The sequence below is a fragment of the Aphelocoma coerulescens genome, chromosome 5 (genome assembly GCF_041296385.1).
Source record: "Aphelocoma coerulescens isolate FSJ_1873_10779 chromosome 5, UR_Acoe_1.0, whole genome shotgun sequence".
Lineage (NCBI taxonomy): Eukaryota > Metazoa > Chordata > Aves > Passeriformes > Corvidae > Aphelocoma > Aphelocoma coerulescens.
In genome coordinates, this window is record NC_091019.1 from 59,697,521 (window position 1) to 59,840,207 (window position 142,687).

The following is a 142,687-nucleotide window of genomic DNA, read 5'->3' on the forward strand; positions in this document are numbered from 1 at the left end:
TTTGAAAGATCAGCAGAAAAAGTGACACAGAACAAGAGCTTGATGAGAAATTTTAATAGTGGAGCAGGTATAGGTAGGTGAGTGTGAAGCACCAAGTACAATCCAAGTGTGGCACCACACCCTACTGTCTTACATTTAAACAACTCCCTTTTTGAAGATGTGGCTTATGTAGCAGGTTAAGGGAGTGTAGGGCCCACTTTCACCTGTGTCCAGAAAAGGAAAATATATGCTACTAGTTTTTCTGCTTTGACTACACTCAAGGCAAGGAGAAATTGAAGTAGGAAAAGAATACAGCATTAAGGGAAGCAGGGGTTGGAGGTTTCAGAGCTAAAAGAAATGTGTAATTATCTACTTTAGGATCCTTTTCTTGGCTGAGTTGATCATAAGAAGCAAGACATTTAGATGGCCAATGCTATGCATACAATTACAAGTCATTTGGTGCAATAAGTGCTGGGCCTGCACATCAATCATGGAAGGTGCTGAACTCCCTCCACCTCCTGCCACAGGCCTTCCTGCGGGATGTGTGTGCAACAGCTTGGTGGCTCTGGAGGAAGACACTGCTGTGGGGCCATGCCACCTCTCCAGGGCCTCTAGAAGCTGGTCTGGCACCTTGGGTAGCTGCCAGCCCTGCCGACTGGGGGAAGGAGCTATCCCACCATTTGTTTTACACAAACATGGCAACGTTTGCTGCATGGCTTTGAGGCAAAGCCATCCATCCTAGATCAGGGCTGGGCAGGCAGATCTGATCATTGTTGGTATTTTCACGTAGCTGCTGTGTGAATTATTTCTCCTGCAGCTTGTAGCCCCTGTGGAATTGCTTTTAGAGGTGTGCCAGCACTCCTGGGCAGTCTGGTGATATTTATCATTTCCCTGCAGATCTGAGCCCAGAGCTGAAATTCCTTCAGAAGCTTTGCCCCCCTGCCAAGCAGCCTGTATAGAAAAGCAGCACTCACTGTGTTTGAAACAGGAGTGTGGATACACTTGGTTCCAGCCAAGGAGGGGAGGAGGTGAAAAAGGCATGTTACAGTATGGCCTTGAAGGAATCTTCTTTGGGACCCAAGAATAGCACCCTGGAGCCACATCAAAGCACTGTCATTTCTCCAGGTCCTCCAGCATGGTGGCAGAGCCCATGTGAGCAGCTGCTGCTGTGTTGTGCTCTCATAGTAGGTGTGTGTCTGCTGTGCCCTCAGTGCACTGTAATAGGACTTCAAGAGGATCACCTTTATTCTCTGAAATCTGTTGCTGGCCAGTGCTCTCATACCAAGAGCAGTCATTAGCAATCTCCTGCTTCTACCAGCAAATTATTCTGCTACCCAGGAAACCTTTGTCCCTCTCATGTCCCACTCACTGAATAAAAAGCGCCACCACTTCCATCAGGGGCCCAAGTCACAGCTCTGAGTTTTCAGGAGGCTGAAGGCAGAAAAGAGAACAGTTGGCAAATGGATAGTAAGAAAAAGATCTGATAAAATGATTGAGGGGTTCAGCAAGTGGGACTGACAACAGAAGGGAAAGCAGCTGAAGAGTGGAAAGGATTTCACCCCAGAAGTGTCAGTGGATGATGAAGTGGTGGCAGAGTGGAAGGCGGGCAAATACTGGCAAATGGGAAGGTGCCTGTGGCAAATGGCCCTTTTCATATAGGCACAAAACCCACTTCGGGATCTTGTGGGAGCTCTGATTGGTTTGAGAGTCTTCTTATAGCACATGTGCTATGTGAATTGCTGGAAGATCCTAAAGTAGTGCTGCCCACAGGATTTGAAAGACAATGTTTCCATGAAGTGCCAGAGTGGAATGGTGTTTCATTGCCTTTCCCCAGTCTGTGCTCCCCAAAACCACTCTGAGAACCAGATTAACTGTCAAAGCAGATGTGAGCTTTGCTTTGGAGCCACACTGATGGGCAAACAAAAACCCTGAAGGCAGCCACCGAACCCAGGGCACTGATGCCTCTTGCACATCTTGCTTTTTTCAGAGGTGGATTACAGCTCCCTTATCTTCCACAGCTGAGACAAGAAGAGAGGGACCTAAAGTACATCTTACACCTCCTGGCACAGGATGTCACTTTCTTTATGGGTAGATCCTTCTACACTGACAGCCCATCAATGAAGGGGTCCTGTGGAATGGATTTTCTGTGGTCAGCACATAAAGTAGGAGGTCCAATACCTTTATAATGTGGAGTGTAGAGGGGATTAATTACTTCCCCTGCTCAGGAGAGCTGACAGATGTGTTGTGTGCACGAAAGAGAGACAAGGGAGAGCTGCCATCTGCTGTTGGAAAAATCTTGGTTCGTCTTTTAGCCCAGGCACTGCTAAGAGCTGCAGGTGGTTCACTCATGCCAGCAGCTCCCATCACACTGGTTTAGCACACGGAGCAACATTCCACAGGGAAAACAGGAATCTGCACCCGCCCTGAACTGGGGAGGAGTAAAGTTTGCCCTGAGGATCTGCTGTTCTCGTGTGTAAATCAAGAAAAAGACAACGGATTTACCCACCTTTCGAACCACCTATACCAGCAGCAAAGCAAAGAGGGAAGAAGGTATGGCAAACTGTATGGCACTGTGCCTCCAGGAGGGACTTCAGTGGAAAAATCAACCACATCTCCAAATGTAAGCCACAGATAGTCAATTAGATCAGTATTTAGACCTGGTATCTGCAGTGGATTTTCAAAAAGCTCAGCATTTTCTATTACTATGGAAACGAAAGAATTGGTGATGTCCTACACGTCTAAAATCTGGGTACTTAGGGTGAAAAAAAAATATTAATCATTGACTAAAAAGGAAGTTAATTTATTGAAATGTCATTTTGAGTCATTCAAAATAATTTATTTGCTTCTGAAAACATGTTTACTTTTGTTTTCTAAATGACATTTTACACCAGTTTAGCTAAATGTGACTGTAATATTTATACAAGAAAAGGTATCCAAGTATTTAATACAAGTTCAAGAAAATATTTCAGTCCTTTAAATAGCAAGGTAATCTTGTTTAAAAATTCAATTAAAAAACCCAAACAAACAAATTTGAAAATTCTGCACACAAAAGTATCTCTTACTTACATTTTTTTTTTTTCCAAAAGAAAAAATGAATGAAGAAAAAAGGTATCCATATCATCTTGGTCATTTACAGGGGAACCACACAATTCAACAATCCAGGACCAGGTCTTTCACAAGCAAACACAAATTCATAATACAGCAGCATGGTGCTGATTTGATCTGAAAGTAAATACTTTTCAGTTATTATGTTGAATTTTTTCATCGCAAATTGGTATTTTTCTGAAGGATAAAATTAAAAAGATAATAATTCTAGAGTATGTTTACTAAGCTCAAATGATTTTCCAGTAGGAATGCTGGGAGGAGCAGTAATAGTAGTTAAAGATGAGTGTTCAGTCAATTCAGTTGTTTGCATTGGTGAGTTTTTGATTAATGATATTCTGCTCTAGTAGATGCATATATGTGTGCCTAAATACAAGCTTATAGTCCATGTCTGAAACTTTTGACCTGTTTACCTTTCCAGTTATGATTATTTTAAAAAAAAGACAACCCAAAACCCTATTTCAAAAAGAAAATATTGATTTAATGCAGTAATAATGCACAAGGCCTGGTCTGACAAAATTGCAAAATTCTTTTTTCCCCCAAACAGATAACAGGAATTTTATCCTACTATACTTCAGAGGGCAAAATCCTTAATCCACCTGTGTTGATGCTTCTAACTTAAACCAGTGTCATTTAAAACAGGAGCTGGTGATCACACGCTCAGCTGAGTCCAGAGGAGTGGTTTCAAGTGGGGGCAGGTGAAACTCACTGTGCAGGGTGGCTGTACTTTGTACTGATACATTTTGAAGTGGAAACCTTCCAAAGTCATGGCAGTGCAGGTTTTTCTTGTGATTGTGTGGGTCGTCAGCAGCGTTTGCCTGAGAGCAGAGGCAGCAGAGGGTAGACCCAGCAGACGGTGCAGCCAGTTGTTCCTCTGCAGGGACCCAGGACTAGCAACGGGTTTTCCCAAGGTGGGTTATAAGGTGTGTTGGAGAGACACAAACAGCAGTGTTACGTGGCTTGCCCTTAAGAGTTTCTGATGTTACTCTGGGAAGAAAGTGCTAGAGTTTTCTGCTGTTCCCACACTCTGGATTCTAAGGCCGTGGCAGCTCCTGAAGCTCCCCAGCTCTCCCACAGCTCTTTGCTCGGCTGCAGAGACACCTTGAACTTGGCAGAGTTTGCAGAACCCATGCACCCCTGTCCCTCTGGATGCAAAGCGTGGTAGAGAGGAGCATCTCAACCTTTGTGCCATCTGTTTGTGGCCTTTTCCTCCGGGAAGACAAAGGTGAAAATGTAAAGCTGAGCAAAACAATCCCAGTCACTGAAAAAAAATGTTGATCTCCCCTCAAAACTGAAGAGAGAGCTGGAACCCCTGAGGTCGCCACGGCACACACTGACTGCAGCGTGGGACGGTGACGCCAGCCCAGCCAGTGTCAGATGCTTTGGGGCTGAATCACAATCTCACCGAGCCGGTCGGATATCCTGAGAGCTGCAGGCTGCCACGGGATGGCCATGCAGGGCAGGAAACCGCTCCAAAGCAGAAAGAAAACAAATTAAAAAAACCTTTCAGACAGTTGCCAATAAAGTTTCTTTGGCTCTGCGTCTGGGCATCGCTCCCAAATCCAGCCTCTTGCCCTTGGATAAAGCACTACAGCCTGGAATGAGAGTCAGATGCGTGGGAGGAGTGCATGTGTCTGTGTCTGGGCTGGAAAACATGTGTGCCTAGAAAAAGCTTTTTACTTTGGGCCTTGCTCCAGAAAACCTCTCCTTGCTTTTACAACTGTCCCCTGTTCCTTGGGACTACCCAGATGTTCAACCCAGTCTGAGGACAGGGAGCTGAGGAGTTTTCTCGGCATCATTCCCTCTGACCCCCAGGCCTGAGAGCAGACAGCCCGGGGCAGACAGCCTCCAGCCCACACCTCTGTTCCTCGAGAGGTGGGTGGATGGTCACCCAGGCTGTGGGGTGACCTGTAAAATTTAGCACTGGACCCACAGCTTCTGGCTTTACCTGTTGGGAGGGGCTCAAGCCTCAGCCTCAGCAGAGAGGAGGGACAGCCAAATACCTTGGGGGGCAAAAGAAGAGAGGGAAGAAGAGGATTGTTGCTGGTCCATTCCTACTATTTTATTCTGAGGTTGTATTAGTGGGTGGACTGATTGTCACCTTTTAAAAAATCCATATCCTGGAACTTTGCATTTACGTGGGAGTTCTAGCTAGTCTCAAGTGAAAGGCAAACTGGAACCACCGCCATCAAACCGTGCGTCCTTAGCCTGCCAGGCTGCAGCAAGAAGCTGGGCGAGGAAAAAAAGAGTGAATACTTCTTTTTTTAACATCACAATTTGAACCCCAGCCTCCTCCCGGCCGGCAGGGCGGCTGTAACCCGAGGGATGCGGGTGCGGACAAGCGGCACGGCCGAGGCCCGGGGGCGAGGATGGAGAGGCGCTGGTCAAAGCAGAGCGAGGGGACACATCGCGGGGAATGAGGATGAGCTGAGGCTCCCTGCCCTCCATGGAGAGGAGGGATGGAGGGCTCGGCTGTCCCGGGCGGTGCCGGCCCCGCCGCCCGCCCCGGCCCGCCCCGCACACCTCGGACCGCCCCTGGCGACCTGCGGGCGGCGGCGGCGGCAGCCCGGGACCGGGACCGAGACCAGGATCGGGACCGGGATCGGGACCGGCGGGAGGCTGCTCCGGTGAGGCTGCTCCGTCCCGGACAGGTGCCATCGCGGGCGGAGCAGCCGCTGCCCCGAGCGAAGCGCCCGCGGCTCCGGCCGCGCGTCCCCCGCCCCGCCCCGCCCTGCCGGGGCAGCTCTCCGTGTCCCCGGGGGCGGGCGAGGGAGCTGCCGCAGCCCTGGTCTGTGCCCGGCCCGCCTACGGAGGAACCTGGGGGAAAAACACACAACATTCGTTCTGTTAAGCACCGCGGCAGGCCGGTGAGAAGCGCGTTTAGTGAGTGTTTTTTAATCCACCCCCCCAAAAGAGCTCGGGAAAATGCTTGAGGAGATGGGGTTGATCTAACGTGGTAAATGCAGCACTGCCTGTAGCATTTACAGATGCTAAACAGAACTCATTAGATCTGCCTCAATTACCTAAATAGTTGGAAATACTGTATTTTTACAGGATTCTAGTCGTTGGGTTGGGGCAGCCCGTTCAGGCAGAAATAGCATTATTTGGGTGTGCATGAGGTGGATGAAGTAGTTACAGAAAATATTTTCAAAGTGTTGGATGTTGACTACAGTTATTTTGGTTTGTGTCCAGTGTACTCAGTCAGTACTGAGTTAATAATCCAGCAACTTCTGTTATGTATTTGCTGAGTATTGTTCACTAATTTAATGGCTTTCTTGTGGTGTGGGCAGATAGTTAAGAGTAAACTTTAAATAATTTTGCCTACAGCAATTTTCAGTGGATAACGCTGGAACGTGTTTATTTTAACCCAAGCATTCTTTCTCCTACCTTATCAGCTATCTTTATTCCTACACAGCCCTTATCACAGAGGTATTTATTTATAATCCTTTCTTCACAGGCTTAATACGCTACACAGAAAGTGAGGCCGAATAACGTGCACATGCTGAGTACGGGAGGAGAGGCTGAAGGACATCCTGTTTTGTTTCAGCAGTGTTGTTATTCTTTGGGGTGAAATGAAGAATTTGATTTTGTTTTGGAAGCACTCATATTTCTGATGCAACTGAACTTCAGTAACCTTTTTGTGGTACAGATTTCAACAAGTTATTTTTTTCTCTCTAACAAAGATGCAGAACTTGTCAGTGGTAGAAAGTCTTGCTCACACAGACATATCACACCATGGATCTCCAAAAGACCTGGCAGCTGAGGCAGGTGGTGTGTTTCTTGATGAAAATGGCTGTAACTGGAATGAAAGGACAAATAATGAAGAAATTGTTAATTTTGAAGTAATGCAGCAAAGCCTCCCTGTAATGAACGGCAAAGGTAGAAGTTGTGAGGGGTTTTCTGAGAGCAGCTTTAGTACCTCAGAATCCAGTGGTTCCTGGGGTGATTTTGAAGGCTTCAAGGAGCCCCCAGACAAATCAGAGAGATTCAGTCATAACCCTGAAGTTTTGGTGAAGTCAGCAAAAACTTCTGGAGCCGATCTGGACCTCAGCAACGGAGGCTGCAGCACTTCTGCTGCCCACTCGTGTGCTGAGCCATCTCTGTGCCACGGGATACAGGAGGCTTCAGGCTCTCTGAACGAGGTATGTGTTCACAGCAAACCAAGGACCAGAAATGTTTGTGTTACTGCTTCCTACACCTCTGGATTTGTATCTCTCTCCTCTGCAGAGGGTAATGCTGTACGTGGAGAGAAACTGTCCAGCCACTTTGCAGCTACCTCAAGTGGAAGAAAAGCAACTTCTTTACAGCGTTGGACAAATACTTAAGTTGTCCTGCTGGAGAGCTTTAAAGAATGTAATGCACTACTTTGCTTCTAGGCACTAGGAATAAGTAAGCACGTAGGCACCATAAACCTTGCCCTGAAGCACATGCAGTTTAAAAGCTGGATGAGAAAGAGCATAGGAAACAACAAATCGGGAAGGTGGGTGACAAGAGCAGGGTGGACAGAAATTCTGTGAGTTGCCTGAAAACTTATTGAAGTAAACCCACATACCATTGAGTTAGAATTTGGCAAAAACAATGACTTCTGTTATTTAGTATGCTTCCTGAACATCAACATTTTTTCTGGAATTTTAGACTGATGGTGACAGGCAAGAAATTAATAGAAATAATTTAACATAATTCATTTTTGGCATAGGATATTACATTCTCTCTTACAATGTTAGAGCTAAAATTCTGAGTTAATAACGCAATGAATCCTTATTAGCACAAAAAAAAGAAGGGTCAGATGAAGGGTTATACCTTGTTGGGATGAACTTGTTTCCACGTGGACCAAACATGTATCAGCAAAGGGAAGGAAAGTAACAAAAGGGAAGAAAGAACATAGTAATCCCCTTGTTCTTACTACTTTTATCCTAAACTACAGCATTTGAAAAAAAGAGAACAATCAGCTAAGACTTCCATGGGGTTAATCTGTAGCAGTAATAATTTACTGCTTGTAATCTGTTGGGTAAATTTTAATATGTGTAGGGAACTGAGGGTTTTCTGGAGACAGGATTTCTTGCCCTTGCCTAGGAATTTTACTTGATGCAGAGGTATTACTAGGGAAAGCAGAAAGAAGTGGGTGGGATAAGCTGTCCACACTGACTGAGTGTAGATACAAAAAATACCTGGTTATTGGTGTGCACAGAGAATTCTAATTTTTTGTAATGCTGGAAACAGGGGACAAGAAGTCTTCTGTTGGATAAAGAGAATGTTGTAATGACTGAAGCTGGAGTATAGCAGGTTGCTTGTTTCTTTCCAAAAGCAATAGATCTTAATCTTACTGAAGCCTTTATTTTGCATTTGTTAAGGGCAGAAGGAAATGTCCAGTACGAGTTGAATAAGTTAGCCATGCTTAGAGTTTCAAGTTGTCTTTTCTCAAGGTAGAGAGACAACCACAGAGCTGCTGCAGATTTCTTGGAGTGTAGAATATATGTGTAGCTTGTCTTTTATCCCTGTGCTTTTTGTGTTAGTTTGAGATCATAAACTCTTTGGACTAGGGCTCTGTCTTCTGCATGGTCAATAGAAGAAAGGCCAGGTGGGTTGGAAGGGACCTCTGGAAATCATCTCAGGTCAGAGGTCTGACCTTCAATGCTTATTGCTTTATTTAATTGAATTATGTCAATTGGGATCAGAATCATGTGTTTTCAGACAGAAACAATTGTTAATTTCCTTGCAGTAGCTGAGTTTTTTGCCTACATGATTGAACCCTCTGAGGATGTTTCATGTGCTCTTTAAACACTGGCCTGTGAGAGAGAGACTGGTGCATGTGTTTAAGCCATGGGGTATTTTGATATAATAGGATATAGAGGATTTATTCAGAAAGTACTGATGTGAACTTTGTTCACTGATTTTTTATAGTTAGTACAAAACCACAAGATAAATGGAAATATACCCAAGCTTTGTTTCAGAAACACTCGCTGAAGTAGACAGTAATAAAGACAATAAAAAAATCTCTTACTTTTTATCTGTTTTGGCTAAACTGTAATTCAGTGACTGGTATGTGTGTTGGAGCAGCACCAAGGCTCTGTGGAGGTGCTGCAGTTGTGCAGAGCTGTGCTTCCCTCGATGCACTCCCTGGGGCTGTAATTTCCCCATCCCAGAACCAAGAGCAGCTGCCTGGCTTTTCCTTGATTCCCATCCCATTTCAGTTTTGGTGCCTACCTGGAAGTTGTTTTTTTTCCTTGACCATGTATGCTTTAGCAAGTGTTACTTCACAGAATTCTGCTTTTCAGGCATCTGTCAGGATCCTCCATGTTGTATCTCCGGTTGAAATAATTTACAAATTAATTGAAATTACCGTGACATTTTGGGGAAGATTCAAAGGAATTTACCCAGGAGTCTTTGAATGTCCCAGCAGTGAATCATCAGGACAGGCATTTTAGCAAGGGTTTACTTCAGGAGGGAGCAGTGTGGGGCACAAATTCTGTTCTTTGGAGCATGGTCAGAAGAGCAGAAGCCTTCTACCAGCTCTAGGGATTTTGTCCACTTATCATTAGATTAAATCCGTACTCTCTCAGTGTTCACCCCACTTCTGAGTTCAGTGTAATGAGACTCTGGAGATATTTCAGCTGTTTGAATTACAATTAAATGAAACCATAAAAATATGGATTATCCATGCTTAGGGTTTTCAGACCAAATTGTTGATTGCTGGGCAAAACCCCCAAACTGACTGGTTCCATTCCTCAGTTTTCACACAACGTTGCTGCTCCTGGATTGCAGTCCCTGGGCAGGGTGGTGGAGTTGATTAATTGCTTTTATTTGGAAAAATTGCAGTAATTCCTTCTTTGAAGGAATAAAAGGACACAGCTTCTGAACCAGATGGCATGCTAACATCCCTCTAGGGTAGGATGCAAATTATGCATGTTTTCCCTTGGATATGTATTTCTTAATCATCAGATAACCCTGTTACTTCCAGTAGCCCTGTTTTGATCACTCCTGCGGCTGTGGTCAGTCCTCCAAACCTCCTCCCTGTCACTGCTGGAGGAGGAACGAGGATTTAAATCAGGCTCCGATTTTTAGCATAGGCTGGAAAAAGTTTGTTGCATATGTGAGGATACAGAAGCATCCTCCCCCCAGCTTTTTTGCAGACTTGCACAGTGCAAGTATTTATTGGTAACTGTAGCATTTAGCAGGTGTGTTACATTTGGGTGAATTAGGAGCGTTTGAATTCTGAGTTAGCAAAACAAGCTTTTGAATTGATGTGTGCACCAGATTTGACCTGGACTGAATCAGCTGAGCAGAAGGAGGAGTCATAAGCGTTAAATATGCAAACCAGTCTATGACCAAGAAGCTGGGAAGTTAAAGACTAAGGTTCTTCAGAAACTCTGGGACTCTTGCTTCCTCTAATTCTAGGTAAATACTCAAAACACTGAAATATGAGCTCAGTCCCTCTGCTGTTAATAGTAATTCAAAAAACAATAAGACAATCTCTAGAAATATTATAGTCTTTGGACTTCATGAACTATGGGCATGGCCTGTATGGTGTATGTAATAAAACTCTCCTTTTTTCTAGGCAGACCACAGCTGTGAGGAGATATTTAGGTTGGCCTTTCCAGAAGTCTTTGTACCACAGTCCAGAGAGAGCATAAGAAGCTTAGAGCAAGTTCTTGATGCAAATAATGAAGATGTTGGGATTCCTGAACTTTTGAAGGATCAACTTTGGTAATGAGCTTAGATTAACAGTTTAAAAAAAGAACAAAACCCAAAAACCAAACCAAACCCAAACCAAACCAAGCCAAAAAAAAAAAAAAAAAAAAAAAAAAAAAAAAAAAAAAAAAGAGAAAGTTCCTTAGCAATTACACTGTTTATTTCATAATTTAAAAATCAGTGGTGAACTTAAAAATCTTTTTAGTACTGTGCTTTTCTGTGTATAGATCTTACCAGTTTTGTAACACGTTGTTAAAGGAAATGGAAGGTGTTTTAGCCATTGGAAAACAATGAAGGAAATATATCAAAATTACTAATTCCTGCTTAGGGTTTTTCCTGCTGTTGGTGTGCCTTCTTATGACTAAGCCTCTGGAATGCCAGAACCCAACAGGCAGCCTGTTCTTCCTGTTTGCTTGTCCTTTCTTTACAGCACATCCCACTTATTTCTTCATCATCGGAGGCTGCTGCTTCTACTAACAACTTACTTGCTGTTTTTTCCTCCCACCACAGTTTTCCCAGCTGGTAACTTCTCCTCACATTTAACCAGATGTGCTTCAGAATCTGTGGTACATCTGGCTTCTTTCTTGGGCTACATTAATAGCAATTAGTATCATTAACTAAGCTTTCTCTTGCGACAGCTGGAACACTTCTAGTTTTGTTACATGTTTTTTAAGGATCAGCAGCTTCTGAGCAGTATTGTAATTACCAAACAGTGTTGCAGTTATTTTTTCATAACTCTGAGGCTTTGTGTCTAGAAAGCTGTGTCAGACCATACTTGAGAAATGTCCTAAGACTCAGAAAAAATGTAGGTAAAACTTCTAGTGTGAGCACCCATTTGGCCAAGTTCCCTGCATATGTGTTAGATTTTAATCGGCATCAAACTTGTGAAGAAATAAAATTGTAAAGGGGGCTGCACTATTATAGCAGAGTATGGCGTAAAGACAAAAATTCCCTCATCTACTGTGGTGAATAATTAATGTCAATGACAAGTGTAAACTAAGTAAAGCCCAAGTGAATTTTTATATGTGATGAATGCAGTGTAAGAATCCAAAATACCACAGTCAAGGGAACTCCCCGCTTCTCACTGTTTCAGCAGTGAGTGCCTTTGGCTTGTTTTGTAGGACAGGTGCTGCAGAGGTGAAGTGTGACCTCTGGGGTGGAGAAAGACTTGAGAGGCAGAAATGGCAAAGTGCAGAACGCACAGGGCTGAACTCTGCCCACATTTTGCAGAAGCACCTGAATAATGTGAGCTGTGTGCATGTAGCAGTCTCTGAAACGTGCTTCCAATGCCCTTCTTATCTGAGGAGCACAAACATACAGTTATGTTGACTTACTGCTTCCACTAATTGTCATGCCAGCTAATTAGTACATTGGGTTGATAGTTTGGACAAGTGTAGAAAGAGATTTAAAACAAGTTGCTTGTTAGATCAGGGTTAGTACAGAGCTGTATGTAATAATGTAACTGTTGTGTACGTTCACTGGAAACCTCATAGAGCTCAAAACCTCAAATTGTGTTTTGTTTCCTAGCATGGATTCTGAAAACGTATGGAGAATGCTCAGAGACTTTGATAATACCCTCAGCTCAAGACATCCCTGGAGTAAGTCCCATTGCCAAGAAAACCTCCTGAGTGTTCTCGGAATAGATGCAAATCAAAAGGTAATTGAACAATGGTTTTCCATTCTGCCAGCATAAACACTGTGCTGGGAATCTGATCTTCTGTAAGCTGTACATGCAGATGAATGAGGGACCAGATCTGGGTGAGACATGAGGTTTTTTTAACAGGGAGCTTTTTAAGATGATAGCTTAGTGTTTTCTCATCTTTATGTGTAACTAACTATGAACTCGTGCAGGACCCAACTTTGATTGTCTTTACACTGAAGTCTGCCAACACAGCTCCCTATTAGGTGGTGCACTCAGCTTTGGTATAGATGGACAAGTAGCTTTCAGGTGTTAGAGGTGGAGAATCAGCTCCCAGGTGTGTGTGCAGTAGGATTGTTTACTTTTTTTGCTCGGAGCGCAAGAAAATTGTTAGCCTCTAATATCCTTCTGTTAAGTGAAAATCAGATCTGAATGAGATAGGCTGTTACAGTAATTATTGGATGTTTTTACTGTATAGGAACTGAAAGTGTGTTCAGCTTCCCCTTTCCTCACATTATTCCTCTGTCTGCTTTTGCAAGGCTTGAGGAAGAGTATGTTTTAAACTGGACTGAGGCCAAACCAACAGTACTGAAAGATCTCAAAAAGAAATGTCTCTGTTTAACAATCTCTTGTTTTGAGAAGATACAGGGGTGAGGGATGGTTTAGTATTCAGTTATTTAGTTGTGATTAATTAGTCACATGTAGTTTTCACAAGTAATTGTTTCAATTGTTTATTTGAATGCTGAAGCATGGGGTTGGCAAGGTACTGATTTTATGGGCATATTTGACCTTTCTTGCAAGTTATATACAAACAGAAGGACAGTGCTGCAGGTAGAAACCTATTCTGCACTTGAAAGTCACTTTTATAGAACTGTCATTTAACAGAGAGGGAAAGGGAGACATTTCTCCAACACAGCTAAACTCCCATTCTGTTCCTTTCTTGCCCCCAGCATCAAATCAATGCCCAGGCAGCTTTAGCTTACATCATTACTTCTTGTCTGTTAAAGGAAAATTGTATTGCTTGTAATAATACAGATTAAGATGGATTTCTCAGCAATGCTTTGGTGTTAATTAAGGCTAATTCTAATTAGAAATGGCTTTTTTATTAATTGAAGTCACAAGTTCATGTGTGTAGGTAGAACTGGTTCTGGCATAAAATTGTTTTAATGCAAAGGGAGCACATGATAAAATACAGCTTCAGAAAGTAAAATTTAGTGGTTGCTATTTGAGTGAAATTTCTCTTTAGATAGTATGCACTGAAATCAGATAGAAATGCATAAATAAATTCATAAATAAAATGTAAATTATGTTTTTTTAGGACATTTCAGAGAGCCAGGCTGATATTTTTGAGGAACCAAATGTCAAAGATAATGAGGACTTTAGATTTGATGGATTCAGTGTTAATGACTGCAAAGCATTGATCCAGACCAAGGTAAGAATTGCTCTGGGAGTGAGCACTTCAGAGAACCACAGAGTGTATTTAGCATGTTCCTCTTTGCTGTTCCAGCACATGTTCTCATGTAATGGTTTGGTCCTGGTATAATTTTTGGATGTGGAGTTGGTTTTTGCTCTTTGAAACCTCTTTGACAGCTTCAGAAAAGGAAGCCCTTGTTTGTTTCTTGTTACAGCAATGCAAGTAGGAAGGAAAATTGTGTCATTCTCCATTGCTGTAAAACACCTCAGTCACCTCAGTCTGTTTTTTAACAAGGTATTTTGGAGGAATATTCTTAACACAAGATCCCTTCCTCAATGGAGAATAAAATTGAGCAGCTGTTGTCACTGTGGAGACAGTTTGAGACACACTTTCATTGCTCTGTTTTATTCTGTTTACTGCCTTGGACAGTGAAGGTGTACAACTTTTCTAGGAGCCTCTTACATAAGAGATGATGGGCTGGAGAATTCAGAAATAAAACTTTAAAAGAGTGCCCAGCTTATTCCTTCTTAACTCAGTTCTCCTTCCTTCAAGTGAGCACATGAGGGGGGGATCACAGTGGCTGAATCACGCTGGAAATGTGTAAAATACAGGAACAGGGTTTAGACAAAGGAGAAGTGGTTTGAAACATGAAGAAGGAATAAAAGTGAAAAGAATTGTGATACAAAGTTAAGGTAAATGGACACTATTTTTCTGGAATAGCCTCATAAGGGAAAGAACAAACCCTGCAGCTTGGTGTCTGAAAGACAAATTCATTACAAAATATATGTTGCTATTTCTAATTTAAACTAAGTCAGATCATATAATGGGATGTTTTCCATTTATCTTCATAGTTATGTCTTTTTTTTTCCTCTAGAAATTTTTAAATAAATTTTTAAAAGATTATTTTAATGACAATTTTTACCAATTAGGTTGGCATATGCAAAGTGATTAGCTTCCTGTAGTATGGAAAAAAATTAACTGAGTTTTTCTTTTTCACTCAGCTTTCTGTGTCACCAGACTCCAGACATGGTCATCTTTTCACCTGCAACCTCTTTTTGAAGACCACATCATCAAATGAAAACACAGAGTGTATAACAATGCCAAGGAAGAAGCAGATTTTTGCCACACACAACCTAAAAATGAAATTTTTCAGTAATGATGTTTGTTGAACTAAATGCACTTTATAGTGGTTTTTTTTGTTGTTGCTGTTGTTTGGGGTTTTTTTGAACTGAATGCAGTTTACCTTCATTTTGCTACTGACTTGGTGCTATAGACTACAGATGTTCTTTAGGAAAGTGACATATTGCTGTAGATGAGGCACCTAAGGCCACGTTATTAGAAGATATTTCTCCTGTTAAGTTGTGAAGTGAAATTTTGTAATTTTGTCCTGCTGAGTTTTGCCACAGAGTTGTGTCCCTTACAGTAAATGCTGCAGCTGCAAACACACTTCAAGGTAGCTCTGGTGGATTCTCTTGAACTACTGACCTTTCAGGCCTTAATGCCTCTTCAATCAAAACCCTCCTTTTCCTGACAAAATCTGCTTAACATGTTTAACATGTGCCTTGTCACCATCTCTCCTACTTTCTCCAGTTTGAATCAGCTGAGATCTGTTGCTTTGCCACTGCTGGATGTAATGAAAGGAGCCTTCTTCATTTGGGGACTTTCAATGGGGTTTAGCAGAATAAAAGCGTTTTAACTTCTGTCTGTGAAGCCTGCTGCAGTGATAGGGGTGGAGGCAGCAAAATGCTTCGTTCTGGCATTGTTTTCTGACTGAAATAAATCACCTTGTTGAAGCTGATTGTCACAGGACAGGTTGGGTTCATTCAGCCACACTTACACCATGCATACCCTGCTTGTAAAAGCTCAGCAGCGTCCTAGTTTGGGACTTGTACTGCACAAAGGTGTAAATTCCTGCCCTTTTAAAATTTTATGGTAACTATCGACTGTTGCCCATCTTCCTGCATGTTTGAGTGCCACAGGGGATGTACTTCACTGTCATTCAGACAATCTGTGTTGGTTCCCTGCCAACTGCAACAGCTTTATTTATCCATAGGCAGTAACTTTTATACAAGTTACTGATCTATTTGCTGGTCTGGCCATTCTGAGTATGAAAATTTTATATGGCTTTTTATTTTAAAGAGTTGCTAAGCACTGCAACTGATATTTTATGTGTTGAAAGCAGAGAGCAAAGTTGGGTGTTCCAAAACTAAGTCAGTTAATTATTTAATGATGTGCCTATTCTGTTCTTAGAATTAAGAATACTATAAAGCACTGACAGACTCCAACCCTTAATCTAGTAAACTGTTCAGTAGTGACATTACAATTGCTGTAATAACTTCAGTAATGCTTATGATACCTCAGTGCTATTAGCATGGGATGAAATGTATCCTGCTTAACCAGCAGATGGAACAGGGAAAAATACTGTTTTGAAGTGGCTCTGTAGCTTCCCTGGCCCTGGAGGGAGTTCTGCAATGACAAACTGGAAACCCCATGTGGATACAAGAGCAGGGTTAACTTTTTCAGTTAACCCTAGATCTGAATTAATTTTCAGTTTCCCTTGTATTCTTTCAGAGCTCTTAAACATGTATTAAATAGGTTGTAGTCATAAGTTCACAAAATGTTAAATTGCCAGTAAATGGTGAATGAATAGTTGAGGTTGGTAATAAACCTTATTAAAATCAATTTTAACATTAAAATCCCATTTTTATGCTTTTATACAAGAGGGGCTAGAGAGGGCTACTTGTGTATGTAACACTCACTGATGCATGAGAACCCTCTTTCCCTCTGGGTTTTCAATTTTGCCTTTGCTTTTTGCGAACATCGGATGAATGTATCAAAAAATGTTTTGGACTGTAACTCTGGCAGAAGGATGAATATGGCATCTTTCCCTCTTATTAGCAGATTTTACAGCCCTGTCCAAGGTACAGAATGGAAAGAAAAAAGGGTCAGCCTTTATGATTCAGCAGGGAAATAAACCCCTGGGGGTTCCAAAGGTGATGGGCTCCACCTTTCAGGTTTTTCTCTTTTGGACAGATGCTTTGGGCCACCTGAGCCCTCACTACCTGTAAGCACTGGCTGCATAAGGCAACTGAGGGACCTTGTAACTCCCAGCTCCAGTCTGAGATGAACAAATTCACCTTCCCAGGGGAAAAGACCAGCAAAATAGCAAAGTGGGAATGACAAAGCAATTCAGCTTCAAGACTGGGGGAGTTCTGGCAACCCTCCAGCCCCCATCAGAATTTGTACACAGCCAGCACATTTGGGGGTACCCACAAAGACAAAACCGGACTCTCAACTGACAGGAGATCAGGGAGACAAACCCAAGTGTAGCCAACCATCTTCAGGCTCATTTCGTAGTAAAAACGTAGCCTCGCCTTCCGTGGCTTTCCTGGGAAACGGGGGGGTGCCGGAAGCGCCTCTGACGCGTCCTGCCCAAGCAGTGACCGCTGGTTCCTTGAGTCATTTCCTCGTTCCTGCTGTCCCTGGCAGCCGGCCCGGGCTGTCAGCACACGCTGTGTCCCCAAAGGCACGGCTGCACCGGGGCCCCCGGTGCTCCGGAACTGGTGCGCTGAGGAAATAACTCCTGGTACCTCCGCACGTTTTAAGCTACGATTTTCAGCGTTTCTCATCTTAGTTACGAGCTCTCAGCTGTGAAATGCTGAGTTTTGATGAACTAAACGTGTTACTGTACTCTGTGTTTGAGGAAAGCAAATACCACAGACTTCTGACATTTGCTTAGGGTTTTGAAAAGGTGAATACGAGAGCAAGGCAGGAGTTTTGGACAGCAAAGCTAGACAGGAATGCCTCTTCCTTCTGCTGGGATTAGAGGGAAAATATACCCATAGAACAAAGTTTTACGAAGTTCCAATCAGCAGTGTAATTACTGAAATAGCTTCCTTTGTGGAAGGAATGCTGTAAACAGCTTTGCAAAAAAACCCCTCAAACCAACTTCATTGTGAAAGACTGAAAATTTTTCAGTGCATATTCTAAAATGGGGAATTTAATTAATTATAATAATTTTTAAAAGATCAAGAAAAGGAGGGGGGAGAGTCAGACTCCAAGATGATTTCTAACTATACTATAAACCCACCATTGGTTGTATATGCAGAAGATGGAGTCAAAAACAAATAAAATAAATCTTGTAAAAGCATAAGATTTTTTCAAAATTTTTTCAAGTTTTTTTTCATTACAGGATTTAAAAGCACTCTGGCATTTTTTAATAATGAAGATCAGCTCTAACAGTTTAAAAAATGGGACTTCCTAGAGTACTCCTACTCCAGTTAAGGCAGCAGAGGGAATTTGGCTAAAACTGAGCTACCTTCAAATTAATTGTTAACCCCCAAATTTCCCTGTGGAGCCAAGTTTAACTTTCCAGATCCACTCTGGAAGATTCAAAAAGTTTCTGCTCCTTCTACTGAAATATGTCTGAGATCAATCTCCTAAATTGCCTCCCACAGCACAGCCTGGATGCCAGAGCACAGCCAGCCTGGCTTAGTGCTCTGCTGGGTGGTATAAACAGGCCCTGATGAGGGAAAAATGTATGGAATGAAGTTGCAACATTTTTTGCTTTTTTCGTTCAAGGCGAGATGCCTCTGAAAGCTGGGCAAATCCTGAAATGCCAAAAATCCTCCCGCTTCCCCGAACATCTACTTTATTAACACACACTTCTACAGACACATGTTTGCATCTTCAGACCTTAAAGCCTCACTTCTATAATCAAATCAAAATCAAAATATTGATTTTGAATAGCTCAAAATTAGTTTTGCCACTAATTTATAACCCATCTTCCTCACAGACCTAATGGACAGGTTATTTAATTTTGTGTATTTTACTGTTGCTTGTGCTGGAAAATTAGTCTTTTAAAGTGTCACTTCCAGCACACAGATTACAGAGCTGGACAGAGCACTCTGTGCAGCACCCAGACCTCCCCAGCGAGCTGTTTGAAGCAGCACTGCACTGAGCTGTGCTGCTCTGAATGCTTTTTAGTTCAGATCTTTCAGCACGGCTAAGATCGATGCAAGTGTATGAAAACCTACACCATCTTTAAACAGTCTCAGCTTGCTCTGAAAGCTTCAAAAATATTTTCTTAAAACACTGAACTGCAGCACACCCTCGTAAGGCAGCGTTTTCTGCTGCCACGGGCACAGGCTCAGCTCTGTGCTGCAGCATCCGTAGCGGCTTCCTCAGGAGTGAGTCAGTCAAAGAGCTGATGGCACGGTGGTCACACCACCGGATTTCTGTGCAGCTCCTTCTAAACCTTTTTGAAGTGCTTTTCACACTGTGGTCAGCAGGCTGCAGGACAAAGGGAGGAGGAAGTCTGCAAGCAGCAGCCCCTGCAGTCTCATCAGTGAAAGCTGCTGGAGAGTGCTCCGTTATGCCTCAATGTGTATGATATGAGTGCTTTTTTTCCCCCCCTTAAAATGGAGGGAATTTGATGTAACTCTTAGAATGGCACATAAAGAGGCTCCTCTTTATGGAAATAATTAAAAATGAGGGGAAATGGTGATTCTGCCTCAATTTAAAATAAACCTTGAAGTTCATTTTAGAAGAGTCAGGATCTCGTTTTAGAAGCCCACAACAGGAAGAGGATGGAAACCTCTAAACCTGAAGCTGCTGGTTTGATTTGTACGAGCAGCCTTTCACTAGCTCAGAGTGGCAGGGCTTTTGTCCAGCCTGACCAGCACGCAGGTCTGAAGAGTCACCACTCCACGTGTCAAGGACGCTTGTATCTGACACTTGCTTTCAGGCACAGCAAGCCCCGAAGGCACACCAAGAACTGCAGGGGCTTCGAGCACCTCACACGGCACTGGACACAAAGCCCAGAGGACAGCTAAGGGCTAAGAACAAGTGTCACCTGCTCCCAACAGGAATGCCCCCGCCCACCCGCTGGAAAAACGCTCTGTGAGCCATCCCTTGTGTTTGGTTACAAAGGAGACGTGAGGGTGTAGTGTTTTTTAGTGAAAATTAAGAGCAGGAGCAAAGCTGCAGCTTAGATATTAATAGCTGATATAGACAAAGCCTATGGATTATGGTAAATGAGTATAAAATTATTAGAAGACTCCAAATTCCAAACTGCAGACTCAGGCTCCCAAGGTGGGAGGAGACAATGCTGTGTAAGACAACAACCACTGAGCAATGATCATGAAGATCCCAAACATTAGCATTATTATGGGTACTATTATTATTGTATAGGCATAACTGCCCAGGAACCTCAGTGTTCAGAGTCCCTCACTGGAGGCACCCAGCTCAGGCTGTGGTGCTTCCCTAAAGGAATCCATCCTTCAGGGTTTGTGGAAACCTCATGTGGAACGCTGTTATGGTGCCTGGCCTGTGTAAGTTCTGTACAGGTTTGTAAGGTGTCAAGTATTTCTAGAGACAAGGGATGGGGAAGAGGGGGTGAGTGGAGAAGGAAAAAAGGTTCAAAAGCCCAGGGAAAATGTTATGTCTTTGTGAGTAAAAGACCGAAGGAAAGGTGGCAAGGTGCCATAGATTTTTTTTATGCTTTGGTTTTAAAACAGGCAAATACTGAAGGCTCCAAAATATAACTGGTTTAAATGCAAAACTGTGGCTTTTATTTCCAAACATACAATAAATAGGTCCACCACAACTAGCCTCTAACTTCATTTTACATGGAAGGATTTTAAAATTAGTTTGTGCATATTTAAAAATTAAACTTCCCTTTGCACGTAATTCCAAACATAACCGAACTGCATTACACACCAGCTCATGGTCTTGGCACTGTGACACAAGCAACCAATTAGAAACAGAGCTCTGTAGCCAGGACTTGAACAAAAATTGCATTTCGAATTGTTGATAAAAGATCTACCAACACTTTAATATTTTTCTGCAGTATACAAAAAACTTTAGTACGTAAATGTTGAAAAGCAAGTTGTCTTCTCTTCTGTTTCTGTAGAGACTGCAAGGTAAGTGGATTTATTAAGTGTTCACTATTTGCTATATGATACAATTTTCATACCAAAATATCTTTACTGCATAGTAACATTCCATATTTTCAAATGCTAAAAGAGATTAGATGCAGTCTTTTTATTTTATCCCTCATCACTGAATTTAAAGACATTTTTAACCGCATCTCTGTTTCATCACAGTGCAGAAGGCCCTTAATATTTCAAGGATTTATTCAGTCATATTTTTAATACAAAAGTAGAGGCTGAGGAAAAGCCAGAGTAGTCTATACACAATGCACAATCTGTGTACATTCTGAAGCTGTACCTCTTCAAGAACTAGTTATACACTCTTCAAACAAATCCCTTTATCCAGCAATTCAAAATACTTTAGATCAGAAGTTTTATATTAGAATCAATACAATATATGCATATAAATACATTTATACCCTTCGGTTGCTAAACAACCCAGATGGCTGCGAGGATGACCTGAAATGGTTCTCCGTTGGCCTGGGATACCAAATTATGTCGGCAGCTAACTGTTAACCAAGAGAGTCACAGTAAGAAATGGATATCTCTGCACAAGGTAGGTGTGCCACAGCATCAGTTAAGACTAGAAATACCAGGTGACACCCTGGCCCCTTCAATAGGGCCAGGATTTCAACTTTTGTGAGATGCAACACACAGGCAACATTTTTTCCCTCTGCCGACGCTCCGTTCATAAAAAGTCTCAGCAGAACAAAAACCCAAAAAATACAACAAACCAAAGCAAAGGTTTTACAACTGCAAGTTTCCAAGACAGGTGCTGCAGCTTTCAAGAACAAAGTAAAAGTTTTATAATTAAAAAACAAGGGGAAAAAAAAATAACAAAACCCAAACCAAAAAGCAATGTGCAAGTGTGAAACTCAGAAGACGAAAGCAGGGATCGATCTAGACCTCGGTTCAGGCTGAAACACAGAACCCAAAATGCCTTATGGAAGAACAGTTCCCACTGCAAATCTCATCTCCAGCTGAGGAGGGTGTTTGTGTATCTGTATAAAAACACCCCTGCTCCACCCAAGACAGCCTGGGGCAGCAGCTCGAGGGTTCCAAAGCCCAGGTGGTCCCAGCCCCTGGGAGGGACAGGGCCACCTGCACCGACTCCCCAGAGCCCCACAGGTGCTCCAGGGGCTGTCACTGCAGTGGGCATTGCTGCAGCAAGAAGTGTTCTCAGCGTGGCTTCTGAAAGGACGCAGAAATGTTGGCTCTCTGAGTATCCTCCAAAGGTGCTAGAGGTTTTAAGTTTGAAGCGTTTCTTCCCACAATGCCAGGTATACAAATGTGTATCTTTTTAAATAATATTGCACATAAAAATCATCTTAAAATTTGTAGTGAAAGCAGGGTTGAAGGACAGTGTTTTCCAAAAGAGAATAAAAAGCTACCTGTACATAGTAAGTTTTAATTTAAAGAACGCCAAGATTATTCAAAATCTAAGCACATAATACTGACAGAAAAACGTTAAATTGCACAATCTACATATAAATTAATTTGTAAATACTTAAAAGTTTTTAAACATTGAATACCCTCGATTTCACAAATCAGCTAGGTCACTGTCAAAGGATCAACTTAATGAGTTAGAAGTACTTTCCCCCAGAAAAAAACAGAAACAAAAAGATTTGCAGTCTCAGATGAAGCATTGGAAAGAGTTAAAGCATTTCAGCTCAGAGGTAGTGCTAAACACATCCAACTAGAAGTCCATTATATTTGAACTATGATGAAATAACGTAGTAAAATGTAGAAAGACTATAAAATTTACAAAAATAAATAGTTCTGAATGCTTTAGAAAATGCAAGAGACTTTGTTGGTACGTGTCTTGATCTGCTTTTCTGACCAAAAGAAAGCAAAGCGTGTCTCATTTTTAAAATATACCCATCTCTAGTAACGTGTCTGCAATCCACACAATCTAACTCTGCAACTTGACAGATGCCAGCTTGGCATAGACTCTGATATTAAAAATAAAGTGGAGGCTTTGTAAAAGATCACCTCATATGAAATTTGCTTTGCATGTAAATTCTTCTGTCAAATTAAAAATTGCACATAAAAAAGTTTATTGAAAGAGGCATGAGGGGTGATGAGGGTTATGTGCCCATTGTTCCACATACACCCTGGAAGGAAAATGATGATTGCACAGTTCTGATAAATAAATTTTTTTTAAAAAAATCTGCCACTTTTTTGGTTTATAAGTTTTGGAATTATTTAGAAAATCCTACTATGGACAAATTATTATTTAGTTTGCTTTTTAAAGAATTCTTTACAACGTTTCCAGTGGCTTTTATCCTGAAACCAAATGAAAGTGGCAGTTTAAAAGTATCTTTGGGTAAAACAAGTATCAGGATCCAACCAGAATTTCCATGATGTGGTCCAACTCACTCAGATCTGTTCTACATATCTGAATGTTGTTTGCTGAAGAAGAATTACAAGATGGAAAGGTTTTCAATGGTTCTTCTGTAGCAAGAGATGGTGATCTGGGTGGCATTAGTGGAGGGCAACAGAAGTCTGAATCATACATTGAAGTGTCAATATCTTCAAAAATGTCATCTATTGCCAAATCCTTCAAGTAACTGGTTGAATTTGAAATCTCAAAGGAACCAAACACGCATTCAGCTCCCTTCAAATCCTGTCTATCATCTTCTAGTTTCAGACCAGTATTTTCTGGAAACTTTGGCTGGTCATCTCCAGTAGGAACCAGACAAGTAGGTGGGCTGATATCTTCTACAAAGTCTAAATCCTTCAGAATAGATGAAATAGCAGATGACATGTCGTCGTCTGAAACGATCAGCAGGCTGTTTTCAATGGGGTCTTCCACAGACCGCAGCTCACAACAGTGAGACTCTTGCTGACCAATACTGGAAGGCAACTGAAGGGCAATCCCAGGTGACTCCATCCCTGTGTAGCTGTGAGAAGCAGGAGCAATGCCAGGGCAGATATTCACTGGCTGCTGGTTACTCTCTTGTCTCATCTCCTCCTGGATCTGCCGCACGGTGTCGGCGATGAGGACAGAGCGGTGCAGGTTCGGCTCCACCAGCATTTTGTACGTCTGTAACTTGGTGAGGCACATGTTGAGCACCAGCTGCCTCTTGAGTGGGTATGGCAGACTTCGACTGGAATCAAAGGCACTCGAGAGACCAGCCATGTTCTCCTCATAGTCACTCAGCTTGCGCTTTAGGCCTCTCCCCAACATGAACCTGGAAGACAGAAATTATGAATAACCTTGGGCAGGCCCAAGAGACAATGCTGAAAAGCTTGTAGTGTACCATGTATTGGTTAACTTAAGACTTCTGATGTCACAGAACATCAAGAGACAGAATGAAATCCTACACAATACTACTTCCACTGACAAGATACACTTTCTAGCTATATTGTTTAATGGCAACTTTTTTTCCTAAACAGAAAACATGGAAGAAATACACTAACTCTTTTTTAAAAAAGCTACATACTTCTAAGTATATCTGACTGTCCACATGAAATAAAATAGATGCTTATATTAAGGATCAAACAACTATACAGAATATTTAATTTCCATTTTAACATTCATTCTTGGGTACATCAGGTAAGATTTCAAAGCTGGTTTACAACACCCATTTCGATCTCATTAAGGCATTCTAATGTCTTGCTCAGTGTCCCTGAGAACTCTCTATAGGACTGATTTTTCTCCTTTTTCTTAGGTGACCCAAAATTGTTTTACAACAAGACCGACAGCAGGGCCTCCCATGGGATCCTTATATCCATTCCACAGCTTGGTAGTTTGGTTAAATGATGGGAGGAAATCTGGCTGGGCCACTGAGCTCACAGAAACACAATCACTGCTCATGGCTGCTGGTTCACAACCTGCTACTGACCTAAGGCGTCAACTTCATACTAAGGACATCCGGCAGGAAGCTAACAAACAGCATTTTAAAAGTGACCAGTTTTGGTAAATAGTTAGGAAAAAAAAGTAGAATTTCGTTGCATTCATTCTGCTTTGTGTGCTCTTGCACTGAAATACAGTAGGTCTAGAACAATGTAGTACAAAAACTGTACACACACACACATCTAAAATGTAAGTGATCCAAACAAATACCTGCTTGGATACTTTGCAATTACCATCCCAAGTCTGAAGTGTTTTACTATGGACAACAAGCCCAACGCAATCACTCATAAAAACACAGAAAAGGAGTATACTGTGCCCAGAAACACTGCTAAATTCTCAGTTACACACATTCTGAAGTATCTGTGAATACAGACACCTCAGTCCCAAACAATTAAAAAAAATTAAGCAATCAAATTAGACACCAGTGGCAGATTAGGGCAGATCCTTCACACACAATGATCCAGACCCAGCACGCTGCCGAGAGCCTCCCAACTTCCTTTTCATGTGAGCACTGGATACTGCCAGCAACAGCTCAGCTGATGGCTGCAGCTGCCAGCTGCTAGCCTGTTGCTAGACTTTTGGGGACAAGGAGAAGGCAGCAGGATAAAGCCTTTCAGGATTTCTCCAGATTTGCAGGAAGCATGGCAGGGCTCCATGGCTACATCCATCTGCCCAGACAAGGCTGTTGGAGAACTCAGCTACTCTGGAAGAACAGAAAGCAAGCAAGCAGTGCATCCTCCTCAGCAAGACACACAAGAGAAAACAGCAGCTACAGGAGTTTAAGTGTCAGACTTCTCAATTGTATGCACTTTTTTTTTTTGAAGGACATAGCTGGATGAAATTCAACTTGTCCTATGACTGCATTTTTACTTAGGAGGGAGTAGTCTGGCCTATCTTCAGTTCACTAACGTAGTCACTCTTGAAAGAGCAACAAAGTTTAATTACTTGCAATTTTACCAGTGCTGCAATTTTTAAACTTTGGAACTCTTGTTTTTCTTCAAAGTTTTCTGCTAAACTGCCACAACACCAGCTGAATCTCTTTAAAAACCAGGTGTCTGGATGTGGTGTGCCTGTTCACCTGGGTCATCTTCCCACACTGATCACATATTGCTCTCCCTCTCCAGCACCCCATTAACAGGCAGTACCGAGCACTCCATTACAACAAAATCAGAACAAATCTGGATACAAACTTCAGGCACAAAATATAATAATGAAGTATTCTGGGGAGGCAGTGTCTATGTCAGGCATCCTCAGTCAAACTACTGACAATACTGTCAATAACTGATAATTTTTGACACAATCTATGGAAAATCACAATTTTGCAGGACAAGTAGACTGTTGCTAAATATACCAACTCTCATCACGAAGACAATCATTTATGCAAATCATAAAAAACTCACAATGAATTTGTGAACTCTCCATTTTAAGTAGCATTTAAATGTTGTGTACTACCTAAGGCATTACCTCATAGCATCACTATAAGAACAAAAATTATGCATCAAAAAGGCTATTCCTTCACTAAGCACCATCATTCCCATGCACTGCCCACTAGTGGGGTTTTTCTGTTTGTTTTGTTTTTATTTTTTTTTCTCTCAATTAATTAAACAGACCAAAATTTACACCCATAAGGGAATGAAGTTATGACCACACAGGAAACAGCAATTCTGACATTTCATACATTCAGCACATTTGATTTTGATAATTTACTGCTTTTAGTATTTTTTTGAAATATACATTTACACTTTGTTAGGCACACAGGACATACTATTCTTATCTCTTTGAATTATATAAATAACATTAATTCCTAACATCTCAAAAATGTGCTAGTATTTAAATTCTGTAAGCAAGCTTAAAGAGCAAGCAGACTATGATATGCAAGGATGTATAATTTCACAAGAACAACTTAAAATGACATGCTTTACTTTTCAATTCAAACAGTAGTCTAGTTAGACTAAATACTTCATGCTCATATAGGCAGACACCCTTCTTTTCATTCCTCAAATTTCCCTCATAAAATTTGTCCCAGAGCATTTAAGAAATATGTAACAATGCTCCAGCATGACAGCACTTGACTATAAAAATGAAGTGCAAGAAACACTATTTGCTCCAACTTCAGAATGCTTCTACTTAATGTACTCCCCACTCTCAAGATGTTTTTTAAAATACACAAACATAGTACTACCTTACATTTTAGAAACTCTATCTAAATTTGATTTTTTTTCCTAACAGGAAGGATCCCTAACTCTCCCTCCAGGAGCTAGATGACTTCAAAGGTTACACAAAAATTTGGAAAAGGCTAATAAAAACCAGAGTACCATTGGTACAGGGGATTTAAAAATTACTAGTGTCATGGTTGCTACAGGAGACATTAAATTTCAGTTCTTGTCAAACACACTCAGCTGCTGACCTACAAAAGACACAAAGCCCCTTTGTTACCAGCTAATCTACATTTTATCAGGCCTTTTGCTTTACTTTCTAACACAAGAATTTCTGACGGGATCAGATCCTTAACAAACTATTGTGTATTTTCTGAGTAGCTTGTTCTTCTGTAGTGCTGCATATCCACATCTCACCCCAAACCCAAAATTCAGTCAGATGCTCTCTTTCACAGCATTACTTTGCAGCAGAAGATGCTGATGGCATTATTTAATTATGCAATGCTTACTCCAATTTCTGGTAGCAGGGCAAACAAGCAGCTGTGCACACACGAACCCCCAGAGCCCAGACGAGGAGCAGTGTCAGCCCTTCCATCAGCTGACACGAGGGCACAGCCAGCTCAGAGGAGCACAATCTGGGCACACTAAAGCACAATGAGCCTCCAGAAACTGCACTCTCCTTACTCCAACCTAATTCCAGGAACGTACTCAGATCTCAAAAAATTGGATCAAGTAGGAGGATTTTGGGATGTGCCTATCTGATAACTCTATAATTTGTAAGTAAATAAACTGAATAAAACCTAAAGTTTATGCCAACTTCAAATGTGAGGTCTGTACACAGCTGTTCAATTATAAAAGCAGCAAGCTCTAAGTCACCCACTTCTTGAACTTGAAAAAGTTCCACAACAAATTTTTTTTTTTTCCGTTCAGATGACCTATTTTAGAATCTTTTGTCATGAAAAAAACAGGAACAATGAGGAACAACACATCTCAATTTTTTTTCTGGCATTTTCTCATTCTCTCTCATTATAGTAATGCAAACTGAGCCACAGGCTGTTTATGGCAGAATGCTTTTTAAATTATTTTTTCGGATATAGAGAAAAGAAAGCAAAGCGTACTCAATATTTGGGAGTACCAAACTCTCTATTCACGTGACTGAACTACAATGGAGTCTACAGAGAAATTCTGCCCTGACAGAATGTTCCTCAGTTCCTTCCACTCCTCCATGGAGGACATTTCATAGCAACTCCTCCCTGCTAAGATGGGAAGAAGCATCCAAGCACTGTAATCCTACACCATACCAGGGTTTGAAAAAACTTGGGAGGGAAGAGGCACATCCCTGGTTGGCAAATCCACACAATACCAAACAAACAGGCCTGGTCAGGGTGCAGCTACTCAGAAGAAACATTCCAGGCTACCAAGAAAAATTCCCATTGCAATATGTTGTGGACAATACAGGGCCCGTGCCACCATTTCAGCTCCATCTGTCACAGGGTCTGACAGTGCAGCTGTCACTGACACATGGTTGGGAAGTACAGCTGGGAACACTCTCAAGGAATAATGCAACATGTGAAAACCCTCAATTACTTCTATCTGGGCAAACTACTACTTAAAAACTTTTTTGGAAGATGAGGGAGAAGAACTGAAGAGCAAAGTTAAACAATGTTTAGAACTCAGGACCTCACAGAGCTTTAATTTTTCAGCAGAGAAGAGCTTCACAAATAATGAGTGTATCAAACACAACTGCCATGGTTAGTATTGTCTGAACATGAGCTTCCCATGCACAAAACAAGCACTGTAATCAACTACACAACAGTTATTTATTTACCATTAAATATGTTTAAATAGCAAGATAATCAATAAAGTACTTGGCCTTCACTATGCAGGTAAATGTAATTTAATTTATAGTGGTTCCTTTTGATTTTTCTTTTTAGAATATTATTGAATTCAGACTTGCTTGATCCTTTCTGTACAGCCACACTGCTGCATTTTCCAGTCCACGACTGTCTCAAAGTGAAGTATTACTTCTTACAGGACAAAAATAGCAGCTTTGCAGATGTGTAAGCACATGAGTGAAAGCTGCCTGTCCAGTTTGCAGTAATGCAACTTACGTATTAAAATCAAAATTAGAGACTCCTTGCTATTGTAATTTGGGCAATTCCCTTGCAAAGTCTCCTTTGTCTCGTAACTGTAGAAACCATATAAGAGTAAAGACAGACAGAAGTCTCTCTGGGCTGTAGACTTGTGCTAGTGACCGACCAAAGATGGCTGATAAGCTGGTGTCCTGCCCTCCCTCTCTTCCACGGACACATCTCACAAGCACACATCTATCTGCAGGAAGTGCAAAGGAAGACAAGCATCCCACAGTTACAGCTGTTTCCCAGAATTATTTGATGTAAGCTGCACACTATTTCTGATGATAATGCTTCCCCTACCTGACATACATTTTAGCTTAGGCAACACAACTTCATGAATAGTTTTAATTAAGTACTGGACTGGCTATCGGCTTGTATTTCACAAGAAAATGGAAAGGCTGAAGGTGCAGTTAACAGACACAGCACAAATCCCCTCCTCCCATCTGGGCTTAGGGCTGATCACTTGGACATGCCTTACATAACACCATAAGCTGTCAGACCACACAGAACAGTGCCTCTGATCTGGGGTCCCCAGCAAGTGCTGGAGAACCCCACACAGCATCTCAGCTGTTATCAAGAGCAAGTGAGGGAAGGACTAAATGCTTTAGGAAACACCAAAGTAAAAAGCCATTTGGACCTGAAGACACTTTCAAATATACAAAAATGTGTTTAAGTCCATTGGCACCCCACCCCTCCTCTCAGCCCTGCCCCAGTTTAGCCAAGATGAGTAACTGCTGGAGAAGGCACAAGTGACTAAAAGTGTGCATACAGGGAGGAGTGCAGTCCTACAGGCTTACTCCCATACCTAAACTCCTATGCAACAACTTCTTCACAGGAGTCAGAAATTACCAGAAAACAGCAGCTCAAAGAAAAGAGACTTAATGTCAACTTTTTAGTCAACAAATCTTGACCTGTAACACACCCAAATCTGGTACAAAGTAACTGGAACACAGAACCAAGATATGCTACTGTTCAGACTCAAGAAACCCCAACAAAAACAACAAACAAACCCAAAACCAAAAACAGACACGCACACCCCAATCCTGAAAACAAAACAGAGAAAGAATCCCACATCTAAGGATTTCCCCACATTTTGAAAGAAAGACTAGCCTGAATAGCATTCATTATGTATAGGAAAGGAACAAGAGGAAGACTGAGTTTAGCAGAGAATTGTTCTGGAATTAATAACCTTCCCAGTGTAATTCACTATGTGTGGAAGTAGAGAATAAAACTGTATCATACACAAATATTGTAGGAGCTGAAATAATGTTTAGGAAGCACTTGGAACTTTTACCTTGATTTAGAAGTTAGTTTGAAACCCCCCACAACACCCTGCTTATGTTATGTCTAACGGGATCTGGAAAATTCCTGCACTTAAGGACATCTTTCTAAGTTCCTTACTCCCATTTCATTTCACAAAGCACTGATAAGAGCTTTGCTTTACAAACTGTGGCAGCTAAGTTTCAGAGCATGACATTTCACTCTGGAGAAGGAACTCCTCTGTTAGGATCTGTACCTTCCACAGCTAAAACAAGTGGATCCAGGCTGTTCCCAAGAGTAAATGAACCACATTCTTAGCAGCTGATATCTAATGCTAGAGTATAAGGGAGAGCTGCTGAGGGAGCTCCAGTGTTCCAGTGCTCAGCAGAGAGAAACTTTCATCCTTAAAAAAACCCAAACTAAACCACTATCACTCTTGTCTGTCACTTGTGTATCTCCTTCCACATTTACTAACAAAACTCACATATATATTTTAATGAGAATATGTTTAGCAAAGTTTTTTCCAGGAATTTTGGGTGGATTTTTTTTTTTAGTGGAACAAGGGCCTGGAATAATTTAAACTAAGGATCAATAGTAGTTGGCAAAAGCTAATACATGATCAAGAGTTACTAAACCTAGAAACTCCCATAGTAAAATGAAACTATAATTAAATGAGAATATAAAGCACTCATAAAGGAAACAACAAGAACCAAACCACCCCGGTTACACCAAAGCATCTCACTGGAGAGACAAAGGATCAACAGATCTGCAAATGCAATGACACACCTCTTCACAGCTTGTTCTAGTCAACTGAACAGTTCTCAATCCATTTTCCTTACCCTACTTGCTTCAAATAGAGATACTGGATGCATTCACCTACATAACACTGACACGTGTTTTAGAGTTACAGCAATCCAAAAGATCCACTAATAAAGGAACTTATAGCTTATTACATATTAGAAATTGGCATGCCCATACTTTAACAGAAAAAAATGGGACCATTAACAGTAAAAGCAAACAAGAAAAAAAGCTCTTTTCTTGATAGAGGACTGTGCATTTATTCTTTCAGTTACCAAATCAGAAATCACTGAATTTTCTCGTGTAGCACACAACTTTACTTCAGTATCCCAAGTGCCACCTTCTCACGCAACAAGATTGTAACACTCAATTTTAGCAGCTGAACAGTGAATCTCACTGTAAGATTTAAGCCTCAGTTGACCAATTTCCAAGAAAAATGGGATCTTACAGCAATATGCTTTGTTGCATTGTAATAATTCCCCCTTACAAAAAACGATAATTGAAATTCAGAATGCTCAAGCCAAAGAGTTTATACTATCCAGTAAGTCTAAGCACCTCACTTTATATTACATATCCCGTTTTCAAAAGACATATTTCAGTTTACCATTCTAATCCACAAATAACATCTGCAGCCCATTATCAGAATGTGCCCTATGCCCAAAAGATACAATTTCATAAAAATATACAAGTACTTACCCTTAGAAAACAGAAAGGAGTCCAGGCAGGAAGATTCTGGATTTTGCATAAAGCGTGGTCATCCAAGAGTCTTGAACTATCCCAGAGGCCAAGCCATCCACCGAGGTAGGATGATGCGACTTAAGAGGAAAAACAAAACCAGACCAGAGTATTTAATTACTATGTGGTGGTTTTTATTTTTTTAAACCAGAAGTATTAAGCACACAATTTAATATAGCTTTTTAAATCATTTGTGCTAAATTCTATTAAAACAGATAAATATGGGTAAAACCCCCTAAAGTTCATGAATACACTGAAATAAGAGGACTGAACAGTTTCACCTGGGAACACATAAAATGTGGAAATTATCTTTCATAAATTACAGAATGCTGATCCTCTAACTTTTAGGCTTTAGGATAAGGATTTGCAGTGATATTTATTCAGGTTATCGAACACCAATTTACAATTGTATTCATCTCCAAAATCACAAAATCAGGAGAGAGAATACCATGCACTGTGAAGAACTACATTTCAGAATTATCTCCTAACACTAACAGGCTGCAAAAGCAGTTAAGATTTTAATTTAATTTCCCAACGTTCCTCTATTTCAGCATACACAAAACCAGTATGAGAAGATATTTAACAAGGTGTCCTATGATTGTGTCTAATATTCCGTGCAGCACCATTTCCATCAAAACCCTGATATAATCATGGATTAACTCAAAGCATTGGAAACTGGGAAGTATGAAAAGGCTGAAGTGACAGTAAACTATGCACTAGGCTAGGAGATGTGGAGGGAATTGCACGATCCATGCTCTTGAGGTCTCACCTCCACCTGGAGAATCAATTAGTTGTGAATTCCAAGAATTAAAGCCCTTGCAGGGGCTAACAGCCTGCAGCCAGGATTGGATGTGACATGCCTGTTTGTGCACATCACACACACAGACACCTGACCCAGCTACGGCAAACAGCCTCAAAAATGCACCACAGGAGCAAGGATCAGTACTATCCAGATAAACACAGTCCTTCATGATCAAAAATCAAGAGTTCATACATTATTTCACGAATCTTAAAATAATACATAGTGAAAGGCAGTCTTACATTCAGACAGACGGGCAAGTAAACGCCTACAGTGCATCTTACATAGCAACTCATAGCCTGATGCTACCAAAGGGCTCCTCCGCTTACAGAAGCTTGGAACTGTAAAGATGCAGCAAAACAGCAGTAAAATGCCCGTGACCTAAGCAAGCCAAACCTAACCCACAGCAACAAACACATTAACATCTCCCTCCTCCTCCTAAAAGCTGACTTCTTTCCCAGTATAAGGAAATCCATGCTATCTGTAAATAATAATAATTAAAAAAAAAAGCCCCAAACAAAGAGACAAACGAAGATTCATAACCTATTTGCTCTGAAACAGTGGACTTCAGATGGTCACTATTGAGGTTCATTAAAGTGTACTGGCTAGGTCACAGAGAGAGGTGTGCAGTCACTGCATTTTCTATTCACTGAATATAAAAACACATATTTTAGAATTTTAGGATTTTTTTAACGCTAAAACTTCACAAAGCTCACAAGCATACTAAAACGTTGGAAAGTTTTAGATTTTACCACCTTAGTTAAGAAACCCCAAACCCAACAAAATTAGAACCACTGGATAAAAAAACAGTACTGTTACTTGTATTTTAGAAGTCCAATATTTTGCTAGAAGGAGATCAAGTCAAGAAGTTTTCAAATTTAATTTCTTTATTATATACTTCAAAGGATTCCTGCAGAAGTAACTGTGGAAGTTGTGACTTTTGCCCTGTATGATTTCACACTGGGATGAGTGTCAGGAAGAAGTACAGAGGTAAGGTTATTAGGTTTAGTTTTTACAATCTGTTAGGAAAAAAAAGACAACTATAGAAGACACAGAGTAGCTGTACATCACTATGAATTTTACGTCTAGTGGATTACTTTTTGTTTCTTCACAAATGCACCCCATTTAGGACCTGTTTAGGGGTAACTTTAGAATTTTGAGATTACAGCATCATGTTAATGGTATTTCCCCCATTGCAGCTAACTGCCTGAACGACAGAATTTTAGCCACTTCAAAAATAAAGTGGAAAACTACTGCGTAACGCTCCTACCCATGCTTTTAGAAACTAGCATTCCAACACAGTTTGAAAAATTCCAGGCCTAACTAGGGCAGAAATTATTAACTGTACCTATCTGCGAGCTTACTCTGCAATACGCATAAAAGAGACCAATTTTATGCTCCTCCACTCCTATCCACCTGCTCGCAGCCCAGACTGACGCGCATTTACTGAGCCAAACAAAACCTGCTATTAAAAATGTAACTGCAGCATATACATGAATCGCAACTACCAAGGGGCAGCGATCAGGAGTGCCAGGATGGAAACGCTGGGATTGAGGGAAAGCCCTTTCCTGCCGCCCTCCCGCAGCCGCTCCCACGGCTCCTGCCACCATTTGGCCTTTGTGGAAGGAGTGTCGGTGCTTCCTGCCGGCGTCCCGCCTCCCCCCCCTCCCCGCGGCCGTGGGCAGCGGTAACCAGAGACAACCTTGGGCTTCCCGAGCTGCGAAAAGTTACACTCCTCCCCCTTCCTCCGCCCGGCTCGCTCAGACCCCGGCCGGGCTAATTATAACTGCGCGAACAACTTCCACCGCCGGCCGCGCTCCGGGCGCTCCCCCCGCGCCCAGCCCAGCTCCCCGGGGCCGCCGTGCCCGCACCCCGGCCTCGCTGTGCCCCCCGCACCCAGCTCAGCTGCCCGGGGCCGCCGTCCCTCCGCACCGCGCCGCGCAACCCCGGGGCCCGCCGTCCGCTCCACCTGTCCCTGCTGTCCCCTCCTCTCCCACCGCACCACCGGGTAACCCCCCACCCCTCACCGGCAGAGCCCCCCCCCCCCCCCCCTCGCCCCGTCGGGGCTCCCGCCGCGCCCGCCTTGGCCTCTCGCCGTGCCCGGCCGTCACCCCGCGGCCGCCACTACCCTCCCCCTGCCCCCGGCTCCCAGCCCCGCGCCCTCCCGCCGCCTCCCGCCGTCTTCCGACCGGCGCCCCACCTGGGAGCAGAGGAACCCCCCGTTCCTTCGCAGCCGGCCGAGCTCCCTCCCTTCGGCGGGGCTGGCACTCCGGCCGGGAGGAGGCGGAGGCAGCGCCACCCCCGCCGGGCCCCGGCAGCCTCCGCTCCGCCCTTCCCTCCGCCCGCGGCGGGGCGCGCGGGGGCGCTGCGTGCGCGGCGCGCGCCAGCTGCCCGCCCTCCCATTGGCCGGCGGCCCTTTCAACCTGCCCGGCAACCATTTTCTGACTGGCGGGCGAGCCGGGGGGGCGGGGCCACGGCTGGCCCCGCGGTGCCGCCCAATGAGAGCGCCGGGAGCGCCGGGGAGGGCGGGGCCGCGCGCCGGCCTCGCCCAATGGGGACATGGGCGCCGCCGAGTCCCGGCGCCCCCGGTGCGGCGCTCCGGGGGGGCCCCGCCCGTGCTGCCGGGGGTGGCGGAGCGGCCGGGCCGGGCTGCGCTCGGCACCGCACTGCTCCGCCCGCCCCTGCCGCACCTTGTAACCACCGCGGAGCCACCGGCCAGCCCGGACCCAAGCCCAGAACCACCACCCCCCGCCTTTTTTTTTTTTTTTTTTTTATAAGCTCGCAGTCCGTCTGTGACCAAAACTACCAAATTTCAGTAAAAGGCACGCCCAGGGCCTCCACAGAGCAGCGTTCTCACAACGCCCGGTGCCAGGGCTGTTGGGAAACGAGGCGCACACGTCTCCCGACCAGCCCTAGAGCTACGTCAAACATTGCACAATTCTGCCATGAATATTCACTTGATTTTTTTTTTATTTTTTCAAAGATGAAGTGGTTTTAGCCATGCTCAAACCTCGTATTTGCTTTTCATGGGCATTTGCGTAATCAAGTTACATTGGCACGAGTGTTTGTACAAACCAGATTTCAAAATCTGACATTGAAGTATTTGCGAAGATTGATTTTGAGCTTTTGTGGAACCCTGCCATGGGTTGGTTACCTGATGCATCCCCAAAAACCTGCTTGATCTAAACCCATCTCTGAAAGAGCCAATCTCTAGGACAGTAAAACCAAACAAAACTCAAGGACATTTGCACAGATAGGTTCCTACACTGAAGGTGAGCACAGACCAAGTTCACACACAAGGTTCCATGTCAATCTCATAAATACTAAGGAAACATTTGCAATTGTCTGGTGGAGATACACTACAACTTCGATGAAAGGTGAGATGCTTTTTGTGATTATTCAGCAAAGGAATAAACCCTCAGGTCCAACAGATTTTTTTAAACCCTCAGGTCCAACAGATTTTAACCCTTGTGTCTCCTGATGGGCACTTGTGAAGGGGTAGGAGTGTCCAAGGCCTGACCCAAATGCAGGGGTGAACGGAGTGAGACAGAAAGCCAGAGCTGACCCCTGCGGGTCCCTCACTGAGGGCAAAGGGACCGTCTCTCCAGGCCACATCTCTCCTGCAGCATGGTGCCCCCCATTCCTCAGCCGCAGCTGTGCTCTGACCTCACTGCTGGGGGTCACGGAGCACAGAAGGGGAGTGAGTGCTGCCGTGAGAAGCACTAATGAATCCTTTTTGACACGCTGCCGGAGCTCTGTCACCTCCCCGAATGGCTGAGGGGTGACACCCCGACCCTCATGGTCCATCTGCTGCACCAAGTCTAAGTGCAGGACCAGTGTCAGCACTGAGGGGGGGGAGTGGACCAAACATCTCCCCCATACCCCTTCCCTTCCCACCACACCCTGTGGCTTAAGTGGAGGAGTAACTCTGAGATGTTCAGGATTCTTCTGTCTGCTAAAGTCAGCCAGACAACCAGGAGTATTGCACCAGGACCGACCCCTGCCATATGCTCGGGATTGTCTCCAAGGAATAGACACAGGATAGGCGTACAAAGGTAGCTGGTGCAGAAGGGACAGATCGGGAATCATTATGTCTAATATGGAATATAAAGGGGTAGTTTAACTAGTAGTACCACCAAGGTGTCCTCATAGCTTGAGCAAAGACTAGGCTTTGCAGAGTTGACCCCCGCTGGCCAAAAGTCTGTGACCTCTGGGCAGCCCTGCAGCACAAGTACAGTCCTGGACAATTCTCCCCCTCTACAGCTCAAGGCAATCCTTGAGGATCTGGTACAGCCATTGTCCTCCAGTCCAGAAGACCTCCCAGAAAGACACCAACACTGGTCAGCCTGCTCTCCTCACTCTTTCTTAAGTGATTAACCTAAAGTGGTCAGCTGTTCTGTAACCAATTTTTGTTCTGTGCAATAGAAAAGGGTGAATGTGCCTTCTATAGCAGGTGTTTCTAGAAAGGTCGGTTGTTTCAAGCATGCTCTGACAAAAGCTACAGAAAAAAAGAACCTGGAGTTGTTTAAATGCATGCATCAGAACTTTGGATTAATGGCTTAACTCTTGAAGAAGTTAATAGAAATGACAAAAAATTTGGTGATTATTTGCAAAGGGTTTGGTCACTTTTTTGCTTGTGTTAACAGTGGGATTCACATAAAAGGACTGGAACCTTGTTTAGCTTGGCAATAGTTAATGTCTCATGTTCTAGAGGAGCCATGCTTGTCTCACATGGTGAAGATTTCAGTGGGCTGAGCTCACATGTAAGGTCTTTCTTGAAAAAAAAATTCCTTTTAAAGGCCCTTATGTTCTCAAATGAGGTCATGTTCTAGGAGTCTAATGCTCTCCCATTTTGACTTGAACTAAGTTTGAGGCAAAAAGAGGATTGCATATGATTTTTTAATGATTTAAACATGTCCTTTCAGTATGACTATACTCACTGCAGCAGGCCAGAATGCCATTCTCACGAGCAGCATATTTGATTTTACAGCAAATTTCACATAAACCAGGAAAAAATGCAACCCCCAAGCCAATCTCTATATAACTAATCTGAAAGGAACGCTGGAGGTTTGCTACTTCTTCTTACCTTCATACTAGGCATCTGTTCAAAAACACAGTTCCAGGAACACAGGAACTAATGAAGACTGCTTTCCTATGGATTTATGCCTGTGATTAATTACCTCTGCATCCAAGGTAGGAGCTCTAATTGAAGCTGGTCTCATGCCTGGAAACTTATGTCTCTCCCTTATCTGGATTACTGGATATCGGTACAGAATGCTGTTTTCTTCTGATATCTCCACACTTAGAAAAATTCTAAAAATGTAGTGACTGTGAGATCTGCCAGATTTGATTGAAATGAATTAGCTGTTCTAAAGGTGAATGGCAGAATGATCCTGTATTGCTGTACTTCCATAGGGAAGTGAGAAAGTGCACACTGCACTAAAGCCTGGTTAGTTTTACCACCTCTGTTTGGTGGTAAAGCCTATGCTTACTCAAGTTTTTTAGAAAAAGCCATGACACAAGATGGTTATTACAAAACCTAACAACACCTTGTTGACTTTTCTCAGAGTAGGAAATCAGCCATTGTTCTCTTTTGTCAAAAGAACCACAATTTACAAGTAAAAGCACTTTCACTCTATACCTTTCAAACAAAGCAGAGACACAAAAGCAAACGATGGTACTGAGCTTCAATTTGAACAATTAACCATTCAACAACTTTGTCTTAAACTTCAGTCAGCTCACTGGACACAAAATAATCCCAACACCCAGTACTTTTCATACCTAGCCTTTTTCTCAGATTTTAAACACAGAGAAGTTAATTTGTTACAAGTACTGGGGTTTTTTTCCTTTAAGTACTAAACTCCTTTGGTTTTTGAGTTTCTTTCTTATCAACATACCTGCTCTTCCCTTTGGAAGTCCTGTTTTGTAAGCTTCCACAACCCCAGGCTGAAGTTGCATTACTTTTTCTTGATTTCCTCTCCAAATCTTGTCTGTAAATGGAACATGAAAAATAGTATATGCAGTTCCTTTGCTACAGCATTTTACTACTGCAGTACATACTTGAACTTCCCACAAGCTCCTGGGGACTTCCAAATACAGCACACGTGGGGATACAATTTCTGTTCAGTTCTGGTTTTGCAAGAAGTCGTGTAATCACCTGGATCTTCAATTACTCTTCCCTAAGAAGATGACAGGTGAAATTACTGAGATGGTTTCCTGGCAATGCAAAACGGCCTCTAGCATTAGGTTTTCCTGCTGACATGTTTGTCATGCATGAACATCTACCACAATAATTCTTCAGGTCATAAAGCACTCATTTTGGGGGAATGTTGGTTAAGCAAATGAATAATTGTTGGGTTTTTTTTAAGAAAGAGCTACCATACAAACTTATGAAAAGCATGTCAGGTAATGAAATTTTAGTATTTTTCACTAGCTTTTTTTTTTTTAAAAAGGCATTACAAACATCTAAAATAAGCCTCTTTCCTGACAAATTATTCAATGGAATTTCACCTCTCCATGAAAACTCCTTGGAAAAAAGTAGGAAAACGTATCTCAACTGTCAGCTTTGCAAGACACACCAAAAGAAGTTCAATCCTTGCAAAAGCTTGTGTTTGATAAGCCAGATTAACACAAACACGTGTGTTTCCAAGATGTTTATTTCATTTCTTTGAAACTTGGTGGCTTTGTACTCTTAGTACTAGTCACAGAGCGTGAAATCACTCATTTAAGAACTGATGAGCAAGCAAAATTTGTCATCATCAGTCATGGGTTTTTTTTGCATATGGGACTATACGTCCTGGCTCTGAGACACGAGCATACTTTCACTTTGAATAGAAGTAATTTTTGAAAGCATTTTTATTTGTCTTATCATAGATGTCAGAAAACAAATGTGTTGGGTTTTTTTCATTCTAGCTTTTGACAGTTTGTTTACTTATAAGGGAATATGGAATAAGTTGCAGGACTGTAAAGCATTCATACAAATCAATATTTTGAGACACAAAAAATCCATAATGGTTAGGTAATTACAATGTTAAACTATACTCTCAGTCAATTTACAATAATGCCTTTTAAAATGCTTACAAAAGCAGCCCAGACATATCCGAGACTTTAAAAAAAGTCTAAGGACAGCTTTGAAAACAGGTAATTCCTGGTGAGTCTGCAGGCTCAGCTCATGTGTGAATCCCTAACCTGCTCCAGGGCTAAAACCCTTCACTGCTGCACCTCCAAGGCAGCCTGGTCAGGAAAGGTGCTTTTTCATTCAAAGACCTGATTCTCTCTTCATTGACCAAATTTGTCCTTTAGGCAAATATAGCTACATTCATAGAGACAGGTGATGTCTTTTGCTAGACAAACTCCCAGAGCTGCAGCAGAGAGAGGGGGTTAAAAGATGCCAACAAGCACCATACAGAGAAGCAATACGCAGACAAGCCATTGTTATGGCAGCCTGGATCCTTGTACTTCTTGCCTTTGCTGAATGCTTGAGCTGCAGAAACTCTGATTTTCTGGCAAGGAAAAAGGAGAAATAAAGCCACAGGCACAGAGGCAGAAGGGAACAGATACTCAATGTTACCTGCAAAGGAAGCAGATTGGATATTAGCTATGTGCTTGACAAAGCTTTATTTTGTGCAAACCAACAGCCCAGTGCTACCAGGCAGACCAACAGCCTTGTTTCACACACGGCATTGATGCCGTGCAAGCTCCATCCCTCTTCCCTAGGAGCACAAGAGAAAAAAGGCTGCTAGGAGTGGCAGCAGAATCTGTCAGAAGCCTTTCCTAATTTAAGAGGCTGTTTTGTTTTTTTTTTAATTTCCCATTTACATGTAGAAATTTTAAAAATCCCCACCAGCAAGTATCATCTCTCACCATTTGTAGTAACAGCTCACTAATTCAGAATTCACAGTCTTACAGGCACCTTTTCATTTCTGATGTGTCTCATTACCTTAGAGGATCACATAGAGGGGGAACTTATTGTATTAACCTTTAAGTGATGCATATTTAACCAATACCTCTTTGGACTAGCAAAGAAATGACATTGGCATTTAGAAAATAAAGCCTTCTTTTTATTATTCTTCTTTTTTTTTTTTTTTTTTATTTACCAGGGAAGCAAAGCATGAGAAGCTGAATTAGACTGAGACACATTATTAAAGCAATAGGGAGACAAGCTAATTTTACAGACTGGTCTCTGCAAAGTAAGACCACTTGTAGGTACACATCAGTTCTGCATGGTGACTGTGCAAGTTTCAGCAATACCCATTCTTACATCTGCTGAGCCAAGATATCAGGCTTGTAAAAGCACATAAGATTTGGCATAAGTTTTAAGAATGTAATAAAACAGGATATATATTTCTGTTTAAATGCTTAACTCCACAAATGCCTACTTACCTAACACCTTTCCTGTTAAGCCAAGTAGTCTCTATAAATTGTTTTAACTAGGCACAGCTTCCTCAGTAAAGGAATGCACACAGCTAGATGCTTTGTACAGTAATATAGAGTTATAAATACACACATGTGCATTTGATAGTTTAACAAATGAACAAATTATACTGATTCCTATCTGTAACATGCAGACTGATGCACACTAAGGAGGTGGGGAAGAGCATTTTTAAAATAACTGAACATGAAATTGCTCATTTAATGAAAATGGAGAGTGTGGGGGCAGAGGGGAACACCCACAATTGCTCAAACCTGTGGGTTTTCAACACAGTTCAGAGCAGTTTTGGGAAAGTTTCCCAGAGGAACAGAAGATATTTAGTTATTCCTATCAATGCTGATGCTTTATAAAACTCTGAAACTGCCTGTTTTATCCTTAGGCATCTGCTGTCCAGTTCAGTGGTTCACACACAGAAAAACATCAAGAAAAATTACCTGCAGATTTGTAATTTTTGAAGGAATCTCTGATACTACAAACACTACCACATAAGCCAGGTTTATTTCACTGTGAGATATGACAGTTTTTATCTATATTTGGATCCTCCTGAATCAGCATTTATTACTGCAATACCCATGAGTGATCTCTCAATTAAGACACGTAGCACTGGCTTCTCTTTAGTCCAGCTATATCCTGCAGACTGAACTTGCAAGTGCCTATATGCTATTTTGTCCTTTAACATGAAGTTATTAAGTGAGAAAGCAAAGCTTAACTACTACAGCAACTACAAGTTATCTTATGCCAAGTGTAATACAAAGAAACATTTTCAAATTCACTGAAGACTCACACTAAGTGAGTGGTTTCATAAGATGGAGCCAATAACTGTTGAGTTTGCAAAATTTAGCAAAATTATATGATCTTTCCTCAAAGCAGATGATTCTAAAGCACATAAGCTCAGTGGTCTCCTTATTCTTGAAGTGATACTCAAATGTTCTCAACACCCCCTTGGCACCCCCACCTCCAATCCCCTTTCCAGGTTTGAGAATCTGCATCCTACGTAAGGTCACTCATGGGAAGGCAGAGCCTGTCAGACACAGCAGGGTTCTCTTTTCATGTTCAGCAACTTGCTTGGTTCAGATCTACAGAAAACAACCACGTTACTGACAGATGTCTTCCCTTGGCACAGCCATGGCCAACACATTCCAGAAACCAATCCGTATTTTCCCCCTTCCCTACTCCCTGCTAGCTTGGAGCTTTTCCCCAGTAGCAGCTTCTGATGGTAAACATTTGTTATAATAAAATCATAGGCTATACTCTAATTATCCCTTTCCCCCAAAAAAGTTTCCTAGGAAGAAGCTTAGTTATATACACTCTAAACCGAATGTGCTGGAAGAAAAGACCACCATCCCATGTTGTATTACATTTTTTGTTACTTAAAAAAAGCCAAGAGGAAACCCTTGGTAAGAGTGGAGCATATTAATTATGACAAGACATCATGACATACCAACCAGTGAGATTTAAAGGCCGCTAATAACACTTTTTGTAGTAATTAGTGCAAGATAGTTATCCCATAAAAACAAATATTTGATGGTAGACTTCAATGATAAACAATTCACTTGATGACATTTACATATAAATACACATAAATAAAAACCTACATCATTTAGGTTTGTAGTTAACTAAAAGTATGGTCTGAAATGAATTAAATGTAATTGTATATAGCTGGATCAAAGCTCTTCCTATAATGATACTCAAGTATGTGGGGTATGAAAAGCATAAATGTACAATTCTCAATTTAGTAAAGTACTACTCTATAAAACAGAATAATGAAAACAGCTCTTACATTTTAATGCCAAGTATAAAATTGTATATTTACATTTACATACACTTTACTGAACTACATTGGGTAGCTCATGGTAAAAAAACATCCCTTTTTGAAAATCTTGCAAAAAATATATCAACTGCAGATACGATCAAAAGTTACTAAGTTAGCAGCTGACATAACATCTGTAGTAAAAAATATATTTTAGGAAAATACCTGGAAAAATCTAAACACCAATAAACACTTTAAAACTATTTTTGAAGTAAAAATTGTAGCAAAACCCAAAAAAGCTAGCAAGGATAACAAGAACTATTGCATACTGCTCTTTAAGAGCCATGTAGCGACTTAAAACAGAAGCAGCAGGTATGGTAGTTTTGTGGTGTAACAAAGTGGAAACCAGAGGAAAATAGGAAACCAGTTATCCAACTTCCGTCTGTTATTTCCATTTTTACGGGAGAAGTATAATAATATGAGAGAATCCCTCTCCCTGAGGATATCCTCCATCAAAGGCTAAAACAAATTGGTAAAAGGAACCCAATTTCAAGAGCCTTGGACCCCAAACGTAGAAACATTTACCGTATGTACTTACAGTTCAGTGGATGATAAATCAGATTATTACACTACAACTTGCAGGTTAACTTTAAGAGTTAACACTATTTTGCAATATGAAGTGCTTCTTAATTTATATATAATATAGAGATATTTGTAAAATACTTGTGCAGATGTGATAGAACAAACTATGGAAATTGCTTTCTCAAGTTTTTTCTTCCTATTAACAGATCTTTACCTCCTACACAAGGAGGTTCAGGATTCAACAAGGATTTCCACAATATGATCAAGGTCATTAAGATCAGATTTACAATTAGAGTTAGAAGCTGTATTTGTTGGAGAAGAAAATGTTTCAAGACTATCACAGTGTCCCATTTTTGTGTTGCTCATCATGCCTGTTAACATAGTATCAAGATCATAGTAAGAATTGTCAACTTCTGAAAACAGATCCTCAACAGAATTAGGACTTTTGTTCTCCAGTGTCTCAAATATTTGATCTAAAGATTTTTGAAAGTTTCCTTTATTTTCTTGTGGATTCTCCATTTCCCACATATTGCTCTGCAGGTTTCTTGGTGCTTGCACTGAAGAGGCTGTTGACATAGTTTCTGAACTATCTTGTGCTTGGTCACTCTCAAAGTCTTTACTGAAAGTTCCATAGCCTGGAACATGCTTTCCCTCAGCTTGATCCCGAGATGAACGACAGAGGATATCTGTTGAAACAAGACGATCCAGGGATGCCTGTCCTGTACTCTGTGTATTTATCATCTGCCAAGTCCCATCTTGAGTCATTTCCTCTTGGATCTGCCGTACCGTGTTGGCTATAAGTACCGAACGACAAAGGTTGGGTTCAACCAGCATGTGACACAGCTGAAGTTTAACCAAGGACATGTCTAAAAGTGACTGCCGCTGGAGATTATACGAAGGAATAGCCTTAATACCAGCCAGAGTCCCTTCAATATCTTCTTCACCATCAAAACATTTTCTCTTTAATCCTCGCACAAACATCGTGTCCTGTTAAAAAAACCAAACAAATAAAAAAAAATCGTGTAGAACACAAACAGCTCAAGAAGAAGGGGGGAAAAAGAAAGAGACTAAAAAACAGAACAGCAAACTTTCATCTTTTATTAAAAAGCAAATTCTTTTAAAATAGAAACATCAGAATTGTCATACCATGTTCTAGAATGGCCAGTGTGGTACAACAGGGGTCAGGAACATATGGACCGAGTCCCAAAGGCGACATTCGGGAACCAGGGGTGAGCAGGTCCACAAGGCATGGCATCGGAGAGAGGCAGGGGCTCCCAGCTCCTGGCTCCCATTAAGCTCCACACTTGATGGAAGTCAGGAGCCGCTGCCTCGCACAGAAGCAAACATCTCACCGGCTGTATTTCACCTACTGGAGAGGCAGTTTCTCCTCGCTCCTCCCGAGTTTCTACTGGCATGCTTAACCTCTAATTTTGGAAATAAAAATACAACCTGGCACACCATCTTTAAAAGATTTGACCCCTCCAGAACATTAACATGCCTAACAGAGTAATACAAAAAAAAAAAAAACCCATGGGCAGCATATGTGAAAAGATTAGCTTATTTTGGCTACAAAGAGAGTAATATCTAGATTTGTTCCATGTAACTTGAGACATTCAGCAGAGGTGCCCAAAGCAGTCCTTCCAGTTCCCCTCCTTGAGTGAGTAAGCAAACTGCGTAATTCCAATAAGAACTGGGCAAGTCCAGTAAGGATAGTCACAGTCATCCTCTGTATGGGCTTCTGTACTGCTTTCCCAGCTGACTGTAAGAGCAAAATTCCTGTATTCCTAGTGTAGGTTCACCAGCTAAAAATACACAGGGTGCATGCAGGCTTCTCAGTATTCACACCTAAAATCCCTTGCTGAATTTTCCAAGGGGTGCCTCTCAAGTACCAGCCTCAGCTCTTCTTCTGAATTGCACTAATTTTGACAACAGTGCCCCATGCAAATATTGCAGCTGGTCCCTTGAAATACAAAGTAACTTTTAAAAAATGCAATATATATCACTTCTTTTAGTCTCATAAGAATTAGGCTGCAAATGAAAGCTAGTACCTGATCTTCACATTTATGCTTCTTCTTTATTTCCCTTCTAAGTGTTCTGTCCCTAGAATTCCTGTTTGCCCAATATTTGGGAATTTTTTTTCAAGGTAGTGACTGACCCAAACAAAACAGTCTCAACTAAAAGCTGATAAATCCAAAATACTATTGCAGTGTCTTTCTGTATCATTTCCAATTTTCCTTGATAAGTCCTAAACTCTGCCTTGCTTTTCTGGTTGCTACGGTACATTCTACATATTTTCAAGGAATTCTCTCTCAGCTTTTTCAGAGACACTAAAAATCCACCAAAGGGCAACAACAGTGTTCCTTTTAAAATACATTACACGCTTATCTACTGTGAAAACCTGGGGATAGCACAATAGCTAGATAAACACTTGGTCTGACTCTGTACAAGACTTGTTACATTGCTGTATGGATCCATGAAATAACCTTCTTTGGGATTTGCTGACTCTTAAAAGATTTCTTTCCACTGAAGGTACAAAACTCCTTAGAAATCATAATGTGCACAGACTACAATATAGAATGAACTTGGTCTTGTGGTCATTTTTCATAACTTCTTAAAAGCTATCCATGGATTAGCAATGTATGAAATACTCTGGATGTTTCTTCTAAAATTATATCCTGAAACTTAACACATTTGCACTACTCTTGTTAAATACAACACACAGTGTTGCTTGATACTTCCTTTTCCAAATTTTAGACATTCCTGCAAACTTCCTATCAGAGGATATCCCATTTAATTTTTTCTACATTTGTATGTACAGCAATTTCTGAACACACCCTCCCCCCATGCAAAACAACCTCTAGAAACATCTTTTGGGACTGCGTACAAACTACATATGATTACATCATCGAACATTAAACACTGTGCAGAGTTTGAAGCTTCTTTTATTTCAACTTACATTCTTGTGATGAGTAATTAAAACTTCAATTGAACGTTAACCTGGTTTTCATATATCTATAATTTGGCATTCAAATGCCTTCTAAGGCACACCAACAGAACAGAACACAGGAGAAAACTTGAAAACCTCAATACATCACACACACTTGGGTACCTAGAAGCAGAGGAAAAACATTTATGGATTCTTAAAGGTAAACCCTTCACAGCATTCACTGGATTTTTTCTAAAACTTGCTTTCAATTAGTATCTTACATCATAAAGCCACTTCTTTGTCATCACAAAGTACCAGGTTACAGTTTCATTTAAGAAGCAAAAGGTGACTTACCAGGAATTGTGTTTGATGCAGTCCTTCCTCTTCTCCCATGCTACTGAGCAAGAGTCCATACAGTAAAAGTGAGAGCACCACCTACCAAGCACAGGGAAGCAGGATGTCAGGCAGGGACAGGAGATGCAGAACAAAATAGTTTTGCTTCAGTATCTCTGTCCTGTGTGATGTGAGCATCATTCCCACAAACATGAATAGTGCTATTAAACCCAGTGCACATTTAGAGCACAAATGTGATTTGCCCAACAATACCCCCAAAATATGCAGCAGAAGCAAAATGCCAGTTTAATTCCAAGTCCTAGGCTATTGTCCTGACCTTTGGACCAGCCTCTCCCTTATGCCTTACACCACTGCCATTTATAGAGCAAACAAAAATCTTTCATATGAGCATTAAAGATTAGGCACGCACAAACAAAAGGTAATGAAAGCAAGTCTTCCTTACTTTTATTACAAAACTATAGTTTTCACCTTTGTTGTACAAACCCATGTGTATCTCTGTAGCATCTAGAGAAAATGAGCTGGCACAAACACAAAACTGAAACATAGCAAAACATGAGAGAATTTTCCTTTACCGTCACAGAAACTTTATGACCAAGATTCACTTTGCAAGATGACAATAACGAAAGTAATGACAATAATTAAACTGCTTTAACTATAAAGGCTGAGTTTTTAAAACACATCTAAAGCATAGCAAGATTTGATATATCAAATACAACTTCCCGTCACATGCAACAATTCCCTTAACTACTGAAACTAGAAAGAATGCTATTCCAACAGGCTACAGAAACTTTTATAATAAAGTATGGAAACAATTCAGATACTTTTCTAGGCATGTCTGTGCAGTACAAGAGAGTTCCGTGTCTGCAACTGAAGTGCATACCTAGAAAAGAAAGAAGTAAAGAGGATGCACATGGACATCTGTTCTATTTTCTGTTTTGTGTAGTAATAAACAATTTTTCAAGATTGCTTGCTCTCAAATGTGGGGTGGAAGAAGAAAGCTGACAAAGGACTTGGGGGTGGGAGTGCAGAAAACATATTTTTCCTCAAGAAGCTCCATACTCGTTAAAATACCACAATGGAAAAAACCCCACCTTTAACATTCTTAAGCCAAAATCTTTTGACTTGATCCCAGATATTCAAACTAAATGATGTTATGTCATGGAAACTGTATTTCAACCAATTCATAGTCTCATTTTCTTTTATGGACTGAGCTCACAGCAACTTTAAAAACAGTATCTTAAGGCATCTGAACTGCAACTTCAGTCAGACACCGTATCAAGTCAATAAACTATTTCTTATTTCTGGCAAACACTTTATAACGCTATAAAATTTCAGAAGTTTTTGCTCCCCAGGTATACTTTCAAAACATTCAATAAACGAAAAGTGATCTCTTTGAAAGCCTGTGTCTGGTAACTATTTGAATCCCAAAATTTCTACTTTATTGCAGGGTAGGTGACAAGGGCATAAACCTAATTTTAAAAAACCCAACCAAGCAAAACCCACCAAACATCCCCCCTCCCCCCCACAACCAATAACTACAGGTAAAGATGGTGCAATCATGAGAAAACCAAACTGGAATCTTTTCTGATGCTATTTAGTATATCTGACAATTTTAGAGGGAGAGGCTGTGGCTGTTTGCCTCCCAAAATAGTAGACAATACAGGAGGTGACTGTTTCCATGAGTTCTTGGTAAAAGAGCCATTATCACATCCACAAACTAAAAGACTGGGGATGCTGGCAGACCAGTCCAGTCTGTAGTCCATTTACATACTACAGAAGGAAAGTTTTCTCATGCAATATAATAATGTGTAAAACCTGCTGCATGTGATTCCAAGTTCTTCCCTAGGGCAATAACCAAACCACGTGGACCTCTGTTAATATAAACTTGAAGAATATGTCCATCGAAGCAGTCACTTCTTTGGATTCTATAAACTGGCATTATGTGTGCCTCAGAAACCAAGTTCTCAGTAAAAACATATTAACTTCATAGTTATTATCATATGCAGTTAAAACCTTGCACACAAATGACCTCCCACAGACTTCTCTGCATTATCTCCAATAAGCACTCATCTCAAGAGAATGCTAAATTTGAAACTTAATTAATTAAAATCTAAGTACCTTTTCCTATTGATTTACATATTAACATAATCAGAAAGGCATTAGCCATTGTGTAAAACCTTTTGAGAGAAAGACTGCTGCTGCTTCAGTCAAGATGTTCAAAATCCCCCGATAATTTCAAGCAGCATCTTTCTCTGTCCAAGAGGCAGTATCTGGACTAGCTACATCATCTCCTTTCTTCCACTGCTACCCCAGTGTCATGAGCCCAAACTTTGTGTGTTCAACTAACCTGCTGTTTGAAACAGCGATACAAAAAAAATGCTGTCAAGGAGACAACAGCTAGCTGCAGCAAAATGTACTAGGAAAAAGCAATTTTGTGGATTTTTTTTAAATAATAGCATAGTGTTATATAATTTGTTACAAGTTTTGCTTTTAGGATAGGCAAATTCCTCATCTGCTTTACAAATAAGGTGCTGGAAATTTGATCCAATTCGTATTAGACCATCAACTTAAGACATTCCAGGTTCACTCTCTATTCACACTCATATAGCGATACGCTGCCAAAGATACAGTTAAGTACTTAGGGGAAAAAGCTGCTTCCCATTAGTTGGGGTAACAGAGAAGATACGGAATTTCAGCAGTGTTTATCTTTAGGAGAAAGCAGACAAGACCTACCTAGGCCAGTGCTGGAGGTTCAGTGAAGCACAGCACTGCTTTTTGTGCAGCCGTAAGTACAGTGATGATGGTTAACAGGGGAAGGCAGGAAGGGGCCATATCCCCCCTCTGCCACTCTAATCCTTCTCCACTCCAACACTGGCTTTTCTAAGAACCGTGGGAACAAACCAAAGCTCTGTGTAATAGCGGAGAAAAAGACTGAAAGAGAGCTACTCCTCTTTTAGACATGCACGTGTGCCCATATGGTGGTGTCGAGGTACAAGGTGGGATGCGGACACAGCAGAGGGCTGGTAAAGCCAGAAACATCGCTATTCGGACTGGAACAAAGGCCCCTATAAAGCACTGAGGTCTGCCCACCCCCGGGGCGTAGGGAGCTGGCAGGCACCTCTCCGGCACTCGAGAGATTCGGGAAGCGGTTCCAGCTAGGAAAGGGTTCCCGGGGAAGGGCAGGCTCGGCGGCTGGGGCAGGAGCTCGTGAAAACGCAGACGGGGCCCAGGAGCGCTGAACGCGGGGGGGGCCCGCAGAGCCGGGGGGAGAGGCGGGACCGGGGCGGGGAGCGAGGGGGAGCTCCCCGGCGGTGGGAGGGCAGCGGGGTGCCCAGGGGAGGCGCGGACGATGAGGGAGCGCGGCTGCGGAAGGCACCGAGCAGAGGAGGAGTACGGAATGGGCCCCCTTGTCCAGCCCGCCCCGGCCCCCTCAGCGCTCCCAGCGGTTACTTATCGCCCCGCGCTCCCGCCGCCATTTTGAATCGACTCCGTCCCCTCCACGGGTTCCGCCGGCACCGACTTCCCGCGGATCCGACCCAGCCCAGCCCGACCCAGCCCACCGTACTCACCGCCTTGCCGCTGCTGTCGCCGGCGCTCACCCGCGCAGAAACCCCGCTCCGCTCCCGCCTCACCGCCCGCTCCGCGCCTGAGGGACGGGCGGGGCCAACCGGCCCCGCCTCCCCCCGCCCGCCATCTTATTGTCAAACCCCACAAAGGGACCCGCGGTCGCCGGGGGCGGGCCTTCCCGGAGACCACGCCCACCATGGAGCGACGGCGGCTGCTATTGGCTACCGCCAAGCTGTGAAGGCGCCTCTCGCCGCTGCGATTGGCCACGGCGCCCTTCTGTCCCGCCCCCGGGCTCCGCCCCTGGAGGCTGTGGGGTTGCCATGGCTGCCGGGCCCTTCCCCTCTGCCCTGAGAGGCTGAGGGAGGCGGGGGTGGGGGCGAGGCGGGGCCGCCCCGATTTCAAACCGCAGCCAAGGCCCCGCGGCGCGTCTGGGCTCCCGGCCACGGGTTCCGGCGGGAACAGGTTCAGACCTGGCTGCACTGCAGCCCGCGGGGAGCCGTGGCGGGGGAGGGGAAGGGGAGTCTTGGCCGTCCTGGCCCGGGCGCTCCCCGCCGTCAGGCGCCCCTTGCCTCAGGGCTGTGAGCCCCGGCGCTGCGCCCCGCGGGGGTGACAGGAGGCCTCAGGACTCCATTAGCAAGGCCTGTGGCATTTCCTGTTCGGGCCCGGCCGCCCAGCCCCGGGTCTCGCAGTCAGAGCGAGGAACCCGCGTCCTTGGGGCGGGGGTCTCACACCCCGCAGGGAGCCGCTGTCTGAACACGAGTCAGCAGTGTGTGCCCAGGTGGGCAAGAAGACCAGTGGCATCCTGGCCTCTGTCAGGAATAGTGAGGCCAGCAGGACCAGAGAAGTGGCCATTCCCTTGTACTGGGCATGGGTGAGGCCACACCTCGATGCTGTATCCAGTTCTGGTCCCCTCAATTCAGGAAGGGCGTTGAGGTGCTAGAGTGTATCCAGAGAAGGGTAACAGCTGGGGAAGGGTCTGGAGCACAAGTTTTATGAGAGACAGCTGAGGCACCTGGGGGTGTTTAGCCTGGAGAAGAGGAGGCTCAGGGGGGACCTTATCACTCTCCAACTCCCTGACAGGAGGGTGCAGCCAGGTGGGGGTTGACCCCTTCCCCTAGGTAACAAGTGACAGGACAAGAGAACATAGCCTTAAGCTGTGTTGTAGGGGGGTTAGGCTAGACATTAGCAAGAATTTCTTCACAGAAAAGGGGGTTAGGCACTGGAATGGGCTGCCCAGGGAGGTGGTGGAGTCACTGTCCCTGGAGGTGTTGAAGGAAAGACTGGATGTGGCACTTAGTGCCATGGTCTGGTGGACAAGGTCCTGTTTGGTCACAGGTTGGACTCCATGATCTCAGAAGTATTTTTCAGCCTTACTGATTCTGTCCTAAACCTGCTGCCACCCTGCTGAGCAAAACCCCCTCCCCAAGCCTTGCTCGCTGCCGTGACCCCAGCCCGATGCAGCTGCACATCTGCAACCGCTTAGGCCGCCCCAGCGCCTCTCGGTGGCTCTCCCGGCCGAGCAGCTACGTGCCGGCTGCTCCGGAGCAGCCCGAGGGAAGGAGGGGCGGCTGGCCCGGGCTGCCCGAGAGCCGCAGGAGCGGCAGCTGCTGCCTCCCGCCCCCGGGGCGCGGCGGGACGGGGAGGGGAAGGAAATGGGGACAGCGTGGGATAGGCAGCAGGAGCTGGAGGATCGGTGAGGCTTGCGGCTGAGGAAAGGCTGGGAAACGGTAGAGCTGTAGCTTCATACAGTAAGGCAGGAGGAAATAACATTTCCATAGCAAAGCAAGATCTGCATTTGGGACAAGACAGGTTGCAAAGCGCAGTATTTCTCCTTGTTTAGTTTCTTGCACCAGTCTTACGGCATCATGGTTAAAAGCACAAGTTAAAGCTGTGCAAGAACGATGCCAGAAAGAGAGATGTTCTTGCGCTCTATTCACCTTAACATTGAATGTCCTGAGTTGGAAGGGATCCACAAGGATTATGGAGGTCTCAGCTCCTGGTCCTGCACTGGACGATCCCAAGAATCACACCATGTGTTTGAAAGCATTATGCAAATGCTTCTTGACCTCTGTCAATCTTGGTGCTGTTGATTTTTTTTTGTTGTTTTTATTTTTTTTATATATATATATATTTTAGCCCCAGTCTTTTAATAAGGATTTGACTTGAGAAATAAAGGCGTGACATCAAAGCACAAAACGTAGCGTGGGATCTGATTAATAACTTAAGAAACTCAACTACAAGCAGTCTTAGCATTAGGCTTTCCCTTCACTCGGGTATTTATTTCAAAGTCACTGTATGGGAAGCATTTAGGTGTTCTCTACCATATTACCCACACTTGCAGCAAGGAAGCAAAGTTTCCACATGCACTATATATACTGTTAATACATATTTCTTGCATTTTAGTAACATTCTGGAAGGGTGGTGGAACATTTCCTTGGAAAGCAGCAGTGAAAGAATACCTTGTGCAAATCTGCTACTGCAATGTCAGTAGGAGTCAGGACAGTCAGAAAAGTACCAAAACTTACTTTCCTATCAGCAGAGACAAACATTTGCTGTGGTGCTGCCATCAGCTTCTGTAATTCCCAGTTTGCTCAGTCATTTCTTGTCACTTCATCTGGCTCTTCTTTGTAGAAGTAGCCCCAAGTTCATTTGCAATTTCACAGTTGCCTTCCGTTTGCTCAGAAATCTCAGCTCTCTCATGAAGCTGCACATTCAGTTGTTCATGCCTGAAGCCTCTACACAGGCTGGTCATCCCCCAGCTGGGTGGGCTGTGTGTTCCCTTTTGTTCTGGCTGCTGAATCATCTTTTACACCAGAGAGCATCATTGGTCTAACCAGAACCACACCATACCCTTCATGATTATGGATCATATTCTTGACCATGGTTACCTTGGGAATGTCATAATATTAATCTAAGAAATTGTAAGTATTCCCTCCTTGCAGCTACATGCCATTGTTCAACAAGAGTGCATGCACTACCTGGCATCACACAGATCTGAGTTTTTCATTAATAGCTTGGCTGATGTCTGCACTGTTATGCCTCTGGTTTCACATTTTAACACACAACTCTCCAGGGTGGTTTTCCCATGATGGACACTTTAAACCACCTTCACAACGTCATGTTGCACTCACTTCAAACTGGAGATCCTTACATTGGCTTCTGTATAGTCAAGAATGGTATCTCCTTTCTCTTGGTGTATTTTTAAATCACAGTATCTTCTCACAGGCAATAGCCTTTGAGTTCAACTGGATCAGCACTGCAGAACAGGCCCTCTAGAACACAGTGACCAGGACAGATGATGACTGTGTATGCTTCCTAGAAGGCATTTACAGCTGTCAGTGGATCATGGTGAAACTGTATTTCTAGGTGTTCACCACAACCAGCTACAAGCTCAGAATCACAACATGTTCTGGGATGTCAGAATGCAACCTCATCAAGGCTCAACACAAAGTAATCCAAGTTATCCTTCTCCTTCTTCCCGTCCCAGTCCTCCAGATGCACTGGTAGAGGAGCCTGAGATGCTGTACAGCTTGTGATGTCTGGGTCGAACTCCCCTGACTCATCACACGCAACCCACAGCTCCTGCATTGGTATCTGGTGTCCCTTAAGCTTCAAGGGTTCCTGCTGTCCCATGACTCACACAAGAAAAGCTGAGTTGCACAGCTGCTTTTCAGAGCTGAGTTCTCCATTCTAGCCACTCCCACAAGAACCTCAGACAATTTGTATGCCAGATTTCCTGCCATCCACATGGTGCAAAGACTTTGTACAGGCACTCAGCTGTGAATTGTGTCACCTCAGAAGTTTTGCAGTGTTAAGGAAGAGTTTGGACCTTATGTTCTGAGGCAGAGTCAGTCTATTTCAGCTCGAGCTGGTGCCTCTGGAGAGGGATCCTAAACAAAGAAATCCCTGGGCCTTTATATCCTCACAGTCTGTGCACCTGATCTTCATGTGCTCTTCCTGTGCCCAATGGTGGTTTATGGTCTGGAGTCTTCTAACACCTCATGGAATTCTTTCTCCATGTCCACGTGGGCAGGCCATTAATTGATCTTATCTTCCATCCTGGGGCCCTTCAGGATCTCAACCCTTATCTGAAGATACCCAGTCTTTCTCTGTTTACTCCCCTGCTCAGCTGTCCATGCTAACAAACAGTTCATTTAAAGTTCCCTGACACCAAGCTTTGAGCAGGACCCACTCATGCTAAACTGTCAGCAACTTACAATTAAATTTAATCCTAGACAATTAATTTCTAATATTCTGTAAGTAAACTTTATGTAATCTCCAATGTGCAGTCAGCCAAGATGTAATCCTGGTAATCTCCAAATTGCTCATGAAACAAAAGATGATCAGTATGAAAAATATCTGGAGAAAGTACATTCCCGTTGGGCACAGTCTTTCCTAAAGCAGTGCCTGGTTTGTCACGACTACCACAGTCACTCCAGGAGCCAGCTGTCAGGAATGAGGCCACACTCAATTTAGAATTTTCATAATATTATTTATTTTACCAATAGGCCAAATTCTTGTATTCCAATTTAATTGCCCCGAGTAGCAACGATCGGAGACCCTTACAGCCAATCCGGCTATTTACCCACGATAAAAACCTTCTGCACAGCACACAGCCAGGCGGTCCTGTGCGGGAACACACCGTTCTCTGATTGTGCATGGAGTTTTATACCCCCTTAGCCCCTCCCAATTCCGCCTATTGTCCTGCCCCCAAGGTCTGGGGTGATTGGTAAGGTTCTAATAAAAGTCTCTTGAGTTGGCTCGGGTCTATGAGTGAAGTATTAGGACGCTTCATTGGTTGTATTCTCCGTCCAATAGCTTGGGGTTTGTCAGGGGTTCGATTTCTGGGCTGCCCCTCCTTTGGTGACATCGTCTGGGTCTTTGGCGGGAAGGCTCCTCATTGAAATTCAGGGTTGCCATGGAGCTACCTGCAGTCCTAACAGTCGGTGGTTAAATTTAGCTATAGGGCAAGCACTTCCGGGGCTTCTCCTGACTTGATTTTTAAGGATTTATTAAAAGAGATATAGTTTTAAAACACTATTTTAAAGTCTATAAAGTCTTAACATTAATAAACACATTTAACCAGTATGTAACTCTTATCCTGAACATTTAAACGTTATTATAAGTGAAACTTAAGGTTGAAGTAGAACTTGGAGTGGGGATATGAAACTTGAAAAGGGGAACAGAAAATAAAAGAGGTTTACCTTGAGTTTCATAAACAAAATTTGAAAAGGGGAACAGAAAATAAAAGAGGTTTACCTTGAGTTTCATAAACAAAATTAACACAAACAATTAATTTTTCTTTGTTGATGCGACAGCCATTTATTTCATTTATGATACATCACTCCAGACACTTGGCATCTTCCTGGAGCAGATCTGGGCTCTGCTGCCTTGGCTGCTCCCGCAGGCCACCGCCTCCCACAGCTGGCAGCAGCAGGGCCTGACTGTCCTCCCACGCCCCCCGGCAGCCCCAGCTCAGCAGGAATTCAAATAGGTGTTCCCACAACAAATCTTGCGAGAACCTTTGAGCCTCCATGGAGGCCCCTTTCGAGGCAGTATGGGGGCTGTTCTCTGGAGAATCATAGCTTGAAGAACTTCATTTGCATTGCTCTTTCTAGTGATAGCATCATCTATATAGAGTAAGATACTTAAGTCCCCTCTCCTTATCCTTTTTTCTTTTGCTTCTGTGTAGCTACAGTGAGAGGATCTTGACATCTTTGTGTTTTTTTCCCCCCAATAACCTCTCCAGTGAAGCTGGAGGATGTCTTATGGCTTAAGAACTACATCATCTATGTTTCTGACTAAACCAGTGAAAGAAAAATTGTGAAAGATCTCCATCTTCTTTGAAAATCTGAGAAACTAGCAATGTCTCGTTTGATTATTCTCAGCACAAAACAACTCTCACATCTCACATATGTGAGAAACAAAACTCGAAAACTCAAAATGGAAAAATCTGGACAGACCTTTGCAGAACAACACAGCCTGAAGTATTTACTAGAGAGCTCGAAAGAGATGTCTGCAAAACAACCTGACAGGGGAAATGAAGTAACTGCATACAAAGAAAAGGAAAAGAGTGAGGGAATTACTGGCCAGGATCGTCAGGAGACGTTTAAATCAAAAGGTAATTTAGAGCATGTACCCAAAGCTTCTAGACGACTGGGAGGAATTACACCTAGTAAGACACTGCAGAGCAGCCTGCCTTCTGAGGAAATGAATAACATGGGTGACAGGGAAAACAGTGCAAATCAGCTCAGCAGACCTCTCCTGGGAAGCCGGGTCACCACTGACACGCAGCAAGATTTCCAGAGAGAGTGGAAGTTCTGAAGGGATTTAAAAGCACTGGCAGCCTGTATAAAATATGACTGGGATGCTCTCTTTGTCTGAAACAGGAGGCACGGGGCTGGCTTAACATGACAGGAGCAGGCATTGCCTCGACCCTTCCGATTAGGTCCAAGGCATAGATCCATCCTTAGCACATGGAGGGGGTTATTTGAGCTGCAGCCCCAGCCTCAGAGCAGGAGGGCCGGGTCGAGCGGAACTGCTGCCCTGAGCCCTCTCCCTGGGCTGGGCAGCGGTTGCCTTGTGCTCGGGGGAAGGACGGGCTTGGCTTCAATCCCGGAGAGCTGCGTGTGCTCCCGCCGTGCCGCCTCCCCGAGCGGAGCATCCGCGGCTGCGGGAGCTGTGCCGGCAGCCAGCTCCGGCTGTCCCATCGCACAGTCCGCCTGCTCTGCCGGGAGCCCTGCCTGCCTCTTCCTCCGGCGGTGGCTGGTACCGGCTGGTGTGACCTGCGTGCCATGGGCGTTGGAAAGCAGCCACTGCTCCCTCCCGCCCAGCCCCCTTCCTCCCCTTCTGGAGCAAGGCTGTGCTGGGCTGTGCTTGATGCCTCGGGAGCTTTGCTGCTCCTTTCTCAAAGCTGCTCAGCCCCTGCTGGGCTGGCCAGACTTTCACACATTGGCTGTGACGGGAAGGCTGTTTAGAGCTGGATAATGTTTATAAAACCGCAGAAATTAACAGAAACTCAGTGTCCAGGAGCAGGGCTGAAACTACCCTTTTAAAAGACAAAAAAACCCCAATCCTAACAAAACCAGACATGACTCAGCCCTGAACTGGAAGCTGTGAGCTGTCGCCAGTGCAGTGCTGTGCTCTGGCTAGTGACTCTTTTTGAGAGACAAGGTGTGTTAGCTCAAGCTCTGTGCATTACCAGCACAACTGGCTGTGGTTTGGAAGAGCTGTTGGCTGGGATCCCACTGGTTCAGAACGGGGACAGAGCTTGCTTGCCTCTGCCTGTTAAAGACAACGTGGACTTGTTCTGAGTCTGTATTGTTTCTCTCATAATTACTGTTCGATTAGAGCGTTTAAGATATGTTTGTCTTTTTAATTTGGCTCTAGAATAGGGCAGGAAGCCCACTCCCAGTATACATAGTTTCCTTTAAGCCCAACCTGGCAAATTCTGATTACCTCCGAGATAGACAGTATTATGAATCAGTCCTGAGTGCTTCTGCAGACAAGCACATTCCTGCAGCAGAGCTCTCCTAAAAAATCCAGAGGCAGATGGAAAAACAGCTAAGGAGTAATTAAATGTGGCTGTTCCTTAAGAAACATGCCTGTAGTAGCAGCTCAGCTGGGCCCCATAAGCCAGGTACAGGATACAACCTCACTGCTGCAGTCTGCAGTCACAGTGCACTGGATGTCAGAGAAAGTGTTTTTGTATTGTTGAAGTGTGTTATTGTGTGGACCATCAAAGGTGGCTGGAAGTTCTGTTCAGCCTTCAGTGAGGATAAGCTTCTCCTTCACTGCTCTGAGCCTGGATGTTGCTCCTACTTGTAGGAGGGGTTAGACAAAGAACGGTGGGCAACTGGTGCCTGTAAAATAAACCAAAAGGTTTGTAGTAAGCGAGCAAACATTTGTGGGCTAACTGTATCTTGATGCTGGATGATAATGATGCTGGCATGAAATGTTAGTGGCTTACAAAATGAGAATAGCACAGTCAGAGCTCTCATCACCCCAGCTAATCCATGCACTGGCTAACACATGTCTGAATATGGCAGTGTTGGCTCAGCTGGGGGCTTGAAAAACGGAACAGTGGTAGTAGGCAGGTGATGGGAGAGGGATGTGGCTGTCAGCACAACAATGGCAAAGCATTCCGTTCTTAGGCAGAAATCTCTCTGCCTCAGGCCACCAGCCTCAGGCCTTCGGTTTTATGGCTGTGGGTATCTGATCTATCTACTAGGAGGCCATGGGGATTAGGAGTGACATGAGCCAAGAAATGAGTTCTTTGTTAGAACTTGTACAGACTAAGATACTCCATGAGCTAAAAGCTGCACTGCTGTTTTTACCCAAGCCAGCTAGTAGCTTTATGGAACCAGTAATAAATTGCTAAGAAGAGGTATTAGAGTTTTGATTGCAGGAAATAGAGTGGAAACAGGACACAGGGAAGCAGTTAGGCTTGCACTAGTCCACTAACTCTCTTAGTCTGCCTGGCTAAAGTGGTTTTGTTGGAGTTAAAGACCCCTCACAGACAGGTAGCTGTTGAAGTCAGTGACCATCACTTTCCTCTTACAGTGGAGAGGTGCTGAAAGAAAGAGTGCCCTCATCACAGTATTTGTTTATGCTCTTCAATCAGCAGGATGTGACAAAATAAAAGTAAAAAGAAGTGTTTTCAGCAAGATTTACAGTTGCCAGCCAATTCAGAGAAGGTGTTTTCCACGGCAAGTGAGAAGTGTTGTAGTGGACATCGGCAGGGAGGAGCAAAGCCTGGATAATACCAAGTTAATGACAAAAGGAACCTCTAGTGACAAAGCACCATGCACTGGACCAAACAGCAGAAGTCTCCAAATGATGCAGCAGCAGTCAGCAAAGATGGATTGTAAAGTGCTGAATGTTGTTTGGGCTTTTATTTTAAGGTAGCTCATTGTGATGGTTCTGGTTTACCATTGTGAGGGACAAGATTGTTTTGTTGTTGCAAAAGTGTTGCCTTAGAAAGGATTTTTAATAACTAGAAGAACACACCTACTTTTTAATAGGGATTTTTTAAATGTACATTTTGGACACTTGAGTGCCATGTTATCTGGTGTTGCTTAAAATATGTGTTCTGTATCTAAGCATAAATACCATAGGCTATGACAGTTGCTATAGCAACTAAGCATCTACTATTAAATAGCACCCACAGGCTGAAAAACCATGTGCAGCCTGTCAGTACACAAGGTATTCCTTTCTTTGCAGCCAGCTAAGTACAATATTTTCATCTCAGGAGCTAGTCTGTTTCTGATTAATGTGTTTGTGCTGGTCATATGAACATCTTTTCTCCCCCATCAGCTCTACCTTCCTTTGAAACAGCAGATACTGTAAGAACAAAACAGCCTGAAGTGGTTGCAAGCTGAAGAAGTTAATGAATAATTCCTTTTTCATATATTCTTGAACATACATTAGAGAGTGACTTTCAAATCTTTTATTCCACATTTGAGCTTGCACCTTTGCTGTTCTGCATCTTTTGATATTACAGTGTTTTGCTCTTGAAACCAGCCTTTCAGAAGGCACCATGCTGTTCCTAGAAGCCGTATCCTTGAAAATTACAATACCAGTGGGAAACTAATTTCTGCAGTCATGGCAGACTGGAGAATTATAATTCAAAAGCACAGCTAAAACTAAAAAAACTTTTAGGAATATGTGGTCCAGTTATTTCTTTTTAAGCTTGCCTTAAAGTTGGTAAGCATTTGGACCATGAAATCTAAGGGGAAAAAGTAGAAAAATATGAACACTGAGGTTCATGTGTGATAATAATTCTGGTGGTTGAGACTTCAGTAACAAGCTGTTGACAGCATTAGTTGTTTTACATTTTCCAAACCAGAAATGTGATTTTCTTTAGACCCATCATAAATAACAAGGAGGATAAAATTGAACATCAGTAAGAGAAATAAGCTGGTTATAGAAATGAATGCTTTCTCTGCAAGTTAAAATGACCCTCTGTGAGCCTTAAAGAGTAGAAGAAGGCTGTGATGGCTTATTGGAGTGTTTGGATTGTTTCCAAATTTTGTTTGAGTCCGATGAATCAATAGGTTAAAAGGAAAACGTACTGTAGCCACAAATTATTGCTGATAGCTTATCAGAATTACATAGTCTATAAAAATATAAATTATAGTAGGACCAAAACAATTGTAGTTTAATAAGGGTATCAAAAGGAGGATAAGAAGTAGGTAAACTAAGGCATAAAAAGGCATATTAAAAATGTGATTTTTTTCCCCCAAGAGAATGATTGCTAACACCTGTGTGCCTTCTCTGTTTAAAGGGTTAACCCAATTAGAAGCATGGCTATGAACACAGGTAACAGACTGTGAGATGGTCTTGTTCTCTGCTCCAGACCTTGATGGAAATGACAGCTTTGACTTTTGTAGCAATACAGGAATGTTAACTCCTGTCTCCTGGTGGTCTGCCAGTAGCCAGGGGTTTCCCAGCAATCATTTCAACATGTCTAGTATTAATGGAATAATAAATCTTTAATTTGTATTACTTACAAATAGCACCGAATGCCAACAGACTTGGGATAAAGTCGCTGGAGCTGCCGTGAGCAGTGGTACAGGATGTTGTGGAGAGTGGTTTGCCAAGGCAGAGAGGAAAGTGGGGCTCCCCAAAGAGTTGTTTAGAATTTGCTGGGTGTTTAGATACTGCATGGGGCTCAGATGAATGCCTGCCTGCCTCCTGCCACTTACATCCTCTCCAGGGAATCATGGACAGATCCTGTGAAGTTCCATCATCCTCCATTTTTTATTTTAATGCAAGGGAATGGTCTCTTTCTCCCCGTGATTTCCCTGTTTGTTTTCAGTTCTGGGTTGGGGTTTTTTTGCTGGTTTCTTTTTTTTTTTTTTTTTTCTTCTTTTCAGCCTATTGGTAGCCATCCTTTGAAAAAGGTGGTGTGTTTCTGCCATATTTGGATAAATATTAGAGCCTGATCTTGTGTCTGGCTCAACAGCTATTTGTATGGTGAGGATGAGCACACACACACTCCTCTGTACAGACTGTTCTACCTAACAGCAGCACAAAGTCTTACAGAGTTATGTTTACAGGACGTGAACTTTAGGGATATAAGAGGTACTAATGTTTTTCTCTTCCACTGTGAAGTCCACCATGCCCAGCAGGAGAAATAGGGTAGAGTCTGGTGCCCTCTTGTGACTACTTTAAACTCCTGGAAAAGCATCACCCTGTAACTTAAAAGCGGTCAGAACTTGAATTACACTGGAAAACACAAATTTATCCTAAACAAAAGCTGGAAATATAGAAAGGGGGAATTAACCTCTCAGTGTTATTTCTGAGATGAAACTTCTGCGTGGTTCAGAATAGAGGCAGTAGACTCACAACTAATATTTGACTGATGTGTTGAATATTTCAATGATATGTTACTTTCATGAAAGCTTTTCTTCATGCTATTCAACTAGATATGATACTAAAGGATGGACAAGTCAGGGTTATACATTAATATTGCACTACATCATGGAAGATTATGCCAAAGATTATACATTTCTAAATGAAAAAATCCCCAAATTCTCCGAATTCTGGGGGGTTGAAGTTATTATGATCTGATGCTACGATCCAACAAAAAAAGTTCAGATTCACATTTAATTTTCCCACAGCCTTCAGGGAGGAGGAGGATGACTATTTTCATGGCCTTGGTTTAATTTCACATTGATTTATTTGGAATGGGTTTCAATATCTCTAGAGGTATATAAAAAAAGATTATTTTCTGGGATTTTCCCTTGTGCAATGTTACTTCTTATCTTGGAATTTGACTAAGAACTTGTTCTAGTATCTCGAACTGAGTACTAGGAAGACAAAAAGAGAAATATTTAATATAATTTCCAGCTTCTCCCCTCTCATGAGAGGGGAATATTTCTGGTCAGAAAAGGGAATGACTCATCCTTTAACAAAGCAGGGAGGGTCCACTCAGCCTCTCATTAGGGAAAGCCCTGTGCTGAGTTATAAAATCACACACACCTTTGAATTCTGCTTTTGTGTAAACTGAAGTGGCCCTCTGACCTTTAGTTTCCCATCAAACCTTTCTGACACTGCAGTCTGCCTGTATCTGCTTCACACCACTGAGTACAGAGGAATATCCCCATTTGTCTTCTTCTTGTTTCTGATAAAACTTCAGATTTGTTCTTGGCTTGTCTAGAATCTCCTGATTTTTGTTGGTGGGCCATTCCCACAAGTCAAGACAGCAAGAAGTCGGTGATACTCCTGAATTGCCTTGTTGTTTAATGTACAATTTTCTTCCTTTTTGCATATCTCTCTGTCCAGTCCTGAGTTTAGTTTGAGACTTGGGCATTGTCCCTTTTGGGACACAGCTGTACCTGCCAGCAGTGCAGTGAAGTGCACCATTGCACTGAGAGCCTTATTTTAGGAAGGATTTGAACAAAAGAATTGGAGACAGTTAGAAACCATACATACATCTAAATGGAAAATTATAGGATTTTTTTATAATACCTTATAAAATGTCCTGTATCAAACACATTGCCTCATCACCTATAAATGTCAAACGTACAAGAATAAAAACTACCTGTAGTGGGTATTGTGAGCCTTGTCTTCTTGGCTATAGTTAAGAAAGGCAACACTCCCCTGCTCCAAATTAATCAAATAGGTAAATAATAGTGCTGTTGTCTTAAGTGTGTCAGAGACTCATCCCAGAAAACTGGTGCTAAGAAAGTGCTTCCCAACCCATGAAAGTAGTAACAGGAAGGGAAGAGCTTGAGAGTCAGAGTCCACATGAATAGATCTCCAAGAACTAGGGATTTGAGAGATTATTGCTGGTGGCCTCCTGTGTACAGCGGTGCAATGGTGTTACTGATGTCTTCAGTCCTGTACCCAGACAGGTACCATGAACCTTGTGAGTGCTTGGCCCTGAGTGTTTCCAGTCTGGAAATCAACTCTGCAGATCAGTATCACTCTTATCTTTTGAAAACAACAAGACACCTCCAAACACCAGAATATCACAGTGAGGAAAATCCCAGCAAAATCTCCAAGGGTCTAATGCCCATGTTAGCAGAAGAGACACAAAGTTAAAATGAAAGTCTGCATATTTTTTTTCTGATGCCCCAGCATAAATAGAAGCAAATAAGGTAATTTGAATCTGACCCTGAAAGTGCTGACTAATTAGAATTTGTGCTTTAATACTTCATCTTTGCCTGCACGCTGTTCCCTGCTCCATTGCAATAAGCTCTGAATATGCATAGACACACCTGCTCACGCTTTCTAGGATCTCCTGCAAGGGCTTGTATTTTAAACTGAGGAGCCAGACAATGCTCAAGGGAAGAAATGTCACATTTTACAGATGAGGAACTGTGATACAGGCTGCTGCATTACTAAGTAGCTTTCTGAACATGGATATTTGCATATTTGTTCAGAACGTCTGTGACTTAAAGTTTACAAGGCTTTTCAGGACTTTGTATATCATGCAACACTCTTTCCCCACAGTATCTCTCTTCTCTTTGATTCTTCATTACCCTCAAGAAATACTTCAAGACAGACCTTTGAACATAGAGGGGATGCTCTATGATCATGGACTGAAATGTACAGGCCCTGTCATCAACTGAGACTACCAAACAGGATGGATCATTTATGGTGCACCCAGAGGTTGCTCTTGTAGACAATATTCATGCGATGTTTTGTAAAATTTTTATCACGTCTTATCATCTCTCCTCAGCAGACTTCCTCTCCATCTGAAAGGCTGTTTTTAGCTTCCTTACCTCTGCATTTCACACAGGATGGAGTAAGAGTTAAGTCCTAAAAGTTATCAGTGATCTGAATTACAGATGAGACATAACGAGTTCAGAGCCCTACCCTTTCTTACCAACAGCTCATGATGGCAGCTACTAACATCTATTACCAGGCTATTAGTATTAGTCCAGTTTGGGATAACAGATATCTCTTTTTGTGCTTCACCTTCTTATCACTTTGAATCATGAGGCCATGCTGCATCTCTGCCGCAAACAGAAGCGCCCTCTCCTGTGCAAATGCTCACTTCGCAGGGAAAGAGGGAAGGCAGTGCCGTGCAAACCACCCCAGCAGGCGCTGGAAAAGATGGAGAGGACTGGTAGGTATCACATCCTCTAGACACCGGTTGCAGAAGACATGTTAGGAGATCCAGCTTCGGGGTTGCTGGCACCTGTATGCTTCCCTCAATGCCAAAGAGGTTAAAAAATTATTGCATCTCTCTGATGCAATCCCCCCACTCTTATTTGCTACTGTTAGTTTGTGGTGGTTTGAAAATAAGATGGGCATTCCAAACTGCAAGGGAACTTTGGCATCATTTCACTGTATGAGGAAGTGTCCTAAAAGACCTGTCCCACAGTGTGAGCTGTAGAATGAAAATATCCCCACTAAGAAAAGCCATTAGGTTATGGATATTTTTGAAAGCCTGGTTCTGAGTTAGATTTCATCACTCACTACTCAGCAGAAATATGACATTAGGTTGTACATTAGAGCAGCTACAAGGTCACCAACTGCAGAAGAAACTTCTGACGTGTAGGGAGTCTGAGTTCATTCCTATGGGGTGCCAGATTTGTAGCAAAATTGTAGCAATCCTCTTGAGACAAAATTTAATACAGAACATGAAAGCATTTCTTAATCAGGAATAGAATTTTACTTTAAAAAATTGTACTCCTCAGATATAATTTAAAATTGATGAATAAGCAAACAAATCACATACATCGTCTGCAAAATCTAGTTTGGCCAGCTCTAGTTCATAGCCAGAAATTATTCACTCCGTGTTTTACAGTCATACTTAAAATAATCAGCAATGAACTTATCTCCCTGGTACATTATAAGTGTCTGAGACACATGTAAAAATAAGGTAATATTTTATTTATACAGTAGCCCACTCTTCTTTAAGTCAAATTATGGAAGTTATACCCAAGTAAATGCTGAGTATAAAAGAGTGAAATTTTCTAATCCCACCCCCTCACACTGGTGAGCAGCTTACCTGCTCTGAGCCTTACCTGGCCATCTAAAGACCAACTGGGAGGCACAGCCTAGGTTATACTCTCTAACTTGTCTTATAGCTTGAGCTGAGTTGGGGAAGTTGGGAGCCAAGGCTATGTTGAGAATTGCAGATCTGATGTAGCAGGTGAACCTTTCTTCACAGCATGAAGCAGTCCCTGTGGGTCACTGGTGGTGTCTCTGTAGGAGGAACGGTGGAAAGGCCCACACAATCAATCCACCCCTCAGATCTACTCTGAACTGAGAAGTGCCCTTTGCTGGGTATCTCACATGTGTGCCAGTGCTGAGAGCTTTCCTTTGCCTGAGTGGCACAGTCAGATCCTGTCTGACAAAATAGATCGCGTGCTTGAATTATCAAATAAGAAACAGTCACTTTATCTGATGGGATATTTTAACAGCGTGGAATGTTTCTTGATGCCTTCATTCAGCCATAAAGCTGCTTTTCTTTTTATCCAAAGAAGTCAGAATTCGCAGTTTTCCCATGAGGATACATTGCTTGGTACAAGGCCCCTAACCCCTTCAGTAATCTATCACAGAATATTTTCGTTTGGAAAGCACCTCTGGAGATTATCTAGGTAAATTTTTAAGTCAGATCAGGCTGCAGAAGTCTTTGTCTTTAGAAGTCTTTGTTATTTCTAAAGCTTTTAGTTGAGAATATGTCTGAACAAATAAACTCCAAGGATTTTCATTAAGAGAAGATGGATAATGATACAGTAATTTAGAACAGCATGCAACTTCAGTAAGGCAGAAGAATTGCAGCTGTTGCATGAGACCCTGATAATTCCTGTCCCCTGCATCTATGGCACTGGGCTCCAGTGCTGGTTCACAGAAGCATAGAATATCCTGTGTTGGAAGGGACCTGCAAGGATCATCAAGTCCAACTCCTGACTCTGTGCAGGACACCCAAGAATCACATCATGGACCTGAGAGTGTTGTCCAAATGCTTCTTGAACTCTGTGGTGCTGTGACCACTTCCCTGGGGTGCCTGTTCCAGTGCCCAACCACCCTCTGGGTGAAGAAGCTTTTTCTGACACCTAACCTAAGTCTCCTCTGAATTTGCTTCAGGACTTTCCCTCAGGTCCTGTCACTGTCACCAGAGAGAAGAGACCAGTGCCTGCCCCTTTGGCTCCCACCATAAGGAAGCTGTAAACCATGATGAGGTCTCCCCTCAGTCTTCAGGCTGAACAGACCAAGTGACCTCAGACACTCCTCACAGCTTCCCCTCCAGAGCTTTCACCATCCTCATGGCCCCTCTTTGGTTGTTCTCTAATAGCTTAATGTCTTTCTTATATTGTGGCTCCTAAAACTGCACACACGACTTGAGGTGAGGCTGCATCAGCACAGAGCAAAGTGGGACAATCCCCTCCCTCGAAACTCACTTTTTATCAGAGGAAAAACATCAGAGAGGTTTAAATTGATCGAGGTCAATATCTAATTTGCATCCATTTCAATCAGTTCAGAAGCCTGTACCTCTTCTTTCTTCTAAATTCACTGCTATTATTCATCAGAGTTTGCATTCAGACGATGAAAATCCTGAGGCTGGAGCAGTTTGCATGTGAATCTTCAGAGATGAGTCACCAGTGCTCGGGCTGGCAGGGGCTGTTATGAGCTGTGTTCTGTTGCTGAGGAATTCTTTAGCAACAGAAAGTTACAGACATTCAGCAAAGTTACAGATACTCAGCACTTTGAAGGTCTTTCCTCGATACCTTAGAGAATTTGATCTCTGGATGCATATAAAAATAGAAATCCAGAACTTGTTAATTAGCACCACAACCAAATTTTATGTTTTTCTGAGACAACCTCCTGTTTAATATTATATGGACTACCTTTGAGGATAAAACCATTTCACAGATAAATACCAGAGGAGTCATTAAGTAATTAAAAAATGAAATATGTAATAAATCTAATAAATTGAAGATATATAATTTTTGCATAATGGTTCTTTCCAAAAGTGTAAGAATATGTAAGAATAAAATATAATATACAGAAATATCTATGGTAATTTTAAGATATTAAAAAGTATTGTATTTACATTAAGACTGGTCAGTATTAATTCAATGCAGAAATGTCAACGTCAGTAACAATTTCAACATGTCACAGAAACACAACACCACAGATGAAATGGAATGATGCTATGAAACACTCTACAAGCTCATACTCAAATTGATTCTGTCTGTTAAATCCCATAAAAACATGAAGAAGTTGCTTAGATGAACATTACCAGATGTGTATAATTTTTAAGTTCTTGTTTGAAGACACAAGGAACTACTATCCATAAGTTATTCATAATAAAAGTGGCAGCAGCAACAATGAAATTTGCCCCAGCATGTCTGAGGGAGTTCCCCAGCTGTGGAGGAAGGACTGTGCTCTCCAGACTTCCAACCTTCCATACCATCTATGAGCCTACCCACATCTTCTACAGACTCCTACACAGTGGAGTGGGAGTTGAGAATAGTGGGATCAATAACAAAAGGGAAGGGTTAGCTTAGTCAGAAATGAAACATGAGTTCAACAAACATTTGGAGATGGCATAAAAGCAGTCCCCGACTCCACTTGGAAATGTATACATTTTCTATATATTTCATTGCATTCTAGATCTGACTGCCAAACAAGTAAAGTTTACTAATTGTAAATTATCAAGCATTAGAACTGTATGTTTTAAGAATTTCAGGGCAGTGCAGGACCTCGACTACTGCAGCTGCAGTACTGTTGGTCTGTGTTATCAGGCCATTGTTTTGCCCTCTAGTTCTCCTGGAACGTGTGACGTAGCTGAAGCCACATACTGAAGTACGAGGAAAATGTTCAAGGTTCTTGCTGAAAGACTTACTCATTTTTAATATTTTCCACTGGTTAACCACAAACGTTAACAGCAGAGCACATGTGTGAGAATCTGAACAGGTACCTCCTAAAGAAGCAAAAATGTCAACCATAAGAATACATTGTTCTCCTCAGCAGTGCTTTTTTTTTTTTTTTTATTTTGCTCAGAAGATAAAACTGGTTTTATTTCATATGAGAAAAAGAGTCAGTCAAAAAATAAGCTTTTAAGATCCTAATTTGAGTCAAAGTAAATTACTTAGTTTATTCCACATATCCTTAGCAAAGCAGTATTTTCACCAATGATAACTGGTCGGCAAAGTTTGTTGTAGGAGGCAAACAAAAATGTGAATTATTGCTCCCATAGAGTCCTCAAGGAGTTGCTGGCCCATGCAGGACATGCAAAATAATGTCAGCATGTAAAGACTTGTGTCCTGCAGCTGGCATTGGGACCTTCTTATTTGTTCCAGTGGCTACAAGCTAGCTGCCACTTTCCTGGTCTCTGCCACTAGTACAGGCCTTGGATGAATCTGTTATTTCTTTGTTTCCTGTTCTTTGGTCCCCTCCTCTGATTCTTTTGGCATTTCCGATTTTCTGCTGTCAGTATTGTGAGTAGTGGATGAACTTAGCTTGGATGAGTTCAATCTCCATCTTCTCAGGCTCCTATAACAGTCTTCTCTGACATTTTCACTGACCAGAGCGTAGATGATTGGATCGGCAGCACCGTTTGCAGTGCATAAACACAGAAACACTGTAAAAATTGAATATATCTCCTTTTCAAATGGACATGGGCAGTCCTGATGAAACATAAAGTATATGGCTCTTATTATGAGCACCACATGATATGGAGCAAAGCAGACCAAGAAAATAACAATAATGGCAATAGCCACATACTTCACTTTTGCTTTCTGGCGAGAAGTCAAGCTGATACTTCTTTTTGTAGTTTGGAAAATTCTGTAGTTTGTAAAAATGAGGATTGTGAAGGGTATGGCAAATCCAAATAGGAATCTAGCAAAGCTGAAAGAAGCCAATAATATGTCAAGGGGCACTGTCTCAAAGCAGGTTGTCACATTTGTACAATTTTGCTTTTTGTCTTCCATAAATACTGGGGTGTGGATTACTGCAACCACAGTAAAGAGAAAACAGACTATTATGATGGCCTTTTTCTGTCCTCTTCTCCCCCTTGATTCCAGAGAATACACCAGTGCCATGTAGCGATCAACAGAGATGCAGCACAAAAGCAGAATGCTGATGTAGATATTGCAGAAAAAGATGAATCCTGTTATTTTGCAAGCAGTGTCACCCATGGTCCAGTTGTGCCCATTTTGCACATAGATAATCCACAAAGGCAAGGTACTTAAATACATCAGCTCACACAATGATAAACTGAAAATGTAGATGGCAACTACTTTATTCCTTTGGATTTGTACAAATGTCAGCAGAGAAGTTAAACAATTTGCTGGAAGGCCTATACCAAAAACGATGCTGTAAACAGCAACCAGAAGTGTCTGGCTGTCTTTGTAGGGAAATCCTGGGCAAGTGGAATTACAATTTTTGTTTAGACAATCTTCCATTATTCTTTTTCCAGCTGCTGTTTCCTGAGAAACAGAAGACAAAGTGGAAAGTTAGCATTGCATCACTTAAAAATGTGTCAGTAATGTGTCATAGGTCCAGCTTGACATGCTAGTGGAGCAAGTGGGACGGGGGATGTTTGAAAGGTGCCTCCTCAAGCAGGAACTGAGAAAGAAAGGGTCACATCCCTCCACCTCTGAGAGTTGGACTGGAGTCTGAGGGGTATGTGGAAGCTCTCTTAAGGGGGATTTGAAGTTTTGTCCCTGGACATAAAATCATCCATCTCCTTTCTCTCAGTTCCCATTCCAAAATCACACTGTAAATGCTAAAACCCCCATCATTCCTCATGCCATGTATCACCTGCACCCAAAATCGCATGCAGGGATCAGCCTACAAAAGTAAGGTAGATGAATATGAAGCTGTAGGGCAGCTTAGATGTATTTGAAAAAAAAGCTGGATTCAGTATTGTCACCTCTTAAGAATGACTGGAGAAGAGAATCCTCACTGCTGTATGGAGAAGATGGCACAGTACTTAGACCAGTAACAGGACCCGAGGGAATGGCCTGAAGTGGTGTCAGGGGAAGTTTAGGTTGGATATTAGAAAAAGGTTCTTAACCCAGAGGTTGGTTGAGCTGGTGTTCACTTACAAACACGGTGGTTGCAAAAAGGGCTGGTGGTGAAGAGTTTTTTGCTGCCTCTGAGCATCTGTCACCTTTGGCGGAGGAGGAGGGGTCTTTTCTGGGCTGCCTACCTAACTATTGTGTAGAGGGGATAAAAAGGGTGCTTGATTTCAGGGTCAGCAGTGGTTCTCTGCCCAGACCTCGTCTGTTAGCTGACATACAACAGCTTGTCCTTGACTCAGACATGCCTGACCAATGTGAGAGCTGCTGTACACCTGCACACCACAGAGGGTCTTGGAGATGTCCCCTTCTATGGTAAAGCACAACAGGTGAATACAGATCATAGTCAGGCAGATGGTGACAGCCAGGGCAGGGACATGGCACAAGTCACACACCACCTCAGTTACTCATCAGTTTGTCTACCCCACACACCTCAATAAAAACACCTTCAGGAGTGGTTGAGGGTGCTCTCTCCCCCCCTCCTCCTGGCTTTGCACACTTCTCTTGATCCTGTGCTTGTCTGAATATTCTCCTTTCTGCACAGCTTCCCCCAGAGCAGTCAGTGATGGTGCAGGGCAGGAAGTGGTAGAAGAGTTCTGTCAACACATGGCTCCCAATGTTTGTCTTGACTCCTCCCCTCCCACTTTGGCTCCAAGTCTCCTTCCCATGCTCGGCATCCAGGAGGGAACCTCAGGATGTCTGTGGCTTTCTAAGCTACCTGCCTGGGGCAGGCATTTTTCCTTGGTGTTTAGCATATGGACTAAGCCACAGGGCTGGAGCTGAGCCAAAGAGATCTTCACCCTTAAATGGCTGTCAGCTGCCAAGCATGATGCCCCAGCTGACAAACTGCAGCCACAGGTGTGGATTTACACTCTAGAGAAAAAGCAGATGCTGAAGGACTGTCCTGAAGCTTTGGCCTGCCAGCCTGGGAGCTTGTGTCCTACCCAGTAGGAATGGTCTAAGTCCCAGCCCCATATCAGGAAGGAGGAGAGGAGGCCACCATTTGCTGTACTCCTCACCTTCTCCAGGCTCTCAGCCCTGTCCAGGGAAGAGTATTCTTCCACTGGCCACTGCATCCACCCCCAGTTTGGAGCTTCACTTGCCTTCACTCAGTTCTCCAGGTCTGCAGAGGGGTTTCCCCCTCAAATGAAGATCACAAAGCAGCACTCAGCAATTTATTAAATTTCTCCTGGTGACATTGCCCCTTGTGTTGACACACCCTTAAGGAGAAGGAAATAACACCACAATCCACCCTGTGACTAAAGTCAACTTCTCTGTGCCTCTACACCCCTCTTCAATTGAAAGCACATTTATATCTTCTTCTCAGACCTTTAGAGTTTAATGGTTTGATGCTTGGCTCAGCCCAGAAGATTCCCACTTCTGTCTTCCACTGGGATGTTGAGGCTAACCTGCATCTCAAGTATTAATTCAAATGAAAAACAGTAATAATTACACAGCTGAAAAAAATGATACACTATTTTCTGTTAATATTTGTGATGATCAGTTTTGGTTTGAACACCAGAACTGAAGAGATTTATCACAACCAGCAATTTTCAAGCATTTATGAAAGGTCAAACATAGCAATGATGACCAGGATGAGCAATATCCAAGAATGCATTTGTGAGATACAAACTGTTCCAATGAGTTATCTTTGCTGCCCTGTATCTTTCAGTTGAGCAAAGCCCCTCCAAAGTAGCTGTTTTCACCTTTCTGTGGCCTGTCCTGATATTCTAGGTCTCACCAACCATAACTAGGTGTTACAGCAGGTACTGGCTGAGTTTTGCATCAACAGCTCAATGTAATTTTGTCAGCACTCTGAGGCTTCTTGCTGTGTGAGAGTCACTGCATGAGACAAACCGCAGTTATCATGTGCATGTTTCTCACCTTCAGGATGTGCAAAACATCTCATCTTCCAGGACAGAGACATCACCTCTGGCTCAGGAAGCACCTGAGCACAAATCACTGGAAGATGGGGTAATCTGCTAAGAATTTGCTGCATGCCTGCTCTGTATTTACACTCTTCCATTTCTAATGTTCTTGTGTTGTGTCCACACTGTTAGACAAATAGATAGTTACGTTTCTTACTCCTAAAATGCAGTGGCTCCTGCTGCTCATTTGGGCCTGTTAAATTAATTTTTTCTCAAGAAAAGTCTTTTCAGTAACACTGAAGTGTAAGAAAAAGGGAAGTGAAAACAAGCAGGAAAGCAAAAGGCTTTACTTTGCTTTTTTTTTTTTTTTTTGTTATTTGTGTATGAACTACTCATGTGAAATGGTTTAAATTTCCAAAGGAGAAGTTAAAGTGATAAAAATAACCCCTATTAGAAAAAATAAAAAAAGAAAATTACAGATATGGCTACAAGGATGACAAGGATAAGTCAAAAAAGCACAATAGTTGGACAGAGACTGGTTGAAAATCTTTGCATTAACTCACCTGAGATACACAGGGGCAGAAGAAAAAAAAAAAGGACACAGTAAAATCCATAACATGAGTACAATTACATGAGAAAAGCACATTAATTAATGTATTTTTTATTTTCTAATATTTTTCTCATCATCCATCTCTGCCAGGGATTATTGTTAAAGCCAAAAGTTTTGAGGCATTTATGTGGATATTAGGAACAATTTAAAATAACGGCTGTGATGGTTAAAATTAAACAAACTTTCCCTTCACGCTTTTCTTCCTGTCTCCAATATCTGTAGAGGAAAACAACCTGCATGTCTTAAAGCATAAATCAGCTTTCAGTGAAAGAGGATACAAGTTTCTCCTGAGGGATTTTGTGTGCTTTCTGCAGTAGAATGTGGTGCTGGAAGTATTTGACACAAGGGTGCCAGCAGGATGTCAGTTGGACACTCAAATCTAATATTGAAACACATCACTTCCCAGATGTGACATTTATGCCACCTACAATGCTCGTCACCAGCAATGTCACTCCTCCAACGTCTGAACCTGGGCTTCTCCTTCCCATGCAGAACTTACACTACCTGCCTGTAAATGATCAACTAATTAACTTTTGTGTCTCTTAACTTGAAGGTGAGAAATTGCTGTGGATTACTTGCTCTGCTGTTCTTGAAAGTAGGAAAAATATTTATGGTGTCTTTGAATAGAAAGAGATCACGGCCCATTTGCCCAGCAAGTCAGTGAACTGCTTTTTTTTTTTTTTTTTTCCATTATTAATAAACAAATCAGTAGAGGAAGTCACTCCTATAAGCAGATCTCAGCATAAAAAGGAGAAACAGCAATGGCTCCACTTGGTTACCCATCAGACCGATCATTTTTACTGACACACACAACATAGCAGGATTTGAAGCTGTACTATTGGAAATTTGAATATAAACCCATGTATTTTCAAGCAACATCATTTCAAAGTTGAATATAATATATGAATATATAATCTTGACACTATATAATTTCAAAACTCTGTTTAGAAAAAAAAGTGTTTTAAAGCTATCCTAGGAATCCAGCTTGAGCACAACTCTATCCTAAAATATCATTCTTCCACTGGTGAAGCAAGTAACCCCTCTCTTGACTAGTGCTGGTTAAAACAAATTATGGGACATATGTAGGCTGAAAGCAGCAAGACCTTGGGATTAGTTATACAGCCTTAATATTTAATTCAATACTGCAGATACGAGATATAATGCAGATAATTCAATACTGCAGATATAAGGAGTCTTATAAAGATATTAAAATGAAGATGATATTTGGTAGAAGACAGAAGTTATTAATCAATTGCCTTTCAGGAGGGGAGGAGCTCAGCAATCTTTCCTGATGAGGGGAAGGTACTTGATTTAGCTCATGATAACACTGTTCATAGATGTGAACTCTCAATGACTGTGGATTTTTAAATACCTATGTGCAGGTTCTTACATGAATCCACACATCCCCTTCCCCCTTTCCACAATCTAGAAATCCCACAGTAGTACTAAATGTGCTAGTTTGCTAAAATGAGCATCTGTGGTATTACTAAGGGGAACTGTCACAATTCAGGTTTGACAAAGGCCCCAGTTTAAGAGGGTGATCCTTCCCTGATCTGGGTGCCCTAGTGCCATGTTACACTACTTGGAGAGGGACTGCTCAGGAGAGAAGAATGTCTGGTGGGTGGGAGAGAAATATGTTGATAAAAGATCCTCATACTGGGTTTAAGACCACGTTATTCAACATATATAAAAGTGGGTAAAACTACTTAAATTTAGGTAGGGGAAGTTCACAGGGGAAAAACAGACCCCAAAATCCACCCGCAACAGGGGACTTTTTTCTCCAGTCTTGTGATTCAAAGGCTGTAAGGCATGATTTTGGGACTTTAGACCAGCAAAAGGTTCTCAGTCGTCCCTGAGAGCACCAGAGTGCAGCTGTTGCAGGGCAGATTTACTCCCTGGTACCTACTAGCTTGTGTGGAAAAGATCCCAGAGCCAGAGGAATGGCTCCATGGCCAGGAGAAGCATCAGGAAGCCCACAAAAGCTGTCCTAGATTTGAGGCTAAACTGTAAAGTGAACAGGCTGAGGAAAGTGTAGGTGTTGGAGCAGCAGCAGTGAAAGTGAGCAGTTGAGAGTGGCTCTTCTTCACACCCTCTTCTTCACACCTGAAACCATCAGACACTTGAGCTTAATGACTTCCTAAAGCTGTTGCAGCTTAATTGGTGGCCTTGGCAGCAGGGGGTAATTGTATATGGCTTCTGTTAAAGAAGTGGCTCATTTGAAAACCCAGCTGCCCAAACTTTCTTATTGGCTTATACTGGAACTACAAAGTTTTAGAAGAAGAGGATGAGAGGTGTGATTCCCATTCCTCTCTCCTGCATCAGGGTGCTCATGGATGCTGGCTGAAGCACAGCCAAGGGCCAGCAGTTTGGCACTAGGGGCTAACAAGTGGATGGATACTGTGCTGGATTCCCAAAAGAGCAAGCTGGGATGTTGGAGAACAGGCTGGGATATCGGGGAACAGGCTGTTTTAGCAAGGTGAGGAGGTCTGGCTATGCTGGCACACTGTTAGAGGTGAATGTGTCTCACTGCCAGGCTTAAGGAAAATCTGACTTCAAACAGCTGAACAAAGAAACACCAAGACCTACGTCTAAATGCACGGGTGTACCCCTTAGAAAGGGGTGCTCTGTTATCCTTTAGATTTTAGGATTTCTTCAGCAGCTACTTGTAGTTATCTTCCTCCTTATTCTTGGCCTCCAGGCCTTCAAACAGGAGACTCCTGCCAAACCTTTGGCACTGGCAATTAGAAACACACTAAGAGCCACAGAAAGGCCCAGTCTAGAGCCATGTCCCCCTCAAACTACTGTGATGACTCAAAATCATCTCTGGGGTGGCAACTGTTCAGCTGGAGTTGCTGGAGATTTCTGGACTGAATTAATACATCTCACCCTTCAGTGAACACCAGCATGTGGCCACGTGTGATGGCTGGACCAATGCAAGGCAGTAAGAAAGGTCTTCAAGTCCTGATCAAGCAGAGGACAACCACAGACACCCTGTGGCCAAGAGAAAGACTTGTTCCTGCTAGGAGGAGCATCATTTGCAGACCTGTGAAGGTGGGATCTCATCACCTCCAGGGCAGGCAAGATGGTCAGCCTGGGAGTGGCACGGCCAGGCCTATGGCTTGTGGCATCCCTTAGCTGGCCCCTCTGTGCTCCTATGGGGCCTCTGTTGCTGCCACACAAGAACAGGGCAGTGTTGTAGCAGAGTTGATGTGAGTTTTAGTGACCATTCAGTTATCCTACCTTGTGGTAAGTGGCTTTGCTTATTTAAAGTTGGCTGTGGATGGTGGCTGGCCAATGGTTCTGCTTGTTTCCCATGTCTTGGTTTGTTTCAATTAATGGTCAAGGGTTGTGTCTAACCACAGTGTGGTCCTGTGTGCTGTTGGCCTGTCAGTGCTGAGTCCTGCCCAGGCTCTGTCCTTTGTTGCTGACCTGGTCACCTCCTGCAGCCTGTCATCACTTGGGTCTGTCTTTCCCTGTCTGTGGTCTCTGTACTGCCACGGTTCATTCCTGCCCTTCACCATCCTGCTGCTGCTTTTCCTCGCTCTGTCCCAAGGCAGAGGTTTTCAAACCACTGCCGTCCCAGGAGATTCACAAATGGTAAATCATACATATTCTGTTGCTCAAGCCCCTGGAAGTCAGAGGATGCTGGATCAGAGGCAAATGTCCAATGCCACCAGGCAGTGACGCAGATTATATTTATTCATGACCAAACACATCTGATCAAACTCCCAAATTCACAAGCCTCCCCTCTTCCTGCACTGACACCTTCACTGCAGTCATTACAGTCACAGGGATCACAGGCTCCTGCATCCCCACAATGTGTTTGTCTCTTTCTTCCCTCTGAACTCCCCCAGTCAGAGCATGGGTTAACTCTGCTGCAAAGAGTGAGCATGGATAGGATGGTTTCTCTTTGCCAGGAGTAGAAAAATGCAAAGATAGTGTTGAGTTTTGACCTTGTGACAGCAGATGGACTCTCCCTAATGGAGGTCTTGGCACTGCCCTTGTGGTCTGTACAGAAACTGCTGTGACGTGGGAGCTGCACTGATGGTATCATCAGTACTAAAGATGTTGCTGGGGAAAAACAGAGCAAAGAGATGCCCAAAATAATTTCATGACCTGCCAGACTCGGGCTCACTGACAATGGCTGTTACTTACAAGTCTAGCTAGTTTCATCTCAAAACTGTTACTTTTGTCTAAAGTAGATGTATCTCAGCAAGCAGGATTTGTAAAGCCTAGTGAAAACCACAGCACCATCTTTATTGAAACAATCCTATTCTTAACAGAATGCCTACAAATGGTATTTAACAGTGCTCTGAACTTAGACACAAATATTTCCTCCTTCTCCATTTACCATGAAACACAACTTCTTTTTCCTTTTCATCCAACGATTTGCTCTCAACTAACTGGAGAACTCCCATTTTCCCTTTTTACATCTGGGTCTCCTCCTGTAGCTACCTACTCCCATACCAGCAGCAGGGCTTCCCCCTTAGGACTTTAGTGATACCATCAAAAACTGACGCTCAAAGATTCCCCTTTGCATGTACACACATCTCTGACGTCCCTGTAAGCCCACTCACTTCTGCTAAATGTGTTGTTTTGTCTGAGTCCTCATCTCTGATCTTTTCTGTGTCTTTATACATTTACCACAACGAGCATCTCATTCTTTTTGGGACACTTAGGGTCTACTACCCAGTTAGTAGATATTTCCCAAAGTGCAGCGTGTGATCACGGTGAGGCTGTAAGATCAAGGTCTCCCCAAAAGGCTTGGGAAATGCTGAACCTGAAAGAGCTGTCTGCACTTTCAGGCAAAAATCTGAACAGAGGGGGTGCCCAATTCAAACTCTGAGACTTCTTTAAATATATTGTCCTGTGTACAGAACTTTGAAAAACATGTCAGAAGAAAATCAGTCTTGCCCATTACATACTAAGGTGCAGAATAAGTGATTTTGTTTTGTTCTGGGTGTTTTTTGTTTGTTTTTTTTTTTTTTGTTTCCCCCATACACCCCTCTTCCCCACAATGAAATTACTGGAAGTTAAAGAGCTGCCGGTTTAGAGGCAGCAGCAGATCTGAATGGGATTATGAGAAGGACATCGGTTTAAAATAAACCCAGATGCTCTTTGGTCATTGGCAAAGTAGTCAACTCCAAAAATATTTGACCAAAAAAAAATAAAGTTAATTTTAACTACAGTTAGTTTCCACATTCCTGAGTGCCAGAGATCAGCAGTGATGATGAATAAAAGGTGGAGAAAAAGAAGGAATGTAGTGTATCCAATTAGTCACTATAGACCAGCAGGTAAACTTAAGAATTAAATGCCTGCCTTGCTTTTCCAGCAGAGTAAGGATGAGAGGAAAGGCTGGATGTAATTCTCCTCAAAAGAAACCCAGCATTCATATTTCTATTAAAATTCTCTATTCATGCTTCATGCACTGCAGTAATAGCTAAAGCTAACCTCACAGCAACCTCTATTCTGCCAAAATCCTTAAATCCTAATAATCATCTATCCCTGACTAGAACTAAAGTTGATTTCTAAGAGAAATATGTTTTTTATAGGAAAGGGAATTTGTAAGGAAGACAGGTAGGAAGGACTGCATCAACTGCAATTAATTGAGACCCAGCAACGTTATCAATCACAGGGAGATTTAGACTATGGTGAAACATCAGCACGTTCTGCAGTTCTTGAGCACAAACACCCGGCACGGAGAAACAGTGCCCAAAACAGAACAAAGGAAAATGTTGCTAAATAGAAGCAATGCCTGGACTCAGAGATGGAATACTTACTTTTTGTTTCTTTCTTTTTTTTTTCTTTTCCCCCTTGGTTTTTGCAGAGGAGGCGATGGAGTGCTCCAGCTCGTGCCGTGCTCTGACAGAACTGCAGGAAGTAGCTGACGATACCGCGTGCAGCCCTAAATGCTGTGAGCTAAAAGAAGCTCTGTGGGCACACCTTCATCCACAAGTGAGTCACTTTTAGTTGGGTATGCACAGGAAGCAGAGGCTTTCAGTGTCAGCAGAGCACCTAGAAGGAGAAGCAGCCTTAAAAAAGTGCTTGCTGACAAATTCTGTCACTTGTACAGGGGTGGGAGGTTGCTTTTGTGACTGCCAGACTCTTGTTTGGGCTCCTGCTCTAGGCATGCACCTTAATCACTGCGCAAACGTGCTCCGGAGGGACAAGGGACCGATGAACTGCCCCCAGCCCTGTGGCTCCTCAGGAGCAGGGGGCCTGCGGGAGGTGCTTATTCCGTATTTCTGCAGTGGAGGTAACTCCCACTCTGGGTGCGACACATGAACTCACCTGAGTATGTGTGAATTGGCTGGGTATTGAAAAATGGGAAGCAGTATTAGAGCCCAATAAAGGGAGTGGTGATAGGTGGGAGAGCCTATTCTGGTGCCAGTTGGGATAGAAAAGGCTGAGAATGCTAAAGAAGATTAGATGGTGATTTGAGCACCTTCTAGAAGAAGAAGAATTCAGTTGCAGTGTTCCTTAATAGCAAAGGGCATTGACAAGAATGATATGATCTTTACCAAGTGCCCTGGTTCAGGCTTTATGTGAAGGAGGAAGAAGATCCCGATGTTGTGTTGCCAGACTAGACCTTGTTTGTGAGACCCGTTCCATGTGGTTTTGCAGAAGCAGTGTTTCACTCAGTGAAAGTCAGTTAAAGCCAGATTTATTAAGTTTTCAGGTAACTTCTCCATCAACTTCTACCAATTCCACTTGCAGTGAGGTGCTTACAGGGCCCCACAAGGATCTGTCAGTGCTTGCAGGCTGCTGAGGGCTAAGGTGAGACAGGATGGATCTGGGAGGCAACCTTAGGCAAGCAGAGAACTGAATTCACTTTTGGTATCTGTATTGAAAGTGAAACATTTCTTCTGAAAATTAAAGAAATGCTTGGTATGTACTTTCATTCTGATGTGAAAAAGTTTAGTTCTGTTCTGCTGGAGAAAGACCCATCCCCAGAAACTTTCTGAAAAGAGCAATTTATTCTCAGGAAGCGGGAGGAATTGGGAAGGAAGAGGCTGAAGCTGGTTTCCATCTGTGGAGGAGAATAGGTAAAATTTCTGTCTGTACCAGCTCAGCCTGACTGGACATAGTGCTGGAACCAGTCTGTGCACTGCCTCAAACACATGATTTCATCTTGTTCCTTCTCAGTGTAGAAATAAAACCCAAAGGAAAACACAAAGAATGAAGGAATAATGTTTCTGATATGACTAGAGCTGTTTTCTCTTTGTAGATGACCATTCTTCATTCAAAGCTGTGGAATAGAAAAGAGCAGAGTGCTCTTAGACCTGAAAAACTGGAGTTTTCACAGAGACCAGTGGGCTCCTCTGTGGTATTTGTAATTCACCAGTTCACAGATCCCATTTGGCTGCAATCAGCTGTGGGGTCAAATACCTGCCTGATTATTCTTTCCGTGATGCTGGGTTTAGGATAGTCAGAGACACATTTGCATCTTTCAGCTGGATTTTATGATGAAACTCTGAAAATTGTATAGTCCTCCGTAGAGAAATGAAAGGTGACACATCTCTGGCCCTTGATCTTCCAGTCAGACTTGAAAAATATTACTATTTATCTTCTTTGTGCTTCTCTCAGTAGTGCAGCCCCAACTGACATCACCCACAACCATTTTCCTGCAAGATGAAGACTGATCCAAGATTTCATGTTGGAGGATGCTTTCAAGAACTTTTGACAAGATCTTCTGTGACTGGAGATGAACACAGAGCTAGACCTTCTGTGGGCAGCAAAACCAAACCAAACATTTCAAGTAAGTTTACTCTGTTTTCAGGAGAGATATTGCAAGCAGTACAGCAATATAAAGTTTGGCCTGAGCTGTATTGTTCTGGTGTCTTACCTAGGCAGTGAAAAAAGATCAGATGAAGAGCCATTTAAAACAGAGTGCAGAAACTCTCTGGCCAGATCCAATTGAAGTAAATGGAAATGTTTCTTTTCACCTCAATGAGTTTAGATTGGGCATTTTGAGAATATTTCTTTCTACCATTTAATTTCTGGGTGCTATTTAGCTAGTTGCCTTTAGGGTAGCATGTTAAAGAAGTAAAGCTGCATATGAGATGTCTTCTATGCACTCTTCATCATTTTACTGCTAGGGTACAGTGACTGCCCATAGAATATGAGAGGAAAGGGTCCAGCCTCGTTTTAACTCAGTTCTGCATAACACAGATTTTTTTCACAGGATTTTCACAGCACTGTGATAGAGAAATTGCTTGTGCACGACTGACCAGTGAACAGAAATAACTTTGGAAGACTTACGAGGTCCAATGAATTTGAAAAACTGTTAGACCTGAGTTTTTCACTCCCCTTTTCTTTCATTTAGAAACTATCAAGAGAAAAGCTGGCAGGATATTTCTCTGTTCCACTGAGTATGAAAATGCTGTGTGTTAACATTATCTTCCCCTGGTCATGACCAACAAGAACCTATAAATGGAGGAAATGTCAGCTCATCTGTCTCTCCTTCTTCCACCTGCAACTGAATGCAGTCATGGTCATATAATGCAAAAGGTTACCCAGGAATACAATTTTGTACAGTTGTGCATCCCCTTTGTAGGTAACTGAGGTTCATTTTTCTTGGAAAATGATAGAATATGGCTTTAAATTTGCAGCATGGGAAATGAGGAAATGAAAACAGTGTCTTGAAGTACAGGTCTTGGTAGGAAACAACCAAATGTCTGTCCTGTTATTAGGCAGGGCACTGAATGGGGACTGAGCTGCAGACCTGTCTGGGGACTGCAGCATGTACAGGATGGCAAAAAAGACTTGCTTAATCATAAGCAAGGCAGAAGGGTGCCCAAGAGTCTCTCTAGGACAGCAGTGGCCAGGGGCTAAGAAGCACCGAGGACTGAATTCTGCTCTGGGCTCCTGCAGCCAAAGCACTGTATGAGTGCCCCTGCACTGGTATGATCCACAGCTGTGCCTAGCAAAGAATCCCAGTAGCTTGTGGCTCAAACTTGGGTTGTCTGTGACAGTGGCTATGATGTTCTTGGTCTGGGACAGGGATAAAAGCTGGCCACAGTGCTTTTTTTCAGTCTATATCAGGATCAACCAGAGGTTGGATCCCTCAAGCCAGAATGTGTTAAACTCTGCTCAAACAGAAGCTCAGCTTCTTCCCAACCACTTTCTACTTGCAGAATCTTCCCCTTACACATGAGGCGTCTACATGTGCCACCCTGGCAACCAGGCCAGCTGAGTGGGAAAACCATTGAGCTGAGCCCAGCACAGAGCTCACACGGATTTCTGGCTGACCGTGCACACCCAATCCATAGAGTGCAGTCTGCAGGGAATGCAGAAGCCTTCCAGTCTTCACTGGAAATGAAAAGTGGGGCTGTCAGTTGCTCAGATTTTTGATTCAGTGGCTTTCCTACGTGTGATGGGTGGGATGACACAGTCAGATTCCTGCTGCTTAGTCAGGCTGCACAAATGCTTGCATCTCATGTCTGTATTGGAAAGCTGTCCTGCTTTAAGTTGTGTGTTTTTGTGAGTGGTGTGTAGAAATTTGGCTGTTCTCCTTTTTCACTGGGGCAGTGACATACTGTGTGCCTCAGGGGTGGAAATCCACTAAGTTGAATATGTGACTGATGATGCCCTCATCAAGGAAAGGTCTCTCACTCTGAAGAGAAAGGCCCTATCATGCTTGACAGTCCTACCCTGTCATGCACTGGGATTAACATGGTCCCCATCAGGAGCTCACTGGCCGAGTGCAACTGGTTGTCACACAGAGCTTCTGACAGACCTTTGACACCACTGACTTCTCTGGGGCAACAACAGCTTTGTCCTCTGTGTGTAAGAGTGGAGAGGTGCCACTCTGTACCTTGGGGTCCTTGGGATGAGGTGGGGTAATATCTAACAGCTTCTTTGGGACATCCTGCTGCCAGCGGCGCTGCCAAAGCTGAGACAGCGAGTGTGCTGCTGCAGCTCAGGGAATTTGGCTCCATTCTTTGAACTCAGTCTCCAAATATGCGTCTCCCCAAGCATCTCAGCCCATCCACTTTGTCCTTTCATTCAGATCCAGCTTCAGAATAAAAGGCAATGGAAAACATAAATATAATTGGTTAGCAGACAGCCATCACTACCTGCCACACTGCGCTGCAGGCTCGGCTCTGCTGCTCACGCCGCACGTGCAGCCTTGTGACAGATATGTCTGGCTTTCTTTTCTTATGAAAACCCCTCCTATTTCTAGGAAACTTTAGCACCCATAGGGGTAGAAAGGTTACAGTTGTTAGTGTGGGGAGGAAAAGGGTGCGGTTCAAAGAATACTAATTTAGAATTTTTTTACAAACTTAAAGCAGCAGCAGTTCTGAGCCAAGACCTGAAGTCGGTTTAACCCTCACAGACTCAGAGAGAAGTTCAAGCTGGTTTTGCATCTTGTGCAAACAGCTAATGTGGCTACCCAGTGCTCTGTGCTACTGCAGGGCTCTTAGATTTTTTGATATTAAATCTCAGCTTAAAACAAAAACTGTGTCAACCATGGAAACAAAGTAATAAAATTCATCCTCCCATTCAGAATCCCTAGGGAGCAGAGTGGCTGAAGGACTAGGACCTGACATACACAGAAATGCCACTGACAGAGGGGTCCAGATAAACCAAATCCCACTCAAACATTCTGCTGTAAGTCCAAACATTTTTTCTGCTACTGTTGTTTTCCCCTTAGCCTCCATCAGTTTGCTCTGCAGCCAGGCTGGACCCAGCTGATGCAGCAGAGATTCAAAGGGCTTTGCTGTTTACATTGCATCAGCTCCTCTTGCTGTGGTCAGGGACCCTCACTGCCAGCTCTCCATGGCAAAGATCCCAGCAGTCCACCTTGCAGAGCTGCACCAAGCCCCTGAAGGGGGGTGGCTTTAGGAAGCTGGTGCCCTGCTAGGGGAGGATGTCACAGAGCTGGCAGGCGCCTGTGGGTGACCCTGGCACTTCTGTGGCTGGGCTCAGTGCTGAGGGGCACCTTAGAGAAATACTGCAGACAGGAAAGCAGGAAATGTTTTGCAGAACAGAGATAACATAGAAAATAATGCTCTGTAAATGGTTTGATTTACTGATTTACACGTACAGGGGCTGCCATGTAAAGCACACAGGAAAAGGAAATGGATTGGAGGAGGAGGGGGAGGAAAAAGGCAAGAGAACAGCAAAACAGGTTGGCAGGTTTCATGGGGAACAGGACTTCATGTCCTGGGTTTTCTCCTGAGCATGGTGTGTTGTGGAGGTCTGCAATCACACATGGACACTCAGGATTGTGAGCCCTTTGGTTCGAAAGTATGTCTCTCTTTATCAAAATGGGCAACTTGCTTCATCTTGGGGTTCTTCTGCACTGAAAATTCCCTGATGTGTACAGCTGGAATCATCCTGGGCATGCCAGACCTTGTCTAAAGCAAACCAGTCCCTGAGCCACTGATCTGAACTCCACCTGTGTTGGGGAAGATGAAACAGGAAAGCCTTATAAATATGATTGCCCGACAAAAGATTTTGGGAATATGAAAACTATAAGCGACATCGAAATGAAGGCCACCTTTGAGATACCAAGTCTTAGTTACTGAACAACTGGAAAACAATGGTCTGGCCGACTGAAGGTAATCCCCTCTTGATTGAACAATACCCTCTGCTTGCAGACAGGCCCAAGGGTCAGAGCAGACCCTACTAGCTCAGCAGAAGGGGTCCAAAGAGTAGTTTTTAGGAGTTAAAATGTAACACTCTATGGTAATGTAATAACTCTTATAGGCTGTATGTAAATGCTATAGGATTTGTACCTTGTACTAGATTGGCTAGTGAGAATTAGAATATTCAGTACAGAAGATGATTTATTGTATTGTAATGAGGACTTTGCTCTTTCTCTCTCTTACATACTTCCTCTTCTCTCACTCTTACTCCTTACCTACTTGCTCTTACTTTTACATTCTTGCTCTCTTGGGCCTGCTCCGAGCTGCAGCTGGCAGCTCCAAGCAGTGCCCTGTACCCAGGCCCTTTGCAATAAACCGCGTGTTCCAAGATCTGACTTCAGAGATCTCTCGTCTCCAACCGTCCAACCCGCCCAAGCTCCTACACACCTGTGTGATGGGGAAGCCACAGAGGGTGGAGTTGTGCGCCCTGCACTCTGCTGATCAGATTCTCTTGAAAAAAGAAGACTTCCGAGGTCACTGTGACTTCCTGTGGGTGAGCCCTCACATGACATGAGCCTCAGCAAGCAGTGGGATGCACATCTCCTGCCAGCAGCAGGTCTCTCTGCAGAACCTCTCTGCACAGCTGGTTTTTGTGGATCTTTGCCAGACTTTTTGTGGTCCACCTGAATGCGCCTCGGTGGGGGAGCTCACAGAGCTGGGCAGGCTCCACTTTGCAATAACTTGTTTCTTCATTTGGTCCACTTCCTTTGTGTCACTGACCCACAGTGGGGAAACTGAGGCTCGTGTGGGTGGTGAGCTGGGTGATGAATCCACTCTGCAGTGGCCAGGCCATGGAACCATCTCCTGCAGTTGGATAGTTACCTCTGAAGTCTTTTTTTAGGCACCTCCTCTGAGTCTGAGGGGTTCTGGAATCACAGAATAGAATCATTTCGGTTGGAAAAAACCTCTAGGATCATCTAGACCAAACATTAACCTAGCACTGCCAAGTCCACCACTAAACCATGTCCCTAGGCACCACATCTTCACGAACTTAATCATTTGGAGAAAGGAAAATGCCTTATAAAAGTATGACATCCAGCCTTCAATTAAGAAAGATTTAGTGGGACACATATTTTGAGATCTCAGATAATATCCCTGATACAGTCTGAAAAAGGAAGTATGGTCTTCCTTGAGATTTCTAGTGTACACCCCAAGGCGAAAAAAATCCAAGCTTTTCCCCCTCCTTTCCCACCAGTTTTTCAGATCCTCTTACTCCATCATAAAGACAACAGAAAAATCTACTGGCAATCACCCTTAAAAACTCTGACTTTTGAGCTCTGGCACAATTTTTTTTAGTATAAACATATCTTCCTATAAATTGGTTTTCCTATAGGCACCTGGGATTTTGTTCTGTGTTCAGCAGTTTGCTTTCACTTAAACAATGAATTTACAGTCTTGTTTTCCAAGCACAATTTCCATGCCCTCCTTGGTGCTGGGACTGTACTTTTTGAAGATTCATTTGTGAAGCAACCACATAAGTTGGAAAGATTCTTCGACATTAAAAAACATCCCTTCTATCATCTTTTCTCCTGGCACTAGCCGCTTCAGTCATTTCGTAAATAGAATTACTCGTGGAAAGACAGATGGTGAAGATTCACCTGGTGCTGAGGTGGCACAGGCACATTTTGACACATGACACTGGGGATGGGAAGTCTGTCTGTCTGTCTGTCTGTGGTGCATGAGAGTGATACCCGTGGTAGCTTTTCTGGTGTGAGTTTGCTGAGTGGAAGCAGGTGGACCTTGACACCACAACGCTCTGTGCTCTCCAGGCTACTCAGATGTGGGACATTTTTGCATGAAACCTCTGCACAGCCAAACCTGCAGGTTTCAACATTTTAAGAAATGCAAATATTTTATAATTCTTTGCCAGCCTTGGTAGCGTCAGATAATGGGAAGAAAAGACTCATCTTGTGGCCTCTTTTCATTAATCTCATCTCCGTCTAAGTTTTAGTTTTCTCTGTTTAGAAGACAGCTGTAAATTCTTTTAAAGACTTTCTTTGCAAGTATTTTGAGATGAAGTGGCAAAAAGATACTGTAAGAGTGTTACAGTGAACCATGACCAACCCCAGGGCCAGCTGGATCAAGTGGACCAAAAGGTCCATTGGTTTGGTGCTGCCACAGCCCAAAAGCCCTGAGCATTCAAAAGGCTGTGAAAAATACATAAATCCGTGCCTCACCATTGGCCACAGCCCTCCCCTCCCCTTATTTCTCATATTTGGTTGCCTTTCCAGAGAGTTCGATGTTCTCCAGTTGTTAATTGGTCCTCATTACTCCTCCCCACCTACCCTTTCTCCCATTTGCTGTGATTCCTTCTCCCCTGGCTGATGTTCCATTGGTTACTATGTGTTTTCCCCACCCATATTGTGGGGGATCCCCTGCAAGCCACCTGGCTTCAGCTTTCTCCGTGGATTTTTCTGCCAAATAAACCCTCTACCCCCACAAAGAAGTCCCTCTGCCTTTTTCCTTCCTCCTTCGTGCACCTGTGCCATTGGTGGGCGAGGTGAGCCCGACCCGAAGCTTTGCCTGCCCTCCTGCGCCGCAATTCGGCTCCGTCCCCCCCTTTGGAGCAGGCAGGGATTGCCCGGTGCCCGGGACAGCGGGCTAGTGGGCGCAGCACTGCGGCGTAAGAGACCCAGTTGTTAACCACAAATGAAAAAAAGAACTCGAACTAGAGATATCTACTTACAATGAGACATGGAAATCCCAGAACTTTCCAGAACCAAATGCTCCCACTGACCTGACGGAGTGGAAGTGTCATGGTGTGCTGTCCCAGCATCACTGCTCAGGTCCCAGGCAAGCAAGATCACTGGCAGGAGAAAGGCAGGCTGCAGGCCAGCTGCATCCTGGAGCTGCAGCTTATGGAATGCACACAGTGAATACATTGGGTGAAAATAAAGTGTGCCTTGTTATGCTCCCAAGCAAAATACAAGCACATCCATAAATGTCTCCCATTCCTCTGCAGAGGCACTTTCCTGTCTGATCAGCTTGGATGACATCCTGGCACTTTCAGGAACAGGAGGAAAGGGCTATGAGGACAGAAGAAGAAAGAAGATGGTCCAGAAAGAATGCAGCGCCTTTGCTCTGCTGGGTTTCAAGATAATTGGGATGCCTAGCTGTTGGTGAGGGCTCTGGGCAATGATAAACAAGCTCATGTCTTCTGCAGAGAGATGGACATGAATGTCTGCAGGTAGCTGCAGGAGCAGCTACTGGTATCCTACACATGGTTTTGGGTGCCCTGGAGAAACCTGACATTGAATGGCCAGGCAGTCCCTTTGCGCAGGACTTTAAAGACCAGGAAAACAGGTTGCTGAGAACCCCATACAACCTGGCCTTGAACACTCCCTGGGATGGGGCAGCCACAGCTGCTCTGGGCAACCTGTGCCAGGGCCTCAGCACCCTCACAGCAAAGAATTTCTTCTCAGTATCTAAACCTGCCCTCTGTCAGTTTGAATCCATTATTCCTTGTCCTGTCACTCCATGCCCTTGTAAAAAGTCTCTCTCCAGTGCTCCTGTAGCTCCTTTAGGCACTGGAAGGTCTCCCTGGAACCTTCTTTACTCCAGGCCGAACATCTCCAACTTTCTCCAGTCTGTCTTCATTGCAGAGATGCTCCAGCACCCTGAGCATCTTCACGGCCTCCTCTGGGCCTGCTCCAACAGATCCACATCTTTCTGATGTTGGGACACCCAGTGCCAGATGTCCAGCAGCACTGCAGGTGGGGTCTCACCAGAGTGGAGCAGAGGGACAGAATCCCCTCCCTTGACCTGCTGCTGAGAACATGGTTGGCTTTCAGCACCCCCAAGTCCTTCTCAGGAGGTCTGCTCTTAGTCCATCCTGCTTATGTCTGCTGGCTGGTGGAAGGACAGCCAGGGATATGTCAGTTAATCCTTTTGCTTTTAAATTTTACTTAAAAAAATAATTAATAAAATGTACACAGTGGATACTAGACCTCTTTCCCTAAAAAAGTTCTTAGCAATCCAAAGGCAGAAAAACAGGAGGAGAGAATGAAAGCTGATGTACTATTTATAAAAAGGATATCTTCTGGTGTTCTCTGTTACTGCTCTATGGTTCCCCTATAGTGGTTTGTTGTAAAAAAATTATGAACCTGCCATGGTAATCTAAGATTTGTGCCCCTTTACCTAGCAACAATATTTTCTGTTAGGACACTATCTTCTGTCTTCTGCTAGAGGGGGTCTTAGTAGAAGCATCAGTAGTAGGACAACAAAACAATAAATAATCTTTTATGATGTCTAAATCCTTTTGAAAAATGGCAATAGCATGCTGGTATTTGCTCTTCAAAGTATTATACATTATTTGGGAATGAAGGAGCAACCTCTTGTAGTTAAAAACCTTATCAAGCTCAATCACAAAATCAAATGAAAAGCTGTATTCAAATGCAACCTAATTTATAAAGTGAATTATTTCTTGATTGAATAAGAAATTTTAATAGTCTAAAATGAAAAATGGGATTCTATCAGCTCTTGATCTTTCTTTGGTAACCACCAAATTACAAGTAGTCCCTAATTCTATGTCTGCTACTGAATTTAGTTAACTTTATTTTAGCATATTTGAAGGGAGTTTGTTTATGGTATAACTGGTGGGAAATTCCAGACGGAAAGGAGGAGTTAGTACATACAGAGATGGACTCTGAGCTTTTCTTCTAAGCCTTGGTTTTCTTTTGCAAAGGAAAAAACAAAACAACAACACCCTCTAACCAGTGCTTTTTCATCTGGCTGTGTGGGTGGTATGTTGAAATAATAGTTTGTTGGAGATTAAAGAGAAGAGTGACTGCTGTGTAGCTGCTATCAGAAGGGGGAATCCCAGCTCTTTAAAGAGTGTGCACAACTAGACGTGAGCAGTGTTATTATAGGGTTCAAAAGAAAAACCAGCCCAAACAATCCCCTTCTCACCAAACCTCCCCTGGATTTCCAGAGTGTGTAGCAGTGGGCCAGGTCTGTGACTGGGAGATCTCTGCCAGAGTTGCTGTGTGTGGCTGCTGAGTCTGGGCTCTGTGTTGAGTCTGCAGAGGCCCTGTCATGCTGGGTTAAAGCATCTCCTGCAGGAATGGGCAGCCTTGCTCTGGAGATGCAAAGGATGGAGACCCCACCAGTCCCCTGATGTGTTTGGTGTTTTGTCCCAGTCATCAAAGAGTACTGGTGGAAATTCTTCTTTCTTCCAGGCTGGACTCAGCAGAAGCCAGTGTATGAAAGGAATACACCTGCTTTATACGTAAGGAACACAGCTATTTCCCACCTAAAGTAAAGCAGTCTTTAGTTCCTGGTGTTTTCTTCCACATGAATTCAAGGCACAAGAAAAGGCACAACTCCCGGAAGCCATTCTTAGCAGAATGGCAGACACTCACCATGAACCCCCCCTTTTGTAGCCCACATTTAACCCACAGTCTGTTTCCTCTCCTTAGCAATCATACTTTTTTTATCATCTGTGGTCCCTAGATGCCTACAGATGGGTCTTCCTACGTGCCACTGCTGAGCAATAAAGCACCTCAGCAGTCTCACTTTAGTGCCTGGTAAAACTAAGGAGACTAATCTGGGAATTATTGAAAAGCACTTGGAAGACAAGGCAGTCACTGGTCACAGCCACCACAGGTTCATGAGGGGAAAGTCCTGCTTGACAAACTTAATTTCCTTTTATGACAAGGTAACCAGTCATAATAATAACCCTTGATCAAGGGAAGTTGATGTAATCATTTTGGGTTCCAGTAAAGCTTTTGACACTGTCTCTTACAGGATCCTTCTGGACAAAATGTCCAGCAAACAGCTGGATAAATACACATCTATGATTCTGTGACTCCCCAGCCAGTGCCAGGTTCCTGTGGGTTCATCTGGCTTGCTCTGGAGAAAGGGGTGAAGAGAGGAGGGGTGGAAGAGGGTGAGGACTGTACCTCTTGCAATGAAAGCAGGCCAAGTATATGGAAAATACATCCATGTTTCAGAAGGGAAGCAGTTGGGGAACTGACTGTGGCTGGGGAACTCGGTTCTCAGAAGGAAGTCCCAGTCCCTGGTGCTGAGGCTATTTTTGTCTTCTAACAGACAACTGTAATGGATCAAATGGAAAAACAGCCCTGACAGCTGGGTCTGAAACACGCCTGCTGCCCATGCACCCTGCCAAAGGTCATGCTCAAGGCCAGACCTGTGCTGGCACAGTTAGAAGCCTGTGGTGATAGTTAGGAACTCAAGAAGCAAGTGGTGTTTTTGTGAAAATATTTGTACAATTTGTCTACACAGAGTCACAGTAGACTGAGAAGAGATTTGACATGATGGATAAAGCAAATAAAAGACCAAAGAGCAGAGTGAGTCCTGAACCTCACACAGGGTGGTGTTTGCTCTGGTCCTTGCAGGGTGCCATTGCAGGTAGGTCTTGGTTTCCTCTTTTCAGATTCCTTTGAAGAGCGCACACGTGAAAGTGTGCAGACAAGAGAAGGCAGCAAGAGTGGCTTTCCTGGGGAACCAAAGGTTTGCCTAGCCTCCAGTGGTGGCTCAAAGCAGCCCTTGGGGAAAAGCAGTGTAATGGGGGCAGCTCAAAGTGTCCTCTCCCCAAAGCTGCTCCCTCACTCCACGAGTCTGCACTTCAGCAGAGTGTTTCAGCAGTGATCTTTCTACCGCTATGCATGGGCATGGAAATAATTTCCCTACAGCTCTGCCTACATCTGACACCATAGACACACTCATAGTTGCTCTATTTCCTTTTCTCACAGTGCTGTACTGTGACCCTCTGCTGTGACAACTTGCAATTTCTCACTTCTCTAGCTCTCACATCAGTTATGGGGTAACTTTTAGTGTTTTACTGGACATGGCCTTTTTCCCTGGTACAGCAACTGATGCCTTGGAAAACCCCAATCTGCCATGTCTGGGCCAGGCTCATCAAAACTGGAACTCAGTTTGCCAAATAATTCGTGTTCTTTGAAAGATGCTGATTAGCATTTACTCTTCACTTCTGTTTGACTGTAATTACCCGGTTCATCCTCTTTACCCATTTGGAGTATTGATACACGATGAGCACTTCTTCAAATGGAAGTGGGAGAGAGATCAGTCATCTCTTTTGGGAATGCTAATTAGCCAAAGTGCTTATTTTAAATATTTTTCCCTAGCAGATCTTGCTTAGGAGCCTCTTGATGTTACTGAGCAAAAATGTCCATCAGCAACCCCATGTTATACATGTACACAGTCTCACTTCTTTCTGAGTACAGATGAATATCTATTTAATACTTTTATTTTTTACATTACCATTCATTTTACTACCTCTCTCTAGTGATATTTTTGCTCTATTTTTAAGCTACTTTTTTTCTTAGTAGACGAAAAAATACTTTCTATGCTCTGTTCTTAGGTGTTTCTATATGGTTCTAATTTCACTTACTAATTTCTCCCACTTAGTTACTTCTGTTTTATGTTAACTGGCAGCTGTTTCCACCTTTCACAGCTGTGATTGCTTTTCAGTTTCACATTGATTCCTTCACTTTGCTGCTGAACCAGGATGAGATTTTTAGCATGATCTGTTTGCACCCTTGGCTTGGAAATCCTGACTTTTTGACCATCTGATAAACCCTTCGTCAAAGGCCTGAACTGTCATTTGGGTTTTTCTACCCACATTTTGTCTAGCAATGAACCTGGATAGTAATTTTCCTTTGAGCTAGAGAATTTATCTTTTTAATGCTGAGTGTTTAGGGCAGAAAAGTAATCAGGTCACAATCAGGTCACAATGATGCCTGGCATTCAGAGGTCAACAAACTTTCTACCCTGCACTTGGTTCACCACGATATGTTGTAATGAATGTTCTCACCATGGGTGTGACCCTCATGGGTTAGAGAATTCACCTGTACCACCCAAATGCTATTTTTCTATTGGCTGCTTACATCTCTAGCATATCTCCCATGTGAAGCTCTCTATGCATACAGAACTCTTCTCTCCACAAATTGGATGAAGGTTAAATGAGTAATGGGTTTAAAGAACAATCACCCTGCTTTTTGACTCTGTGACTTTGTCTGGTGGTCTGTAGCAATCGTTCTGCAGATAATCTCCCTGTTCTGCTGAGCATCTTGTAAATCTGACTTAGCAGCTCACATGTCCACAGTGGTGCTAAATAGAACCACCCCCAGTCTGCCCTTCCTAATCAACAGTTTTATTTCAGTATCAGGGCAGTCATCTCGCCAGGGTTCCGTGATATCAGCTGCATCAAATTCCATTACAAGTAACTTTCTGTTCTTCTCATTTCTTACTGGCCCTTCTAGCACCCATATAATTGACCACAAGTTTCTTTTTTCATCATTCAGTCCTTCCATCATTCAGTCAGCAAGATGCTGTCTGCATGTGGAGTTGCACGACACACACACTTTCTTGGCAGTGTTTATTGTTGCTGGTCTAGCCAGCCTTTTATGGCCCCCTCTGAAAATGTGGGACACCCACATGTGACAGTATTGGCTTTTTTTTTTTTTCTGTTTCTGATGTTACCACTCTTCCTCAAGGACAGGAGACAAGCAAATCTGTTTGCCTCATACCCGTTGTGCTGGCCATCTACAACTCATTAATGAGTTGTCCTGCTTTGCTTTGGTACACCAGAATTCAGTCAAATACAAATCTTCTTTTTTTGTGTGTTCAGGCTATTATTTTGTGTCAGCTCTAGCTGGATGAAAACAAGAAATATCTGAATGATCATGAGGAAATCTTTAGTTTTAGGATGTTTCAAGATCAGTTTTGCTGATCTGTTGATACACGTGAATATTGACAAGTGAAACTGCTTGTGAATCATATCGCTGTTACGGTAGTAAAAACCGAAACATCACCTGTAGTATCTGGGTTGAGGGAAGGTGGTTGTGAAACAAGCTGTTGTGGTGGGAATGTCTTTCCAGAAGGAGAAAAGGAGAAGAGTATGAGACAGTAATAGCAAGTGTGAATGGGGTAAAGTGAGAAACACCAGGGGCCAGAGAGCCTCCCACTCCGGGAGTTGCCGTGGAACATGGCAGGGCAGTGCCCAGCAGCACAGCCCCAGCTCCTGTCTCCCAGCTCCCATCCTGTAGCAGGGAAGCCAACTCCAGCCAGGACTCACCCACGTGGAGATGTCCTTTCTTCTGTCTGCTGAGCCTGGAATGGGCTAGGGGAACATAATGGAAATCTTGAGCCGGGTGGAAGCATCTTCTGCATACAGGCAGAGGGCTGCTGAGGCAGAGAGAGACCAGGATCCCATGGATGCTGCATTAGGTGATGTGGAGAGGGTCAGGGAGAGCCTTGAGAACAGTAAGGAATGTAAGGATAGAGAAGAGTCTTCATTGTGCTATGTCTAGAAAATCAGGACAAAACCTGAAGGCAATGCAGTCAGAGTAGGCACAGGAAGGCAGGAAGAGTGGGCTGGTTCAGGGGGGTGAAGCGGGTTTCTGTAGCCATGGCATTTGGGATGGGAAGTTAGGGGAGAAGAATTTGTGCTACTGAAGGCTGGGATGGTGGAGAAGGTGTGGGCAGGATGTATTAGTGTGGGCAAGATGAGAAAAGCCCCAGAGTGGTGATGCTATAGGCAAAGGTAGGAGTTATTGAATCTGCCTGCAAGGAGAAGATAAGGAGACAAGAGAAGAAAAGGAGAGTGACTTTGTCATGAAAGTGAAAGAAGGCATTAACAGGAATGGGAATGGGTCTAAAAGAAAGGTTTATGTAGGAAGAGCAATTTTTGAACTGCTCTTTCTGCAAGAACATGTGAGGGACAAGAATGCAAGAGCTCACAGTTACAGAGAGGTCAGACTAACAGTACAGATGAAAATACCTTTCTGAGAAAAGTGGTTACTGAGGTAGGGAATAGGGACAAGTCTGCCAGAGAAGGGACTGGCAAATGGTGATGACACCTTCACTGGCAAGGCCTGCAGAAGTGGCATGAGGGGAAGGCACCAGAGGAATAAAGTCCAGCTTCTGGAGCAGAATGGGCTGAAGGTTCGCAGGAAGGATCTGGATGGAGTCACATCCAGGTTTGTTAGTTTCTCCTCAGAGATGAAAATGGTAAGGATGAGCTTGGGAATAGAGACTGGGCAGGTGGACAGGCACTATCAGTTGTCCTGGGAGGTGAAGCACGAAGCCTCCAGTTTTTGGAAATAAGACTTAGCTACAAGAGAACTGAGGACATCTGCCCCAAATATGGAAAGGGCTTAGGAGAGCTACTCCAGGGCTTTAAGGAAATGAACCCCGGTGCTCCCCCCTGGAGGGAGTTAGGAGAACATCTAGTGGTGGCCTGGGGTGTTGTGGGGTTTCCCTCCATCTCTGTGACTGGTGGCCCCATGGTGTCTTCCCAATGACTCAGAGAATTTCCCGAGGCCCTCCTGAGAGCTCTCTCTGCATGCATCAAAACCAGTTTGTGGTTGGTTTCTTTCGAGCACCAAAACTGCAGAAGAAGTTTTCTAGCTCCTCTCTGTCTGAGAAATGGAGTAGGTCACTGGGAAAGCACATGTCAGATGGGAACTGGGTTGTCTGTCTGTCTGTCTGTCTGCCAGTTTGTGTGTCCCCAGGCAGGACGTCCTGGGTGGTTGGATCCTTACACCTACAGCCAGGGCTGTCCCCACCCTGCCACTTTGCCAGGGTCACAACTCCAGGTCTGAAGGGCTACATGAGAGACAGTGTGGATGCAGCCCTGCTTTTGGTGGGAAAGATAACTTCTAATACTTAAAAGTTCTATTTTTTTTTTTTTTTTTACCTCTTAAAAGTAGAAGTTCTACCTCTTCAAAGCTTTGCTACTTTACTTCTTTACTGCTCATGGATAACCACCACAGCCCTTCCCTCCTCATGGACATGCATTTGGTTCCATATGTCCAAAAGATTCCCCCAGGTGGAGGAGCACAATTCTGCTCAAGAGCCACTGGGGAGGAAACCTCACACTGGGCCAGGAGCAGCTCAACAGAGCTACCTGCTGCTGATATCAAGCTGCTTTTACTTTTTTTCCATGGCTATTTATTAAAGAGGCCCTGGGGTGGTGGTGAGGAGCCCGTGCACACTCTCGGTGTGTGAGCACTAAGCTGGTGCTCATTTACATTTTCCTGTGTTGTGTCAGGCTGGCTGCCTCAATAAATAGCCTCAAGTGCTTGTGGCCTGTCCTGAGATCTTCCTGTCCTTGCATGACTGAAGGGATCTCACACACTTCCATGCAGAGGACTCAGAGGTGGCGCAGAAAAGCCATCACAATGTATTCATCAGAAGAGAACCTTTCAAAGCTTATGCAGTCAGGGATAGCTTCTTGTTTTTTCTCGTGTCACTCATTGTAAAACTATTCAAGCTACTCAGGGATAGAGAAAGTTATCAAGGACTTTAAAAGAGGCAAATTCAGACATGTCTTGGCTGTTCAGGCAGCACATCCAACCTTTTTGCTTGTAGATGGAATGTAGCTGTTTCCATGTTGAAAAAATAACATGACTAAGATGTAGTGTGTTTGAATAATAAAGCAACCCAGTCTGGGCCCCACTGAGTGTTAAGGCAAGTCCCAGCTTGTAACATGTGGCTTCGAGGCCTCTGACTGATTGGTGATGTTTTGTCTGAACCTCTCAAACCATAGGAATTCAGGAATGGCTTAGGCCGACTCTACAAATGCTGTTCCTGCAGAATGGATGTCATCTTCCAGGATAGAATCATAGAATGGTTTGGGTTGGAAGAGACCCTAAAGATAATCTCATTCTAACTCCCTGCCATGGGGAGGGACACCTCCCCCTAGACCAGCTTGCTGAAAGCCCCATCCAGCTTGGAATGAGCATGACTCTGTTCTCACTGAGCAGTCAGTGAGTCTGTCCCCTTGATCCACTCCTCACAGCCACAGCTCCTCTTGGCTGTGCCTGGCTGGATGACCTTGGTCTTGGGAAATGTTTCATCTTGACCAGAAAAAGGTCTGAGACTGTGGGTACAGTCAGCAAAGTCAGGGAGGCCCTTGTGAGCTTTAGGCTGCAGAAGTGGGATACAGAGAAAGGGTTTGTGTGCCTCTGTGGCTGTGGCTTGAGCCAACAATGAGAAAAAAATTGGACAAGAGCAGTGCCAGCATTTAGACTTTGAGGCCATTTGTTGTTCATTTCAAAGCCCAGGTGCTTTGAAAAGGATGGATAACACTGAGATTCACTGCCTGGGTCATTAACCTTTTTTCATTAGTGTTTGGAGGAAAAAAAACCCAATAAGGTCACATATTTTAAAAAATACCCCAAAACCTACAAAGCTGTGAATGATTCTAAGAGGTCACTTTCAGCTGTCATTTCAAGGTTTTTTGGATAAATGTGTAGCATCCTTGGGGAGCAGTAGCTTCATCTGAGTGATTGACATCTGTCATATTAAAAATATGGACTGGTGAGGATTCCATTTCCAAGAATGGAGACTATTCCCCTGGCCCAGAGATGAGCTTAAAATCACAGCCATGCTTTACCTTCAATGGCTTGTCCTAGATTTTTAGGGCTGCTATGTGGTCTCATCCCACCCAAGATTTTATAGAGACTTTGTTTTCTCCAGCCTAATCAATATATTTTTCCCAAACCACCACACCACCATAAATGAATAAATAAATAAATAATCCTACATCCCAAAAGCAGATCAATTATTCAGGGTGCTTCCTGGGTATAAAATCTCTGGAGCAGCAACATTTAAGAGGCTGTGGATCAGCTACTTTGCAGTGCCATGAAAATTTCATGCTCTCTTGGCAAGGAAGTTAGTGAGTCAGGCAAATGAGCTCTTATGCTGTCTCCCTGACCTCGATGCAGGCACACACAGTTTCAGATTACAGCTGTGTATGTATGGCTCCAAGAGGAGACACCCAGATGCATTTAGGCCTTTGACATCCCAGGAGTCTGAGTTTCAGATGTGCAACACCACTAAACATGTTTTGAAAATTTCAGTCCTGATGACCATAAAATAAAAAAGTAATAATAGTAATAGTAATAATAGTAATAATAATAATAATAAGCCTTACAGATGGATTATTTGTTTCTAAATGCAAAGGTTCAAGCCATGCACAGAACATCCACCTGAGAGGAGCTTTATTGACTCCTCCTGCCCCTGGCCATTACTCCTACAGCCCCAAGGCTGTGTGGCTCACCTGGCCTGCAGACTGTGGCTGGAGGTGGAAAAGAAGTGGAAACAGAAAATGTGGAAGCAGAAAATGTGTCAACTAGTTGCTAAAGTGTTGAAGTTTAAAAAAAGCCAAGTGTGGGGGAAATGAGAGAAAAGAAAGACGAAAAAGCAGAACAGTAGACCCAGCAGGCACATTTAGCCACAGCAGAAGCAACTACTAAAAAGTGAGAATCTGAATTTTTGAGTTGCTTACAGCTTGGTTACACCGACTTTGCTGTACTGTGTACTTTGCTGTATTTGCTGCTCCTGACTGTCCCACGCTCTCCTGCAAGGCGTCAGGACCAGTTAATTCACCTCGCAAATCTTCTCTGCTTCTCGGACGAGGCTCTGCCAGCCCGGGGATGCTCCAGCCTCGAGAGGAAGGTGCCGACTCTGGCCAGACGGTGTCACGCTAATCCCGCGGATGCTCGGCAGCCGCGAGTTTCTCTCCCAGCCACAAGCACTGCAGTGGAGGTGCCTCCTGTCCTGCTGCATCAATGCCTTCCCAAGCTCTCCTTTTTTGTACCAATCACACAGCACAGAAGGTGCCATTAAGGCTTTAAAATTTAATGAGCTCTAATAAAACCCCTCCCTGTGATATACAGCCCAAGAACAGGCTATGCTGCAGGAAGATTGCATTGCGTGTACCTGTGTATCTGTCCCTCTTCTTTGTTTTAACTATATATTCCCAATCACTTTAATAGCATTTCTGCATCTTTATGTTGTGGAGTTATTGTAGATTAACTCCTAAAGGTAGGTAAGTGTCTAAGTGTCTGACGTGGGGTATCTGCCCCACCCAGCCAGAGTGTTTTCATTCCTGACACCCTGATAAATGCAAACCTGCCTAAACCTTGGCTTGGCTGAAATGATCATGCCTAAATCCTGCTCGATGACTTCCCAGCCCACGGAAACAAATGGGAAGTCCATCCTCTCTCCTGATTTGATGAAGAGTTCATCCTCTAAATTTACAGGGTGCAAGAAGCTCTGTAAGTGGCTATATCCCATAAGCTTTCTCAGCACACCAGTGTTCTGCACTGGAAACAGATGGCACTGGTCTAAGCCCTCTCTCAGGCTGTTGGAAACCCAGACTGAACTTCTGTTTCCTATGTAGAGCCTCCCATGTCCTGAAAACCTGCTGTGAGCATCCAACTGTTAGATCCTCTGGGGTCTGGTCTCAAAGTCTCCTACTGAGGCTGTTCCATGTGGTATAAATAATTAAAGCTTCACCAGACCAGAGAGAAGACATGGAAGATGGACTCTCCTTCCCCACAGTCAGGACACTCATGTGTGTAATGTGGGAAAGTCTAGTTATAGGTTCCTGCTCCAGTGAACAGCTAACTAGCAGCACAAGTTGGACCAGCTCCAAGAGGAAAGGCTGAGACCCCCATTCCCAGGACCATCCAGGGCCTGCTCATTTGGGCGTTTCCCTGAAACAGAAGAGAAAGAAAACCAAGAGCAACCTGCAAAATCTTCAAGCCCCTTAACTGCTGATGTGAGAGCTGAGATTCTCTGTGGGAAGGACCTGAGCTACCTCACATGAAGCCTGAAGGATGAGCTAGATCAGAAGGGTGCATCCAGCTCTGTGTCTGTCTCCAGCCTTGGCTGAAGGCAGGCTCTGGTGGAAGAGCAAAACCACAGGGTAAATCTTTAATGATACCTCCCCAGGACACACACGGGACCCAAGTGGATGACCCTTGTCATCTCACCTGTGTTCCCCATGGTTTATTCTTGTGCCTTACCCAGTTAGATCATTTGCTATGAACTTAAGCCCCTTAATTTTCTTGTACCTGTGGCAGAGGCCTGGACAGCCAAATGTGAACTGGGGTGGCCGTGTGCCTCAGAGGTGAGCACAGCAACTTGTCTGCGGGTTTGCTGCTGTGCAGCACCGAGCATTGTGCATGCCTGAGGCCCACAGGCACCACCACAGCACAGACCTGAGTGCTGGTTCTGTGGTTTGCCACCATAAGTGACACCAGTCTCTATTATTTGTCACCTGATACTTTTCTTTAATGACCTGGGTGTGCAAGAGCATCTGAAGAGATTTTATTTTAGTCTCAGATTGGGTTTGCTCATTTTGCAAAAAGAAAGGGGAAAAGAAAACCTGTTTCTTTTTGAAATAAGCCTCCATCAAAAGATCTCTCAATTCCCCAGTCTGTTGCACCAATTTTAAAGAGGACGCAAGGTGTGGAAAGAGAATCAGTATTTCCATTTGGTATGTTTGGACAGAAAGGCAAGTGCCCAGGTCTGAAGAAGAAAACTCCAGGCTAAGTTTAGGAGATTCTATCTCAGACTTGGAAAACTGTGAGTATCTGAATTTATCCAGATCAGTAGTGGAGCTAATGAAAAGTGTTTTTTTGCAGGCCCTCCCCAAAGGATATCCTTACATCACCTCAGCTGGCCGCGACACTTGGCAGAAATGAGTGGAGCTGCACAGGTGTTAAAACTCAACAGTATGCAGAAAACCAAGGCTCTCATGTAGGCTCCTTGTTAGGAAGGTTTTTAAGCACCTTTAAACATGTTTGCAATTCTCCTGATTTCAAGTCAGGCTCCTTGCTTAACACATTAAAAGGCAGAATGACTTCGCTTTGGGAGCCCTGGAGACTTCATGGAGAAGTTGTTTGACCTCCTTGTGTCTCAATCCATCCAGAACATGAGAGTGAAAAATAAACAGCACCTCATTAAAAAAGAAACAGATAGTGTGACTGACCTGAGCTTGCCTTGGTAAATAAATTACAAAGCCATAAAACTGCTTGAGGAGCTGCTTTGCCCCTTTGAAACAACACCCACTTCAGTCACTCTCTAAACACACTGTGCTGGGGGTGATGCAGAGTAATCGCCGAGGAGCTCTTATCACTATCTGCCTGTCAAGCCCCCATACATTCTTCCTTGTCTGAGCTAAGCAGAAATCACAAACCAGTGATGAGAGGTTGCAATAAACACCAAAAGAGGCTGATTCACCCACAAGCTTTCCCAGCTGTTCTTGCCACACAGAAGCATCCCAAGGTCAAATTTATACCCCTGTCCTTCTCTGTTCCCAAAGGACTCACCTTGATAGTTCAGTTACCCAGGGTTTTAGATGCTTCTGCTCTCAATGCTGTTTGCTGGGATGCCCTGTATTTCCTTGGTAAATAGCAGAGTTTGCGAGGCTGGCACGAACAGTTGCATTGGATGATGTTGGAGTTACAGTGGGTGTCTTCCAGCTCAGGGTATTCTGTGATTCTCTGAATAAGGAGCAAAACAGCAAAACAGCTGGGAGAAGGATCAGAGGAGTGATCTGGGATCTTGAAGATTAAAATAAACAGCCTACCAAAGTTTGGGACTGGTATGGGTCTATTTAAGCACTGAGAAAGAGTTTGTCTGAATGAAAATCAGGGCCTCTATTTCAGCATCAAATCTGAATGCAGAGTGGAAAAGTCCCATGGCTGTAAAACCAAAAACTGTCTCTAGAAATGTATTTGTAGGGAGTTCACCACAGACGGGGATAGATACTGATATAACAGGACTGAAAGTGGGGAAAGGCTCCATGTACCACGCAACCAGGTGAAGCATGATCCCCTGCTACACAAACCAAATGCACAGCATCCCATCAAACAGAGCAAACTTCAGCTTCCTGCCCAGTGCTGTCTGGATTATCTGCCCATGTATTACCTTCCCATGACCTGTAACTCTCATCCTGCCCATTCCCTCATCCCTGGATAGCCTCTGTCTTTGGGAATGCAACCTGCCAGGGGTCACACAGGGCGATTACAGCCTAGACATTTAAGCTACATCAACACCTGTCTCCGTGCTGTGTCCTAAGGGCGGGATGGCAACAGGATGTTTCCTCCCATGTGTAAACAGAAACTTTCCTGATGGACTATGGTCCCACCAAAGAGAAGGTGCAAGCTTGCTTTTCAATAGCTGCAGAACCAGTGCTTACTAATGTGGAACTGCTGAGGAGAGGTAGTTTCTTGGCATGGTCTTTCTATGCTACCTTTAAATTCTTGTAATTAAAAAGCAAGGAAAAAAAACCAAACCACAACAAGCACCACTTTTTATTGCTCCCCCTATGCTTAATGAAGTCCTAAAGATTAGAGAAATGTGCAGACAAGACACCTGAGCATGGCAGACCAGAGCTTGTGGGCTGTACCCAGCCTGCTGCTGGCACTGTACACTGCCAGTGTGGCTGCAGAGGATCTGTGAGTGATTCAGGTCACTTATTATCCAGGACAGCGAGGCTTAGGTACAGTGAGTGGAGAGAAATAACCATGGCACCTACATTAGGTACCCAAATGCCCTTTGTCCTGGGCAGAAGGTGTGATTTTGTGTGTCCTGACAGCTCCTCTCCCTTCTGCTCAACGGTGGGAAAGGCTCTGTCACAACCAGATGCTGGAAGATGAAGATGGAGTTTTGCCTTTGTTTATAACCATCTAAGCAGCTGTGTCGTGCCTCTGAATGAGTTTGAGATGCATTTGAAAAGCAGCTCAATGGTAACCTCTGCATTTGAGGGCAATCACGTTTATTATTTAATTTTACTGCTTAGTGTTGCATGATGTTGTTCATCTTGAGAGGGGGCATTTATTGAGAGAAGTGCAGCACTCCAGACAGAACAATAAGTTAGATTTCCGTGGTATAAATATTCCCCTACATACAATGCAGTGAAAGGAGCTGTTTGCTCAGGATGAGTGAAAGTATTTTGTTGGCCTCCTCTCACAGCAACTCATCTCGGGCCATACCCTGTGGGCTCTTGCTCAGATGGGTTTCTTGATGCTATCAGCAGCAGCAGCATATCTGCAAATGTCTTAGGGGTACAAACCTTGGCCAAGCCATCCCAGGAGCCTGTGGAGTTACTCTGATGCACTCTGTTTTCCAGCTCAAGCTGTTTTGAGCAATCTAGACGACTTTATGGGCAGATTCCCTCAGGCTTGTATATGCTGAGCAATATTTAATGGGGCATCTTGGGGAGGGAGAGGCCATCCAGGCTGAGTGGGGACTTGGGACTGGCCGTGACTTGGAAATATTGTGTATAGTTAAAATCTGCACACTCCAGTGAGATAGTTAATGTGGTTAAAATCAATGGGCTGTGCTAATTAACCTCAGCTGAAGCCTGCATTTCACATGGCTTTTCAGTACTTCCTTTAAACTCTATTAATTCCAAAGTTTAATTGCAAACAAACTGGCTGATGGATCAGTTAAAGAAAAATCTACTGTAAAGGGTCAAGGATTTAACCTGTACTATCTCTATGACTCCCATGCAGATCTTTCAGAACAGTTATTTGCATATGTTAAAATCTAATTTGAATTGTTCATCACATAGAGCTAGGTAAACTTTTTTTTTTTTTTTTTTATTGAGAGATGTAACTTCAGGGCACTATTAAATTCTAATTAAAAATCAGTCAAAAGCACCCTTTTCTTAGTGTTTGTGCCTGCAGCAACACTTCCACTGTGGTATCAAAAGCTCAGTTCATTACTTCTTAATTAATTTTGCCTTGAGAAGCTCTAAGTTCTCAGAGGACCCGTTGGGTTGTCTACATAGTGTTTGCTTGTACACAGCAGCCACAATGACATTCAGATCAGGGATTCTTAGCCGTGTAATCCAATTTGATACAATGTCTGCAGCCTGCCAGCTTTTGGGAATCTGAAAGATGCCTGAAGTTCACAACACAGAGGATATCCTGCCCAGAGCTACTGGTCTAGTAGGGATTTTCCCATCTCCCTATTCCCAGTGTGCCTATTTTACAGTTGAAAAGGTTGGTATATAGGTTGACTTTTATTTCTTTTTTTGCAAGGAAGATCATGATGAATATGAAACTAGTCTTGCTCCTGACCCCAAAGAAATCTTGTTTGGAAGTACTTGACTTGGCTAAGATTTTTTTTCCTCCACCAGGCTCCTGGAGATGTGCATGCTTGTTTTTTCAAGATAAGAATCCTGCAATCCTGATCTCCCACTGCAAATGATTCATTTCCCCTCTTGGCCCGGCTGTGTACGCACGTGTCTGAGGGTGGTGAGCCAGAGCTGACCAGTGCCCCGGGACAAAGAAAGGAAAAGAAGGGAAGAGGGTGGAGGAGAATAATCTACCCAGTCCCAGGGCACATTTTTCACTGGTTTAGGGCATTTTCACCAGAACAGTTTTGGTGATGAAGAGACCATAAATGTGCTTGGGGTGGCTTGAACGTGCAAGCACTCCTCAAACTCTACAAGACAAGGGTTTGGCAGGAGAGTGTGAACCAAACTTGCAAATGTCCCTCTGAGCTGGGCCAAGGGGGACATCTGTAGCTGCTGTCTATGCCAGGAGGGACCTGGATGATACAAATTTTCATTAGGAACCTTTGTATTAAGCCTAGTTTGCACAAGCAGACCCTGTAACTATCAAAGCCAATAGTTCAAATCTGCCTTCATGTGTGTCCAAGTCTTCTTGCTGCAAGGTACAGAGTTAGATGGGTGTGGCTGAGGGAGCTGTGGATGAAAAAACCGTATAAATTGGGAGTGGGAAAGGCTTAAAATGAGATTTTGAGGCAATGTCAGCTTCCAGATTTCCTCTTGGAGAAAGTGCACAAAAAAAAGGGAAAAAATTTAAAAATAGAAAGAAAAGAAATCTTGATGAGTGGATGTGGGCAAGGTGTTTTTGATTCTGGGGGAAGCTCCCTCCTTTCCCCAGGTTATCCTGTCCTTTTCTTCAGCAACACTTCAGAGAAAGCTCTCCTCTCCTCAAATGCTGATTTTGGGGCAGAACAGTGGCTGGATATTTTGCTCCTCCTCTTCTCTGCTGGGGATGGTGAGGGGGCTGAGCAAGAAAACAGACTGGACAGCTTATGAATTACCCTCTCAACTCTCTCTTTTCAGAGCTTGTGCACACTGGCACCAGCAGAAGCAGATCTCAAGGCTGAGGTCCTGAGCCCTGTCCGCCCCTTCTCTGTTGCTGGAGCCACACTTAACAGCAGGATGGATGGATGGATGGATGGATGGATGGATGGATGGATGGACAGATGGATGGCTCCACATCTAAATGGTCTCATTTTACATTGTGGAGGCCAGGAGAGGTTGAAAATCAATACCAAGTTTGGTTGATAAGCTGCTGAGTTTGATTCTCCTGCTCTGTCATAGAGCATCAACACTCAACAACAAGCAGTTACCAGTTGAGATAAGCATCCAGCTGAGTTGAGAAAGCTGCAGCCCTGCCTGTGTCAGGGAGAGATGGTCATTATTTCTTTCTGTCCTCAGTAAAAGAGCCAAAGCCTCAAGCTTTTGAAGCTGCAGTTGTAGAAGTGCTAAGTCAGTGTGTAGCCTTCAGCTGTGGCCAGAGCTGTGTTGTGCCAACATAGACACGTCAGTCCTGGAGAGAATAAGCTGAAAGTTTCCTCAGCTTTGATTTTCATGTTCATTCAATTTTGCCAAGTTTTTTTAGTGTCAGGCAGCAAACCTGAGCCTAATGTTCCCCAGAGATGTATTCATTCAAATGTCAAGAACCACAGGTGATGTGAAGCTCAGAGAGAAGATAAGGGGAAGGAGGGACATGTTCTTACCTGACATGTAGGAGCATCAGAAATCAGAAAACCAGCTGGCCTGGTTTTCCATGGAGGAAAAATCACAGCAGGACTGTGCCAAGGCAGTAGTGGTACAAAGATGGCAAATTTCAGGGGAAAACAGTGAGGCCATTGCCTATTCCATGTGGCTGGATAGGACAAATTTTTGTGATACACTGCAGGATGTGATAGCAATTCTGGGTGATGAGGTGAGCAAGGCTGCAGATTAGTTTTAGCAGGAATCCCCTGTATAGTTGAACCCACCCCTCTTCTTTTTCTGCTGAGAACACCCGGCCATGGGGCTGTCACTGCAGTCTGTGCAAGACCTCCTGGCAGGGAAAGCAAGCCACTTGTGAAAGACTTCCTAAGGGAAATGCTTGTAGCCACTGGGGTTTCACATACTTGAAAATGTACAAAAAGGAAAAATTCTTGTGTACGACAGAGGATGGCCTGGATAAGATAAGATAAACAATCTTGTCAGGCTCTTAGAACCTGTTTGTTTATACACCACATCTCATCGAGTGAGGGTATATTGGCAGCATCCTCCAGCCTGTACCTCCTCACTTGCATCTGGGCAGAAACCCAGCAAAGAGACTGAGCCCAGCTGCAGAGCTGAGAGGGCAAGTGGACCTTCTCCCTCATTCCCTGCTCCCCTTCCAGTCCCTCTGCTTCCCTCACCTCCCTACTACCCCTTCCACCAGCTGTCCTTAGGAAGAGCTGACCTTTGGAGTACGTGCCTCTGACCACCGTGCACTCAGCGCTCTGGGATTACCAGGAGCAAGTTTCCGAGGAATTCATTTGTCATTGCTTGCTAAATAAATGGAGTGTGATAAGAATCTGCATTCTGCTTCCATAAAAACCTGTAGATGCTGTCGCTGGTGTCTCAGTAGTTTCTCACAAGAATGCCCAAGTCACTTATTCTTCTCCATAAAAGCCGGAAGGGCTGCCTGGCTCAGCTGGTGTGGTTAGTTCTTGGGAGGGAGCCTCGGCACTTTCATTATCAGCAGTTGCCACGAAGTGTTGGACCGGGAGGGCTCAGCAGCACAGCAGGAAAAGGGCTTCATATCTGGAAATAATCTTGTAGAAGTCTCTCCTAGGCCTAAAATTCTTGGCAGCAGCCTTTCATCCAAATTTCCTGAGACAGCAAGGGGCTTTCATCCTTTGGTAAAGCCTGGCAAGTTTTACATATTTTTGAAAAGCAAATATTTTTTTTTTTAACTCCACACGACAGGAACCATAAAAAGAATACATCTGGTCCCTTTTTATGATGGACATAAACCAACATATTCCACAAGTGATTTCCTCAATTGTCTCCTCAGGAACAGATCTAGCTCCAGAGCACCTGACCACCAGATTTTCAGACACCTGATTGCTGCTGCTATTAGTGTGATTTAGTTAGCTGCTTAAATATCTCTTCAAATTAGGCCTGTGCTGCTTTGTATGTGTTAATACATTTATTCTCATAAATTCTCTCTGAAGCAGGGTTGTATTTCAAGGGTTGGAGTATCGGGGCAGAGTAACATAAGGTCACATTTTCTAAAGAGCCTGGAGTAAATCCCAGCAGACTGAAAACCCTTCCCCTGCAATTTGTCCAGTGTCTGGGGATAACATTCACATCTCCATCCTCCAAACTTGGATTGAGCAGTGCCAAGCAGGCATCAGCTAGAGCTCATTAGCTCCAGTAGTCTTTTAATTTTTCTATTAATACATAGAGTCTTTCCATTAAAGAAACACCAGGCACTGGGGAGGGAGAGGATGACTTCTGTGCTTCAAATAGGTCTTCACAAAAGGGCTAAAAAAATCCCACAGAACACCCAAGATAACATTGTCGTCTGTAATCTTAGTAACGCACCCAAAATGGAAAGCATCCTTGTTGTGAAACTCTCAGGTTGCTGTTTTGTTTGCTCCTTATTAAGAGCTAATAAACAAAAGTGTTTGGGTTAATTTTGTCATATGTACTGTGAGTTGCTAAGGAACACGGCTCCACTCTGCCTGAAGTCTCTGTAGCGAGACAACTGAGAGAGGCATTAAAGTGCTGTAAAATAAATGGGATGGAGCACATTACAGTGTACCAGGCCCTGGCCTGGCATTTGGAGCATTTTCTTTGTTTTAGGTGTAGAAAAGCCAAAGAAACAGAGTCCAGCTGACATAGCAAGGGCAAAGGCTGGCAGGTGGAACCTGTGCAACTCTGGCTGGAAGATGATGCCTTTCTGGGCTGGGTGTGATGTGCAGCAGGAGGGCAGGCACCAAAGGGCCAAGGTGGGCAGAGAGGATATTATCACAAGATCTGGGAGGTTTATGGACAAGATTTTTGGTCAGGAACAAGTGGAGAGGGCTTGGTGTCTCTGAAATTTCTACATGGTGGCCCATCATGGCAGGGAAGGCACATCCCATGTTGTGAGGTGATACAGGGGCTAGAGTTCCCCCACATTCCCCTGAGGCTTCCCAAAGAAAAGGCTCTCTGGGATGCCTTTTAGCACCCAGCAGGGCCAGGAAGGCCAGGCTGGGAGAAAGGAAAACCTGGATTAAATGGTGACCATGTGAATGCTCTGAGCAGGAGCCTGTCTGTCGTGGAGGGCTGAGGGAAGGGCTGTGATTTTGCCACAGCTTACAGACAAATGGACTTCTCTTTAAAATGGTGATTATCACTGTCATATGAATGCAAACTGAGAATCATTTTCTGCAGACAAGTACAAAAAGAGGTACTGTGTGTAAGGTTTAATTTCACACTGAAAGCAAGTAGCAGAGAACAAGACACTATTTTAACAGCAATAGAGAGGGAGCAGGTTGCTGGGCTGAGAAGTACCAGGGAACACTCTTAAAATTTTTAACACATCTCTTTTGCTTAGTTTGCAGGCACTATTCAGGTTTTGAAAAAATACTAGTTGGGATCAGAGAATTCCAATCTTTCAGAGTGATGTTAGAAGTGAGTAGTTTGGCTCTGCCTCAGTCTCCTCCCAGGATATGTTTTTCTCAAGAGCGAGGCAGGTATGTTTGGGTTGAGGATGCTAAAGGAATAATTGCACACATGTTCCTTAGGATTATTTCTCTTCCAGGACTGGAGATACAGTCTGAATAAAGCAAATCAAGTCACAAAAGTCTTTTATTGGTCCATTTGTAGGGTGAGGCACAAGTTTTCAGCATATGTCACTTTCAGAGTTACAATTTCAATGTGAACACTAATGTGTTCAGGAGACAGTTTTTCAAAATTTTCCCCTTGAATTCAGTGACTTTAAATAGTATCAATTCCACTGCAAATTGAGCAGCGGTTAGAGGAGAGGTGAGAGAAATGAAATCCAGGAATACCAATCAGCCAAGACAGATGCTGGAGGAATGTGAGCAGTGCAAGCTTCAAACTTTCAGGGCTTCCCAGATTTCTCAGGGCTAAACTAATACTTGTTGTGGAAAAAAAAAATCCCCACCCCAAAACTCCAAAACTTTCTGGCTTTGATGAACTGTGGATGATAACTGCTGGGTTTAGGAATCAAATCTCTGTCAGAACATACCTAAAGCTGTTTCCTTCCAGTAGCCAACCAACCAACCTCCAAGTGCCTGCAGGCATGACAGGAGACAGCTCCTCGAAGCCTCTGGAGTTATGGTTAAAAGCACCAGGCTGGCACTTCCCAAGACCCTACCAAGAATGCCTTAAAAGATACATGGAGCTCATTGATGGCTTCTGCAAGCAGAGGCTGGGCAGGATGCATTTCAAACAGCTTATGTGTAGAACACATAGAGATGATGCACACCCAGCCTGTTGTATTTTGCCTGCAGTGCCTGACATAGCACTGTCTGACAATGAATCACACACATTCAAACAGTCCAGCATGCCACAGATTTAAACATGTAGGTGCCATTTCCTATTGTCCCCAGTCCAAGGGGCTGGTAGAACATCATGTTAAATAATAGGGCTGCTGTTAATAAAGCTGGAGAGTCTGTGTTCAGCACTGCTACATGATAAAACACATCCCTGAGGCCAAGATTCTCTTCTGCTGACACAGGCAGCTAAACCCAGCTGTGCTGGAGCTGCTAACACACTTCTCAACCTCGCTGGAGACCCTCTAGAAATACTGAGACGATTAAAACGAGACAGAACAATATGACTAATGCAAACCAGGAACCCATGCTGCTTCTTAAAATTGCTGTTGTGTGTATTTCTGCTGGTGGAAGGCAGGCCAAGTCACTGGCACTGCATCAAGTGGTTGCCTTATTTGTATGAAATTTGCTCTGACAAATGAATGCTTATTCCAGGGAATACATAGCCACCTTCAGATCTCAGAAGGAGGGGAGATGGGGGACACCTATGTTTAAGAGAAGCATCTTGGGAAAGTGGCAAACACAGCAGGCTGAGACAGTGAGGTGTCAGGGCACAGGCAGCAGACCTGGCACCTCCCAGCAGGAGGAGGAAGTGTGAGTGACACTAAGCAGTGCAGTCAAAGGGTTGTTCGAGTGCTGCCTAGTCAGCCGAAGGTGTCAGGTGGATTATAGATACTCCTGATTGCACATTGCATGAGTATTTTAAAATTAATTCTATTCTGACCTGGAAGGGCAGATTTGGTGTCATGGGTTGGCAGAGCTGAACTTCCCCAGACCAGGTGTGGCTGTGCAAGTGATGAGCTGGACCTGCCAGCAGGAGTCAGGAAAACAGCCTTGGAGAGAAAATGAGGCCCAGCTTCATTTCACTTGGCTGTAAGGACTTAACTGAGTGCCTGAGCACCACTGCATCCTCCAAAGAGAAGCAGTGGGAGACACCTAATCCCCACCTCAGTTATGCTTTGGGGTTATCTGTCTCCTTCAAGGTTGCATTCTGGTGCTTGGCATGTGGGCAATGAATCCATGACTGAGCAGCACCTGAGACCACAGAAGGAGGATTCCTCCCCTCCTCTGGGAGCACGGTGTCTCCCCTGGCTCTTGTCTTCTGCCACTTTTCTGCCCATGCTGCCTTTCACTGCATCCTGACCTTGCTCTTTGCTGGAACTCCTTGACACCCAGTCTCCCTTTCAAAAAGCAGACTGAGGAAGGCTAACACCAAGCCTTTGAAAACTCTGACATTTCAAAATCACTTTTTCCTTCCTCACCTATCACAGAGAGAGTAAGTAGCTGCCGTATCCTTCTCATGTTTTGCCTCCCCAGACAATGGGGATGCTGGTCTGCTTCTTCACCCTGTCCTCATCTTTGCTTCCCACTGCAGTTGATCCCACCCAGCTGCTGCACATAGGTCACACAGGAAAAAAATCCATTTAAATTAGGGCTTGAATCATACTTTAAATGACATGTAGGCCTCTCAAGGGTCCTTCTGAGACCAACTGAATCTCAATCCATTGAAAGTTTCTTTCTGAGCATGTGAGAGAATTGAATGGGGCTGTGCTCTGCTACGTGGCGCTGAGGTTGATATGGCAACAAAGGTTCTAAAAATGATGAGACACAAATGATATTCTCCTGTGTTATAAATAGCTGTGTCAAGTTGTTATGGAAACTGTCGAGTAAACTGGGTTAAGAAGGGCTACTTTTCCTGCTCTCTTTTGCCAAGGCTTTCTGAAACATTCTGTGCCAGCACAGTACGAGGAGGAACAACAAAAGCTGGGCAACGCATTGATCAGAGTCTCTACAAATGAGGTGGGATGGCACCTCTGTCCTTAGAGGCTTGGACTTCAAATAACATGCTGTACATGCTCTGTTCCCCATGACAGTGAAAATCATTATGTGGTCTCACCAGAATCCTCTCCTGGAGACCAGGGCCTTGATGCTCTGTGGAGACACAATTGTGTGGGCAGCTTTTTCCCCTGAAGTCTCAGAGAAAACACCCAGGTGGGTGAATGCCATGTGGATCTCCAGTCACAGCTGTGCATACAGTAAAACACTTTTGGGGCAGGCAGGTGAAGGAAGCTTCCACCAAGATTAAAAGTGCAGTTCAGTGGGTTTTGAAACCAATGTACCAGCTGTGAACTGGAGGGGGCATCATGTATCCTTTGATGGGAATATAAAAAAGGTGACAATCAAAGCAAAAATGTTGAATTGCACTTTGGGCACCAACCTTTTGTCTTAAAGGTATTCCAACAGTAGACAGACCCAAAACACCCAAATCCTCTCTGAAGGATCCTTCTGTTCTTCAGCTGAAAGGTTGCTTTGACATCTTGTTTTCAGCCCCAGTCCCTTTTGTGAGCTGCACAGAGGCATCACTTAGATTAACCTCCCCTTGTGAGATGCCCACTGTGCTGCATTGTCAGAGGGGTGATTTTGAGATAACACACTTGTTCTTGACTCATTTTATGTCCTGAGGAATTTTACAGTGATGAAGAGCAATTTGATGTCTTTGAAAGATACCGGGCAAGTAAATGAACCACTTTCCTATTAGTGCTGTTCTGTTATTGTCACTGCATCTGTCCAAGGCCATAATTCAAGCAGTACAACTGCTTATGGTATGTACAGCCTTCTTATCTTCATTTCCACCAATACAGTTATCTGGCACCTGTCCCTCTCAACACAATCAAGATTAGAGTCAGAGAGAATGAGGTTGTTGAAAGGTCTGCCTTTCATATTTCCAAAGACATGATAGCAAAGAGAATTTTGAAAGGGTATTCCTGAGCTCATGTACAGTGGGTATTCCATCCCTATAAAAAGCTCTCTGTCATACATTCAATACACCTTTCCAGGGCTTAGCAGTCAGCATGTGGAGTTATGCCACAAGGGGTTAGTGGAATGTACTTTGTTCCTGTGTATAAATAGCTGGCTTTTAATACAGAGCATTCAAAAGTATGCAGAAGCGGGCAGGATGTTAAGGCTGCGAAATCCTTTTCCTCCAGAGCTGTGCAAAAAAAAAAAAAAAAAAATTATATAAAAATTCACACATACAGAGGAAAGAAAGTAAAACACAGTGAATTGGCTTGGTGACAGCATTACAAAAAGGGGCAAAAAAAAAAGAACAAAAAAAGTTCACCTTTGTCTCTGGGAGCAAATTTTTGCTTTTATCCCTTCAGTGAAGAAAAATTGCCATTTTCTTGGCAAAAGAATAGAACGTGTGCACAATGGGGCAAGGCTGTGTGACACGGGGGCCAAATGGTAAAAACTGTGCCCTGCAAATCATTTTTGAAAGGTAAATAAGTTGCACCACACTAATTCTGGGATGGAGATCCCAATCAGAAGAACCGGACAGAGCTCCTGGCCAGGAGGACAGTAGTGCAGGGTGGTCATGGGAGGGAGAGGACTCCTCCAGCTCCCTGGTGCTTGCTTGTGAAAGCAAGAGATGTTGCTTGTATCACACTGAGGAGAAACCTCAGTCAGGGACAAGGAGGAATCTTGTGTGCTCCAGTTGAGGGGTGTAAGCACAGTGGTCAGTCCTTCTGCACCATCTGTCCATCTGTCTTGACCATTTCAATTATAAGGACCTCAGATGATGGACTGTTCCTCTGTCTGGGCATGTTTCTGGTAGTGATCTCTGACTCCTATAGAGTATAAAAATATGAGTAAGTAATGAGGAGTGATAAAGAACAAGGGAGATGGGCAGCGGTAAAAAGACCTGAGATAGATTGATAATGCAAATATTCCTACTGAGTGGTAAAGGTTTCAGAAGGAAAGAGGAGAAGATCAAACAGGAGAAAGAATCAAGCACAGCTAAGAGAAGGAAAGGCTCCTAGTAGATGGCTCCCAGCCAAGGAGATGTTCAGGCAAAGAAAGGAAGAGAGCAATGTCCCATCATGGGGGGCAGCAGTGCAGGGTGTGTCAACATGCAATTTATATTGGAGATCTAAAGAATTCCACAGAGGAAGTATCACCTTCTTCATTTGCTGGAAAATGCAATGTTTGTCCTCAGAAGGCTGCAGCACTGGCAGGGAACAGGGGAAATAAGTTTTCTACTTGCATAACATCTGCCAGGCTTATGGTCACCCCAGCAGGGCTTTCAGAGGCTGGTGGCTGTCCCCATCTCCTGGATCAGGGTTCCTTTGCCCCTGTGCTGCCTGGTGATCACCAGGTTTGAGGGACAGGAGCAGAGTCAGGGCAGAGGGCCCCTATGAAATAGTGCACCACAGACTGTTCTTGCCTTTCTGCTGATTTGGTAAAGGGTCTAGGACAGCACTGGATCCAGCCTTTTTTGAAGGCATGAATATGCCTAAGTTACTCTATAAATTCATATTCATCTACCTGACTCTTGCAGGCTGAGCTCCATGCGGGGTTGTGGGCACAGATGATGCGTGGCATGAGAAATGCTGGGGATTTTAGCATTTACAGTGTGATTTTAGAATGGGAACTGGCAGAAAAGAGTGGGATGGTCTTGTGGTGCTGAGAGCAGATGAACCAAGACTGACCAAATGGTGTTTTGGACTGGGGATCTTCTGTCAGGGGTCAAAGTATTTGATTATAGGAACTACCTGAGGGATTATGTCCAAAAGATGGAAACTTAGAAATCCTGTCTACCAAAGTTTAAAGTTTCTATTTTGAAGGAGTCTCTTAGCCTGAGACTTATTCCTGACTACAAAAATGTAGATGACCCCCTGTTAGAACTGGTGCCATACCTCCAAATGAGGAAAACTAAATACAAAGCAGAAGCAGAGCTACAGAATTGAACCAAGCATTCACCTTTCCTGTAGTTTTTTCAGGTTGGTTTAAGGGAGACTGCAGTGAAAGAGGAACTTGGTAACAATTTCCCAGAAGTCATACAACTCTTGAGCAGCTCCTGGGGAAAAGAAACAAGCAAATTACCCCCTGCATCTCAGGGCACCATGCAGTGATTTTCCAGTCCTTTCCAATTGCTTCACAATGCGTGGGCTGAGCAGTGATTGGGAGCTCTTACATTTTAATGCCAAGTTTCAGAAAGATCTTTCTCGATGTCTACTCCACCTTTGTTTCCTCTTTTCTTTGTGGTTTGGGTCCACCCAGACTCAGAAGTCAAAGAAAAGTGGATGGGCTGATTCACTAGACTTTGCATTTGAACAGCTTCAGACATTTTTCATTGATTCCAATCCTCTTTGGAGGCATTCATAACATTTTTGCCTTTTTTATTTTTCCACAGCCTTACATGTACATACATTGCACTATCAGATAGGGTAATAATGAGCATTAAAGGAGTGTGCTTGTTCACATCTTCTAAGTGATGTCAGACAAAAATGTAGCCCTCAGCTCAGCTTAGCTCTCTGTAGTTCTGCAGCCACTCAGAGGCTGCTCGTGGCAGCACCTCTCCTGCTCCCTGAGCTCTATCCATTTCTTAATTTCATGTTCCTCCTTGCACCATTCTTTCCCCCTGAGATTAGGATGCATGTCCCACTTTCCAACTGCCTTTATTCCCACTCAGCCCATCTCATTTAGCTGGTTTTTTTTATGAACCCAATCTGTTATCAACTATGTTCTTGGGCATGTGGTCATTCCTGGACATGTGGTCATCTCAGGAAATGTGATCTACTATCCCATACACCTAGGGAAAGTTTGCCATAGAGAGTAGACCCGTGGTCCTTGCTGTTTTCTTGCCTGCTGGGAGCTAAAAATTCCATGTTGAGTCCTCCCAGGAGAGACAGCACCTTTCAGAAATATTGCCCCCTTTTTTCTTCTTCCCAACAGTGGAAATGCTTTACATACTTTGCAGATGTGTAAGGCTGTTACGTAAAGCATCACAAGAAAGCAAAGGCCCTTGCAAATAATAAAACTGCAGGCTAGTTGAAACCAGCCCCCTTATTTCATTTTTCTTAACGAAATGTAAATCTACACCCACACAAACTATGTGTGCTCCGAGCAAAACAGTATTCCACATTCTGCGGCCGGGAGGGAGCCTGGTGGAGGGGCAGCTGCCTCACCACTCTCCTTCTCCACTGAGCTCCTGCATCCTCTCCACACCAGGACTGATCAGCCTGGGCACTGGCACGGCTGCTGCCAGAGGCACTGAAGTGAGGAAGTGGCTTGCCTGTCCATAACCCATCAGACAGCCTTCCTTGAGGATCTTCCCTCCCCTGTGGGCTCTGCAGAGGTGGACTGGAAAGTGCTCAGCCTGTTTTCCTCCAGGAAGTCTTTCATGTGCCCAGGCAAACTTCCCAGACAAACATGGGCACAAGCACAAAAACAGGAGAGTGGTGTCTGTCCAGCCAATGTTCATCCTGGACCTTTTCCATCTGAGCAGCCGGGGTCTTGTGCCCTCTTCCCTCCTACTTGGGACCAGAGCAGTCCCACTGTCACACTAACTTGCTTTTCCACCATGCATAGGTCTGCTTTAGACATGGAATAAAGATAATAACCCTACCTTCCACCACTCCCTCCAAAAAAGTAAAGGCATGGCAATATTGGAGCAACACCTTAGTGGGCATCTCAAAGTTACTGCCACAAAATCACTGCCAAAGAAGTGACAGGGCAAACTGCAGGATGAGACATTTCTCAATATGATATCCAGGAAACTGTTTAACGTGACTAGCTTCAATCAAATTTATTGTCTATTATTCAATTAAAAATAAGGAAGTAAAGAGACAAAACCTTATTTAATTTCTTTCTGTCATCAGCCAATGTAATCTTCAGTTTAATGAACCTGATGGGTTGTCTTCACATGAATAAAGAATTTTTCCTCAGGCCACATACTCCAGTCATCACTGGGGGCTGGGAAATCTCAGTTCCATTAACAAAGGAGAAGTCCAAAGGTGCTGCTCTGCAGATGGGATAGAACAATTCCCCATTGCTATTAAAGTGCCTTAACTGGAAAAGGTGCACTTGGGCTTGCAGAGGGACAACATACCCCATTTTCTAAGAAAAATTACTTCCTTTTCTCATATATATTTTGTGACAATTCATTTCCACTCCTCTTCCCAGAGGTTTTATATGCAGTTGTTTCATAATTTGCTGTCAGGTCCTAGGAACTTCAGTCTGGACACAGACAGAAGCTCAAGAAGAAATCCTTCCACTGAGCATGGATGCATTGGCTCCAAGCTGGTACCCAGGAAAACTGCACAGGAACAGTGAGCCTCACCCTCTGCAGGGAGCCTGGAAGAGGAGCACAGGCTGCATGCAAGCTGCTTCTCTGCTTCTCCCACCTCTGGACAACTCAGGGCCAGGCTTATTTTCCTCGAAATTAGACTCCTTGAGGCAGTATTAGAAAGCCTCACCTCCATGGTTTTGTCCCATGTAATCCCCAGCCGGGTCCCTTTCTCTAACAGAATTAAAAAATGTAATTTGAACTGTATCTCTGTATTTCCTGCACCTACACACAGTGTTTCTGGTCCAGTTGGAGAAGATGAAGTTCAACACATGGTCTGTTAAATTAGACTTGAAAAGGGACAGCCAGTGGGAACAGGGAAGATAAGGAAGGGCTCTATTGGACATGGCACACCAGGGTATCCCAGCTAATCCAGGTGCTGATGGAGCTGGTGATGGCTGTTGCAGTCTCTGTGCCCTACAGCAGTACACAGATAGGTGGCCAGGAGTCACCTGTTCCAAGAGTCTCCCCTCCATTTTGGCCTCAGTTCTGAGTCTGTGACCACTGAATGTCGATGAATGTGCACACACACACTTCATCACACGCTTGGTGTTCGTGCCCTTTCCCCGTGCTGGTAACCCACCCCAGCCATGTGGGCCACCCTGCAGCAGACACTCCAGTTTGTGGAGGCTCTGTGATCCTAAATCCTTCACCATGCTGAAGTGAAGCTGCAGCATTGGCAGGCCCCCTGGTGTGACAGTCCCAGCCTCCAAGGGGATCCATGCTCTCCTCTACCTGTGATAGCCTCATATAATGTTTCAGCTGCAGCTAGTGTGACACTGGCACCTTTGTGTGACTGAGGCTTTTGTGCATCAGCCAAAGTGCAATGCTAAACCAATCAGGGTAATGAGTGCCTGATAACACACCACTTACTCCAAAAGGGGGTTGTACAATATTGCCTGAGCCATTGGAAGTGTCTCTTTGTGGCTGGGCTAAGTCAGAGGCCAGGTGGGCTCCTCCTGGGCAGGTCTGCTGGTCTGATGGCCATGCAGCACTGGGTCACACTGGGCTCTCCATGGAGAAGCCCCGCTTGCCAGCCAGGAGCTTTATGGTGGATGGTGGGAGCCATAACCCCATACACTTCGTACATATGCCTCCTACACCTTCACCATCCCCTGCTCCAACCCGGCCTGGTGCAAGCACTGGGATCCAGCATTCTTGGTGGGATATTGCAAAAAGGGAATGCAGGAGCTGTGGTGATTCAGGGATTCCCTTTTTCCAGGCAAGATGCTCTGGTAGAATTTCAAAACTCCTTTCCCTTTACAGAAATCTCCTCTGCTACTGTGGCTCCCGAAGGGTGGTCCCAGAGCCTGGGAAATGCTTCCAGTTGGACCTTTAGGATGAGCCTGGCCTGACACAGATCTGTAGGAGGAACCAGACTTTTCTTATTCCTTGCCAAAAAGAAAAGAAAAATGAGGCAGAACAAAAAAATTGGAGGTGTGGAAGGTTTACTTGCCAGTCCAGGCTCCAAGTTCAAGGAGAGAGGTCAGAGGATTCCCTGTGAAGCACTCAGAACCTGCAGGAGCAGATGATAAAGGTTCCTTTAGGTCAGCATCTGGCATTGCAGGGCTGCCTGGAGACTGGAGCAGTGTGCAAATAAAGTGACATGATGTCCTGTTAGGAAGGTCACTAACTGGCCATGGAGCAATCAGGATGAAGTGCTGTGAGTGGATGTTGGTGCTGGAAATGCCATCAGTGAAGGTGGCTGTTGCTGCAGGGAGGGGCATCTCCCCGTGCCCAGGGTGCAGCATTTGCTGCTGTGGTGGAAGAGTCCTGACTTCACCTTGACCTTCCTGAGTGTCTGTTTTGGGGCTGAAGGAAGGCTCAGACATGGCTTAGGGTCACTGCAGGAGGTGAAGGGGCACTTTTGAGTACAGAACAGCCCTAGTTAAGAGATTTCTACCACCCAGGGACAGATCCCTGTCCCTGCAACCTGTTCTTATGGATGGCGGTGGCAGTGGCTGGACTCCTTTGCATTTCTGCTGCTGTGCACAGCAGCTCTTTTCTAAATCAGTAGGGTCCTGGTTCAGAAACCAGGCTATATTTCATGGAAATAGGTGTTTAGTCATAAGCTCAGCTGTCTTGGTCTATTCTGGCAGCTACTCCGATGTAATTGGCCCGTTCCTCTGTGTGACAGTCAACAGAAACTCTGGTTTTAAGTCACACATCTGAGAAACCAGCTTTTAGCAGAAAGGGAAGGCTGGTTAAAGCTATCCACTAAGAACAGTAGCTCTAAAGGCTTTGCATTCTGGGCAACTCCAGTAATTGTTGCTCTGACATCAGCCCCTGGCCAAGCCAGATCCCAAACTGAGGCACCCTGAGCAGTAGAGCAAGGTTTGCACATCATTCCTGCTTTTTTCCAGTTTGGTGTGACAGTGACTGCCTCCTCTAGCAGTCACCTGACGGTGGTAATTTTGTTCTAAAGCATGTGACTCCAGTTATCTCCCCTGAATTAAGACATGCATTGCAAAATTTAACATTTTTTCTGTACGGCCTAGAAAAGCACATTTTTGACAGAGTATGACTTGACACCTTTCTGGAAAGCATGACTACTTGTCTCTTAGTTTGCCCAATGGGAAATGTAAATTAACAGTAAGCGAGCATGACATATCAAATTCAGCTCCCTGAGTAGAGCATATTAAAATGCCATTTTTACATCCCAAATTATATTTCATTATGCAGTTACAATTTTGACAGTAGCAGTGTGCAGAATGCATTTCATATGCTAACAAAAACAGACTTTTTTTCCTAATTTGCTGAAAAAATATTATGGTATATCTAGGGCATAATGTTTCTGGAGTGAAAAGAACAGCGGCATCAGGGATGTAGTCTGTGATCTTTGTTTCGGGTGCTGATTGTAGTCGTACACTCTGCTCTACATGAAGCGACAGACATTTCACCCACTATTGCTGAAGAACCATCCCCCATTGTATTTTTTGTCTAATTTTAGTAATTTTCATGCAGTTGGATTAGATGATCTCTGTAGGCCCCTTCAACTAAACTCTTCTATTCTACAAAAACAATTTGCTGATTCAATGGGTCATTATCGTAGAAGACAACATTTTTTCAGATGGCTTTTAAAATCCTTATTTCTTTCAAGAAAGAGAAGAAAAGCTGAGCCTAGGGTTATAGCATTTATCTAAAATCTGTAGAGGTGGATGTGGGGTTTAGCCCAGGGCAGAGCAGAGACCATTTCTCTTTACACACATTGGCAAATAGGAGAGACTTTGCTAACTTTGTTTTCTTGAGCTGCTCTCCTGGCCTATGTTGTTTACTCACTCAGGGAGGGGTATAAAGTGTCATCACACCTCTTGGTATGGGCAGCAACAGGACAAGCTGTGGCAGCAGGGAAGTGTCATCTATTTGCCACCTACTTGAGGACATTGCTCCTTGTGTGCCAATCAGCTCAGCTGGAACTGGGGATAACCTGCATCCAGATCCAGCAAATGCTGCTTCCTGCCATCGTCAGGAGCTGAGTTAGGAACCAGGTTGTGCTTCAGGTGCCTCACAGATTTCTTCTTTTAATACTGCTGCTTAGACCGTGCTGTTATATCCTAAATGTGTTCCCTGTATTCCCTGTTCCTAGGCATTCTTCTGTAGTTTGGCCTGGAGACATCCCAGCAGGAGCTCCTCTGCCTGGCTTGGCTGCTCATCGAGCACTTAACTCCTCCTGCTAATACCTCTGCCAGCTCCCTCCCTGCTCCTGGCTTTTCAGCCGCCTTCAGACACTGATCAGAACAGATCAAAGAGCTGTTTAGAAAGTGGTGTTTCATTAATACATGACCGACAGGGATGGTGCACGGCGTGCAGGGGTACCAGGCACATGACAAGAAGCTCTGAGGACTCTGTGCCCAGAGGCTCCCTCCTCCCGGGCACCAGTGCAGCACCTCTTGGCAGCCCTGTGTTCATTTTGGCTTGTGTCCGGCCAGCAAAGCACGATAAGAAATAATTAGTGATTAAATTGCAACCTTTTATCTTGGTAAATGACAGTTACTTCCTCGTAGGCTGCCTAGGTTGACAGCGAGTGTTCAGGACAAGCTGAACAAATCTGTTTGCTTTGATCCTGAATAAAAACCTGGGAGAAGCTTCCCAGTCCTAAGGCAAGGCAGGGTGGAAGGCTCCGTCGGCTTTGGCTCTGCAGCCTCTGGGAGCCTCCAGCGAGAACTTTTGCTGGAAATGGATGCATCCATCCGACCACCTCCTTGTCCGGGGCCGCACAGCAGCAGAGGGCAGTAGCTCAACATGATGCTTCCTCCACTGCAGACGGCTTCCCTTCGGCTCACAGCATCCTTTCCTGCAGGTTTTTGCAGCCTCCGGGTAGCTGCGCATGCTATTAACATCAATCATGCCTTTTTAAATAAAGCTGGGAGTCCTCTGCAGGGAAGGAGGAGGGCTTGCCTGCTCCCCCAGCCTCTTACAAGGCGCCCACGGGCAGCACCGAGTGCCTGCAGCTGACTCACTGCCTGCCTCGGTGCCTCCCCATCAGCCCGGGAGGTGGAGGTGGCACAGGGGAATTAAGGCGCTGTGTGGGATGTGTAGGTGGCGCAAGCACTCTGGGAACTGAGACTGAAGAATCGGGCTGGCTGTTGTTGCTCGTTAGGCTCTCCTCTGCAATGGATTTGGGTCCCACAGAAGAGGCCAGCAGTCTCTCTGGATGGTGCAAGTAAGGCTTTCAGCAATACCTGCGCGGTGCCCGTGAGTGCTTGGTCAGCGCAGGCTAATGCAGGGTCCTGGATGTCAGTCTTTGGGAATAAAAGCAATTTCTATCCTATTGAAGGGTGGATTCTGATCTAGTACAGAGCACCCAGACCTTGCCTCAGCAGCATAAAAAACCTTCCTATTTGCAGTTTTCTTCCTTGTGGCTACGACAGAGTGACCCTGAGGCCAAAGACACACAGGACGCAGCCTCCTCTAGCAAAACAGGCAGAGGCACAAAAATACGATTCCCTCTAACAGCCTCAAAAGCCTCTTCAGAAGCTTCAGAAACCCCAGCAAAGTGAAGGGAAATAAATCATGGAAACCTGTGATGAACCGCACCCTGAAAATACCAACGCACACACTGCTGGGGCAGAGAGCAATAAACCCAGCGCACAAGCAGCAACACGGCAGGAGGGTGCTCAGAGCCACATTTTACACAATCCAGCGCAGGTATGCGAGTTATTGCCTGGTGCCCTCCTGCCTCACCGGGACGCGGCCCGAGAGCTGCACAAACACGCTCGCCGAGCTGCAGGTTATATCTTTACCTGCTTTGGCAAGCTCGGCTCAGCCATCAGCCGAGCGAGAGCTGCGCCTCACCGCAGGTCCCGGAGCCGCAGCTGGCGCGGCAGCGCTGCTCCGCGTGTGCCGGCGCGTTTCCCGGCGCGGGCAGGCTTCCCAAGGCAGCTCCGGGAGCCGGGGCTCACCCCTACCCTCCTTGGCTCCGGCGAGGCCACGCTGCAGGAGGGAGCTGGCTGCTGTCTTGTACAGCAGAGAGTCATGAAGGGGCACGGGAGTCTCCAGCACAAAGCAAATCTGCTGGAGCAGCGTGTTTCCCTGGCCTCTGCAGTGCCTGGATGCCCTCCAGACCCAAGCAGACCCCAAGAAGGGCTGGCACTTGCTGACCCCACTATTTTGTGGAATCATAGAGTCATTAAGCCTGGAAAAGACCTCTGAGATCATTGAGGCCAACCATTAGCCCAGCACTACCAAGCCCGCCACTAAACTATGTCTCTAAGCACCACATCTAGATATTTTTTGAACACTTCCAAGGGTGGTTTTTTCTTGCAGGGCTGGAGAAATCACAGGCCTTGCTTGCTGCAGCCTCCCGGCTTTTCTGTGTCTGCAAATGTCTTTACTGTGTGCCCTGAGACTGGTCTGCACACTGGACCTATAACCTTGCACCAGGGCTTGCTCCTTCCTGCCCACTGCCATCCAGGGAGCAAACACAGCAGGAAGGAGAAGACCATCACTGGAAGCTGGAGTGCTTCCTTCTCACTGCCACAGGGGAACACCCAGCATCAGCACCATCCCAGACCTCCTTGCTCTGCAATCCCCTCTTCAGGCAGGTCCAGACTCTTTGCACCCAGATTTTTTGGCTGCACACTTTGTGTACCACATGCAGAAACCTAAAGGGAGTCACCTGGAGTAGCGTTTCATACAAGACCCTCAGAGTGTTCAGGCTGGATCAGATTTGTAAGGCTATCAGGACATTAAAAATCAGTACATTTCCCATCTACTTTCTTCACTTCTGTGGAAATAGAAGGTCCACACAGCACCTTAAGGTTCCAGACACAGTTTAAGTATCATCAGGATTTGTTAAAGGACTTTTTTTTTGCAGTGTCTGAACCACCAGAAGTAAATGTCAGCCTCATTGTCTCAAGGATTTTTTTGTGCACTCCTTGGGCCCTGGCATGAACAATGCTCAGCTCTGGACACCCAGCCTTAATTCATTGAAATCAATAACAAGATTTAGGATGACCCCGGGCAACATCTTCCTCCTTTACAGGAGGATGTCACAGCTCTATCCTGTGCAGAGAGCCGCCAAGGTGAAGCAATGTGACCAAGATCATGCAGCAGGTCAGCAGCAGAGGATCCAGTTCCTTTGTACCACACTGAAAAATGTCCCCAGACTGGGGGATTGATGCCACCAGAGTATTTCAGAGCCTCACACGGTTGAAGAAGAGACAGAAGTCTTGTAGAGACAAGAATGAAGAATCAAAGCATGACGTGAGAATGAGGCAGGAAGAGATCACTTGCTGGATGGTTCGGAAGCTCTTAGAGTTGAGGTCTGGCTCTTGATTTCTGGTCTGAGGCTTGGAGACTTGAATCTCCATAAGGTGGTCTTATGGTGATGACTTCAAGGACAGTTTTGGAAGAGAAAACCAGCAATCCCAGTTGCCATCAGTGCTTACTGGAGCTGGAGAAGGCACGGACAATGAAGATTTAAAAAGGAGGATTTGCAATTAACTGGCTGTTAATAATCCCCTGGCACTACCTGTTGCTTGCTCTGTAGATGGCAGCACAAGGAAACCACCAACTTCATGAACTGAGCAAGGCAAGTACAGAAGTCTGTCATTAACAGGGTCAGCGGAGGGAGTTATTTCACCTGAGACTTGAACCACTTTCAATTTTTAACAGCAATGGCTTAAGAAAACAAGAAAGAAGCCACGGCTGCAAACAAGTAGTAAAAGTAACTTGTAAAGAAAGAAAGGTCGTATGTCATGTGGAGATAGCCTTCAGCTCATAAAACCCTCTGATGGTTACCACATAACTGCAGCTCAAGGGAAGAAAGCCACCTGATTAGGCTTATTAAGAGCCTGTGTTCTTTTGGGCACAAATCTGACCTTTATTCTGTGTTTAAATAGCAAATAGGGACTCATTGTCTCAATCCCCAAATGTTTTTGCAAAAAGGGCTGGTATAGCAAAATTTATCAAAACACAACATGTTCTAAAGTGCTTGGAATTTCCATTTGAAAAATGTGGGTAGCTAATAGTTCTCAATCACCTCCTCTGTGTATCTGCCCTGAAATAATTTTGTTGCATTTTGATAAAACTTGGCTTTGCAATTTAAAGCCATAAAAACTCCCTCCTGTAGAAAGACAGGGCTTTTGTTTTTCCTTCCACAGGGCACATTGGAAAGGGAGCCTGCAGGGACCTTCATCTCATGAACTCCCAGGGCTGCTATTTCTGAGCACCGATTTCCTACTTGGGATGTAGATCTTGACCTCCGTGCCCCCAGCCGACTGGTTTGCATAAACAAAGAGCATCGCAAAGAAGTCAAAGCCGGATGTACCTACAGCAAATAAATCTCTTCCTCTCTGACAAACAGAGGATGAATTGACCTCTTGCACGTCATGTCTGGTTGCCTGACCAAAACTGTCAGTCACAACTTTCTCTCTGGAAGCCTTGGATGAGACAAGGGATAAAAGGGACATAAAAGTGACATCAGTAAGGCTAAAACAATGAGCAACAGGATTTCCTCTACCATCTCCATTACTTGATTCCTACAAGTTTTCCAATCATGGCTGGTCAAATCCCAGACAGTGTCTGTGTGCATTTGACTCACACAGGGTGAATTAATAAACCATTGCCTGTCGCTCCTGTCCCAGCCCCATTTTTGCATTCATTTTCTGGAAACGGTCCAGTGAACAAGTTCACCAGCCTGAACATTTGGGCTGGAGTGAATTTTAAAGCAAACATCTGGGATCTCTGCAAACAGGAAATCCACCACACTTCGGGGCTGGAACATTTGTAGCTGAGAAGTGGGTGCTTTCTGCTCTCTGGAGAAGAGATTCCTGGGATACGCCCTGCAATCCACACATCTAATCAAGCCCTCACAGTTCTCCTCAGATTTCAGGTGGTGAATCCTAGAAGCACAACGCTGGGAGTCATACCATGAATTACAGCAGGAATTATTATATCATGAGTCATGGGAAGTTAATTTCTGAGTGCTGGACATTGCTCCATTGCTGGACATTGCAGGGCATTGCTGGCCATGCCCAGACCAGGGGGGATGTGAACTCCAAGGCAGAGCTCATCTCCTCTCCAGCCTCGTGGAGGGAGTCCTTCCCCGGTGAACGGGGGAGACAGGATGGGGAATCATGCATGGCCAGCATGCCCTGGCACAGATTTGGGGCTCAGGAGAAGAACATTTATCAGCCTCGTGCTGGCTTTGTGAGCAGTGATGTGGCTGGATGGTTTAGGGTGAGTTATTTGCTCAGTTTCACTGACAATGTGACAAGCAGCAAAATGTCACAGACAATTCCATCCCAGTGAGATTTTTCTGCAGTCACGCAGAGCCTTGTTTTCTGGCATACACCATCTGGCCCTACTGGACCTGCACATGTTTATGCCAGTGAAAGCTCTGACCCAGTAATCTCTGTAAGATGTGTGTGTGTGTATATATATATATACATACAGACACACACACGTACATATATATATATATAAAATCTCCAGTTTGCAGGGTCAATATGCAGGGCAGCCTGTAATGAGAAACACCCTCACACGGGTCGTGAAACTGTAGTGTGAGATCTTGGAGTACAAGTGCTGCCTGTTGGATACTAACCGAGGTTTTGAGACCTTTTCCCAGCCTTCCAGTTATGTGTGAAGTGTGAAAATGCAGGGTAACATCCTCCCCATGGACCGAGGACTAACCAAGCCCTGCTAAAGCCTCCTTCCAGACTTCCTGGGAATGAGGAAACTGAGGCAGCAGCTGCTGCAGAGGAGACTGTGGACATGTGGTCTGTTCAGAATCCTTCCCTGTCCCATTTGTACCGAGCTGGTCCAAAAGAAGCCATGATGCTGGGACAGTGGGGCCGGGCTCCTGGATGGATGCTGAGCTCAATTCTCATCTGGGCTGACCTACAGCGCTGCTGTAAATCCAGACTAATTTGGCCACTGTCATTTCTTGTGGGAATGATGCCTGGAATGCACATCTGTATAGTTTTTGTCCTTTTAAAAGGCAGATTCCAAGCTTGTGAGGAAACAGCATGTCAGGCAGGAAGACTCTGCACCATCGACCAAAGCACAGACAGGATCGGCATTCCTGCTGGGACAGGCTGACAGTCTCAATTTTCCAGTCCATCCTGGAAAGAGGGGCTGTTTTCTCAGGCTCCAGAGGGTAAACTAGGAACTCCATCCAGAGTTCTGAAGTTCACATCTGAAAAACTCTGCACCTACCTCTAGAAAGGACGTGCCTTTCTGGGAAAAGAAAAAAAGTTTTATTCAGGTTAGAAGGCAATGGGGCAAGTTATTTCTTGGTAGTCCCAGCTGCTTTATATCGAAGAGGAATGTAGCCCATATGTTTATTTCCACCCTTCCCATTCTCCTAATGCTTCAAGGGCTCTCCTTTGGAAACACTTTTTTGGTGTAAAGCAAGTCAAACCTGTAATCCCTGCAGTGCCCGTCATGTTTCTGCAGCAATTTTGGAAAGGAGAAGGGTGCATGTTGCTGTTGAGCTTGTCACAGACCATTCCTTCATTTTGGATCTGGATACATGAAGCTGAGCCCTGCATGGGGGCTAACAGGGAGCAGACCTGGCTGTTGGGTACAGGTGGCCCACAGGCTGCACTCAGTTCCCTGGAAGGGATCCAGGTGCATCCTTTGGGCTTTGTGTGCATCCCCACATGCAGCCTGGTCCCAGTCCTGCCCTTCAGCCCCTCACTGAAATGGAGGGGGGGAAGAAGAGAAGGGAAAAATATAAAAGAATGATGAAGGCTTCACCCTAGTTGCAGGTCAGGTACATCAGCAGCTTTCCATTTTTGTGGATCTTGCATTTAAGAATTCATCCTTCATCATGGAGGTTTCTAGTGCAACACAGCAACCCAGAGATTGGAGGACAGAAAGTCTCCCTGTACCTCCATTCAGTTGGTCAGTGCTCCATGAAGATTTTTCTGGCAGCTGTGAGTACTGGAAAAAGGTTAGGAAGGCTTCAGATGGTAGGGAAGTGTCTCGCTCATTTGTTTGTTGGTTTGGATGTTGTTTTAACAGCAGTACAGCCTCTTGTTCTGCTGCCCCAGTGGCCAACTCCCAGTGCTGGCCTCAGGTTTACTCTGCCAGAAAGGCTTGGAGTGTACACCCTCAGGCATCCCCTATTTATCTACACAACACGGCTGTGGGAAGGGAAGTGCTGTTAGCCCTGAAAAAAAAATAAATTAACATGGAGTGACTGACAGGCAGATGAAGGCTCAGAACCCCAAAAGGACACAGATAAAAATCAAAGGAAAGTGAGGAACAGGGCTGTGTGATTTTCCCAGGGGTGGCCTAGGTAGGACACAATTTGTGACAGCGTGGTGGTTCCTGGTAGATTTCCAGTCCCCAGGTTGCCCTTTGTCCATGCCCTGAAGCTCTTGGAAAAGAATCCTGAGAAGAGCAGGGGGCTGGCAGGCAGGAGAGGCCAGGCCTTCTCCTGTGTATCTTAGGATGCAGCTCAGCCAGTATCACATCACGCTGGGCTAGAAATCACATTTGCTTGAGTTCCCAAGATAAAGCAGCATATAATATCTCGGTAATTTTCCATCCATCCATTCAGTCTCATACACTCAGCATTTACTATCATCAACTTTATTGTCTCTTCCAGTGCAAACAGCCCTGCAGCACAGCCTTTATCTTCCCCTCCTTATCTCCAGGCTTCCAGGCTAGGGGAGCCCTCTGGAAAAAGTGAGATTTTTCTCAAAGAGAAACATGATTGCAGGCAGTTGACTTCAGATAGGCCCTACTACTTCTCACTTTTGTAGTGGAGAGGGAACCCCGTTAGGAGCCCATATATTTAAGTGGAGTATTTCAACAGCTGAGGAAAACCCCATCCTGCTACTGAAAGTGAGGGAAATTCACATGGCTCCAGCCAGCAGAAACCAGGGAAGCTGTGTGGCCTGACAAAATGGGGCATTGCCTGGTATTTATTCAGAGCAGGGCTTTCTGTTAGGAGTTTTCCCCAGTCAGAGGCTCCCTTCCTCATGGTGCTGCATTCACCAGCAACTGGGGGCATGGGAGGGCACCTCACATTTTTCCCTGATAAAAGACTCCAGGGCACATGAAGCCACGAAATATATCTGGAAGATGCAGGGAAACAGAGCAGATGCTCCTCCAGACCACTGCTAGTGGCCATGAGGGCTCAGGGAAGGATGGCAGGCAATGCCATGCAGTCCACGCTCAGAGCAAGACACGTGGGGTGTGAGGATCAGGGCGCAGAGTTTGTACTGCTCTGCATGCTGGAAATTGTATCCACTTGGTTCAGTTTCTTTAAAAAGTCATTCAAAAGTATTTGGTGAAGCTGAAAGAAGCCTTGACTTGAAGGAGGAAGTGTGGATTGAAATCCTAAAAGCTTTCAATACTCTAAGTCTGCATGTGAAGCATGATTTAAACTGAGATACGTGTTGCCTAACCCAGATGATTGCAGTGACAGTTACATTAACCTCTCTGGAGCCGGAGAGAAGATCACATCCCTCTAATACCAACTCTAAACAACAAAATTTCAATGCCAGTTGAAAAGCTAACATGCAACTGGCATTATCTGTGTTTTCTCTCCAGGCTCTGCCAAGATTTTCTTTTCTTATGAAGACTTGATCCAGCTCAATTTAGCAAAAAAAAAAAAAAAGGTAAAAAAATCAATTCTCTGAGTCTGAATCCAAGCACTTGGCAAGCTGCACCCTGGTGAGTACTTCTCGAAGCAGGACACATCTTGTTCTCTGGAAAAGCTTAAAACCCAACACCTCGGGGTGCATTATTGCAGGAACATTTTATCACAAGGGAGCAGTTTCCTGAAATCACACAGTGAAAAGGGTGTGGGAAGGTATGGAGTCTTTCTTCCATTCTGCCCTGGTGAAAACACCTTCTGCAGAAGCAAGATTACTCACAGGCAGGTTAGACTTATGCTGGAGCCCTCTTGTTCTGTGGTCAGGTAACATCACGAGCCACAGCTGAAATCTGGCCTGTCTCAAGGTCAGTGGAAGTGAGCCACCTGGGATTCTGTTGTAAGGAACACTTTGACCAGCTACTATATTTGGAAAGGCCAAGATTAAGCAGAGCTTAAAGACCGAGTACATCCTCAAGGTCTAGAGTGCAGCAGGACCTCTAGGATCCCAGGAAAGCGGAGATGCCATAATACAGTGCTGAGGGGTGCTATATAAATATGTCATTTCCAGTGAGTCACTCTTCCCACAGATTCTTGTCTGTGCCGTGTTGCTATTAGTGTTAGAAGCAATTTGTGGGTGAGACGGTGTTTCACCAAGGACAGTAGCTGTGATTCAACACTTTCTCCCATCCTACTTCTTTCAGAGCACGTAAAAGAGGTACTTGGGTAGGAGATACGTTTCATAGTTCCTCCAAATGCTGGAGGCTGTGACTGCTGAATTCTCACTTCCCTGACCTAAACCTTTTTGCTTTATCAGTACTGTGGCTCTGCCTGGGAGCTCCAGCTGAAATTCAGGTGGTGGCTGTGCTGGGTGCTGTACACAAACGTGCCCCAGGCGACACCCTGGTGAGAACAGGCACCAGGCTAATGCATATTTGCAAACTCTTCTTCTCTCTCTATCACACCCCCCCACACATCACCTTTTTTTGGAGTAAACATCCCCACTGCTTGTTCCCCACACTCCAAAAGGGCCCTACCAGTATTGCCTGACTTTGTGGCTCTGGACGAAGCTGTTGCTCTGAGCAAGTACAGACAGACAGAGCGATTGCCATAGCAACAGAAGTTATGTGTGAAATCCCTGGGAACCAGTCCTACTCCTCCTCCTCCTCCCCCACCCATTCAGTCCCTTTTCAGATTTCTTTCCTCTTTTTTTTCTCGAGGTGCCAGTGCCAATTCATTCCTTGTGCTGAACACCTAGGGAGATGCTTTGAAAGCAGCCCGCCGGGTTACGATAGCACGCCACCAATTACTGCAGTGGCAGGACAACTTTGTGGAGCATCATATTGGAAAAATGCACCCTGCTGGGTCTTGAGAAAGTCTTAATAAGGAGAATTGAAACAGGGGAGACAGTGGGAAGGTTGCTGCCTGCATTTAGGACCTCAGGGCATATGCCAAATTCGTTCCTGATCAGATCTGCACTGAACTATTTACTTTCTGAGACGCTAAGTCAACAGATGCACACCAAAACAAATTAAAACCATTTAACATCAAGCTGCTAATGGCTAGAACCACACAAAATAATGCAGGTTATTAACCCCATAATAAGGAGCTCATTAAAATGGGAATTGCCAATTAGGTTACTTAGGAGTTCCATTAGGAGAAATACAAGCAACAGAAAACCCACTGAATATTTGCCAGTTGCTGGGTGCAACACACTGTGAAGACTGATGGCCAGGGAGATGTGACCAACTGGTGTAGACTGGAAGCATTGCCAAGGGCTGCAACAAAACCAAACTGTCTTAAACCACAACAGGATAAAGTTCAAATGTCTCGTGAACTCAACTCAGACCTTGACGAGGTGCATTTTATGCAGGGAGTGCTGGAAGTTTCATTGGTGGTGAGGGTTAAGGATACCAGTGCTACCAATCACATTTGTGTTTGTATTGACATTTAGCTTCCCTTGGCAAGCAGTGCTTTCTTCGGGTCAAAAGGGCCATTTTTATACACCCTTTGGACATGATGATCAGCCCAAAACTTACTAAAAGCTTTATATGTTATAATCTCTGACAAGACAGACATTAAATAGGACAGCTATAGGCAGCATGACCTTGCACATAGACATCCCAAAACTGCTTTGGAGAAGAGTTTTACTACTCTAGTCTGTGCTCTGCATTTTACTATTTCTCACTGCTCTGGGGTTTTAACTTATTCTTCCTAGGTACTGGCATTTTTATGTCATCTGGAGGGAGCTGGCAGCCTCTCAGAGCTTGCTTTGCTTTATATATGTAAAAATATATTTTCCCCGACATACTGAAAATGGCATGCACAGAAGAGACCTTTAAGCTTTATTTTGTTGCTGTATAAAAGTAGCACAATAACGTCCTCCTGTTGAAGTCCCCATTTCCCAAATGGCATCCGTCTTGCTTTCCCACTCACACTTGAGCAGATTTCAGATATCACAGAATCACAGAATATGCTGAGTTGGAAAGGACCCACAAGGATCAGTGAGTCCAACTCTTAGCCCTGCACAGCACCATCCCCAAGAATCACACCATGTGCCTGAGAGTATCACTTACACACTTAACTCTCACAAAACCAGATTTGAGCTGAATGTTCCAAAACAGGCTTTTAGACACATTAGGAATGAGACAGACATTTAAATGTTTCTGACTTATGACAAATGCTTTAAAAAAGGAAACTCCTTATCTTCCCTTCTGAAGTCAGAGAAAGCCCCAAAGGGTCAGGTGCTGCATGAGATGGGAGAAGAAGGAAGGGAGCAGGAAAGGCTGGTGTGATGCCTGAGTGCACAAGGAGGTTTTTGTGGCAGACAGTTTCCTGAAGCACTCTGGAAGCATCCAAAAGGGGCACTTTTTCCTCAGGAAAGGATCCAGCACTGACCCTGGGAGGACAGCAGCTATGATAACCCCCTTCTGTGGCACAGCCCAAGGGACCTACACTACCTACACCTACACCTAAGGGACCACGCCACCTGGGAATAGGAATTGCTCTCAACCTAAATGTTAGTCTTCACACAAGGACTGAATTTCCAGAAGGTACATTTAGTCAAGTAAGTCACCTTCTACTTTGACAGCACCCATCTTTATCCATGCTTTACTCCCTCTCAGCCATGGGAAATCTCTGCAGTGCCAAGCTTGATAGCATGTCAGAATGTATCCCACTGTGGGTGCACTGCCCAGTGCTGGGGTGAGCTTAGCTGGAAAGTGGATTTTGCTGTGCTGGAATGCCACTCCTGGAGCTGACACACCTTTGGGAAAGCTCCATTCCAGCCCCTCCATTGGCCAGCTTGCAGTCCTTATTGAGAGCCCCACTCGTGATGCTTGTTTTCACTCATGGTACCAACAACTGTCCCAAAGACACCTGGGGAAAATGAACCCAGGATGGGGGAGAACACATAGGAGTTATCTGCTCCATCCCACAGCATCATTAGTCCCACATTCAGAGTGTGGGGATGAGACACCACACAAGGGACCACCAGCATGTGGCAGCTCCAGGCAAGAACAAAGCCCTGTCATATCAGGGCTTTACGTGGGATTGTGAGAACAATGTGTGTGTACTCCTTTTTGATATAACTATACTGGCACTTCAAGGGGAAGGATTATGTGATCATGTCAGTAATAGCTTTATGCAGCCCAAGGTGAGCATGTGAAAGTTATTTCACAGGCAAAACTGTGCTTTGAACAGTCAGCAAATCAAGGTCATCTCATTCAACAAAATCGTAAAGAACAGCAAAAGTGCTAAATCAGTACGGTCATATATTTACAGTGAATAATTTAAGCAGCTCCAGAGTTGAAATCAAGAAGATTTTCTTCAATACTTTGAATTTAGCTCTGTTGTAGAACCACTTAAAATGGTAAATTATGTTATTTTATCCCACTGGTCTTATGGAAACTCAGTCCCTCCTGTCATGACGTCATAAGGGATATCTGCCTTAAAATTTGGGTGGGGACAGGTCCTGTTCTCTTTCATCTCTTCAAAGATGTTAATTTTTTCACATATGCTTACTGAGGACACAAACTGAGACAAAACAGGTTTTACTAGCATTGTTCAAGAAAGCATTAAAAAGATGTTAGGTATATTTAAAATTAGAACTGTGCTGTAATCTCAGTTGGTATAGACTGACATATTTCCAATGGTATAATGGATCTATGCCAAATTACATCAGCTGGCCACAGCATAAGATGTTAAAACCAACTGGAAAAACTCATCTGATATTTAAAAGCAACATATGGGAGCAGCAGAGACTTCAGAAGATACTTCATTTAGGATATTTTGGAAACAGAATATGTCCTACAGTAGTGTGGAAGGAGGTGCATTAACTTGTATCTACTGTATCTGTGGGCAGTAATTCTAATTTAAATCTTATTAATATTGCTCCACATCTTACTTAACACTAATTGTCACGGTCTTCTGGGGTAAAGGAGTAGAAAGTGAATGATGCACTATCACATGTGTGTTTAGGAAAAACAAATTTTAAATGAACGAACAGAAATGCTGACCCTGTCAGGACTTGCTTTGGCAACTCAAATGCTATGGGTCGTAAAGGATATGTACAAAATATATAGAATATGTATAAAATATTGTACAATGTATATACAAAATATGTACATTGGACAGAGACTATTTACAAGAGCATGTAGTGACAGGACAGGAGGGAATAGATTCAAGCTGAGAGTAAGTTTAGATTAGATATTAGGAAGGAATTCTCCCCTGTGAGGGTGCTGAGGCCCTGGCACAGGTTGCCCAGAGCAGCTGTGGCTGCCCCACCCCAGGAAGAGTCCAAGGCCACTTTGCATGGGGCTTGGAGCAGCCTGGTCTGGTGGAAGGTGTCACTGCCCACAGCAAGAAGGTTGGAACTAAATGATCTTTAAGGTCCCTTCCAACCCTGGCTGTTCTATGATTTTATGATTCTGTGAAAATGTAGAGACTCAGCCACCAAATTTGAAGAAATCCGTATTCAGTGGTCACAGAGGCTGTGCTTGGCAAGCAGACTGGTCTCTGTGAATAGTCCTATCTACCTGAGTGTCTTCAGCACACCCTTACTCAGCAAAGTAACCTCAAGAGGATATCAATACAACCTGGGCAACTCTGCTGAGCCAGGATCTCTCACCTTTGGTTTACACTGGAGTTCCACCTGCAAGCTTGTTGATGCTCAAATGCACAAATGGTGCTGTTTGTAGAACAGATACCATGAGAGGATGACACAGACAAACATGGGAAAGGAGCCTGCTTTCTCACTCTCCTTGGCAGCAGGTTGAAGAGCACAGTGCATATTTTGTAGTGATTCAGCATTTGACTACCTAAAGAAAAAAAAGAATCAGTATTTCCAATTCTGTTTCCCTTATGTCTTTTTAATGCTTTAAAGATGCTGCAGTGGTGAAAGTTTTATTGTAAAGATTGGTGTCATCTGTAAATGAAAAGTACAACTGATTGTTCTCATAAAATATGAGTCTGCTATTGTTACAGTGTTTATGACGGAGTATTAAATTAGTTCCCATGAAAAATTCAGATGGGACATAATGTTAAAGGGTATTTTGTCAATGGAAGTAAATATGATGCAGATCAAAGTTTGGGATAAATTTTCAGCTTGGCTGAAGATCTCATGCTTTATCAATATACTTAGGTCTACACATTAAGCCCATCACAGACCTGCTCTGAAACCCAGAGATTTCAGGGAGCTCTGTGTCAGGTCACTTAACAACTTAAGAACAGAAACAGAAAGGGACACGTATCAAACATAAATCAAAAGTGGCATCAATGCTGCCACAAACTCCTGGTTTGCAAGTACTGACACCTTGCTCTCCACCCCACTGATTAAAATAAAGTCATGCAGACATGGATAAGAAGCACTGAAACTGAAATATTAAACTTTCCTTTCCTATTAGCTGGCAAGAGGGGATGGAGGAGAATTTGCCTCAGAGATGTCTGCAACTCAAACCCTGTTGAATACGAGGGCTCAGCAGATACCTAAGCAGGGACTTTAGGCTTTAGTTCTATATGAACTTGAACTCAGGCCCACAGCACACATATTCTACATTTTTAGCCTTAAATGGCTAAAAACCAGTGAAGTTTAAAGGCAAATCATAAGCATTATGTACAATAAAATGACTGGTTTATACCATTATGTTTTGATTTCCTCAGGAAAACTAGGACAATTAAAGGCAGGAAGGAAGATTATAAATTTGAAAGGAGACATGGAGATCACCACTCACCTGAATAGGAAGCTTTAAATAGTCTATCATTGACTCATCACAATTTGGAAACAGGACAGCTTACACTTTTACTTACAGAACACAGAACAGATATGACACTTATGAATTAAAATAGACTTATGGTAATCTGTACCCAAACAGTTAAAATACCTGTATTAGTTTTAATTATATGTGTTAGCCTTTCATGGTGTAGACATACAGTGAATAATAGCTAGTTCTGGGAGCCATAGTGTGAAAATGAAGAGTTAGTCTTCAGCCTTTCAACCACAATAAACTCTTCATCACAAGACTTGGTTGCTTACTAAACCACTAAGCCTCTAACACATTGCCCACACCTAGACAGATAAATATGGCTCTTTAAACCAGAGAGACAGATACATGTAATATCTAGTTAGCTGTGCTCTATAACTGCTGTTTTCTGTAATAGTCTTCCTTTGTATGAAAGAATATGTTGGGACTGCTGAAATTAATATAAACATCAATAATGTGTAAGTCCTTAAGATGAAGTACTCCACTGTGCAAGAGGTTGTGCATCTTTATATTAAATCTTCTCTCTGTCTCTCCCCATTATTTAATAGATAAAATAGATGAAGTGTGGAGAAAAGTAATATTATCCTCATCTCCTGACAGGAAACTGTTATACATAGGAGGGTTGAGTAACTTGGGTTCTGGAAAGCTGGGCTAGGACCAGGAACTGACCCTGGGCTACTTGTCCCATCATCTCAACCAGGAGCCTGCCCTTCCTCTCATTTAGTAACACCAAAGTGGAGTGCAATTTGAAGATGAGACAATGAAACATTTCCTTTGAAAAAATTCCTTTGAAAATTTTAATTTCCTTTAAAATTAATTTTGGGTCCTTGATTACTAGTCTCAAATCACATATCTGCATATTCCCATTGTGATTGTTTCTCTGAAACAATACTTAGGCAAGCCCCACATTGCCCAGTCAGAGTAGGAACATTGGAGACTTGGGATGCCCCTTAAAAACTATTTTCAACAGCTTGTTGCACACGTATGACCTTTCCCTGACAACCAGGCTCAAAAAGCATGTAATTCAGCCAGCATTTGAGCAAGATGGTGCCTTACTGTGGCTTCTGTGCAGCCAGCATACGCTTCTAAAACCGGCGCGGTAACCACAGATGAGCAGATCCCAAATATTTTGATAGACAGAGCACCATAAAACATCAAGTTAGAAACTTGGCAGCCCACAGACAGCCAAGACTTCAGTGGCTGCCTCAACCTGTATCTAAGCAGCAACCCACACGAGTCAGGTGGTGGGAGGGAGATTCTCGTGCCCTTCCTCCAGAGCTTCCGTTGGTGCTGCTCCAGTTGCTGTCATGGGCACTCAAGTGGTGCTGTGTGATTCTAATGTGCTGTCACCCTCCCAAACACGTGGGCGAATTTCACATCGCTTACGTGTGGCAAAAGCCTCTCCACTGAGAAGAATTGCCAGGAATTCCTTGGCCTTGGCCAGAGCCTCGAGGTGAAGAGCTGCCACCTGTGGTGAAGATCAGATAAGAACGAGGAGTGTCTCTGCTGGGTGCAAATTCAAGAATGGAGGGCCTGCTGCAGACACATCCCAAAAGCCCCTTGTTAATAAGGGCTTGAAGATGATGTGTGTGGAAACAAAGAACTTGCTAGCTGGCCATGCGCATTTTGAGATTTCTGGATCATAACTTGCACTGTGAATCCCAGCTAGAAGTCAGTGGGCAGACAACACAGAGAAATGGGAACATTGGTAGAACAAGTGGTCCAGCAGTTTTTTAAGGAAACCAGTGAAATTCCCAATAAGACCTCTCATATATTCCAGATTGATTGGTGTGGATTCAAGGGTAACGTTAATCTCCTGTCTGTGGTAAAAGTCTAGTCGAGGTTGTGAGCTAACAGGAGTTAAGTCCTTGAGGTATGGCAGTGTAGCACATCATTCTCACAGTTCCCACACTGGAGATCCATGATACTACCACACAGATATCAAAAAGAAGGTGAGATTAATCTCTCCTCTGGCCCACATCAATTAGTCTCCAAAAAAAGGGGAATAAATAGCACCACTGCAAAGGACATCTGCAATCCTTGTGCTGGGACTGGGCTTCTCCATGTGATAATTTATGTCCTTTTCTTTACCTGCCTGATGTTTGCCTTGCCAGTCCCTGTCTGTACACATCAGGAGTATTTAACCCCGTGCCACTGGGATTTTCCACCTCTTCTGCAATGACATTCCTTCCACTATACTTTTCCCACCCTGTATCCAAGCTCTGATGATTTTGCTTTCATTTTCACATCTACTGGCTCAGGGAAAATTGCCAAAAATGTGACTGTAAACATGCTGTGATCCCAGAGGCATCAAGATGGTGACTCCATGGAGGTGGAGAGCCGAACACAGGACCTGAGTGTATGGTGGTTTTAAACCCTATTCTTCCCTACAATGGAGATCTTTCCAAGCCAGTCCTGCTGGAGATCCAAGTCATCAGACCATTATGCCCTTCCCATTCTGAAAGTGACCATGTGTGTAGCCCCACCACTGCTCACTGATGAGCCCTGGTTTTCCCTCCCACTCAGCAGCATTCTTTCATGGTAAGGTTTGTTTCTGTATCAGACTATAACCTGCTGCCTTCCTTTTTTCTTTGTTTTTTCCAGGCTATGTATGTGTTTATTTCCTTTGATGTTCCTAGTAAATAGGTCATTCCTTCCACCCTCTTGTCTATACCAGTTAATCTATACCATTACCTGTTTGCCTGCAATCTTTTCAGAAGGCCCTGCCCCAAGTGGTATTCCTATTAGCACTTCAAAAGAGGATTGATCTGGGTGTTTTTAATGAATTATCAGCCGTAGCTTTCCATCAGCACTAGCATCCAAGGAGCTCTTCTGGATTACTCTTCTCCACAGCCTCTGGGGTTACTACTTTGACCTCTCCTTAGTGAGCAATGTTACCCTGTGGATGTTTCTGCACTTATATTTGTTCAATTTCTTGCTATTCCCACTATGTCCCACTCTTCATTTATTGAAATCCCTTTAGGATGGTGCTTCTAATAAATGATTTGCAATTCACACTCCGGCTGAGTGTTATCTTTGAATTTGATTGATGTATTTTTCTTCTCCTTCCTCAATGCTACTCCAGATGAATATAATGTCCAACTCAGCAGGAGTCCCTGAGGAGCCCAATATGGCAGTATTTATAAGCATACTCCACTTTCTGTTGTAGGGGCTGATTTTAATCTCTTTCATTGTTATTCTCTGTATCCACCCTACCTCTTTCTTGTAATGCTTTGGGCCCAGTCCAGCCACTGTTAAAGTCAACTGTGTCTGCATGGAATCCTTTAGGGACGGATCAGGTTCTACAGGAATATTATGTCTGAAGTACTGAAATCAAGGATCTTTCTGCAGAAGAGTTCTGTGTACAACCAGTTTTCTTGTCTTCCAGTGAAACCCTTGAGGGCAAATTTACTGAGTGACTCAAGGGACCACATCCCTTCTTCCTCCCACCAGCATGTCCCACTACGCTGTATACTCATCCCACATGATGGATAAGCAGCTGCTTATCCTTCACTCTCCCCACCCAACACTTCCCACTCCATGTGGTTTTCCTCCTCCCATCAACACTGTGAGTATATTCTGTCTGTAGAGTCTATCACTTGGGTGCAACTGCTCCTCTTAATGTGACCTATGTGTGTGACACACTTCTGTTTTGTTCCTCCTGCAGAACAGCTAATAGTGCTTTCTGATTATTAGAGACCAAGTTTTACCTGCAAAGGATGTCAAGTTAATTGATCTGTAATTCCCCTTTTGGAAAAGAAGCGTGATGTTTTCCCTCTGCCAGTCACCAGGGCTTCCTCAGTTCTCCAGGAGCACTTGAATATAATGGATAATGGGCCTAAGAGTTTTTCAGCTAATTCCTTTAATACCCTTGGGTATGTACCATCTGGCCCTCTGTGCCGATTTGAATGCATTATGTTCTTTATATTTCTTTGCTGTTTCTTTAATGATTTTGCTAACTCCCGGCTCTCAGTTTCTTGGCTGTCCTTTGATTGCTCATTGCACAAGGTGTTTTTAAAGGAATTTTAGAAAACTGGAGTAGGTGACCTTTTCTTCAGCTCACTGTATCCATGGCAGAAATTAACTCGCTTTTTAAATTAACCTTTCATCAAGAAGCATTGTGTCTTAAAAGTTTGAGCTGAGATGATTTTCTTTTATCCTACCCAGGCAAGACTGCATCTACAGGACATTTCCTGCTATTTAAAAGAGAAAAGCATTCAAGAGAAATTTCTGTAAGACCCTATATCCAGGTCCTGTCTTCTCAATACTGGTAGGGTGTTTTCCCTCCTTTCTATTATGTCCTATTTTCTCTCTCCTCAAGTGCATTAATGTGACCCTGGTTACATCCCTCAGTTACTTGTAGACTTAAGTCTGCTATTTTCTTATCTCTTTGCCATCTTACAGCTAAGTATCACTTCATGAATCAAACCCACACCAAATGATCTGATCGTGTCTCTACTCTCCTTTGAGGCCTCTGATTTTACAGGGTATGGTGTTGAGATTCCAAGAAATTAACAGCAACCTTCCAGCTGTGTCTAAGCCAGGCAGATTAGGGTGATGCCCACTGAGGATGGCAGGGAATTTCGCAATGCCAGCTGGCTGCCAGAAGTTACACATAGATTCTCCTCCTACATCACTTCCCAGCTTTCCTTAACGTTATGCCTGCTTCCGAGTGTCCTTCGGGAATATTTTTCCCGGAGTGATGGTAGCCCATATTATTCCACTTTCATGATTTCATTTTCTGGCCACATTGCTAATCTCTGTAGGTGCCACAGGCTAAATTCTCTGTTCAACAACACTCAAATCTCCTCCCATTTTAGCATCAATACCATCTTGCTGTACTGTGTATTTTCCCTGCTTACTTGCATGTGACTTGCTTTCATTTTTCTCCAAACTTCTCTTTCTTTTATCCAATATTCTCCCCACAATGTTTTCCATTTTAAATGGCTTCTACAGAATTTCCTTTTCCTTTTTTAAAAACAAATGAAAAAGCTTTTTTCTCCTTTCTACATAGACATATTAGGCACAACAGGTTTATACCTGTCTACCTCTAATACCTAGTGTCCTTGAAATAGGTACAGACAACGATGGGTCTACCTACATGCTGAAAGATGGAGTAAAAGGTAAGCAAAATTCATTAGATGAAGCAGCACAAGTAGGCAGCACAACAAGCAGAGCATGGTCACAGGATGCTTTTGATTTGAATGTGAATCATTCCCTGTACAATCCACTGAGGCTGGAAGGGACAGTCTCCTCCTGTCTTGCATTTAGGTGGCACCAGATGAAGGTAGTTGTGGTTTCCTTCCCTCCACCCTGACTTTGGAAAGTTGTCATGACATGGACCCCAGCACTCCATTCGTTTGGCACATCCAGCGAGGTGGTGTCTGGATATGGACTAGTCCATGCCTGTCAAAATGCTGGATGGGAAGCAGAGCAGGATAGGACACTCGATAACTTCCCCAAGCCTGCAGGCTACAGAGAAAAAATGACCCCCTTTTTCTTTGCAGAGACAATAAACAAAAGGCTGCATTAAAACCTTTGTTTGCAGGAGATCATGAAGATTTCAGTGATACCATACTCCCCTGCAGGAGGAGGGATTAAGTGGGTTACAGAACAGATTTGCAAGCCCTGGAGAGAGTAAGTATCCAACGGAAATCTTTGGCAATCTCCTTCCCTTCCTCTTCTGTGTCTCACCCTGGCTTCTGGTAACACTTAGAACAAAACCACCAGCTCTTGCTTATTTTAATGTGTTCTCTATTTTACACTGAACCCAAATGAAACATCAAAGGTCTGGCTCAAGCACTTGCAAGTAAAAATAGCTCTAAGGCCAATATATTTAAGGCCCTTGAATGATATCTCTGAAATAAGTCATCCTAAGCCCATGAGAGGGGAATGGTGTTGTTTGTTGAAGGAATGTGCGTGGTGCTGATAGTGGGCAGTACTGACACTTAAAGAGCAATGAGTGATACTGCAAAACAAAAGGAAGGTGAGAAAATGAACATGAAGACTGCATTGCACTGTATTGTGGAAGAAGAGCAAAATATATTTAAGATAAAAGCCAGTTTCAAGCTGCCTTTATTTTCTTTCCAATCTGATCCATCTCCTCCCTTCTGAGAAATTTAGATTTGAACATGTCTTTCTTGGTACATGAGAGAATGGTAAATCATGGTACATCCTTGGTACATGAGGGTATGACCCTCTCTCTCCCACAAAGTACTGCAATTTGTTTATAACCATCCAGGACTCATTTATTCCCTGTGATGTGCCTGTTTTTGAAGTGAGATACATCAAGGCTATGAAGGCATAAGGCACATCCCATGCAGTCCTTTTGAATCAGCCTTTTGTCTGCATTGCTCTGTGTTTGAATAAAACATTATACTTTTATTCTCTGTCACTACCAACCTCTGTCTTAAATTCCTTTGCTTCACAGCTAGACAATATTTTCTCTTTCCATCTTCTAGTAACGAGGTGAATGCACCTTTGCAGTTATTAATTCCATACTGCCTTCACTCTCTCACTGAAACTTGGGCAAGGACAGCTTGAGCCACTGCGATATCAATACCAAGTGGGATTTTCTGGAATAGATCAGTGTAAGTCATGTCTTCCTTTGACCTGATGTTTTTCACCACCATTTCCCAGCCAATGGCTCCCAAACACAATATTTGTAATTGGTCTTTCTCAGATATGATGGAGGTATATCATCTCAGGATGTAAACACATGGTATTCCACAGATTCCTGCCTGGCCTGGCCAGTCCTGGCCTGTCCTGGCAGACAATTTATGAAATCTCTTGAGTCATGAAGGAGGCTTTATATACTAGGAAGGTACTTGAAAGAAGTTGGAAAGTATACTCGATTTTAAGCACACACATCTTTCAAAGGCTGATGTATAGACAAACCCACTGAAGTGAGTCCTTATGGCTCACCAGTGAGGGGCATGAATGTGGTCATATGGAGCAGATGCAGGTTTCAAACCACTGTCTGTGAGCAGTGCAGTTGAGTGTCCTGTTAGCTGAACCAGATATGAGGACAATAATGGGTCAAAAGTGGCCAGATACACAAGGGACAAGTGCTAAAGGGTGTGAAAAAACCCCAGTCTTATGGCCCTCAAGGCTGCTCTGTTATTTAAGGGCTTGCTGCAGTTATTTAAGCAGGGTGAACAAGATAAAAAGGGCTTGTTGGTGTTGGATGCTGAGGCAGTGTTTAAGACATCCCTGACTCACAGCTCACAAGCTGGGACTCGTTTTGCAAGTTCAGTCCCTGTTCAGATAGGATCAGGGAATGTCTCTGGGCTGGATTGCGAAGGAAGCAGTCTTGCCAAATATGCTCTGCCCACAGCACCGTCCAGACCCGTCAGATGATATTTCTTCTAATTTTACTAATGTATGCTTGGCCCCAATTCCACGCTACCTGAGGCTACAGCCGTAATAAAAACACAGCACACATGCTGTGGGTGGGTGCATGCAGCTGGTGGGAGTTGAGGCACGTGAAAATGAAAAACACAACCCTTTCTTAATTGCAGCAGAGGAATCAAGAAATAATATTCCACTGAGTCCTTTCCTTGTCCCTCTCTCTCTGTGGCACAGCCTCACCCAGAGCCCTGTGTGTCGCTGGAGAAGATGACAGCAGGTTTCCTCTGTACAGAGATTGTTCCATACCTGAGCAATGCTGAGATTTTCAGGCAGAAGTGGGCTTGTATTGCCACACACAGCTTGTGTTCAGGTGTGGCTCCTACACCAGGATCATCCCATGTACCCACCTTGTGTGTTATGCTGGTGGATGGGGCGTTGGTGATCTAATCCCTACCCGAGGATGAAACCATCAGGCTGCCCTCTTGCCGTGGTCATGCAGGTCATACACTCCTGGAAAGGAGTGAAAGAACCCTGGGCACACATTTGTCTCCCACCCATGAACTGCTTCCATGAACCCTTCTGGTGGAGATGGGTTGGGCTGCAGCTCTGGGCTGGGTGAAAGTCTCACTAAACACCTCATGAGCTTAGAAAAGTTTGACTTCTTTGAGCCACGAGCCCTCACAAATGTGGGAACTTATAACAACATCACTGCTGTGTCTAGAGAAGAACATGTTGAGGTCCTGATACCATCCTCACCTCACCTCTGAATCCAGCCAGCCATCACAGCTCTTGACCTCCCTGCCACATCATCCCACTAACATGTATCTCTGAAATCACTTGTTAGGGGCCACCTTGTTCTCTGACAGCTACTCCTACTGGAATCTTTTGAGGAAAGAACCAGCATGGGTTAGAGAAACCCGTGGGTAGTACTGAGAAGGCAGTTTATGTGCTGGGAAATTCGGGATTTTTATGGACTTGCAGAAGTTTCATGGTTCTGACATTAGTCTGAATCCTTTTTTTCTGAGCTTATAGTGAGCATTGCACATACCAGGAGTACTTTCAGTCTGAAAATTTGTATTCACCGCACATAGCACAGTCGATTTGTGTTGATTTTCAACAACAGCATTTTATGGCAGCATTTTTTTACTGGCAGCATTTTTTGTTGGTTGATATTTAGCAGCTCCACTTGCTGATGCCCAACCCTGCAGGCTGATATGTAAGTAAAGATGATGCAAGAAATAGAAAATGGTCGCTTCCTTCTTCCAGTTCTTCTGATTCATTTCACACACTT

General features: G+C 43.9%; 4 protein-coding genes, 2 long non-coding RNA genes and 1 pseudogene across 14 annotated transcripts; 3 read left to right on the forward strand and 4 right to left on the reverse strand.

The window, feature by feature from the left end:
- The first annotated feature begins 5,619 nt into the window (after positions 1 to 5,619).
- Positions 5,620 to 15,621, forward strand: CLBA1 (clathrin binding box of aftiphilin containing 1). Of its 3 annotated transcripts, none has more exons than XM_069018444.1 (7): positions 5,620 to 5,964; positions 6,539 to 7,223; positions 7,309 to 7,434; positions 10,637 to 10,785; positions 12,298 to 12,427; positions 13,728 to 13,841; positions 14,825 to 15,621. In XM_069018444.1, the coding sequence occupies exons 2-7, from the start codon at positions 6,765 to 6,767 to the stop codon at positions 14,990 to 14,992; spliced, it is 1,146 nt and encodes a 381-aa protein (XP_068874545.1). In that variant the 5' UTR covers positions 5,620 to 5,964; positions 6,539 to 6,764; the 3' UTR covers positions 14,993 to 15,621. The 3 variants fall into 3 exon arrangements, with proteins under 3 accessions (XP_068874545.1, XP_068874546.1, XP_068874548.1); XM_069018445.1 differs by having other exon boundaries at positions 5,620 to 5,948; XM_069018447.1 differs by lacking the exon at positions 7,309 to 7,434 and having other exon boundaries at positions 5,621 to 5,964.
- A 4,751-nt stretch (positions 15,622 to 20,372) lies between these two features.
- Positions 20,373 to 34,804, reverse strand: LOC138111912 (SERTA domain-containing protein 2-like). 4 transcript variants are annotated; one of them, XM_069018449.1, is made up of 4 exons: positions 34,698 to 34,784; positions 32,740 to 32,838; positions 31,660 to 31,778; positions 20,373 to 23,949 (listed from the first exon to the last, which is right to left on the reverse strand). In XM_069018449.1, the coding sequence occupies exon 4, from the start codon at positions 23,943 to 23,945 to the stop codon at positions 23,094 to 23,096; it is 852 nt and encodes a 283-aa protein (XP_068874550.1). In that variant the 5' UTR covers positions 23,946 to 23,949; positions 31,660 to 31,778; positions 32,740 to 32,838; positions 34,698 to 34,784; the 3' UTR covers positions 20,373 to 23,093. The 4 variants fall into 4 exon arrangements, with proteins under 4 accessions (XP_068874550.1, XP_068874551.1, XP_068874549.1 ...); XM_069018450.1 differs by lacking the exon at positions 34,698 to 34,784 and adding an exon at positions 33,317 to 34,384; XM_069018448.1 differs by lacking the exon at positions 34,698 to 34,784 and adding an exon at positions 33,041 to 34,384.
- A 4,331-nt stretch (positions 34,805 to 39,135) lies between these two features.
- On the reverse strand, positions 39,136 to 50,217 carry CDCA4 (cell division cycle associated 4). Of its 2 annotated transcripts, none has more exons than XM_069018453.1 (4): positions 50,110 to 50,217; positions 46,541 to 46,621; positions 44,407 to 44,684; positions 39,136 to 44,247 (listed from the first exon to the last, which is right to left on the reverse strand). In XM_069018453.1, exons 3-4 carry the CDS (start codon positions 44,407 to 44,409, stop codon positions 43,492 to 43,494), a joined length of 759 nt encoding a protein of 252 aa, XP_068874554.1. In that variant the 5' UTR covers positions 44,410 to 44,684; positions 46,541 to 46,621; positions 50,110 to 50,217; the 3' UTR covers positions 39,136 to 43,491. The 2 variants fall into 2 exon arrangements, with proteins under 2 accessions (XP_068874554.1, XP_068874553.1); XM_069018452.1 differs by lacking the exon at positions 44,407 to 44,684 and adding an exon at positions 47,362 to 47,420.
- Positions 50,218 to 52,639: 2,422 nt separating this feature from the next.
- Positions 52,640 to 62,476, reverse strand: LOC138112066 (SHC SH2 domain-binding protein 1-like; annotated as a pseudogene).
- A 4,664-nt stretch (positions 62,477 to 67,140) lies between these two features.
- Positions 67,141 to 78,439, reverse strand: GPR132 (G protein-coupled receptor 132). 3 transcript variants are annotated; one of them, XM_069016037.1, is made up of 3 exons: positions 78,357 to 78,439; positions 71,428 to 71,513; positions 67,141 to 69,504 (listed from the first exon to the last, which is right to left on the reverse strand). In XM_069016037.1, the coding sequence occupies exon 3, from the start codon at positions 69,478 to 69,480 to the stop codon at positions 68,440 to 68,442; it is 1,041 nt and encodes a 346-aa protein (XP_068872138.1). In that variant the 5' UTR covers positions 69,481 to 69,504; positions 71,428 to 71,513; positions 78,357 to 78,439; the 3' UTR covers positions 67,141 to 68,439. The 3 variants fall into 3 exon arrangements, with proteins under 3 accessions (XP_068872138.1, XP_068872139.1, XP_068872140.1); XM_069016038.1 differs by having other exon boundaries at positions 71,428 to 71,507; positions 78,357 to 78,436; XM_069016039.1 differs by lacking the exon at positions 71,428 to 71,513 and having other exon boundaries at positions 78,357 to 78,434.
- Positions 74,969 to 81,169, forward strand: LOC138110883 (uncharacterized). The gene is made up of 4 exons (XR_011151139.1): positions 74,969 to 75,052; positions 78,404 to 78,531; positions 80,164 to 80,335; positions 80,762 to 81,169. It is a non-coding gene; the product is annotated as an uncharacterized lncRNA (long non-coding RNA).
- Positions 81,170 to 120,133: 38,964 nt separating this feature from the next.
- LOC138110884 (uncharacterized) lies at positions 120,134 to 122,146 on the forward strand. The gene is made up of 3 exons (XR_011151140.1): positions 120,134 to 120,397; positions 120,582 to 120,882; positions 121,501 to 122,146. It is a non-coding gene; the product is annotated as an uncharacterized lncRNA (long non-coding RNA).
- Positions 122,147 to 142,687: the final 20,541 nt, after the last annotated feature.

Excerpts from the sequence above, each read along its gene's own strand:
- CLBA1 (XM_069018444.1), top strand. The coding sequence starts at position 6,765 with ATGCAGAACTTGTCAGTGGTAGAAAGTCTTGCTCACACAGACATATCA. Across the intron at positions 7,224-7,308 it reads CTTCAGGCTCTCTGAACGAG|AGGGTAATGCTGTACGTGGA; the intron begins GTATGTGTTCAC and ends TCTCCTCTGCAG. Across the intron at positions 7,435-10,636 it reads GCTGGAGAGCTTTAAAGAAT|GCAGACCACAGCTGTGAGGA; the intron begins GTAATGCACTAC and ends CCTTTTTTCTAG.
- LOC138111912 (XM_069018451.1), bottom strand. The coding sequence starts at position 23,945 with ATGTTGGGGAGAGGCCTAAAGCGCAAGCTGAGTGACTATGAGGAGAAC.
- CDCA4 (XM_069018452.1), bottom strand. The coding sequence starts at position 47,418 with ATGCACTTCAGTTGCAGACACGGAACTCTCTTGTACTGCACAGACATG. Across the intron at positions 46,622-47,361 it reads GCACAGACATGCCTAGAAAA|GTGGTGCTCTCACTTTTACT; the intron begins GTATCTGAATTG and ends TGTGCTTGGTAG. Across the intron at positions 44,248-46,540 it reads TGCATCAAACACAATTCCTG|GACACGATGTTTGTGCGAGG; the intron begins GTAAGTCACCTT and ends TTTTTTTAACAG.
- GPR132 (XM_069016037.1), bottom strand. The coding sequence starts at position 69,480 with ATGGAAGATTGTCTAAACAAAAATTGTAATTCCACTTGCCCAGGATTT.